This window comes from Sparus aurata, chromosome 3, assembly GCF_900880675.1.
Source record: "Sparus aurata chromosome 3, fSpaAur1.1, whole genome shotgun sequence".
Classification (NCBI taxonomy): Eukaryota; Metazoa; Chordata; class Actinopteri; order Spariformes; family Sparidae; genus Sparus; species Sparus aurata.
This window is the reverse complement of record NC_044189.1, coordinates 24,063,550-24,189,318: the sequence shown is the minus strand read 5'-3', so window position 1 is coordinate 24,189,318 and position 125,769 is coordinate 24,063,550. Positions and strand designations below refer to the sequence as shown.

Below are 125,769 nucleotides of genomic sequence, written 5' to 3'. Positions count from 1 at the left end.
AGGAAACAATTGTAAATAGTACAACTAATGGTGGCTGAACTCTGTGATGTGGAGAGAGGGACATAGTGGTGCTTAAAAGACAGATTTCACATGAAGACACACAAAGATGTGAGGTGGAGCTGCAGTCGATCGTGGCTCGCTGTCTGTGTCGGAAGAATGTTGTTTGTCAGTTTCAGAGCGACATGTTTAAAAGACAAGGCCTTCTCTGTGTGACGGACTGTCTGTCGTAGCTGCCGGAAATACCTCAGTCACACTGCTGCTCACTTTGTCTGTTACTGGGCAGTGATTCATGTAAAGGCCAGAACCAGCATATAAATCAATGATTTGTTAACTCAACAACTCATCTTTTCATTCTAGAAATGGTAACGGCAACAAAGACATGCTCGTACATTCCAAACATTGTGCGATTATGATCATTACATTAATAACTCTTCAAATGGAACTAAAAAGTTTGTAGGAATAACCGTCACTGTAACTTCACCACCCTGGTTAAAAAAAGACCAAAAAAGATTCTACTTCCTACAAAAAGTAAAGAGCAGGATTCTGGTTAGACATCACCCACCCAGCCACAATATGCTCACCCGCTACTGTACGACAAATTATACAGAGAGAAGCTTCATTTCCCAGACTGTAAGATTCATCATCAATGCTAATGTTATTTTCAAAAATTATTTTATGAAATACTGTATTTCTTTGTTTTTCTCTGTGATTTTTTTTTTTTTTTTACCAGTTGTTTTGGAAAAAATGATAAAACATTTACCATCATCTTGTTAAAGCAAAGGTAACAAGGTGCTTTGACAGAAGAGAGGGCAATACAAAAAACGCCAATATTAACAAATAGAAATAAATGGGATAAAAGCAATGAAAGGGCAAAATCACATCACAGCATTCAAATATAATTGTACTCATCAAAAGTGTGCAGGTGAAAATACCAGTGCCTTTAATGAGCAGCTCAGTGACTCGGATTATATTCAACATTTAACTGAGACAGCCAAAATATAGACTAAACCTGAGTCGACTCAGGCATGCTCGCAGGTTTGATCTTTATGTCAGCATGTACATATTAGTTATTCACAATATTTACTATGAAAACCTGGAACGCCTGAGACAGTTTGGAGACATGACACACTGAGGATAAATCTGTTAACATGAAGATCTTCTGGATGATGTTGTTCTAACGGTTTTGTGAGGTCAAAAACACACAGTAATAGTCCAAAAAACAGTAATACACGATTGAGTCTGCTCTTATCGCTCATGACTGTGTGACATTAATGATCAAATATTGGCAGGTATTTTAACAAGAAGAGCACAAGAACAACAAATAACCTGACAGACGGGCCTGTTCCAATACAACGTGCCAGTCAGCCAGTCCAATGTTACTTTTCTAGCTTAATGTAATGCAGCCAGGATTGTGTTTTGCCGGCTGTGACATATGAAAGTGCTAAATGTGTGCCAGTGAAAAGAGCCAAGTTTAGAACAATTCCCTGACTTTGCTGAGCAGCTCGGTGAGTTGTATTAATATTGGCAGGCTCCTCCACACAGGGACAGTCAGTTGTACCCGGCTGTAGTTCCCTGCCTCCACAACTTGATGTCAGCAGCGCTGCGTTTCCGACCCACCCTGAGAGCGACACTGTGGGCTAATTATGTTACAGTAGATTTGTTGCGCACTACACTCATGAGTGATATTAATCAGATCAAAAGAGGACTGCACACCAACGTTAGCTTTATAAAATGTACAGTTGTGATTGAGATGTCTTGCTTGAAGTGTGTTCTCCGGCACCCCAGGCCGACTGACTTAGCAGTGAGGGGGCTGGAAGCGGTGAGAGCAGGGGGCGGTTTGGACAGAGATGAGTCGTGAACCGCAGGTTTGCAAAATTACAATGACAAGACACGACACGGCGTGGCTGATCAAACACAACAGCAGGCTGGTGGGACCTCGAGCGTCTCCAGAGCGGTGAGCTGGGACAGCCGGAGCAGAGGAGCACCTGTGTGTGTGAGCCCCCAACAGATGGCAGGGAGGTCCTCTGCCGGTGTGTGTTCGCATGGATGTCAGCTACTCTATGTATGTGAGTGGCTGTACCTGGCTCTCAGAGGGGCCAATTAGCTGTAGCAGGCTGAGGAAGGTGCCACAGAACACGGAGATCCAGATTGTTTCGCTTTGGTGGTGTCACAGACTCGTCTTCTCAGCCAGAATCAGCCAGAAGAGAGCATCAGTCAGCTGTAGTCAGCGCAGAGTCGGACTACATGTTCATGATTTTACTCCGTTTAGCTGTTTCACTGGGCTTTGAGAGGAGGTTCGTATTTAAAGACTCGGAAGCTACCAGAAGGGGACTCGGTAGCGTGCATGCCTCCACCAAAGCACCACCTAAATTTAATCAAGCCTAAACCAACAACACACGGAAGACATTTTAATCTGCTGGATCCAGATTTTTTTTTATCTGGGCCTGCATCAAGTTATACTCCATCATGGATACTGCCTATACACACCAGGTTTTTTAAAAATCACGATCCATTTATTATTCCCCAATAAATTAATATCCTTAGTCAAGTTAAAAAAGCAAGAAAAACTTCATGGATTGTCCCTTTATCTAGATCCTCACCAAAAAAAACCCCCCAAAAAATCATTGAAACTGTTCTGGCCTGAGAGCCATCCTCCATCCAAGTTTCATGGGAATCTGTTCAGTCTTTTTTGTGTAAACCTGCTAATTAACCAACAAACAAACACACATGGGTGAGAATATAACCCTCTGTGCGGATGTAATTATAACCACTTAAGTAAATCTTAAAATACTTCTAAGCCATTAGTGAACCAATTAAATCATTATTATGAACATCAAATGACAATCATTTCACCATTCGTATTTTCCTGATGGAGCTAAACTTTAATTATTTTCCCTCTCTTTTCATTTCCTAACAGCATGTTCTTCAATTACAATATAATAGTTTAAAAAAGGTAACTTCTTGTATAAATGTCACGTTCGTTGACCTTCCAACCGCGGGGATGTCAACATCTTTAGATTAAAAAACCTGCCATGATGACCCCAAATTAGCTAGCTGCCGCTGCTAATCAAACAAGTGCCACGCTCAACTTGAATCTCCATGACTGTTATCAGTGCCGACCCACATATCACAGAATAACAAATGCAGTCATCAGTTCTCACAAATATATATACTCTTCAATAAGGCACCGCAGCAGAAGAAAACAGACGCCTTCCTTCTTCCTAGATGCTGCTGCTGCCATGAACAACAAAACTAGCTTGTTAGCAAAGTAGGAAGATAGCATGCTGTGTTGCTGCCAAATGTAAGGCCAAAATTCACTCTCTTTTATCTCAGTTTTGGGGCTCCGCCAACTTCTGAAGGAAATATCTGGCTCTGTAGCAAATGCTCCGCTATGTTTACTAGATCTTTTCTAACTTTGTCTGTCTGCTGTTTGGTGTGGAGCAAGTGGTGTTGTTTTTCTTTAGAGCTTTTTATGCTGCAAACAGCTGCCAGCTGGATCCAAAAACAGCTCTATAAATACGGTAAAAGTGAACCAAAACAGGGAAGTCGCAGGCCGGGCAGCTTAACAATGACTTGAAACTCCCTCCCCCGAGAGAGTGACTCCTTTCATATTGTCACATTTTTTTCACATTGTCATTTCATATATTGTAATGACAATAACATTATCATTATAGCCTCTAAATTAAAAGGTTCATTGCTATGTCTTTGTTTATTTACAGCAGCAGCGGCTGATTAATTAATTACTGTGGCACCACACTTGCTCCAGCCAACAGGAGAAAACTGGCTCGCACAGATTTCATTTCAATTTCATCTTATTTTTGTTATTATATATTTACTGTTAATAATTTATACCTAATGTTAAATATCAGATCTGATTTTTAACATTATATCAGCGTGGCCATGGCCCCCTTGCTGCCCCCTTTGGGGCACCACTGCTGGCACGGACTATGGGATTTGACAAAATGATGATAAAAAAGAAAAAAAATAATTATATTAATTAATTATATAGTTGAATAAATATGAACTCAGATAAATAATAGTAACAATAGTCTTTCTAATGGTTTGTTCCTGTTTTTCAAAATGTATTCATGTAATTGTTCCCAATTTACTCAAAACCTCTTCAACTTTTCAAAAATAAAAAAGTGGTTTTGAGTCATCAGCCCATCATCCATTTTGATGCATTGTTTGTTTCTTGACCCAGAGACAAGTAGGGTAATTGCGTCTGTAACGTTTGAGCTTCAGAGCAGGTCAGAACATGTGACACCGGAAGTTGAGGGTTGTCTTTATGTTAACTGAGGCACCGAGGCGTGGGCGATCCGGTCGACCCCTCCCAGACAGAGCAGAGCGAGCAGCTGACGTAGTCTTGACGTTGAGGTGATGCGGGGCGTGACGTAGCCGAGACTCCAGAAGCGCTTGAGCCCCTGACGTGCCTTCAGATCCAATTCCTGAGGAGAGTCAGTCCTCTGAGTTGAGGAGGTGTCGGGGGGGGGAGGAGAAGAGGAGGGGGCAGATGTGTGGCAGCAGCGGCAGATGGAGTGAAACAGAAAGAGAGATGGAGATTGATTTTGTCTTGATTTTGTCATAAACTTTTTGTTAATGAATGTTGTGGATTTGGGAAAAAAACATTAAATGCGTTGGGATTTCACACGACATGATCCTCTCTTCTTACGTCAGGTGGAGCTCAGTCTGTGTCAGATTGTCCTCTGATTCCCCTCCATGTCTTAGTGTGTGTACTGTCATGTAATGTGTTTAGTGTGAGCGTCTCTCTTGCCTCTTTCATGCCTGTTGTCGCACTGCAGACAGATCCGTAGAAAGTCAAGTGCAGCCAGATTCAGCTCTGCTCAACGGTGTTAAAATCATCCTCATGTCGTGCAGCGACTGGTGTTTATGCCCTGCTGCTGCTGCTGTGTGTTTATCATCCTTTACACTATTTTTTTCAAATGTATTGTGGTGCCTATCTTTTATTTGCGATACTCTTATCAATGTAGAAACGCCTCAGAAACACAACGAACTACATGGAACCTGTGTATCACAGGTAGGAAAGAGTACCCGCTTCCACACAGACGTTCCCTCATGGACCCCTTCAACAAAGATCCAGAGTGCACGCACACACCTCTCTACAACGCCGACAAAGATACCCAGCGAAGGCGATGGACTCAACCCAACAGACGATGCCCACTTTCTTTTGCAGAGGCAGATCGAGGTGACACGCTGAGTCATAGTCTGCTTCATTTTCTTCCAAGAGACAGGAAGTCTGCACGAGCGTTGGTTTGGTGAGTCCCTCTAAAGGAGACGGGACGGACGAGTTATTTGTATGACACCGCGTTGACGTAGAACCATTGCATTACCTGGTGTCCTCTGATTAATTTCTTCCTCAGACGAATTGGATTGTGACATCTTCATCCACCCCCCACCCTCCAACGCCCCACCCGTGAGTCATGGCAGCGTCGTCAGGCAGAATGTGATTGAATGTGAATAAACCATTAGGATTATAGACTGAATGCGGCCTCGTGACCTCAAGTTTTGTCTGGGCCGACCACTACTCTTTCTAGTCAACATGCATCAGGGAAGCTTATTAGACACACACACACACACCTGACCAATCCATTACAGCAACCAGTGGACTGATAACCATACAAAGCGACAGATGCAAGATGGAGCCACAGAGGAGCTCATTGACCTCTGCTCTGTTCTGGGCGCTGTGCTCGCTGTGGCACAAATTACCCGTCCATCCGTCCCATGCATCCTGCCAGCAAAATGAAAGCGACTGCGGATCGCCGCGTCTCCTGCACAGATATAGCTCCAGCTCCTGTCCAGAAATTTCAGGCCTCTCAAGCGTGCGTACGCATGACAAGGAGAGAAGTAACCACAGAGGAAGTGAGGAACAGCGACTTCTAATAAAAGACAGTGAAGTGATGACATGCTTCCGTGGGGTTTTCTGCCCCGATGTCTCCTCGAGGAACATTCATCTTAAAGGGATATTCCGGTGTAAGTTTAATCCATGGTCTAAATCACCGTGAAACTGTGTTAGACTCCCTCTTGAGAGATCAAGTTAGCAGACCGCTAATTTACGGAGTTTTATCAACCTCAGAAACGACTGCACGACAACAGTACACTGCAGTAAACTGGGTCCAAATATAAGCCGCCACCAAAAAGCCACAAATAATGCTCAGAACAGGACCAAACTTCAGCAACAGTACAAATAGGGTCTCAGCACATAGTCCGGGGCATCTAACCTCCGCTAGCTTAGCTGGATTTCTACTGAAAAGCTGACTAAATTTACCACTCTTCTGCAGCAGCTTCCTGTTGACGGGAAGTCCCGACGAGTCGATTACCGAGTGCAGTAGAGTTTCGCGGCTCATGGATGAAAATGTATGATTATCACTCCAGGGAAAAGCAATCAAAGTTCATATGTGTCATACCTGCCAGTTTATAACAGTTATTATCGAGAGCGGACAGGGAAAAGAACGGAATTGAACATTTCTAACCGCACTCGGTAATCGTCGCGTTGGGACTTCCCCGACCTGGAAGCTGATGGAGGAGAGTTGAAATCTGTTTTTAGCTTCACAATAGAAATCCAGCTAAGCTAGCGGAGGTTAGATGCCCCGGACTATGTGCTGAGACCATATTTGTACTGTTGCTGCAGTTTTGTGCTGTTCTGAGCATTATTTGTGGGCTTTTTGGTGGCAGTTTATATTTGGATCCATTTACTGCAGTGTATTGTTGTCGTGCGGTCGTTTCTGAGGTTGATGAAACTCCGTAAATTAGCGGTCTGCTAACTTGATCTCTCGAGAGGAAGTCTAACACAGTTTCACGGTGTGTTAACACCATGGATTAAACTTACACCGGAATATCCCTTTAACTTGAATAAAAATTTGAAATGGATCGTGAAAAAGCGCGCCTTTTCTTTACTGAGGACTACAAAGGTGTTCACTTTAGACTTCATTTGTAGATGTTTGATTTACTGCCTCTTCTCTCTTAATGCCAAACTAACAAGAAACTTCCAATTAGCATTAGCAAGCTAACTTTACTAGTGTTAGCTTGCCTGCTTAAAGGCATGCGCTAATGTAACGAGTTGACACAGTGATGCTTACTGGATTTGTGTGCCCCATGAATTTTATTTTAAAGCAGGATAGAAAAATATATGGATTAATTTTTTTTTGTGTTGCCCTGTTTCATTATTCCTGCTGCTCGTTCCCGAAATCTTCCTTTTATTTCTAGTATAAATATTTACCCGCTGAATGTTTTTAGCATTTGTTTTGCTTGAATAAAAGTGCTCGGTCTCTCCGGGGAGCAGTATAATTTGACCATGTTCCTGCCAATTTGTCCTCCCCTAACTCCTCTTGTTTGTTACATCAGCCTCCTACAAGTCAGTCATGCATAAATAGGTGTGCGGCTGTCAATATGATAATCTCATTATTTATTCATTCAGCATCTCTGTTGGTCTTTCTTGCTCTTGTTTCCTACAAGTGTGTCACGAATGGATACAGCCGGGGGGAGATTTCCCATGTTGCCACAGTGTGAAAAGGTTAGTACATACGCCATACACATATATGCGCGCGCACACACACACACACACACACACACACACACACACAGTTCATTACATGAACAAAGATCAAACCCTTGCAATGAACTGAACATCACCCCACGGTCTTCCCTTCGATTTTTTCTGCATCTCCATCCTCTTTGGTCTGATGTTTTATCTCCCCCTCGTTCACAAAGTGTTCAGTTTGAACATCAGGATTTCGTCTCTCTGACGTCAGCAGAGCACCAAGTGGTGGGGTGCATCAAAGTTTGTTTTATGTTGCCGTGCCGATGCTGGCGCTTTATTCTGTAGCTCTGATTTGGCTTTAGAGGAACACACTGAGTACTTTTTAGTCAACGTACTGTGAACGCCGACACGAGCCGTCAGTGCGTTGATGGATTCATTCATTATAGCAAAAGCTTTGGCGTCATCGTTTTGAATGATTGCAGGCAAGTTCAATTACTATCAGGTGTTTATGAATTTGGATCTAAAAAGAAGCATGGCGCCTGGCTGTAGAGATGTTTTATTGTGACTATTTCAGATGAGCTGTCGTAAATCACAGACGTGAACCTGAGGGTGACACCAGAGGAAAAGATGGCAACCAGCAAATTCACAAGGATTCGTCTTCTTAGAACCATGAATCTGTGTGCAAAGGATTGTCCCAATTCATTTTTACAGATATTGAAACATTTCACAGAAAACACCAAAATGTCAACCTTTCAGCGTCACTAGAGGTAGAGGTTAAGCTTTCCCACACACAACTCGCTGTTGAGGTTTGGTTTCACACTGGACATGAACAGCGATCTCTAGGATGAAGGTTCTGTGCTTGTTTGACCCACCAGTCGGTCCCTGACCACCTCCCTGCTGCTCCTACACTGTTCTAGTAGTTACTAACAAGTCCAACCTGGGACACAAAACAAAAGGAAATTATAAAAGGAAAATGTAATATTTCACAACAGACAATTACTTTTTTCTTACCACTTTCTAATATGTCAGGCTTTATACATAATACATAATTTCATGGGAAATCCATTCTTTATTTATACTTTTATTTCTCAGTAATATGATGTTTTAGACGGTTGAAGTTGAATGATCTCTTTGTTCCGTGTTTATCTTCCTCCAGCTTTGTCTGATTATAAACTATTTATAAAGGGCGTCTATTTAAAATGAGAAAATGGTCTCCTTTTAGGCTGCATTCACTCTCTTCCTTCCAGAGAAAATGAAAATTGATCCGTCATGCAGTCTGAAGTGTTGGCGTGGCGCAGCAGTGTTAATGATCTGCAGGGAGCACGTGGGTAAGTTTGACGTCTCGTCCACGGCGCATTGAGCTGAATGATGTGTGTGCACAAGATTTAAAAGTCATCTGATAGCACGATAACAGGCCGGAGCGGCGTCATGGCTTCTGCTGAGATAATGAGTCAGTCAATAGCAATTGAGTACAGCAAACACAGTGCTATTGGCATAACAGATCACTGATCGATTAAGTGGCACATCACCAGTTACTAATAAAAACCAGACTGGTATTAGAGGCTGTATATCGATTTATAGATGCATGTATTTGATTTTGTTAATTGGATGGAGCTTCTAATAGAGCTGGCTTAAATATGTGTACAATATTTAATATTAACAATGCATCAAATGCTTTGTGTCATTTCAAAGAGGTTGTTCATATTGTTAAAACAGAGTGATTTATGACCCGACTCTGCAGTTCCTCTCAGCTCTTACGAGGCTTTTACACTTTCTTTGATTTTACAGCCAGCAACTTTAATCGTTCTCGGATGCAGCTGTTTGAAGGGAAAAAATTAGGCATTCGACCTGATAACATTTGGAAAGTCTAGAAGAGCAGCGCGATAGCTCGGTGCTAAAGCGGTAGTTAGCTGGCTTGGTTGGCGATCCTGGTATTTGCATAGCTTCCAGCTATCAAGCTTTTTTGGCTTTCAAAAAAAACAAACACTGAGCAGCTTTCATAGGAATGAACGGTCTAGAACAGAAAGTTCCTAATAAACCGTATTCCAAATTCCTTCCTTATTTAAGCGCCACCACTGGATGATAATAACGCGTCATCACTTTGTGCAGCAGAATTTAGCGTGTTCACCTGGGTCCTACGTTTAGATCCAAGCAGAGCCCAGGTGATAAAAACCTGTTTCAACTGCAGAGTCAACTTGCCCGGTTGTACATGTAGAGTGTACAAATTCCCATTTCACAGAAAAGTCAGATCCTAGTGGGTTTAAGTGGGATTTTTGACCGGTGGAAAAGGAGTATCAATCTTACATTACTTGTGCAACAGTCTTGTGTTTCATGCAGCTTCATGTCCCACTTGGAGCATTTAGGAAATTGAGATTCATGCCTGCCTGATATAATGTTTGTGTTTCCACTGTGGCTGAGGAGGTTAGATACTTAAGGGATATTTCGGTGTAAGACTGCACGATAACAATACACTGTAGTATTGATGAAATCCAAGATGAAACCTCCGCTAGCTTAGTCTGATTTCTATTGTAAAGAGAACACAACTCACCACTCTCCTGCAACAGCTTCTTGTTGCGGGGAAGTCCCTGCGAGCCGATTACCGAGTGTGGTTAGAAATGCTCAATTCCGTTCTTTTCCCTGTCCGCTATCGATAATAACTGTTATAACTGTAGTAACTTCAGGCAAGACACATATGAACTTTGATTGCATTACCATGGAGTAATAATCATACATTTTTATCCATGAGCTGCGGAACTCTATTGCACTCAGTAATCGACTCGTCAGGGCTTCCCCACAGCAGGAAGCTGCTGGAGGAGTGTGGTGAGTTGTGTTCACTTTATAATAGAAATCCGGCTAAGCTAGCTGCTGTTTGATGCCTCAAACTATGTGCTGGGACCCTATTTGTACTGTTGCTGAAGTTTGGTGCTGTTCTGAGCATGTTTTGTGGCTTTTTGATGGCATCTTGGAGGCATAGAATGCAGTGTATTGTTATCGTGCGGTCTTTTCTGAGGTTGCTAAAACAACGTAAGCTAGCGGTCTGCAAACTTGATCTCTGGAGGAGGGGTCTTACTCGGTGTCACGGTGTGTTAGACCATGGATTAAACTTACATCGGAATATCCCTTTAAATCGTTTCATTATATGTCTTTTTTTGGTGTCATCCTTTTTTAAAATTGACCACTATCACCTCCACCTCCCAATATGACAGTCAGGTCATAGACATGAAATGTGAATGTGACATCACATATTTGCAATATGTAGACGTTAAACTGCCAACATTGTTTTCTGTTGACTGGGCTATGAAAAAAAAACCATTTGTGCTACTTGTGCCTGCTCAACACAGCATTGAGCCACTAAAGAAAGAGACAGATGTAACAGAGCTTAAAGGAGAATCAATATTAAACTGACATTTGTCCAAAACACCTGAGTGCATTGTTGCTAAATTGTTTTTTATGTCTGCTCATTACTTATTATAAATAAGCCATTGTTTGCCAACACATTTGGCGTTTTAACTTTATTCAGTGAAATCATGCCATTTACAGCTGGATACATTTTTCAAAGGTAGCAACAAAAAAAAAGAAAAAGAATCCAGGTTAAAACAAAAACCGCAGCCCTCACCTGGTTAGAAAATCAGGACGGCATGAAAAGCATGAAAAAAAATTGACATTATCATAAAAAGAAAGAAACATGCTGTTCTAGCACACCTTTTTTGAACATTCTGTCACCTTTGCAAGGAAGAAACAGGCAGAGCACACTAAATACACAGACACTTTGAGACATAAACGCTTAAGCTGTGAGATTTCCCCCAGTCCTCTGACGCCACAATATCAATGTGAAGATTCTTGGCCCATTAAATATTGAAGCAATGTGCATTAAAAATGCACGAGGTTAACAAAACTGCGTTGTTTATCTGATCCTCCTCCTCCTGATCATCTTTAAAGGACAAGCGGGCCGTCACAGAACGGGTTGTCTGACAGACAGACATCCAAACAGTTTCCAGTACAGTTTCACGCCTTCTTTGCATCGAATGTCTCCTGGAAAACTCTGATGCCGAAAAACAAAAGGGTGTATAGCTTGTAAATTGTTTTTCTTTACATGAAAAGAATCTCGAGGTACAGTTCTAACCTCCCCTATTTTTCTGAAACGTCCTCATTTCCCCCTTACATCTTTTAAAACAGATGACACTCCAGCCAACACCCGGTGATTATCAGCTCAAGCTGCAGCTATAATTACACACCGCTGGGTTTCTGCATATTAAGACATTACACCTCATTACATGCATTCATAGCAGCTCCAGTTTTTCTGTGTTCAATGTGCCCACAGTTTGATACAGTTAAACACTATCATCTCTGTTGACTTTGATGCTGCACGGAGTTGTTGATGGGAATGTGCATTTGAAGTGCAAATCTCCTCTCATTCCTCTGATCTCAGCCGTCTTCCCGTGTCCCCACCTCTGTCTCTCTCTCTCCCGAGTCTTCCTCCTTTATTTCTCTTTCTCTCTCCCTCTCAGACAAAAGCCCTGAATGAAATCTCTAATGAAGACCAGGGAGACTTCCCAATCGCACGCCGCCATAAAGGTCCGCAGGCGTACATAAATAATGACAGGAGCGACAGAGAAAACTTTCAGCTAAGGGTAAACTTCATCATCATGATGATTCTTCCACTTGAGAAGCCCTTTTTCAGAGACGCTTTTGATGTTTGAAAAGTACTGGGGAAAGGACCCACATTGAAACTGCAGTATCCCAGGAGCAACTGCAGCAAAGGGATCACCTTTCAAGGCACTGTGCGTGGACCGCTCTATCATAGCGATTCAGCAGCAGCAGCAGCAGCAGGAACATGAACATTGCCACATTCTGCTGTGATTTGTCTCAAGGCTTCTGTATTGTGACGTGTGGTGCATCCATCAAGCTGAACAGGACAGGTATTGAGAGATAAGGCGCTTTACCGCTGCCCTCGCTGTCAGCAATAAGGACAAGCGACGTGATGCTATCAGGGGGACTGCAGTACATTTGAATAACCTGTTACGGAGGGCGTGATAAATCTTTCCGTAGCCCTCTCTCTAAAGGGGCTCGCTTCAGCAGGAAACACTAATGATCAGTGGCACGACGATGGCATCACCATCAGGGAAATGCTCCTGGGGAAGAGTTTCAAACTTAGAATGTCAACACCGAAGTAATTCTGAATGGAAAGCGAAGACTGGGCTTGTGTTCACTCACGGCTAAAAGTCAAAGCGTTTGTTTATGACCTTAGCGGAGTACTCCTGACTCATGTTGGATTTTTAAAGGACTACGCCAGCTGGTTGGAGGTTTGACTAACTAGAGTTAGTCACTGTAAACATTCAGCCCTCGCATATGGTTACAAATCAAAATTGGATCTGAATTTTATGCTAAGTCAAAACCATCATGAGCTACTTTTCCCTTCAGCCAATATAGCTATACACATTGGGACGCACTACCCACTTCTTGAATGAAAAACACAAAGGCTCATGACTGAAAATGCTGTATTATTTTTTCAAGCAAACACTGCTGGAAGGCTTCTTGCATACATCTTTTCCCCCAACACTGCCCACAATGTGCATTTTGTAAAAGGCTAATTGGAGTAAATGTTGTGCTCTGTCTCCACTGACTCCCTAAGAATAATATTGGACTCTTTAGCTGCAAAATTTTTAGCTATGTTCATGTTTTAGTCCTTAACTTTGGCTCACTGAGTTTGCAGCTGTGGGTGTATCAGGGTGTGAAATAAAACCTTCTTAAGGTTCCATTTAGTAGAAAGTGAGATTTCCATCTTTTTTTAAATTACAAAGCAGGTGTATGTGCTATATAAATACTGTGAAAGTGTCAAAACGCTCCTTCCACTGGGAAATGCACACAGCCTTTATACAGAAACTTTTAAATGAGCAGTCAGGGCTTCTGTGAGGTTGTGATGTCACAACTAAACACCCAAGCCCTAAGCCGCGCCCCCGGGTCGGCTGTGCTCAGGCGTGCGGAAACTGACCAATCGGAGGAAACTGATGAGCAGTTTATTGAGCAGATTTGTCCCAAAATAAGAAAAAAAAATGTATATCTACCTAAATATGAGCATACTATGGGACCTTTAAAGTAGGGCTGGGCGATAAAACAACCTCGATCATTTTCACGGTAAGATGTTCCACGATAACGATCAAACATTTATGATATTTATTTTCGATAAAGTTTTTTTTTTGGTCCGTTTTCCTCTCCCTAGAAAACACTACACCAACAGCCAATCACACAACAGAGAAACAAACGCACATGTGGTTGATGCATGTTTCTGGCCCCTCCCCCTCACAACATCTCATGGTGAACACCTGTGTGTCGAGCCGTCATCTCAACAGGTACCGACCCAAACAGAACTCAGAAAGCACTATCGCTATCATGCTATCATGCTATCATGCTAGCGTCAGCCTAACCGAAAGTAGCCAACAGACCAGCCCCACTGCTTCTATTAGACAATTCAACAACCAACAATTGCTGCTGCATTTTCAGCCATTGCCAAAAAAAGAAACCAAAGTGATACAACACAAGCAGCGAAATTACGGAGTGTACAGCTAAAGATATGAAGCCTATAAGCACAGCTTAAAAACAGGGCTTCAAGAAGCTAATGACTGTCATGGATGCTAAGTAGGCCTACACTCTGCCAAAGATCAGTCCCTTAGCTGTACCCAGTGTGGAGCAGCAGCTCAGAGATGATTTGTGGTCTGGTCACATGTCCGAACCACATCAGGTCTTACAGAACAGGATGCTGATGAACCTGAACTGAACAACTACCTGCAAGCTCAATAATGTGCAATATTCACAGGATACAGTGGCATAATCATCCTCAACATTTAACTTTTTATTCTATTTTCATGAATCAATGTTCAGTTTACTACTTCTAAAATGTTTGAGACATGTTTGAAACAAAACATCTGTTGTACATATTTATAATTTCATATATTCAATGTTTACATAAAGTCATTTAGTTGGGTGGTTCTGTTGATATATATTAGTCATCTCTTCATTCTGACAGTTAATAACTGTATTTTACAAACCATAATTAACCTTCTGGTTTGTTTTGGGTTCTGTCCTAAGGAGACTACTCTTAAAACTGTAAATTCAACATTGTTATTATTGTTAGATATATATCGTGATAATTATCGACATCATTCAATATAAAAAAAACATATCGTGATAACACTTTTGGCCATATCGCCCAGCTCTAAAGTTTAAAGTTGTTTTTTAATCCTCTTAAAGCGAAACTCTCGCCAAAAAGCAACCGAGGCTTTATTTGGGATTGAATATGAGTCAAACCTTCGTGTAAAAGCATAATTGCGACGAAAGAGGCACTTTTAAGATTTACCGTAGTTTCGGTTTTGGGCACGTTAATTTTGAACGGGAGTGCATGGGGCAGGACATGCTAGCATCAAGCTATTTTTAGAACACTAAGAAGGCTCGACACAACATGAAACTTTGCTCGTAGCATCACTAGGGTCTCTGCACCTCCTGTGCGTTGCCGTCATGGCAGGCAAAAAGTGTCGATCCCCGAGTGCGACCTGACAGGCACGCTTGAGGAGCGGTTCACCATTACCAGGGATCGATACTTTTTGTCTGGCATGACGGCGACGCGCAGGAGCGCAGCAGCTAACGTGAGTAGTTCAAAAACCTTATTTTTCATAAACTCTGTGTACACAAACAATGTTCTCAGTGCTCTTGTTCATGAGTAGAGACCCTGGTGATACTATGAGCAAAGTTTCATCTTGTGTCGAGCCTTCTTAGTGTTCTAAAAATAGCGATGTTGATGCTAGCATGTCATGCCCCATGCACTCCCGTTCAAAATTAACGTGCCGAAAAACCGAAACTACGGTAAATCTTAAAAGTGCCTCTTTCTTCGTAATTATGCTTTCACACGAAGGTTTGACTCATATTCAATCCCAAATAAAGCCTCGGTTGCTTTTTGGCGAGAGTTTCGCTTTAAGGTCCATTATGTTAGATAGTCGATTGTTCAGTTTTATTCCCAACTAGTAAAATACTGATGCTTTGGGTCGGCAGCAGTGGGGCTGAGGACTGTGTTGCACTGTTGCCTCACAGCAAGAAGATCCTCTGTATGAGTCCTGCTGGGGAGTCTGTATGTTCTGCCCGTGCTTGCGTGAGGTGGTACTCCAGTTTCCCCCACTGAGGCGCTGGCTCAGATCAGGAGTTGACCCGTGTGTGCCGCCCACTTCTACTTTGGATGTGTTAAATGCACATTGTATGATTTGGGATACAAAAAAAGATTCTTCTTCTTTCTCTTGAGGGTCGGCCAGACCTACAATCCCAAAGTGTCTGTATTTGAGGAGTTGGGAGTGAAACCTATCAATGAACGATCTTACAAAGTGGACTTTTAATGATTCTCTTGGAGTTTGTTACGAGCCCACCACATTAGTAAATAGTAATTTGATCAATTGTTAATATAAGGCTTTCATTCTTTACACAATACAATAAATCCAATTCTAACTTACTTAAAGAAAAAACAAAATACAATTCTAAAAGATTGCTCTTCAACAGCTCCACCTGTGCTCAGCAGCCCTACGGGGCACCTTTTTTGTTTCCTCAGTTTTAAGATAACAGAAGTCATTTTAATGAACTTCTTGTCAAAGCAGAGAATATTTTATACCAGACACAAATATGAGGGACTGTGTTGTTGATCCTCTTGTCATATTGTAGGTAAACTCACCAGTGGGGTAAACATACCAAAAGTCACAGCAGTTCTTTGGTCATTATAGTGTGAAGTGGCAGTTGTCTCTGACAAACAGCAAAGGAACAAAACAACCGGGAATGATGGAGGTGCGGACACTGTGCCAGACAGAGAGATGTTATCATCCTCTCTTTCTAATTAACGGCCCCTTCGACAGACATCATTGCAGATTGAGTTTGGTCTTAAGTGCTCAATTTCATCCACCTTGTCCTACATGGGCTGATAATCAGGACTGGTGCACATGGCAGCGCGAGGCTTCCTCTCAAGTGACAAGTTATCTTTGTGAAGTGGCGTTTTTCCCAGAATAACACAACAAAAACCATGTGAGACGCATTTGAGACACTTTCTCATTATTAAAGGTATTGAGAGGAGAGGCTCCATGGACTAACTGAGTTTATTACAGTTTTTGGATTTTTACTGACAACGTCTCACTATGTTAAATAAGTGGCGAGTATTCAAACAAGCAATTTATTCCAGGTTTCATGAAGGAGGACTCGATTATGAATTTAAGGCATTCATTGGACGGCCTTTAAATTAATTCAGCAACCTGTGTTATCATAAACTGGGGGGTTAGGGCCAACGCTGATAATTAGGACAGGTTACATCAATAAGTTCAAACTACAACAGGACATCTGAAGACAACTGAAAGGTTGTTAATTTCTCCAGTTTACACTGACATAACAGAACTTACAATCACCATTATCAATTCCACTTTAGTGGGAATAACAGTCTGGTTGGTCCACGATCATGGTCAAGACTGAATTATCTGAACAACTATTGAATGGGTTGCTTGGAATTCTGTGCAGATACTCAGGGCCCACAGTAGGATCGCACGATATGGTAATACAATAATTGTGTGATTATATTGTGATTGGGATATAATTCATGATTAGTGGGAATGATTATTTAAAGATGTATAGGCCAGAGCATCTCTGCAACACTACAGTACTTATAATGCAGTTTTGTCACACATTTGACCTTTATCAAAATATTGTGCCTTCTTGCAATTTGGATTTCGGTCCAATAATATGGTTACAGAACATAGAAATGGCATCCTCATCAGCCTCAGTTATACTTTGTTTTAAGTAATAATTATCTTGTGATGCTAGTAGGCTAAACTAAGAGGGTACACATTTATACATTTGTACACCATTATACATCATGTTAGATCAGAAAATACTAGTTCTGTCAAACCAACAATTGCATTCAAGTGACATAGAAAACAAGAAAAAGCAGCAAGTCCTTGTGTTTGAGGAGCTGGAACCAGAGAAGGAGCCTTTCTTCTTGATGAATGACTTTGGTGATTGATCCATTATCCAACACTGTTGGGGGTAAGCCTTCCGTCGATCAACTTATCGATGAGTGGACTAATCATTTAAGCTGTGCGCTTCAAAAGAAGAAAAAATCAGCAGCATGCGCAAGAAAAGAAAGTGTGGTCACGCAATATTACATCAAATCAAATCATGATGAAAAAGGGAGGCAGGGGGACAGCATTTTAATTTTGAATTTACCAGCATTTAACCAAATTTCGGTCTTCAATAATCTCTTTTAAAGAGGTTTTCTCACAGCGACAGAAGCTTCATTAGTTCTTCAAGGGATTTTTCAGCGCACACCCCCCTAACTGTTGTAGATAGAGCCATCTGGGAGATGGGCGGCTTGGCTCCGCTGAGATCGTCTGTCAAGCTTTAGCAAAGAATCTTGCATTTGGCTGCATCTCTGTGGGATTCTCTGTAGATTCAGGTTGTTTTTTCTTCTCTTTTCTTATTTTGGCATCCTGTGGACTACATGGCTGACTAATGGGATGCCCGCAGAATAGATAATAGTGACTCTGCACAAGAATATATCTCCATTAAGAGCCACCCTGACTCTGCTGTACATGGAAACACAAATGGAGGCTTAACAGTCTCTCACTATGGACCTTTGGGTTAAGGTTAAGAGATTCCTCTTAATCTTAACCCAGATCCAAAGGTCCAAAATATTTCATTAGCTTGGAATGAAGACTTCTTTCAGTTCTGTCACACGTTGGCTCAGCTGCAGTTTAAGATAAGATAAGATTAAAGAGGCGCTGTCAGTTTTACTTTATATCCATAATAACACAATTTATCCTCATTTAAATAACAGCCCTGTCCACTCAGCTTATTGAGCCCATTTTTGTTACCACTTTTGGTCACTTTTTGTCCACAAATGGTCCAACAAACACAAACAAGGCTGTTGTTCCAAAAAGCAAAAATCCAAGTTTACTTGTATACTCATCTGTTGCTTGATGGGTATGATAATGGTTTTAACTGGTATTTACAAAGAGACGCATAGAGTTCAGATATTATTACAGAGCTCATTCGGTATTGACAATCACCAAAATTTGGTGGAATTCGATAAATGATTGAGCAGCTGAACTCATATCGTCAAACTGAATTAATCAGATGTTTCCTGAGAAGTGGGCACATACCAGGGTTTAGACTGAGAGAGGGAGGGAGAGAGACATCATGACAGGGTTGAGTGAGAGAGGGACCAGACATTGTTAAATGTTAATATGTGAGCGAGGTCCAGCTGCACTAGAGTCAGCCAGAAGAGGCACCATCTGCTTATCCAGACAAGGCATGCCAAATATAAAATATTCATTATGATTCATAGAAGCATACCATGCATACTGTATTTCAGTAGGGGGCCTGCGGCTGGTTACATCCATATGCAGTAACCTGGGAGATGGATGTACCTGGCAGCGTGTGTGTGTGTGTGTGTGAAAGCAGGAAGAAAGCATGCTATTGTAGCATGTGTGCCCCCATAAATTACTATCTGAATTTCGGTGTGGATGTTGTCGTGGCCATGTGACTAATCCCTTAGTTGGCCCAACCCCCACTCCAACATAAAGCCACACATTTGACTAAAACTTGATATATGTGGAGGGTAAAGTTTTGGTGGCAGCAACCTTGATGATTGTGCAGTCAAAGTCTGCTGAAAGCGCAGCATTTTCCATATACGGGCCAAGCGGGGTAATTGGGACTGGGCAGTGTTTTTCTCTCAATTTCACTTTTCCAAGAAACTTCCTACCAAATTTTTGGGATATTATTCAAGTGGTTCAACGTACGAAGCTCATGTTACGACATGTAACTTGGTAAAAAACATGAAAGAATGTTACTTTTTAAAAAAAAAAAAAAAAAGAAATGTTCCCCTCTGATGGATATGAGCACTGGAAAGAGCAGCAGAGGGTGGAAGGAGAAACACAGTAGAGGTCCACATCTGGTCTGTGAAATGAGGGGCCACGTTTCCATCTGCTGAGATCTCTGAGTGGATCATCACTGAACATTAAGTACAAGGTAGTTAATCTAAAAAAAAAAAAAACATGCCGCTGCGCTCAGTTGGTCCTTCCAGTCTTAATCACTATCACTTTTTGTTTCCGTCTTTTGTACTAATTGCAACATTATGACATCCCTATTTTTTAATTTCATGGTAATGCTCTTTGTGTAGGCGGTATTCAGTTCAGCCGAGATGGACATAATCACCCAGACTTACTACCCACTTCTTCTATTTATTCCCTCTAAAGCAGAAATAATAGTTGATATTACTTAGGAAAGCTTGTTAAATTAAATTCAGTTTGCAGTTGTTCTACGCAGTCTGTGAAAATAGTTGTATAATTACCAGCCGCAACAGTTTCGGCTGTTCGTGTCTTCAGGTTGTCCGTCTGTGAGTGTGAGTCATTGTGGCAAAATATGTGTGTAGTACTTATATTTGCAAGTGTGTAAATGAGATCAAATGAAGGCGGATTTCAGAGATGGGTGTGGTCCTGCCCGTGAGTGCTAAGTACTCATGTAATAATGGAGTTTTCGCAGCTGAGTGCTCATGGGTCACAACGTCAACATGTTGATAAGTGTTGTGGCTGCTGTGAATCACGGGGCAAGATGGTGTGTAGTTTGAGACTGGAGAGAGCATTTCACAACACACAATCAGCTCAAGGTCCATTCAGTAGCTGTTCATGAACTCTCAGTGATAGCACCTGAACTTCATCAGAACATGGAGTTTCCCCAGTTGTCAGGTAATGGTGTTTCCATTTTTTGGGGATCACCGTGGTGAGATTTTTTTTGTCCACCACTCTTTCCAAGATCAAGAATAAATCTGCAATCTCACCTTTCAAGCCAAACTGGATGAGAAGCAACATGTCTTCATACCTACATGACCGATTTGGTATGACCCATGACACGAAAGCTATGACATATGACTGTTGAAGGCGTGTTTACATGTAGAAGTACTTTTCGTAATTTAAAATAATTCATAGAAGGTTTATGGTTGTGTTCAGGACACATCAGTGGTCTCTTGAGTAAAAAGGCCTGTGTTTGTACCACCACCATCCTCCTCCTCCTTGTATGGACTTGACACTCTTACATTACTTCAACTAATTTCCTCCTTTGCTCCTGTCATAATTACTCTGGCCAGTAGAGGTCCCCCCCTCACAATAAATATAAGTACTACATACGAAGCTGCATGGACTGAGGACCTATACAGCAGTTTGTCTGGTGAGGGCGGGCTGTGGAAGACCTTAAACTGCTTGATGATACAAAAAGATTTAAACCAGCAGAACAGCTTCTCTGATTATATCACTAGTGCCGTTTTTCCAACAGCACTTTTGGCCACGCTGAGTCAAAACACGCCGCTTCGATTTGCTTTTCCATCATCGAGTTGAGCCGGGCTGCGTGTGCAATCGACCCGCCCTGGAGTAGGGCCGAGCTGAGCCGGAAAACCTGATAGAAAGACATTTTTCAGTGTGTACAGCTCTTAGTACTTCTGTAGCTTCTCACTGAATCTCTTACATTCCTCTCATCCCGTTTGTACTTTCATACATCTGCTATGCTTTACTGTTATTGCCATCGGTTTAAGACACACCTTCAAGCAGGTAGCCCCGGTGTGGAGGCAATGCAAGTCCCGGTCGCGCTGGGTTGCCACACCAAGTCAAACTGTGTAGAGCCGAGCTGGCAGATGTGATGGGGAGAAAAAACGTCACAGGGTTGTCTTTGTTGAGACTTAAAGACGGTCTGCCTTATAAACTGGGGCAGAGTTTCAAAGACCGTGTATCCTTTTTTCCCTGCCTAATTGCTGTACATCACACATTTCTGCTTCTTTGTGCAAGAGTAGCAGGGTGTCTGAGTCATCACAAAAAAAACAGACCAGTGTCTCGGAGCACAGAGCTGAATAATCCACCAGTGTCAGGTGTCATGCTGTGAAACCGGCCCAAAGACAAAGAGAGACTTTCCCCAGAGGGAGTCACAAAGTGTCACATTATCAGAAGTAAACAGTCTTTGTTTCCAACCTCAAACAGAGCCAGGGTGACATACAATTATACACGAGCCTTGGTGCTCTTAAGACACGCTTGTGGATGATTTCCAATCAATCGGAGGTCCTCAGCAGAAGTCAGGGCCGTCGCTGACACCTGTGATCTACCTCGTGACCACAGAGCTATCTCTGTCTCACGCCCTCTCTCTCGCTGGACCGTGCATGTCATCCCGAGGAGTCTGCTTGGACGTGATTTATCTGGTAATTGCCAAATTCGTGTCACTTTACAGCTCTGAACTCTCACAGAGCCAATGGCTGCCATACCACACTAACACCTAATGAATTATACATCCTGTGGGAGGCAGAGACAGGAGAGGAGTGTGTGTGTGCGTGCGTGTGTGTGTGTGCGCGTGTGTGCGTGCTTGCATGCGTTAGAAAATCATTAAATCCCCTGCAGTCTTCAGCATTCAACAAGTGTTTAAAAATAGATGATAAACCAAGAGAGGAGAGAGAAAAGTAATGCTGCATGAGGAGTTTAGGCGACTGGCACTCATTTCTTTGCTAACATGGGTGACAGACATGAATAAAAACGTCAGGAACCTTCACTCATTGACTGTCTGTCCCTCATTCAAATTCAGCAAAGCTGGCAGGGAAAAAATGTGATGCAGAGCAAAAGTGACATAACGGAGAAGTCGCAGACAGCGCTTGGCTGTTTCCTCTCGTTAAAAACCGTTTTGCGTTCATACTGGTCAGTTACACAAAAGCATAGTTTCATGACAACAGTGACAGAAAGCTCGTTGATTTGCCAGAACGTTGACCGTGGATCTCGGCGCTGAGTGGCAGAGGCTGATGTGTGGATTATAGACAGACGTTTGACTGAATTTACTCTCTTGGTTTACACATGTATACCTCCACCATATACTGGACTGTGAAGAAGATGATTGTGAACCAGCCCCAAGGACCAGGACCAGAACGTATCAAGACCGAGTCAAGGCAAATACCAGTGTGAGCCCCACACTGCATGACACGCTGTAAGTGAATGTGAGACATGTGAACCACAGGCACTTCTACAACTGATCGGAAAGATCCGCATTCATAATAAAACACTCACTGAAGACAAATACAAATGATTCTTAGTTCCCCTCTTTTATCGCCATGTGTATGTATAAGTGTATCCGAAAGGATTGCATTTTATGTGTACCAAACAATTCACTGACATCCCTGCAGTCGTGGCCTTGACTGGTCTTGAAATAAATTCCAGTCCTTTTTGCCCGAGACAAAAAATCAATTCTGAAACAAGACCTACAACCTGAAGACTACAACAATAGAAACAATAACAAAATCAAAACTGTAAGCTGTAAACACCCTCCACATTTTCAGGCTCTCCTAATAAAGTCTTTATTAGTCAACATGCACGTTCTGGCTAAACGGCTGCCTTGTTTACGTTCTGATTATCTAATTACTCATTTCAGCTGTGTTACTGTTTGCCCAGATCATCATTTCAATCATAACCAGACTAAAAACTATGAAAACTATAATGGCTCTCAATAGAACGCGCAGCTCTGCCGAGGCCCAACTGTCCCCTTTAATGAAGTCAAGCCTAATCCAATATCAAACTGAATAGCCGTGCATCACTCAACATTTTATTTATGTATTTGTTAGTTTATTTAAAAGGGACAGTGCACATCAATTGACATTTTTAGTTTACACTCAAAATGTAAATATTCCAGAGTTAGCAAAAAAGCAAATTTTCGCCTAATTTTGAACCACCTAAAACTGCTTAACCATAAATTAAGCTTGCAAAATAACTCAAATTGTATTCACTCATAGATTCCAGCCACCTAAACACACCTTCCGTCAAGATCCGTGCATGTGTTCCTGAGAAATGAATGAAAATGTTGGAGAATCAAAGAAAGAATTCCTGAATCCGTCTCTTTATCCAGATCTGTGCCAAAAGTTAATGGGGTCTATTCTGAGCTGAGACTCATCTTCCATTCAAGTGTCACGGAAATCTGTTCTGTGATCATTTTATGTAATCCTGCTGACAAACTAACCAACCAACAAATAAACGGACGGAGGTGAAAACGTAACCTCCTCGGCGAAGGTTAGCAAAACCCAAAAACACGATTGCAGAAATCCTTAAGATTGGTGTATCTGTAACTGTTTTTTTTTAATGTAACAGAATATGATCATATGAGGATCATACTGTTTATTTTTGTTGTGTAAAGCTTTCCAAGCGGAGCTCTACCAGATGTCAATATTGTCTTGCAATCGGGGTTGTTTGCTGTTGAGGGTTCAGATTTCATTTTCACCCGTAACCAAATGCACTGCAGTTCTGTCGAAAAAGATAAAATCCCTGGCGCTCATTTTGAGCATTCTGGATGATGCTGTTATTGGCTACCGCCTGAATATAGATAATGTTGTTTTCACATGGACAAACAAACCAGAGCAAACACTCTAAACTAAATGAATCCAAACATGTAGGTTACGAACACGCTGTGCTCGTCCCCTCCACAGATGAACACTCGTGCAGTTGTGCAGTACCGTGCGTCTCCTTCAGTAAATGAATAGACCATGTTCCATGCAATAAATTGAATGATCATTTCTGGTGATCAATATTTGGTTATTTTGTTATGGTTGTGTTTGATATTTACAACTGGAGAGATCAATAAGGATTCGGTGAGGCAGTTTTACATCTGGGTTTATGGTTTCCCTCAATGAGAGATAATGGTTGTTGTTTATCTCCTTTTATTGTCCGATTTCCTTCTTGGACCACAGATACTCTCATGAACGTCTTATGTGCACGAGGGTCCACTTCCTATATGCAAATACACAGCATGTCCTCATTGATCAGAATGACGATTATGGCTTGCATTTAATATTTAATGATTTGTTTCATCTAATGGATTTGTATTTCCATGACGTGAATTATTGAGCTGAGTTAATGTATGAATATCTTCTCTGAGGGACAACATGAGGCGGACACACGGGAGAAAAACTCGTTGCATGTAGCTACATTTGCTACATTTATATCTGTTTGATTTTTGAGAGTGTTGCTGGTGATTGTAAATATAGATGAGCTTTATGGCAGAAGAAAAAAAAAGAAAACATTTATTTGCGTTTTAGAGGATCCTGTCATTTCCTCTGGTGTTTAAAAATCAAATAATGCGGAAGTGGATCAAACAGCATGTTTACCCGCTCTAACATATGTTGCAATTATTAGCATTTTGGCTAACCAACTTGCTAGCTACAGTCGCAACGTGTCTTCCAAAGCCGAGGAACACATAAAAAAGCTATGTGGGTGGGTCACATTTAAAAAAGCCCGGTTCACAACTGGCACATCAATCGTGTTGCATCAATGAGTCCTAAAACACAGAAATATCTTAGTCAATGGGTTAAAAGATTTCCATGTTTTGTTTTACAACATTTGAACTGTATTGATGGGCAGTTGCTAACAAGAGGCTAAATGCTTATTACAGACCACAGAAGTTATAATGGACATTAAATAACATAATAAAACATGAAGACTCATCTACTCTGTGTCTATATTAGTGCAAATTATTCTACGAGTATGGGGAGTATTTGGCAATTGTAAAGACATTTGCTAATTTGGAAGATGTCGGCAACTTCTTCCAAATTAGCAAACGGTTCTGCGAGTCACATGTGCTATCTGGGATAAGAAAATGTTTTGCCCTCAGCGCTTTATTTGCCGCTGATGGAAGCCGGTCTTGGGTGCTGTCCGAGTGTCAGTTAACGCAAATTCCGTGGAAGTTTACACTTTAGAAACAAAAACTAGTAATCCAAGATGGTGTTACATTCGCCTTTTGCTTTGTGATGTCAAAGAGACACGGCTTAAAAAGATATTTTTTTTTGTAAAAAGCTCACTCAGTATTATCAGGGCTGCTTTTTTATATCTTTGTTTTATCTCTTTAACCATGTTTCATCCAGTTACGGGTGTGTGACTGCAGCCACAGTGAGTCAGACTCGTGGCATTTGATGAAAATGAAAGATTGTTTTCACTCTTTCATGAATAAAAAGAAAACAGTGTTTCACAGCTATTGCGGTGGGATTGGTTTCTAAGTAAAAGCGAGGCAATAAAGATGTCACGGATATCTTTTCCCCGTGTGATGCCTGTGTTTGCCCAGTGGGAGTAACCTATATCCACTCTCATCTGTCAGCAGTGACACTTCACGAGATCATTTATAATTCAGCACGGAGACCAAGTAGGCACACGGATGGCTTTCCTACATACAACGCCGGAGTGGAGCGACAATTACCAGCCTCTAATGCCTGTCTCCATCCGTGTATGCCTGTACATGGACATGCATGCACACATACAGGTGATGACACTTGCCAGCTTCCAGACGAGCGCCCGCAGGCAGGATGGAGGGATGTTGCAGATGCTGACTTGTGCTTAACGCCCATTTTTAACGCCACATTTCCCCCCCCCCCCCACATCTGCAGGTGTTTGTCCACTGATAACAAGGTTTCAGCTTGTGTCACCATAATCACAAACAATTCTGATAATAATGACATTTCTTTTCTTCCTCTTCTGCGAGCCTTTCACTTCTTTAGGTGTCACGCCGCCCCGTCAGCAAAAGCTTTTTAATTGCACCGAGTTTATAAATGTGCCGTGCTTTGACGAACCCTCGTCAACTTAATTGGATATAAAATACTCACACTGTTAATGTAACATGCTAACCACACACAAACACAAACACACACAAGGCCAACACATATGTACACAGTTATACTTACATGCTGACTTTGGCTTTAGCAGAGAAGCTAAGAATAAATTGTATGATGGTGACACTTTGGATGCACAGGGAATAACTTCCTGTTAGGAGCTGCTTATCTCTCCATAACTGGGACAAAGACGTGTTCGAAACAGCAGCAGCAACTTCAGCTCTTCTCTGTCGGACATCTTGTCTAACAGCCTGTCAGAGAAGTATTGATCAAGCAGTTTTCACTGAGAGCTTTTGTGGTGATGGTCAGTGGTATTAAACTGCAGAGAAGTATTGGTGAGAAAAAGGCCAACGGGTCTACAGTAGAAAGTAATTTATAAAAGCAAAGCATGGACACACACACACACACACTGTAATGCAGTCCACAGAAACAGGCGATCCTGGCTTCATCAGGGTTGTATCCCCAGATAAAAACACTTCTCTAAATAAGAAAAAAAAATCTGCTGTTACACAAGAAGTCAAGAGAGAATCTGCCGGAGATCACGCCATGCAGGAGCACTTTGCAAGAAAGTAGCCGAGGGCAAAAACCTGGCTGCTCAGCGCGAATACAAATATAAAACCTGTGTTGCTGCACATAAATTCTATCCTGAACAAATCACACAGGAAATAGATTTCACCTAGAAAAGCACTAGTTTTCATGCTGATTCCTACCCGTGTGAGCAGAGTTTTGTCGCCTGTCAGTAATAGCCGATCAGTTTCTTCAGTGTATCCCTGTTTGACATCACATCAAGTCCCGAAGAGACATTTAATAACACTTGGAAGCGAGTGAGATAAGCATGGCATGGCAATAAAGCCTGAATCAGCTTGACCTCTCTTCAGAAATGTCGCTCCCTATTAGAATGAGCTTCTAACAAGAATGACATTAAACTGATCCCCCATATTGTCGAGCACCCCACTTGAAGCATGACAAGTTCTGACCCTCATTAACAGAGCTGTTCAACCTTTAAATAATCGCTATTCTTGGCTGGTATCTATCTTTCTATTAAAGTTATATCATGCTGTATGGCTTGACTAAGATATCTACTATAACACACACTTATCTATCTATCTATCTATCTATCTATCTATCTATCTATCTATCTATCTATCTATCTATCTATCTATCTATCATTACAGGAAATGATAGGGGAGACAGGATGACAGATCTATATATTTATATGATTGATTTCAATGGATTTACATCGTCTCTCACTTCTGTTCTTCCAGTATGGAAACCTGAGCTGGAACATTAATTTGACACTCTGCTGAAGATGTGAACCAGCAGGTGTCGATCCCAGCTGACATTGGGCGAGTGGCGGGTACACACTGGACAAGTCGCCAGTTCACCACAGGGCTGACACGTAATACATATACATTTACATACATATATTGTAAAGTATAAGCGATACAGACAATAGATGAATTTATACATTTCTATGGTTATAGATCATACTGGTGTCATATTTGCACATTGTGCGCTGGGGATTTTTAAAAATGTAGATACGCATATTCTTACAGCTTTTTTTGGGAAAAGGTTTTGGTATTTTAGAGACATATTTCTAGTATTGTGTGCCGAGTACAGATGTGTATAGATGTAATCTGTTTAGTGTTTAGAGGTTGTACTTAAAGGGATATTCCGGTGTAAATTTAATCCATGGTCTAACACACCGTGAAACTGTGTTAGACTCCCTCTCGAGAGATCAAGTTAGCAGACCGCTAATTTACAGAGTTTTAATTTACGGCATCTAATTTCTATTGGGAAGCTAAAAACAGATTTCAACTCTCCTCCATCAGCTTCTTGGTCGGGGAAGTCCCGACGCGACGATTACCGAGTGCAGTAAGAAATGCTCAATTCCGTTCTTTTCCCTGTCCGCTCTCGATAATAACTGTTATAAACTGGCAGGTAAGACACATATGAACTTTGATTGCTTTTCCATGGAGTCATAATCATACATTTTCATCCATGAGCCGCGGAACTCTACTGCACTCAGTAATCGACTCGTCGGGACTTCCCGTCAACAGGAAGCTGCTGCAGAAGAGTGGTAAATTTAGTCAGCTTTTCAGTAGAAATCCAGCTAAGCTAGCGGAGGTTAGATGCCCCGGACTATGTGCTGAGACCCTATTTGTACTGTTGCTGAAGTTTGGTGCTGTTCTGAGCATTATTTGTGGCTTTTTGGTGGCGGTTTATATTTGGATCCATTTACTGCAGTGTATTGTTGTCGTGCGGTCGTTTCTGAGGTTGATAAAACTCCGTAAATTAGCGGTCTGCTAGCTTGATCTCTCGATAGGGAGTCTAACACAGTTTCAGGGTGTGTTAGACCATGGATTAAATTTACACCGGAATATCCCTTTAAGGACACAATTAATTGTGTTTCTAAGCCACCCTCCTTATTGTGTAGACATTTTGTGTTAGCTCCTTGGTTAGCACACAACATGGATGATCAAATACAGACTGCAAGGCTAGCATTAATTGATGCAGAGAATGTTTCTGGACAGCTTTGACTGTCGGGTTTTTCAGGCTCCAGAGAGAATCTAAAGCAGGTGAAACAATGTTTTCATCAACGCTAATCAATAGTATCGACCTCCCTGGGCCCATTGAGTCCAACCGAGCTGTAGCTAAAGTTTCTCAATTGTTTCTAACTACAAAGTTATTACAAGGACCAGCCACATAGAGGATCACCCTACTTTCCCCTCCTGTCAGTCTCCTCTTTTCTGTGACAATCCTTCATTCTCAACTTTTTCACTCACATCATGTCTCCTAACCTCACTCCTCAAACACCCTTAAAACCTTGTTTTTCTTCTCCCCCTTTCCGCTCTTGTGTTTCATATTCTTGCGTCCTCAGTGTCGTGTCAAAAGGTCAATTTAATTTCTTTCAGCAAGCTGACAGATGCGGGTGGAGAGAATCTAGTATGAATTAAATAGCTGGTCGTCGGCATTTCCATCGCATTCTTTGTCCATTTTTTTTATCAGTCACAAGCGATGGGAGGAGTGACACGGCGAAAACCTCGAGAACAAGAAGATCTGAGCAATTTGCACATGATAATACGTGTGACCATCTCCATCATAATGGTCCCATTGCTGCGACGGGGCGAGTTCGGTCTCATCAACCCGCGTGTCAGAGCAATTGATGGAAGCACACGGTGTAATAGGTCTTCCTGTCCTGTCCGTACTGGTGCTTGATCTCCTGGGACACTCATTCACATGACACAGGGAAGTCGCCTGAAGCCACCACTAAGAAAATGAAAAGGCGTCATGTGTGGAAATGAATCCCAAGCATCCAGCAGAGAAACCAATAAAATCTCTGTTTTACTTTCCTTTCACTTCACTCTAAGTTTTAAAGACATTATTTTTTAATCATTTGGATGTAGGTAATTGAAAAGTGAGCTTATTCGCGGGCATGGTGACTCAAAGAGGGGAGGAAAGATTAGAAGCCACTAAAAATAACTGCGTGAACATACTACGTAATCAGTTTTCCTTATTCCTAGCCATGCAGCAAGTTGGTTATGGATATCTGCTTGGAAATTTCTCGAGCCACCCTTTCTCTCAGGTATGTGTGTTTGCATGCACGAGTGTGTGTAAAGGTGTATCTGGGGCTCCATCCTCCTCTGGATGCAGCAGAGGATCCGGGCGTCTTTGTCACACCGCACTTGAAACTGAATTCATTGTAGCTCAAGTGCTGCAGGACCATCTCTGTTTTCACAGGTTACACCGGCACCATCCACATAGTGGCGTGCACGTTATTGTGTGTGTGTGTGTGTGTGTGTGTGTGTGTGTGTGTATGCTTGAATTGTACAAGAGCGAACGCACTGACACACGCATAAACAAGTGTGTGATTGTGGCTGCGATGTTGTGTTGAAGCAGCTTGCCACTGGAGTTGAGGACGCAGCTTTAAGGCTTCACATGGAGAGGGTTGCCGACAGCGGCCGGTCCTGACGGGAAGATACGTGACATTCGCACTTTGTCATTCATCGTGACTCTCTTCTGCATTTCAAGAACTCGCTTGTGCATGTACCAGTTTTGAGGGTTTTTTTTCCTCCACATTTTTCAATTTTACCGAAAAAGAGCAAGTGAGGACATTTCCCCACAATATCCAACTACTGGGTATTTTGAAATGGACCTAAAAATAGACGCTGGAAGCATACCAGCGATATTTTTATGCGCCTTTAAAGGAGAACTTCGGTCGATTTAAACATGCAGCTTCATTGCTCAAGCTACCCTTGACTTGCCAGTACCGAAGACGCGAACAAATTTGGTCCAGCCATTACAGAGCTCCGTGAACGGAGACTTAGCATTGAACGCTAACAGCATGGGGTCAGAACTTTACACTGTGTTTAAGCGTCTTAACATGCTCCACATCTCACACCAAAAGTTATGCAACATCAGCAGACACCTTAGCACACAGCACTGTAGCATGTATGACTCAAAATGAATAAAAAAGTAGTTAAAACAGTGTGTTTGTGCAAGGAGCCACACTACCTGTTTGTTGACATCCGTGTGTTCCGGTAGCTAGACCAAACTAGCATATCCATCGAGTGTGCACTTAACAGGCTTAACAGGCTATTGTAAGGCTCATGGCTCATGACAGGCTGTAACATGGACATGTACATTGTGAACAGAAACACGAAAATGCTGGAATACGTTTCCGTCTCCACCAGTGAGGGAGTAAGTGCACGCTCGACGGATTGACTAGTTTGGTCTAGCTACCGGAAGACGCCGATGTCAACAAACAGGTAAGTAGCTCCTTGCACAAACACACTATTTTAACTACTTTTTTATTAATTTTGAGTCACACACGCTACAGTGCTGTGTGCTAAGGTGTCTGCTGATGTTGCATAACTTTTGGTGTGAGATGTGGAGCATGTTAAGACGCTTAAGACACAGTGTAAAGTTCTGACCCCATGCTGTTAGCGTTCAATGCTAAGTCTCCGTTCACGGAGCTCTGTAATGGCTGGACCAAATTTGTTCGCGTCTTCGGTGCTGGCAAGTCAAGGGTAGCTTGAGCAATGAAGCTGCATGTTTAAATCGACCGAAGTTCTCCTTTAAGTTAATTAGACATTTGAAAAATGTTCATTCTCAATCTAATGTCAGGTATAAGCAACTCTCTCTGTTTTCCTTTAAAATGACAGCCATGATATGCACCAACTTTGACTGGATCATCTTTATTATCTGAGCACACGCAGACACACTGATATTCTTATAGACACTAACAGATGGGTGTACAGTATGGAATGTTCCTGATGACGAGACTCCTGCTGAGCTTGAAAGTGAGGGACGGCGACATACGGAGAACCGCGGGGAAGATGTTATCTACAGTTCAGCAGATTTATCAAAATACTAAAGCTAATGTAATATGTGAAGAGGACCCAGAATCTACCTTTTGGCCAAAGTGGTCCACTGAGACCGGCCTTATTGCATATTTGACTGTGTGAAAGTGAGTCAGTGCCGCTTAAATAGATACATTAATAGAGCTTTGCATTATTTAGCATGTTTACTGTGTACCAAAGCTGTAGCAAATGCCCTCAGCAAGGGGTCTCTTCCTGTCTCTCCTTATAATTGCAGATTTCCTTTGTTCACAGAAACCTCTTCGCTGTCACTAATTAGGCGCTGTAACAGGCATTTGCACTCCAACTATCAGTCCAGATGTGAGTTGCATGCATCCGGACGCAATCAGCTCGCGGGCTGATTTTTGCACGCCCACGTTGGGAGGTGAGGGAATAACCAAGTTCAACAGGTTGCCTTGCGGACGCACTGAGTCCACGTCTCAGATTCGAACACGCTCACATCCACACACCGAGAGGAAACGGGTAAAAGTATATAGTGGAAAACTCAAGACAAAAACTCGTAAACACACACGCATCTCACACACATGCGCGCCTCCCACACCACATGGTTAATTAATTCTAATTTGAACGGCCGTGGCCTCACCTCCTACACTCGTGCCTTCTGATGGTGCCTGGAGAAAACGCTGCAGCATCTCCAGCGAGCCAGAGAGAGAGAGAGAGAGAGCGGCAGACTGAAGCAAGACTGAATGCGAAAGTAAAAAAAAATGTCAGAGTGTGCGGACGTGATCAAGAGAGACTCATCGAGTGACAGCTGGGGCTCGTGGCCCAGAGTTTAAGTGAGAGCAGCTTGACAACCGGCAGGCAGATGTGGCTTAATTGATATATGAAGATTTTAATTGCACGGTAGTCTGTGATGTGATGTCAGCAAACGGCAAAGAAGAGGAACGCAACCTGGGAAGGTGATGATAGCTGATACCAGGGCAGCGATCCAACTGTGCCTGGACGGAGCGCCCTCTCACCGCTGTTCAGGAGAAGATTTAAGTTTGAATTTGTCATTTCCTGTCAACAGAACAGGGTTCATTCATCACATTAGAGTGGCATCTGAACAACAAGACCTCGTCATAATGAACTCAGCTGTGCTTCGTTAGTGACTTAAAGTGAATGTGAACTTTTAATGCCGGTGCAGGAAGAGAAGTGATGTTCACATTATGTGGGGAAAAATACAAATACTATGAATACATTGTCACCTTGATTCCAGTCAACAGGAAGTCCATTCATTCCTATGGGAATCTCTGTGATATCAGATGTTTCTCCCCTACATAATATTTTGGTCTGGAATTTGCCTCAAAATGATTAAACTTTTGTGGCGGATTTCGGAGAGACCATGCGACAGTGTGCCAGTTTGACAAACAGGCTGCTGACGAGCTAACACTGTTGGTTCTGTCCTTGTCCCTGTAATACTCAACCTCATGTTCCATAGGAAGCTGTGGTAAAAATACAAAAACAAACAAACAGAGGGAATTAGCCTTTCCATGGCTAAATAGGTAGTTTCTATCTATCTATAAAGAAATGCATTTTCTTGCGTTGGACACAAGGGGGGCTATTCATATACTTACAGGCACCAGTCACTTACGTATGTGGAAATGAGGTGTGAAAGATGTTGAATCTGGGCAAAACGTTTTCTTTGTCCATCGTTTAAATGATACGAAATAGCTGCATGCGAACATTATTTATGGTACATGAACATACCCAACATCGACATATTACAGTATGTGCATGAGAGCTTCTGTATTCTGATGTAGCCACTTGTTAGCAACCTTTTTTTTTTTTTTAAAACACGTAAGCATTTTATAAATCAATTTTGGGACATTTAACTATGTATTTTATGTTCATAGAACACACTGTGTAAATATCTTCAGCCTGCGGTAACCACAAACCTTATTTCAGGCATTTAACCAAAAAAACAACTTAAAAACCTGTTGACTTTTGGACGAGGGAGCCGGATGTGCAAAGATGCTCTCTGTCTCAGCCACTCTCTGCGCTAGTTACTTCTGCTGACCGACCGGAACTCAGTGTGTCACACTTTGCGGCACAGAAAGGAACCGGCCTCAGCAGCCTCTATGCACTTCACGACAAAAATGAAGAGACTGAACAGGACTTTGAAAGAGGAAAAAATATTATATATTAAACATAACATCCGACAAACTGCTACAGACGATCGGAAATTCCCTGTTGTAAACATTTTTGCATTCACGACGGTTGTGTAGCGCTCAGAAACAGTGGGGGCGTCAAATCTGACAAAGTGCGAATTTCGAATGTTGCTTTAACCGGTCGTGACTTCAAAATATGTCGGCCTGTGTTCCTGTAAAGAAATATCCGTCAGTCCCTTTGAGTAGCCTCCTTTTATTTGGACTACGGACTGCGCTTTCAAACCCGTCATTCGTCTACTCTTGGTTTCCCTGATGTTGCTTCAATTCTGTTTTATTAATTTGGCAGCAAATCAGCACTCGATCCATATTTAATTGATTGTCAGCACTGTCAGAATAAAGTTACTTTTGAGGATTGATCACAGTGTGTGTGTGTGTGTGTGTGTGTGTGTGTGTTTTCAGTAAGCCCTCCATTCCATATCTGTCACTCATTTATCTTCCTATCAGGCTACAGCATTAAAAGGATGTTCGTGTTCCCCTCTCTGAGTCCCCTGTGGATATCAACCTTAGTTAACAGCCTCACTGACGCTACATTTTCTCCTGCACATTGTCTCAGCGGGTACAAACAGCGGATATCCTAATCCTGTCGTGCATCAGCGGGGCGGTCGGCCTCATTAATAAAAACATTAACACGCAACAGCTGATCAATAGCTATTGACTCAGGCTGACGGATTTGCTACACCTGCGTGATCAATGAGCCGGGGCTAATCCTGGCTGGTTAGAGAGACGGAGAGAGAGGGGGGAGAGGCAGTCGGGGGACGGTGGAGATGTCTCAGTTCGAGCTCAGTCACCTGTTAAATGAACAAAACTGAAGACTCCTCTCTGCTTCCGCCCACTGTTTAAGTGTGAACATCCACTGACATTCAACACATGTGAGGGTGTGCAGAAACACACACACTCCCACACATGCCTGACCCACACAGCCCCCCCATCACCGACCCACACAAACACACACACGCACACACACACACACAAACACACACACACACACACAGACACACACACACACACACACACTCGTACGCTCATCTTCCTGAATAAAAACACTTATTTTTAACTTAATAAATAACGTTTCATTAATTCAAGAGTAGTTTCAGGCTCTACTTTTAATCCTGTAATGTGCACGGAAACACACTCTATTACACACACACACACACACACACACACACACACACACACACACACAAGAAAACACACACACACACACACATACACAAGCACACACGACATTTGTTAAACCACAACAACGCAGAGTCGATTTTTATGATGAGCAAACAGACAATAAAACTGAAGCACGCTGTCGAGGTTGTAGCTGATCCACTCGCATTAAGGCTCGCAAACACACCGAGGAACACACATGGATCTACACCAAGGCAACACACACACACAAACACACGCACACACGCACTCACAGGGCGCCGAGCGGGGAGTATAAAAGGGGCTTCCTTCCCACTCAGCAGAGAAGTGCTCTCCTCACTCTCACACACTCCTCTAACACGCTAAACCTCTTTTCTCAAGGTAAGGAAACCACTTTTTTCTCTTTTAACTACACGACAGATGAAAGATTGTTATCATTTTACGAGATGGTTTTTGAATTGTGACACATTTTTTTTTTCTTCTTCCAAACCAGACAGGAATTCAAACACTGAGGCACAAACAGCTGTTTAATTTAAGTTAAAGATGACACGATGTATACAGTTTGTTTCAAATGTTCCTGTATGTGGATGCATCACATTTGGTTGATATATTTTTAACCACACTAAAAAAATTACTTTCTTCCGTTTCCTTGTTATCGACAGCAGAGTGGTAATAAGACATGTCACCCGCATTAACAATCGGGTTGATCTGACCTGCTGAAATTCAGGATGTCAAGAGTCTGTGTTGCGTGCTTTGCCTCTGGATGACTGAGTGTGAATATGCTGCTCTGACTCACTCGCCTCTTCAGAGCAGTCACAGTGATCATCAGCTGTGAAAGAGGAGATGTCTGGCAGATGGTCTCAATTGTAAAATGTGGAAGCTGACCGTTGGGGAGCGCCTGCAGTAAACCCGGACTGGACCGCAGCTCAGACTCCTAATTAAACTTCCCCTCTCTCCTCTGCTGTGTTTCAGATGGCTGCAGGGCTGTGTGTGTGTGTCGTGCTGGCGGTCCTGTGTACGAGCTGTTTGGGGCTCCCCTTCTCCTCCCAGCTCCTCGACGAGGGCCAGCGCTCCGCCGCCGTTCCGTCTGAAGGTACAAGTCTGTACAACTTTCATTAATATCACAGGAGGTTTTTCATATCTGACATCTGCTGTCTTTGTTTAGCTCTCCTCGAGGCTGATACCCACTCCCTGGGAGAGCACCACCTCCAACACAGCCGCTCTGCCCCCCAGCTGAAAGCTCTCCCTCCGGCTGAGGAGGATGCAGACTCCCGAGCCAACCTCAGCGAGCTGCTGGCAAGACTCATCTCCTCCAGGAAAGGTGTGTGTGTGTATGCTTCTGTGTGTCTGTGCTGCATGTGTTTCGGTGTCGTCCCTGTTGCACCTGCAGAAGCAGGGGTGGGTGAGCGCGTGTGCGTGTGCGCACGTGGAGAAAAACATCTGGCGACAACAATATTTGCATCCCAGGTTCGTTTTCAGAGACAAGTGCTCTTCCCTGCCATTCCCCTCCCCTCGATCTTGCTAATTACTGGAATCAGTGCACAGCCTGCTTTGTAAAATGAATTAGTGGCTCTGAAAAGCTTTTGTGGTTTGAAAGAGCGAGTATTAGCGTGTGCGGACTTCCGGACCATTCTTGTCAAGCCATCTTATTTCACTTATTTCAGTCCGTCTGACTCCCAGCGGCTCCCAAGCAAACAAAACCCTCAACCCTGTCATAATTCCAGGCGCTCAGCACTCTGATCTCTCTCCCCGCGTGACAAGACAGGGAGATGTCGGGGCTCTCACAGTGCACAACACACACCAAGACACTTTTACACGCTGCCAAGACCTGAAACTTTCAGCTTGGCTTCCAGAGACTGACTTTGTGGAACCATAGCCACAGCTTGAAACCTTGACAGTCAGCAGGATGTTTTTAACCTGAGTTTTTTAAATTTTTTTATTTTAAAAAGGCACGAAATGCTCTGAAGAAAACTTTTTGGCATCGTCAGTGAGTGATTCACACATACGTTTCACTCTCAGCACACTGAAGAATCGATGGGATCAGTGAGATTGTGAGTTTTATCTCTTGTAACATCGACGATGCCTCTTTTGTTTTGTTCTGTTTGACGTGAAGCGCCATGTTTTTTTTTTTTTTTCCATCCACACACACAAACACGCATCAGATTGGCCACATTTACACATTCAAGCTGTAAAGTTTTCTATTTTGCCGTTACATAACTTTTGGCACAAAACTATGGGGAGAAGAAAAAATGCAAATCAACTAATTAGCTCTTCAATCAGACAGAGAAGTCTCTAAAAATGTCAAAGGGCACATCGAACTGAATGTTACCTAAGAGGATGTGTGCGCCTTCTACTTAATCATGCGTGTGTCTGTGTGTGTGTGTGTGTGTGGGCGTCTGTGTTCGTGCGCTCACTGTTCACTTGCATGTCTCGGTGTGGGAGGTGTCGTTGTCGAGCCTTCTGCAGCCAATCTTCTTCTCAGCACGCCAGGGAGCCGAGGCGCGCTGTGTTTTGCTTGCTTGCGTGCGCGCGTGCGTGCGTGTGCGGGCATGTTGCGTAGGTGGGTGTGGGTGGGGGTGAAAAAAAAAAAAAAAAAAAAAAAAAGCAGCATCTCCGCCGAGCGCTCAAATGATCACCAAACGGACAGCATTCCTGCTTCACTTCACTCGGAATCAAACAAACGAATAACATTTATTCAGAACGCCGAAGAAGAAATGAGGGTTCGTTTATTTCACGCACACGCGCGCACACCACACAGACACACGCACAGAGCAGAGGGTAATGATATGTTGTCACCCTAAAGTCCAGCTGCTGCTGCTGCCGGAGCGCACTCCGCGTTTCGTTGTGTGTTGCGCGTGCGAATATAACGAGAAAGAGACAATTAAAATGTCCAAAAGCAAACAGCAAAACAGCAAAAAACATACTAACACCAAATCAAAACCAAACAAGAAGATTTTAAAAAAAAAACAACAAAAAAAAAAACCCCCAAAGAGCTGCAAACATCATCAGTCGTCAAACAAGACAACTTCCCCTCAGGAAGGCATGAGAGGAACACATTTTTGAAAAGTGTAATTTGGCAATGAGCTCGGCGTCTGAGGGTGTAAAGTTCTGACCGAAAATGTAGTAAAAGTGACGACGTGTTTGATATTAAAAGCATCAGTCAATAAAAGTCCATTTCAGTGCATTACGCCTGGAACGACGGGGCTTTATGAGAGCATCTTTGTGTCTAACCTCACCCCAATACTGCCACATTTCACCATTACGTTTCCAATAGAGCCACGGTGTGCTAGTTGGTAACAAAAAAAAATGGCTTAATTATTAAAACAAATCTGATTAAAGGGCGCGTCCTCGCACAATCAGAGCTTCCCGTGGCTGAAACAAGCAGACAGCGGGACCGCAGGCCGCTGCAGTCTCCAGCCGCTCTCACGCTCTCACTGCTCGGAGTCAAACTCATTTCCCTCCCGCTCTGTTTTCCCTCCACCCACTCTCTTCCATCACCTCCACCCCCTCCGTGCCCTCCCAGGTTCTGTGCGCAGGAACTCCACGGCGAACAGCAGAGGCGGCGGACTGAGTGCCAACCACCGGATAGCAGACAGGGACTACTTGGGGTGGATGGACTTCGGCCGCCGGAGCGCAGAGGAGTACGAGTACTCTTCGTAAGAGGGAAGTCCAAGTTCATCCCCCTCCGTACGGCCACACAAGAAAAAGAAGACAAAAAAAAAAAACCAAACAAACAAAAAAAACAACCCCCCACGCAAGCTGGCTCCTCACTGTCTCACAATAAGAGTCTATTTATGATGTATTTGTTGTACATTTGTTTGTAAAACCGTAATGATGCAATATACATATATGCCAAATTTTGCAGAAAAGCTCTCACTGTCCAAAGTTCGTTTGTTTCTGGGTTTCTCTGGTTTCTTTATCGTTTTGGGTGGAGAAGATGAGGTTGGTTTCAGGGTCTGTGGAGACTTACTGGACTGAATAAAGATTGAAAATATCGCTCTCCTCATGTGAATTCTTTTAACATACAACACACGCTGCTTCAATTAAATAAGATCTTTGGATATTTATTGGGTTCATTAATGCAGCTTGTAACAAAACAGGATCATCTGCTGCACCGAGCATAACCTCGTATTTTTACGCATGTCTGCTGTACTATAGTGGTATGAACAGTTATATGTCAAGATTAAGGATGACATCGTGAGCAGGTACTTCAATTCCTAATGCAGATAAACAGACAGGCGCTCCAAAAGTCATTTTGGTGATAGTTCACGAATAAGAGGACATGAAATCGTCCTTAAACACTTTATATCACATGTTTATGATACCTGCTGAAATCAGTGTCAGCGTCATTTAAGTTCTTCCCTTCTCAGTGATTTTGACACTGACTACACACACGGTGACGGGTGAGAAATTGCAAACGGACACACACAATTCTTCACATTACAGGACTACAGTGTCGACACATTTCCCCAATGTTGAACCTACACAGCCAGTGAGAATCGTTGGTGATGTGACATTAATCTGAAACAACCGAGAATCATCTTACAGCTACCACCCAGGCCCGACAGTCTGCTTTAATTCAATCAAGCCTAATCTAATATCAAACTCCATTACAGTCCTCTAAACTTTCACTTTAAACCCACAACTGCATCATACTGTTCTGACTCATTGACACCAGCCACCTAAATATTTCTTTCTGGGAAAATAAGGAACATGTCAGAAAACGCCCCGTTCCGCAATTTTAAAGCAAGTGAGAAAAAAGAAGTACGGATCCACACTTGGACTCGTCCCTTATCCAAGTTTCTCGCATTTTTTAAAGGAGTTTTTGTGTGATTCTACTTACAAACTGACCGATCAATAAAGGGACACAGCTGAAAACAGAACCTCCTTGGCGGCGGCAATAATCCTGGGCCTCCCTCTGAAGCTTTGCCACTTCCTATGAGTAAAATTTATATTGTAATGTACATTTTTTTTAACTGAATTTTCACGTGTTTCAGCACCATATACTCAAAGAGAAGATCTGTAATTTGAAAGCCACTTCTGGACTATAGGTTTTACGTTTCTGCAAACCAAGGATGTGTTGCAACTTTCTGCCTACGTTTCTTTATGTTGCGACTTTTATGTATTTTAAGTTCAGTTTTCTGTTCTGTGTTGTGACCATGCTGTGCTTATGTTCAGGTTGGGTTTAGGCACAGCAACCACTTGCTTAGGGTCAGGAAAAGATTAGGAGAAGTATTTCTTTGCTTGCCACAAACATGGCTGCAGAATCCCGACTTCTTCTCAAAAACACAAGAGGTTCAAGGACATTTATTAGTCATTATACGGCATTCTTTACATTTGCATCTGGGTGAATATAAGCAGCAGCAGTCTGGTTCTATCTGGTTTTGTCCCGGGGTCTCCTTAAAAATATCAAGTGGTACCACGCTTACAAATGTTGAAATGCAGTCGGTGTGTTTGTGCTTTTTTTCCTTTTTGTTTTGGGATAAACATTTTTCCCGTTAATATTCAAACTAATGTTTGATGTCCTTTTATATAACTCAATGTCAAATCTTTGCTCAAGCTTTGTACAGATCACCATGAAAGATAAGACCTCAGTCTGCCTGCAGGTCCATGAATAATAAAGAGTCTCCCGTGGGAGCTGTCATCCACGTCTCCTCTGTCAAGTTGATTTTCTTTCATATAAAATGTTACACGCAATAAATTAAATGTACCAAAATGAAAAAAAACACCGTCATCTCACTCCTTCTCGCATGGAAATGAATAGAGGTGTGTGTTCATACATTACATAATCCAGGCTTCATCGCATTTGTGCTTACATTACAAGCACACAAACTAACAACACGACTTCAGTCCGCTCCTCCGGTGTCAGAGGTCGGCTTCTTTGCTTGATGCAGAAGAATGAAGCCGAGAAAAGCAAACATCCTGCCTATCAGGAAAGAAAACGCTGCACCACGGTGAATCATGGCCGCGGTGGTTTCAGGGACTGATGAATGTGAGTGGAGATTATCTGATGCTGAGAAAAAGTGTCAGCGTGCAGCCGCACGAAGCAGATGAAAGTCAGTGAATGCATCATTCAGGAAGCGGGCGGGGAAATGTTGAGGAAGATCTTCAAAAGAACAGCGCGATCATTATGAGCGTTAACGTCTGTGCTAAATATTGAAACAGTTTGGAGAAACTGATATCGACTGAATTATTAAAGCTGGCTCGGAATAAAGCATCATCATCCTCAAGGGAGCCCGGGATGTTTTGGTGTTACGAAGAAATGTATGAGAAAACCTGTGGTGAAACTTCAGGGAAGAGATTTGATGACGGGGTGCTGACACTTGTTAGAGCTCACCTGACACTTCATTTGTTTTTGTTACAATTATAATGTAAAAAATTATAATGACAACAACAGCAGTTACAGAAGCCAGCAGACAGGCTGCTGAATCCAACCTGTAGGAGGTATTAGTAAAGACAGAGGAGGAATTCACGGTGGTGGTGAATTGTGATGAAGCAGCCTATTATGCTGCTCCTGGCCTCGCGTGTTAAGTGAAAGATGTGTCTGTGTGAGCGAGAGCTGGAGAGAGGGATCGATGAACAAAGCAGACTCGGTGAATTATTCAGAGAAGTGCTTTTGGATGCCTTGGGGGAAAAAGAGGGCTGGCGGTGAGTTTATATATGTGTGTGTGTATGTGTGACGGGCATTGAAGCCACTGGCTTGGACTGAGGTCGCACTTGAATCAGAAATTTACAGACGCGATTTTGAGAGGGCCGAGGGAATTGACTCAAACTTGCTGTTCAAAGAGCTGAGGCTGAAAACTTCAGAGTTAAAGGCTCCGGGAAAGGTTTAGAGGCTGAAGTGGGACTGCTGGTAAACGTCTGTGCGTGTTTGTGTGGATGTGGATAGCTGCATGGAGTGCCAATGATGCAAAAAAGGTCAAAAGGCGAAGGCATGTGCCTACACCATCTTACGCAGACGGAATCAGGCACTCATACATGCATAAGTGCTCTGGTTTTGAGTGCTAATGTGCAAAGCCACACACTCATGAAAAGAACATGAGCTCCAAGAACGTGGCTGTAATGAGGATCCAGCAACGGTGACGAGCAGATGGTCAGAGCTCTTCCTGGACCATCTATGAAGCTGGCCCGAAGTTCTGCCTTTCATTCTCTGTGCTGTCTGCCTCCAAAATATCCATTCTTTAACTTCAGAGCAGCTTCAGTCAGTTAAAAGGCATTTCACTGGCATCTCAAACAAAAGAGATAAAAAGCAGAGATGGAGATTTCCTATTTGACCCCCTGGACCGTTTTTTAAAAGCCCGTAAAGCCGAGCTTACATAGTATAGATTCATTAGGCAACATCTCCACAAGGCCCAGCAGCAAATAACACGACACATACAAATAACTTGAAGATATACACGTATTTGCTTTCTTAGCAAGAGTTAGATGAGTAGATAAACTGTACATGAAGCTGCCACCAATGCTGAGCACAGCTTGGTACAAGGACTGTAAACACCTGGGAACCTCGCGATGACGATAAGAAGATGCAAGAAATACTGGCACAGGAGGAAAATAAACATGGAAAGAAGAATAAGAGATTGGTGTGAAGCTGATCTTCAATCTATTTTTTGCAAAAAATATTTTAAAAAATAAACTTCCAAGCATGATAGGTAGACTGCCCAGGATCCGCCCCTGAACAGCTGAAGGCTAAAATGCTGAAAATCCTAAAAAAAAAAAATATGTGAAATATCCTCACATCTTTACTTACAGATGCTCTGTCAAGGACAAGCGGAAGGGTTTCGGAAAAGACATAGTATGAGATTCATTTGACTGTTCAACTGCAGCCAATGTTTACCTTGTTCACCACCTTGTTTAGCATATTAGCATGCTGAAATGTGCTATTAAATGGTAACCTCCAATTTTGTGTGTCTACAGGTCTTGGGGAGAACTACTGCTATATGTGGAAAAAGTATTCTATAATCTTTTATAGCTTCATAAGACGCTGCGTGTAATCTGTTTAATTGCTTCTGGTGATGTCAGTCAGTGGCATTGTGGGTAATGTAGGAGAGGCAGGAAGAATGGTGGAACAGAACAGAATAGAATTGATATCTGACTCTGCTGTATCGATTTTGATGTAAAAAAAAAAAAAAAAAAAATGTATACTGTCTGTATGCCTTCATTACCCACAATGCAACTTGTTCACTGAGTGACATCACTGGAGGCATTTTTTTCAGATTACAACCCGTCCTCTGGAGCCACAAAAGGTTTTATCATTCTTTTTTCACATCAAATGATGCAATACTCAACCAAACTTTATGGTAATCTGTTAAATCGTTGTCAAGACATTTAAAACCACAAATATCAACCTCATGGTAGCATTCCAAGAAAAATTAGGCAATCAGTGGAATTCATTTATTTGTGAACCATCTATACAGAATCTGTCCATCAAAGGGTTATCGAGATATTTCAGTCTGGACTAAAGTGGCGGACCAACATCACCAAACCTGTAACTGCTAATTTGGCAGTTATTGACAGTGATATGTTAACTTACCTCCAGTTGGTTTTTTACAAAAAACAATGGGGTTATTTGGTGTTGGGTCAGGTGAGAAAGAATGGGAGCCGCTGCCGTACGTCACGTCTGAGCTCAGAAGAGGTGATTTGCACTTGACGATGGATTTCCTCTGTCACCTCAGGGGGCAGCCGATTTGTTGTTTTTAATGAATTAAATGAACAAAATGTTACTCAAAGAGGACAAGCATCCACAGTGAGAGATGTCAGTGACATTTGAAACATGAGTCACATTTCATTTCCTCCACTTAGCCTCCTCAGTGGCATTTTTCAGTGATTGCTCTCCCCCCGCTCACCCTGTGGCTAATAGGGGTTTAATGAGCAGCCCTCATCATATCCCTCACAGCACAAGAGATACGGATAGGGAATGGGTAATGGATTATGACTGGACCAGTGTGGACGGACAGATAACTGCAACATACTTCACAAACTGAAATATTTTCTGAGTTATTCGTGAGCTCCATCTGCTGGAGGAGGGTGAATACTGACTTCCCGTCTGGGAAAAGAGGAAACCACAAGATGACGTTCTTGTTTGATTACTGAATTTTTATTTTGAAAAAGAAAATGCCTCATTACATGCTCACCCAGTGCTTACGGGGATGTGTGGTTCCGGGTTACGCACTACACATAACGATTCCTTTATTAGCGTGTCATTACTCACGACTCCAGTGACGATGAATGGACAGTATGTACAGTCAGTGAGCGCATGTGAGACGGCATTTCATGGGTTTATATTCATGGGATGTTATAAATAAATAAACACAAGTGCAACAATGGCAACTTTTTCACACCCTTGAATCCAACACACGAAGAACATAAATCATAAAAGTCAGACGGTCGAGGCACTGTATTGCTTCATTTCTCCGAAAGCTTCCGAGCACAATGACTGATTAGCCGCGATCACTCCCCTCACCCCTCCCTCCCTCCCTCCCTCCTCTTTGCTAGCTGTGGCTTCAGCGTATTGATCGCCCAGTTCATTGGAAGCACCATCAGCTTCCCAGTCTAATGGCCAATTAGGAATCCAAACCAAAGAATCTCTAACACTGACATAAGATCTATTCAATGATTGGTTGAAAGTGACTTGTCGGACTCACAAACGATCACTTCGGGGGGGGGTCGAAGGGGGAGGAGGGAGTGAGGGTGAGGATGACATGCGTTCATGTGTTTGGTGTAAAGTATTTTCATTTAATCATTTATAAAAGGCGGATCTTAATCCAACAATGGAGATGGTTCAGTGCTACAGCGACTACAAGTAACCAACCAGTGCAATGGCAGATGTAACAGAGTGCACCTGTTTGTGTCTGGATGCGCGTGGGCTCTCAGAAAAGGCAAGAGTGGGAGGACTATATCTAGCCAGCAGAGTCAGTCTCCAAAGCAGGCATGTGAGCGGACAGCAGAGGGAGATTGGATTCTTAACCAGACAGATATCTTAAAAGCTTTCCTTTAAGGTACTCTGCTTTTAATGGGCCGGTCAGCCGAATTGCATAAAATTAAATGACATAATATTGGTTTTATGTGCCCAGAGTTATAGATATCTGTGTCAACACACGCAAAATCAAAGTCTACAGAGGCTCTGTGAGTGGTGCTCTGAGCTACCTGCTAACAGTGTGCTAACAGTGTGCTAACAGGCGCACAATGACAACAAACATGACGATTGTTGAGCTGGTACGCGGGTTTATCATGGTCACCGTCTCAGTTTTTAGCATGTTAGCATGCTGCGATTGGCGGATAAGCACTAAAAACCAAAGCAGAGCTGAGGCTGATGAGGATGTTCAGAGGAAAGCAGTGTCCGTCAAATTTAAATTCTGACCTGGTGACACTATAATAATTATATTTTAATTATATTATGATTCATCTTAAGAGGAGGCATTGATGTCTGTACTAGATTACATAGTAAGAATGTTAAATTCTTGTTTGGATATTTGGTCAGGGCAAAAAATGTGGCTTGGATTTAAAAGCAATGATAATTTTCTGAACCATTAACGTCACCATTACTCTGCAAAGTCCACAGAACACACTGTGAAGCTTTCATTATGACGATTTAAATGACTAGTTTGCTAATCCAGAGTAACAGCGAGGACAAATTGAGGATTTTGAATGTAACTGAAACAGAATTGTTTTTCCTTTTGCCTTCATTGTGTTGAGGACTGTCTGGGACAGTTCAGAGATACAGTGTCTCATACGGTGGGCACATAAAACCACAATTATTTTGGTTGACTACATACTCAAAGAGGTTGATGCATTTTCTATGAACCTACTTTTTTTGCTTTAAATGCATCCTTTACTCACCATCTAAAAGCACTAAAGAGTGGATAGTGTCCGTGTTGAACCACAGTAGTGATTAGAAACTGGTCAGCAGTGCCATGTCGGACAGAATGAACAGTGTTTGGGCTCTGGGTGACTGCTCAACAGTCAGCAACGGGCCCTGCCTGACTCCTTCTTGGCTTCAGTAATGGCCAGCAGCGGCACAGACTACTCCTGGGGCCCCGGGGCTTTCATGGCCATGCTAGCACCAACCATAGCTGGATAACTCCGGTTCCTCCTCATTCCATCAGGCCCAAAAGGGGAGCCGGATCTGCGCAGCCCGCCCAGAGGCCCCAGGATGGGGCTGGGACTCACTGCTCTGCCCCCTGAAGCTCCAGCCACACCCAGCCGCTTCACCTTGTCCAGCAGGTTGAGGTTGTGGACTGTCACGCTAACGTCCGTCTGACTTTCGCAATCCCTCCCTCTCTGCCTGCCCCTCATCCTCCCCGTCACCTCCTTCAGAATGGAGCGGGCCGGTTTGGAGGCCAGGAAGTTGTCGTAGGACGGGCTCTTGAAGTCGAAGCCCACTGGGGTTGGCACGGCTGAAGCGCCCGGTCCTGTGGGCGAGTTGGGAGGGGTGGAGGGGCGCAAAGTGTCGGGGTTGGGCGCTCGGTTGGGAGCGATGGAGGTGCTGAATAAGACTCCTCCCTGACCGTACTCCTGGCCCTGGCTCTGGTGATACATTGCTGCTGAGATCCCTCTCTCCTGGAGAAGGCGCACTAACCCGAGGGAGGTGCTGGTGGTGCGTGTCGCATCTCTGCACAAACATGGGCGAGAAATGAGAGTCAACATCATGCTGACTGGTGACTGCATAAATTATATTTGTTTTTAAAAAATGTCCGTTAGTCAAAAATGTTGCTGCTTTCTTTTAGTGCTTTATGGTTCTTGAAACTATGGAGGACTGAAACTGCCAAATGGAAAGTAAATAGAGAAATGTATAAACAGTTCAATAAAGTAGTCCTGTATTTATTAACCTTTGTATTGATCTTGCTTTCTATGTCACTTGTTTTACCATTTTGTTTTTACTCTCCCATACATTTTCCAATTTTATTACAGAAGATATGCATTTTATGTTTGATTTATTTGCATGTTTATTTCTGTATTTATTTCTGCATTCTTCTCCATTTGCCTTTTGCAAAACACGATATAAATACATAAATGAATATGTTTAAAAATGAGTGAATTAATCAAAAGATAATTATATTTCAAAATAAAACGGTTAGAGAAAAGCAAATGAGTAAGTGAATTAATCCAAAGGCAAATAAATACAGAAATATCATTTTATCTCACATCCTTTACAATTAATTAATGCCATACTTATTTTGTATCATTTGTGATGCATTCAGTGGCATATTATCCTTATAAATTGAACCTTTTGTTTATCTATTTTTGGATTTTGGCAGTTCAGTCCCCCACATAAAACGAGTTAAACTATAACGAACTCAGTGTGACAGATGCTGGATGACTTCAGAAAAGTAACAACATATTAACTTATTAACAAAGAACCAAAGTTTTGTCATCTGCATTGGGAAAAGGAAGACACATTTTAAGAGATCAGCTGAACGTAAAGTGATGTTCTGGTGTATGTGGAGCCGTGCCTGAGGTTAGTTGAGGATTCGGACGGCCTGAGACTGAGCCTGCGGGGGGTGCAGGGTGTAACGGCGGGAGTACCCAACAGAGTGCTGGTCATCACACAGGAGGACGACGCTGGGACTGGGTTTAGGCTGGAGGGAAAGCAAACAAGGCGAATAAACCAAGGGAATTAGAGACACGGAAAACATCAACACATCATGCTTATTTCAGCAACTTAAATTGCACTTTGACTTTTTCATCAGTGCAACAATGCTGAGCACCACAGGGGGAAGTTTGTTTCTTCAACCATAAGCACCGACATGTTTTATTCAGCAGCTCACGACTGTCTACTGACTGACTTTGCTGCTTGGACACGATCCCACCTTAACGACCGCTGTCTGGATCTGATCTGTCCCGTGGGACGTTGTCAAACTTAGACTGAGTGCACTTATAACATCCTGCAGGATTCTCAAAGCACCACCTATCTGCACAGCATCACCTTAAGCTGCATCAAATGTTTACACTGCAGTTATGTTTATATAGGAAATTATTTCTGTTATGTTATCGGAAATTCCTACGACAAAAACACATCATTTCATTTGGACTTTTTTACTGAGGCATTATGTCTGAATGTCGCTCCTTTGAGGAGAAAAGCCGAACTTTGCAGCAGTTGATTATGAACAAACTCTGGCAGGTTTAAGAGAAACTTTAAAGGGGAAAAAAAGTTGACTACGATCATGAATTATTCATGCAGCACTGGACGTCTCCGTGTTGCCTACCTCGGCGTGACCCGCGTCAGCTCGTCAGTCGGGTGGAGGATTCGACAGGTTGTGAAGGTGTAGGTAGAGCTGGTGTGGGCCATGCATTTACCGGGGTAGTACGCAGCTGCAAGTCACACAAACACAATCATTAAAGAGACGAATTAAGATACCACGCAGGGGCTCCCTAACAGTTTCAACGATGTGAAAATTATACAGAGTAAATGTCCTCACCCAGGACGTCAGTGTTGCTGAGATGTGGCGACGGCGATGGCGAGGGGGGAGACGGTGGAGCGAGGGTGGGTGGAGCCTGCCCGAGGTTGGTGTTGGCGGTGCTGGAGGTGGAGGGCACGGCTGGTGAGGCGGAGGCCGAGGAGGTGGGCAGATTCTGGAAGTACTGCTCCCCTGGTTCTTCCTCCTCAAAGCTACCCCATGGATACACCTGCAGACAAGAAGAAACACACATGTGTTATGGGAGTTTATACTATTACTTGTAGTAATATTAATGGTAAGAAGCTGCGGGATAAGGATCCTTCACAAGTCACAAGTCAAAGATGGATGATTTAATACTCCACAGCTTCCGACATTGTTCAGACACTGGTTTCATGAGTCCTGCACGAACAGTAAGTGGTATGAATCCAAATGTCATTTGTGCAATGATTAAGTCATACAAGTTTCTACTGTAAATAATTACAAGCGTTGTAAAAAGTACCCAAAAGTCACACTTGGGCAAAGTCATGATATCATGTTGATATTTTCTTTGGTAAAAGGCAATTAATGTAAGAAAGTATCAAAAATGCGAGTAAAGGTTTTCAAGCATATAATTAAATGTATGCTTATACTGTAAACACTGATTATCAGAGTGATTTTTCTAATCTTATTGCTAATAAAATAAGGTAATTTTAAATGAGCTACTTTGGCTCTGATACAGCGTTTAATCTGCAAAGTAACTAGTTATTAAAGTTATTAGATATATGTACAAAATGAACAATAACTGGCTCCACAGCATGGAAATGGAACTACTCAAAATTGTACAGTAGTTGAGTTACGTTTCATTACGGTTAATTACATTCTGTCGCAGCGAAGTGAATATACTGAAACAAACACAGTTGTCCATATGGGAAAAATACAGAGATGCATTTGCATGGCTATAGTGTTATACAGACTTTCAACTAATGTGGCACACACGCCCCCCACAGACCTGCTCCAGCTCCAGTTCGAGGGGTCTGTAGCCCTTTGGCACGACTCCTGGCCTGGCGTCCAGAATCACCCCGAGGTGAGGCTGCGCTAACTGCTGCCAGTGATGCAGGGTGGCAGAGCCTGGTGGAGAGAAATGAATACTGCTGCAGTGTACGCAAACACACACCAAAAACACACTTGAGGGATTTTAAAGCACCAATACCTAAAATGGAACTGGTTATTATATCATCGCAGGACATTTAGTGCTTCTGACATTGTGACAAGACTTGTAGCACTGTTTGAGTTAAAACTTAATAAGCTCTCCGACATGATAGGTGAAGAAATATGTCTGATATGTATGGGAATGGACTGATAGAAAACTCCAGATTACTTGACAAAAGCATGACAAGTGACCAATAAACATCTTCATTTAAAGGTGCAATACGTATACGAATACGAATTACCCACAGATCAAATTCATACTCAAAACAAACAGAGGGCAGCATACCGGAAGGGTAATTAAGATAAGTTAAATTAAATTAAGCCAAGTGTAGCTGCGAGTAGCTTTGTAGCTCAGTTAGCCGTGCAGCTAGCAGTTCCGACTGTTCCGACCGACACTAGGGGAATCTTAGTTTTCACACCGCTAACACAGGAGCTTTGGACCAGAGCAGGCCGGGGCTAACTGGTTAGCATGCTAACTTCGGCAGATATCTCTACAAAAAAAAAAAAACACACAAATATGTCACAACTGTTATTTAATCACATTCTGTTGACAGTTTGTGAACAATTTTAAGCGAAAAAGGACGACAAACTAAAAATCCAGAAGACAGAGATTCTAAAAAGAAATGAAGAGCAGAAGAATGAGATGAAAATGAAATGGAGGAGCAGTGAGAGTGAGAAAAAAGGTTTTTAATAGTCAGCTACATGAATTTGAAACAGAGAAGGCAAGCAGTTATAGACTGAAGAAAGAACAAAAAAACAAACAAACAGAGAAAGTCTTAAATGAATAATAAATAGCAAAGAAACACATAAAAACAAAAAAATGTTTAAGCAAGAAAGAAGAAAGTGTGAATACAAATAGGCAAACGAAGAAGAAATGGCTGGGTCTCTAGGTTAACTAGCTTTTCTAGAAGTATGAATTATCACCAGCAGAGGGCAGCACAGGCCGACAGCAGCCACCTTCTATCAACACTGAATCACATGAGGAACAATAAAACTCTGCTGTGACTCTCCCGAAGTTCAAACACGCTCTGACCACCGCCCAATCAGTGATGTCACATCAGCTGTCAAAGTACAAACACCTGCTGTGACATCATTAAATCACTGGTGGAAGAGGTGACGTGTGTACTAACACATCTGGACAGGTGTCATCTGTACGTTATGATTTACACCTCTCTGTCTACAACCATCCTCTGGGCTGTGTGTCTTTGTAATAGCTGTGCGGAGACGCAAAGCTGCCCGACTTGTGATGGTGCATCAGAGACCAGAAAGAGTTGAAGAGCATCAGAGACGGAGGCCTGTCCGTCCTCTCCCGCGCTCCCTTTATCTTCCTGCTCCCGGCTCGGTCTCTGGCCCACCTCCTCCCTCTCTCCCGCTCTATCCCGGCTACAGTCTTCCTCGCCCATCCCCAAACCTTCTCCTTTTCCCCCTCCAGCGTCCGCCCATGCAGGCTCTCCAACCTCCTCTCCCCCTCTGTCCCCCAGCCCCGCTTGCTCCCTTTCTTTGTCCCGACCCCTCTGTGTCGGTCTCCTTCCCACCTCCTCCCCGCCTTGCAGGTCTTCCCTGCGAGGCGCTCCCTCTCTCCCTCACCTTCAAGCGGTTTGACGATCTGGAGTTTGTCAGGGAGGTAGGGCCCTCGTGAGGCCCAAATGTGGAGGTTCCCGAGGGACATGATGCTTTCTGAGGGAGTCATCACACTCTCCGTATCGTGTAGGCCTCCGTGTCCTCCCCGTCTGCGGTCCCTCTCCTCTTCAAAGAAGCGCCTCTCGCTCAGGTTGTTTTGTCTTCGCAGAGACAGGCGGCGCAGGGCGAGCCGCAGGTCCTCGGCCCCGCTGGCCTTCTTCTCTCGGCCCTCTGTGCTGCTGCTAAAACAGAGATGAGACCAAAGACAAGAGATGAATCCTGAGAACCATGTCAGTTTGTTAAAGTAGCCAACATTTGACTACTCCTCAAAGCTGAACACAAGAAACAGTTTATTTCAAAGGCACTTCCTCACTCTAGGATTCATGCAGAAGTCTAAAAAAGTATTTCTTCACAGCACATGCCCGCTTCACCTCACCTGTCCTGATTGGATGCTGTCTCCATCAGGATACTCTGCGTGCGGTTGTCTAGGGCGATGCCAATGCCGTCTCCGCCGTTGTCACCTCCATACATGCTAGAGTGAGGCGTGGAGAGGCCGCTGGACTGTGGCGAAGTGCGAGCCGACAGAGACTGGTTGGAGCCCGGGATGTTGGAGTTGGTCGGAGTCAGAGAACGCTGACGGACTGTCTGGTTGACGTTCTTAACCGTCTCAAACACACGCTTCCGATGGCTCCTGCACAAAAAGTAAAATAAAACAAGTGTTTTAGCCCGTGCTGTAGGCAGTTAGTGTTTTATTGTTTTATTTGGGGCTTTGCTGCTTATATTGGTGAGTTAAATCTCACTTGACTCTCTGGGTTAGCTAGCTAGCCTTGCTGACTTCCGAACTGTCCACCCTCTCCTGTAGTTCTTTGTTTGTACTTTAGCCACCCTGAATGCTTGTTTTCAATTACACATGGCATGACCACATGTCGATAAAGAAAAAAAAAAAAATCAATTCTTTTTTCCCTGCCGCTGACGTTAGCGCACCAGGCTAACCCTTCTCGTGTCAGCTCCTGACACGGTTTTTCTATTCAGAGCATCGGCACTGTGGTTCAGGTATTGTGAGTGAAACCAGCTCGTTTTTTTCTCTTCTGTTTGCTTTGTCACATAGAACGAGCAGTGTGTTACATGTTAACATGTTAACAAGACAGGCTCCACCATGCTATCAGCTCTGTTGTCTGAAATGAGTCACAGTGGTGCTTTGAGCTAAAAGCTAACATGCTTGCGATGTTAACCTGCTGATGTTCAGCTAATCCACCTATCGTGTTGTATTGTTAAGACGCAAAAATGCTGCTGTACAGAAGCCCTGAGAGGCAGGTGAGGATAAAATATTCTGCTGATTAATTTTCCAAGTCTGATCTAAAGTGTTTCTCTCGTGTATTTATGACTTAAGAACAGGTGTATCAGGATGGATTACTGTGTAATTGGAAGAGATCAGTTTAGGATATACATCTTAGTGTTCAGTGTTGATCAGAGCTGTGATTAGAACGTCGCGCCCCAGAAGATTTTCAAATTACACACTGGGCTGCGTCATTCTTAAAATCAGGAGCGGCTGACCAAAGTTATCATATTAGATTATTTTATACATAATTAATCTGAACATTACCTTGAACACAAAATCACAAAATCACATAGCAATCCATCCAATAGTTCTCCTGACATCTCACAAAAACAAAGGTGGCACTAGAAGTAAAGTCAGAGGATCACCACAGTCAGTAGGATTCATCCTCTGGGGACCATGAATGCCCCAATAAAAATAGTTCAGTCATCAAAATGGATGTGGATCGACATGCCTTGAGCTATGTGAAACCCTCATAGGAATCAGTATCAAATCAATTTGGTATTTTCCGGTCGCAGTTTCAAATGTCTGTTCCTGTGCAACACACGGCTCGTAAAATAAATCACATACAATCGTTGACTGATAGTCGTCCATACATACTTCTGCTCCTCACACTCGGGATCATCCAGACTCAGCTCCTTCCTCATTGTTCCCTCGATCTCAGCTGCCAGAGAATCCTGCAACACAAAAACTTGTGAACGACTGAAGGATGATTTCATGTATACACACACGCACGCACACACAGATGGACACACAGGGTCCCTCACCATGGGGTACAGGCCGAGGGGATGGAAGCGTCGGGGCGTTCCAGCAGGGTAGTTCCTGTTCCTCAGGTTCTTCAGCTCCTCCTGGGCTTCATGCAGCATCTCGATACACTCTGAATATTTCTCCTCCAGCTCCTGGAGCTGTGCATTGAAGACAATAAAATGTTCTTTTGGAATTCAAGTCAAACAGTCTGGTATCAACTTGACAGGAAAGAAAAATGTGGTCAGAACAGCGCAGTGATGTGGAAGTTACCTCCACTGTAAGCTGCTTTTGGGCGTCTTTAGCTGCCACCAGGTGTTGAGAGAGCTCCTCGTTCTCCACCGCGAACTGCAAACAAACACACAAGTGTAAACCAGCAGAACACGCAGAGCGTAACTATAGTCACCGTTGAGTTAAAGTGGGTTCATGTGTCCGTCCGCGGGCACACACCGATTTGGCTTTCTTTTGCAGATCTACTATCTGAGAGAGGAGGTGTGTGATCTCCTCCTGCTGGCGGGCAGCGTCCTCCGTCTTACGAGCCAGTTCCTCCGCTATGGCAGAGATCTGGAGGCTGGACAACCCTGATGGGACAGGAAGATTAGTTCAGACTGAGGGGGGGAGAGACGTGTGTCCAAAGCATCGAGGACACCATGGAAAAAAAGGACATGGGAAAAAGAAAAATAACAATATATATATGTATAGTCACAGGAAAACAGAATGACAGGCCGAGATAGAAATGGAGAGACTTACTGAGTTCATTGACACAGTCGTTGACCAGCTGCTGCTCCTTTTCCTCGTACGTTTCCGTCTCCGACTTCAGATGGTTAGCCTGCATGCACACATCCACCATTAAACAATATATTACAATATCAGTTTCTTCATCCAGTATTCAAGTACTTTTCTAATTATTGGAGTCAGTGTTTTCTTAAATCTGATGGTGGATTCATGTGTCTCTGATGCAGCCTGTAATCTGAAGAGTGACTAGTAACTAAAGATATCAAAGAAGTGAGTAAGTGGTACCGGAAAATGAAATACTCAAGTAAAGTACAAGTAGCTCAAAATTGTTCTTAAGTACAGCACTCAAGTAGTTTTACTTATATTCCATCACTACTTTTGAGACACTGCTGACTCCATTACGCTTTGGAGACAAATACAGTACACTTATTAGATTACTTTATTCATTAGTTACTTTGCAGTTTACATGCTGCATCGTGGTCAAATCAGTGCTTTTTCAAAATACAATTATTCTCTTAATTGGCAAAAAAAAAAACCCCGGCTCCAATAATCAGAAAAATGCGGAGGGAAGCAGTGAACAGTGTACACACATACAGTATGTACGTGTAAATATCTGTGTAGTTTGCTTTTTATTTGTACTTTTGAGGGTTGATGTTATTGCAAAAAAAAAAAATGAATTCACATCTAATACTGTAGGATTTTTACTGCAGTATTATTTTTTATGGTTGATTTTTATTTTCACCGTGGTAATATTTCAATTATAATATCTTTTGGTTACTTTTTACAACATTGGTGGAGATACCTCCGAGCGGAGCGACAGGTTCTCCTCTTCCAGATCTTTGAGTTTCCTCTGGAGTGTGTCGCCCCCGAAGCCTCCTGCTGTTTCCACTTTGCATTTCTTGCCCCTTTGAACGGACAGAAAGAGAGAGCCTGAAACTCACAGCAACACAACCGGTGGACGTGTTCATAGGAATGAATGGCACCCTGATATGTTACAGTATGTTTCTGCTTTTGCGATGCCAAACTTAAAAAATCCCCCAAAAATGAAACGATTCTAAATAACAAAATCGACTTTGTATAGACATAGGAAGAGAAAACGATGCTTACGTCGGGGAGCTGCTGGACTCATCTTCGCTCTCGTCGGCTGCATTGGTGTAAAACTGCAGCAGCTCATCCTTCAGGTTCAGCTCATGGTGCAGCTGGGCCACCTGGAACAGGACAGGTAACGTTAGCGGCATGATGATGGAGGTAAAACTGCTGGCATTATGGGTGTCGAGCAAACTCCATCACCTGAAGAAGAGATAGATATGAAAGCTACAAAAAAAGCTGGAAAGTTTTGTCAAATTGTAAAAATAACTCTCCTAAATGGTCAGAATGAATCATTTTCATCAGTCAGCGTCTGAATAATCTGAGTGTGTGTGTGTGTGTGTGTGTGTGTGTGTGTGTGAGCAGACCTCCTCTGTGATTTGCGCGACTCGTTCCTCCAGATAGTCATTCTGCTCCGTCAGAGTTCTGTTCTTCTTGAGGAGCGACTGGCCGATTCTTGCAGCCAGCTCCAAATCTCTCTCTTTCTATTGGTTGGAAAGCAGGAAGAGAGAAGAGATGATTAGTAAAGCATCATTACGCCACAACACAACACAACACAACACGACACAACACGACACATACATAACATATTAGTCAAGTAATGATACATATTCAGAAATGTATATTTTTTTCACAACTGAATAGACAAGCTGTTTCTCTTTTTGAGGCCAGAAAGATGGCAGGGTCCGCCAAATGTAAACAAAGTAAAACAGTATGAAATTGTGCTGTCCTTTGAGCTCAGTTTGTTTATTAAGTCATCTCACGTCAATGTGAGTTGGTTTGTTAAATTTTTTTTCTCCAAAAAACTTCAAAGTCCACCTTTAAAGGAATCTTCCCACAACCATTCACACCAACAGACATGTTTTTTTGCGGGAAAATAGGGCAAATCTCCGGCGCTGCATCCTCTCTGCTGCATCCTCTCTGCTGCAGCCTCACTCGCTGCTTTCGTCTAATTGAAAAATCCTTCCTGGTGCAGATTTGAATTCACACTGATAGAGCGGACAAAAATAGAGCATCTCACCTCCTCCAACAGACGTGTGACAGCATCGATGTCATTGTAGGTCTTCGTCATCTGGCCCACTCTGTCTGCACATAGCACTGTGGAGGGAGAAGACGCACAGGCGGAGTGAGGAGGAGAGGGGAGCGGAGCCTCGTCACTGGAGGGAGGCAGTGGGACCTTTCTGCATGAACATGTACGATGGCACATAGCCACGTTACGTAAGAGCGAAGGCTTGAAAAAGTCACGCTCTCAGAGGTGGCGCATGGGTCATGTTTAACACGTTATTGATATGATGTTAGTGTTTGAGCGAGCGGGGCAGAGGAGTTGTTTCGGAGCGCACGTTGGTTCTGCTGCCCTGAGGTGAAGCTCTCATTGACTTCAGAGCTCTGGTCAATAACACGCTGTACAGAGTTATTGAACACCTTATGTTAAACCGCTGTAATCCTGTTAGGGCTGCAACAAGCACGCAATAATTCAGTTGCTGTTTCATTAAAGGACCTAAAAATCAAGATGGATAGTGTTCAGACTCCGGCTCACACAGGCACATGGGTGGACTGTGGGGATTTGTGCGTGCATGCATGTGTGTGTGTGTGTGTGTGTGTGTGCTCAGAGGCTGATGTGTCAAAACAGAGCAAAGTCAAAGTGGGCGAGCTTCAGGAAATTCCTCTTAATGAGAAGAACAAAGCCAGAGATGAGCTCCAGTGGACAACTGCTGACCACGAATCACATCAAACTGTTCCAAAAGATTGACAAAAATACGACTTCGTAATCTGTTAGAGCCATTAAACAATTTGTAAACTATCAAAAAAAAAAGGAAAATCACAGAAAGATAAAAAGAATGATCAAAGTCTGATCAAATCACATGAAACGTGTCTTCCTTTTACTCTACCTCTCTTGTCGTCCTCACAGTACCAGCTATCATCCAGCTCACATTCACTCCCCGCTAATCTCTCCATCCCGCTCTTCCCGTCCATCTCCTCCCTGAGCTCCACAATGAGCGACAAAACAGAAAACGCCGACGGGTTCAAACACTGATCCATTCACTGCCTCCCTCTCTGCCTCTCTGTCTCTCTCTCTCCTGCTGCTCAGCGACTGTTCAACAGGCCCAGAGACTGAATTACCCTCCTCCCACATGGACTAATGCAAGAGAGAGGCAGAGAGAGATGACAGAAAGAGAGAGAGAGTGTTTCGGAAAAGGCTCTACAGCTGCTGAGTTGGAGCTGAAGTGGAAGTTGTATCAGGAGTTGGAGGATGCAGGGGAGGAGTGCAGTGTGGACTGAACTCCAACACCTCTCTCCTTTCCACCTTTCTTTCGCGCCCTCACTTCCTCTCTGTCTTCCGCTACATGCACGGCTGCTCAACGTCGATTCCGACTCCAGCAACTGTTACCACGGCGACCCTCATCCACAATCAAAACGGTCGTCACAAGCAGAGACACACACACACACACACACACACACTAACTCTTATCCACTGATCATACAAAGGCCCGTCCCCATCCAGCGCCTGATCTTTGGGACGCGTTCTGAAGCTGTTCTGAAAGGGAGAGACTGAAACACCCAGCAGACAAACAAAGCTTGATTTAAAAATCAAGTGGCACATGATAACATACAAACCAGCTAATCACAAGTTATAGACAAAATAAGCTCATCGATATGTAGATTAAAACCACACAACAGTTTGAGCATACGGAGCGTTACGTCTGAAGGATTACACATGTTCACAGAACACAAACGGAAAGCAGAGAGGAAATGTTGCACCACCTTGTGGAGGAAGGCTACAGTGTCAGCTGTGGGAAAACAGGACACAGTTGACCACAGACCAGACGTTTTCAACCGGAACGTGATTGTGAACTAGAGGTGGATTTCATCATTCGTTGTCGAGATTCAGTTCCCGTCGGTCAGTTCGGAGGGATGACTCGTTCATGTAGTTCGTTCGTTCGTTCGTTCAGTCGCACTTCCGGGTACAATGTCGTTCAGCGGTGATTCACGTAACAAACAGTTCTCAGCTCCTCGTTCTCAAACGATCGCGCTATGGGTCAACATAACATTGTAGTTCATGACCAATACATAGCTGCAACTTCATGATTATGCGTACTTTTAGACAACATGACAGTTAGCAGCTAACAGCTAAAGCTGGCTAGCCAAGAACGAGTGACTGACTGAACGAGAACGATAGGAGAGAAATTAGTGAACGGAAGGGAACAAGAGCTCCTCGTTCTCAAACGATCATGCTAATGGTCAACATAACACCCGGTTCATGGCAAATACATAGCTGCAACTTCATGATTATGTGTATTTTTAGACAACACGACAGTTAGCAGGTAACAGCTAAAGCCGGCTAGCCAAGAATGAGTGACTGAGTGAGAGTTACAGGAGAGAAATCAGTAACCGAACGAGAACGAGAGCTGCGAACGAAATTAAATGTTTTTTTTTTTCATGGAAACAGTTGCTATGCATTCCTGTTTCTCATTGGCTAAAATTCGACGACAGTGTCCTAGACCCAGCATACGATTGGCTGGCTATCAGTCCTCCTCACCACTCTGATAACTAAACAGTGAACAACGCAGCGACTGCTCTGTGAGAACAGCGAACGAACGAGAGAGAAGTGAAACGGGGAATGAGGTCAGTTTGTTCGCGTTAAAGAGTCGTTTGTTCGAACTGATTCGTTCGCGAACGAGCCATCACTATTGTGAACAGAACGCGGCCCTAAAACAACTTCATTCTGACCCCTTTTATCATTTGGTTAGTCGGCTCATTAGCCCATTCACTGTTGCTAAGCACAGAAAAACTCACATTTCATTAAATAGTTATAACATAGGAACTTATGAGAATCAAACTGATAACCTATTTCTGAGATTAAAAGGGTGCATTTTTCCTGTACTATAAATAATGTTTTTCTTTTTCAATCATGAAAACTAACACATTGGAGCTTAATATATCAAGTGCATCGTTTTAACACAGTTGAATTGTGCATTTTAAAGGTCAGACATAGCACTTTTGCACTTCTAAAAGAAGTAGTTGAAGACAGTGTTGAGGAAAAGTGAAATACATGTAATCAAACTAGTGGTTAGACCACATTTTGCAGCAGCTTGCCGTTAGCTCAACTAGATTTATTTACACACATGATTCGAGGAGTTGAGTTATGTTTTTAAGAATAATCCCTCACCACTCACCATGTATCTAACTCGTGAAGCTACAAAACTGTTCGGGCCATATAAGGAAAAAACACTAAAATATATTAGGTGTCGATTAGTCATAATCATTAAATAATAAGTGTAACTGCTATTTATTAACAAACACTCCGAGAAGTTCTTGCATGATATGTTAGAAGTTACCTCGCTGGTGAAAGCCCCCACCAGGAGTCACTGTCCTGGTGGGGGGAGATGTCTGACTGATGGACATCAAAAGTTGACATCATTTGCACTCTGTCATTTTGCTTGCATGTGAATTTCACGTCACAGCTAAATTGTAAATGAGCAGTTGGAACTACTTTTTCTAAGTAGCTTCAGGTAAACCACACAGGACTTCTCCACAGGGCAGCTTTGTCAGAGTTCGACTTCTTCCACTGTGAAGCCAGTGGCAGCCTGACAATCTGCGATTTCAAGGTAGATTCATCCACACTGACCGTAGATGAGTAATCATGCTAGATTACAAAATAGACACACTGGAGAAAATCTTACTGAGTCTTAATCGTGTGCTTTAATCTAGACGGGATTTGTCTGTCACAAACAGGTCAAATGCTGTATTAGACCTGCACCACATGTCCTGCTGCAACACTGAACAGAACGAAACAGCAACACAAACGACCTCTCGTATGAAGAAGGTTTTAACCTCAGTTTGATGGACCTTTTCATCATAACGTCAAATACAAATATCGTTTCCTGTTTGTGTACGAGGAAGCCTCTGCAGACAGCGCTGTCCTCCCTCCACAAGCCTCTTCCCTCTAACCATAGAGCCTCTGAGTGTATTAGTCAGGGACGGAGAGCAAAAACGACCTTGTTACCAGAAGACGGATCGATCTTCCCGGACCAACTAGTGGAATCATTATCTGTTTTTATGATGACGGTGGTGAAAAAACTGCTCGTTCTCTGGCTACAAAGCAATCCCTCCACACGGTTCTAGGTTTTGATGTTGAGCTGTCAGTTGAATTGTAATTGTTGAATACCATAAAATGTTTTCCATAATGACATGAATAGAGAATATACTCTTATTTTCATTACGTGAATTTGTAAAAAGGGAATTCAAGGCTTTTTAGATGTCTTATTTACTTGGTATAAGTTTATAAGAGGTGCTTGGTTTGATGTCTTCCCCAACCAAAATTAAATAAGATGCCAGCCGGCACTAATAAAGTCAGATGTGTTTCAACCTGTCGAGAGATTCACAAATATATTCACACTGACTGTAGCAGATTATCTTTCTGAGAACCATCCGAAGGATTAAATGTACCCCCGTAGATAAATCCTTCACTTTTAAAGCCATGTATTCCCACACCAGTCCCAGATATAAAATCCCACCAGTTTAATATCCAGTGTCCCTTCTTATCTGTCTCTCCACTTCACTTCCGCTGTCTGCATTCGAAATTAGAGAACTAAAAAAAGGTTCCTGCACGTGTCACCTAGAGCAGCTCTCAGACTAAGTCAGTGCTGTGGACTGAGCTGTAAGCAGGACTTACAGAAGTATTTGAGAGTCTCTTCGATCTGCTCGGTGGTCAGGTCGAACCTGGTGTCCGGTGCGACGAGGGGAGTGTGCAGCCAGTCATCTTGGTCGTAGCCGTAGACGGTGTCGGCCCGCAACCGGTACACCGGCAGCTGCTCCTCTAGAAGACTGATGATCTCGAACTCGGGCAGGTCAGTGCTGTTGCACACATCTGGACATTACAGAGAGGACAGGGGAGGGAGGACAGTGAATGTACGGCAGCCTGCTGTCGGACTGCAGGCCTTGATAATGTCAGTGTGTTGGGCTCAGTTTGATCTCAGCTTATTCAGCATCAGTTTAAAGGGGCAATATGTATGAAATGGTTATGTTAAATCATCATCAGAATGTGAATAAAGTCAGTTTTGACGTTCTGATATCTGTGCATTGAGTTGCAGAGATATCTACTGAAGTTAGCATGCTAGCCAACTAGCTACAGTTAGTTAGCAATTACTCTGGTCATATGCTGCGCCCTGTGTGTGCGGAGTATGAATTATGACATGTGGTCAATTCTTACATATTGCACCTCTAAAGATCTTAGAACAGTGTTATCAACTAACATTCTATATTCATACTGTACATGTGACAGATAGACGCAGTTGTTAATGTTACTGAGTACAATTACTGAGTGCTGTACTTAAGTACAGTTTTGAGGTACTTGGATGTTGTTGTTTTTTAAATTGTATGTTACTTTGTACTTCAACCACACTACATTCAGAAAATGCCGTTCTATTTACATCACTTCATGTATCTGATATGGCAGATTATGATTGTACTGTACATGCAATAGCCATGACCACTTTATAATTTAAATATCCAACAGTGATATAAAGTAGTTGACATTAAAATGTTAGTTAAATATGAACAATTTGGGATAAAAAATCAAACAATAATGAATAATATGGACCTACATGGAGCAAAGCTTTTCATGTCTACATAGACGTTGTTGTTTATTCAAAACCGATTTTTGCTCATTTTTAAACAATTAATGATTATTTGGGACATTTTTACTTCTACTTGCCACTTTTTTTTTTTTTTTTACTTGGCCTTAAGTTAATTTTATTGTGGCAAGTGTATATACTGTGACAAATTGTCAAATTATCACCACATCAAAAGTGTAACCCACATCCCAGTTGATACTCCAAACCACACACCAAACTCAATGCTTATTTCCTTATTAAGACCCCAAGTTGTACACACACACACGTACCTGTGATGGTCTCGGCGTCCCTGCAGTCGGGCGGCGCCAGGCATGTGTCAAGCTGGGTGGACTCGCCCTCGCTCACATACTGCTCCTCGTTGGTGTGCCGCCGGTCGGGCTCAGGGTCTGGATCCGGGTCCAGGTCTGGCGCCGGGGCCAGGGAAGGGGCCGGGGAGGCCAGCTTGGCTCACCTCTCACTGGTGGAGAGAAAAAGGGGCCATGGGCTTCTGGAGCTGGAGCTCCACTGGGTGATCAGGTCCAGCTGACAGACAGGAGACAGCAGGTACAGCAGCCTGGAGAGGAGGACAGAAAGATGGAGACAATCAGATACCGTTACAGAGCCATACATATCTATCAGACCCATCAATGCGCCTTCCTCCATCCCTACAGAGTCTTTAACTTCAAGTGCTGCTGCTGAGTCTGCACTGTGCTGCGGCTGCCTGCCAGCAAGCTGAATAAATCTCAGCGTCTCCGCTGCAGACAGCACTTTTCATCTGTTGGGAAATAAACAAAAAGGCAGATGGAGGGTTGAGGGCGACTCCTGATAAAAGCATGATATAGCAAGTATGTAAATGCTCCAAGTACAGGAAGTTCTGTTTTTGTTGTTCTTTCCTCATAGAAGCTCAGACAGCAGGTGGAACAACTGTCTGCGAGGGCTCCAGTGTTTCGGGGGCCACCTCAGCAGCGACCTCCCAGTCACCCATCTTCGGCCTTCCTCACAGCACAGATTACTGAACTGACCTGGAGCTGAATCCTGAGCCCTCAATCTGAAGTTAATACAGCAGCGCTCATGCACAGTGACCTTGCAGCCTTCATTCTGCAGGGCTCTGCAGGTGTGCACCAGGCTACTGTCTTTAAACACAAAGCAGAGCTGGATCGTGCAAATCACTCGTGTGTCAGACCGAAATCAAGCGGCAAGCGATGCTGCTAGTCGAGCAGAATATAAATAGAAACAGAGAGGATGTGTGTGTGTGTGTGTGTGCGTGTCCTCTGAAGCCAGTTTCATGAATAGGAGATCTCTCTGCTCTTGCATAAGATTTCAATCACCTGGTGATGGATGAGTGCACCTGACATAAAAAGGTGCCGAGGGGCACACACATGACCACACCAGCAGATAAAGGTGGACAGATGCTCCGACACATCTGTTCTCCGTGCAGCACCACAACCTTGGGACGTCTTTCTCATTGCGACGGTGTGAACACTGTATTCACTCGGACGTTTGCCGGGCCTGTAAAACTGCCTTCGCGTGGCAGTTCCAGATTTACATAACCTGTGGAGGAGAGGTGATTTCAGGCTCAAACGGCCGACATGCACATGCAGATCTGGGGATAAAAAGTCATGCATCCTAACGTTCCCAACACACCGGGCCTAACTTGTAAAACTCCTCCTCATCAGGACCTTTAAAAAAAGCACCAAAAAGATGAGCTCTGGGCTTGTAAGAGCCGGTTACTCAAGGAATGTTTCTATTTTTACTATTTCCATAGAGACATGGATTGGACCACACCCTAGGGATCTCCAGTAAGTCAAAACATCTGATGATATTAGAGGATTGAAGAAAGAATTGTTGGGTTAGAAGTGAATGTAACACTGAGGAGAGAGAAACCTTTAAAAAAAGATGGCTGTTCTTTTATTTAATCATCTAAAAGAAAAGACAGTGACATGTCAAACAGCTCACTGGATGTCCTGCAGTCAAAAACATTACTGCTGTTACTATAAGCATCTGTTGTTGTTGCTGATGGGGGCGGCGGTGGTGATATCCTCAGTAAATAGGCCAGGGTTCATTCATGCATGTGGCATACACAGTGTTATTTGAATGCTGTCTGAGGGTGGGGCTTCGTCTACATCAGCTGCTCGCGTCACGGATGCGGATCCTGGGTTTACATATGTGCCCTTACAGTAGCACAATAAGTGTCTGAGCGTGATCAGCTGACCTTATGATGCCTGGCATCGCCATTAAATCCATTTATTTGTGAGAGCAGTGAAAGCAGCAGAGCCCTACTCACTGAGCCGAGGCTGATCCGGGCTGGTTCCCTCTGTCCAAAATCCAAAAAGAGACCCCCGGTGCCGTTAAATAATCCCACAGGGAGGAAACAGGCAGATATCGATGAATGTCCCTCGGATGAGCAGGTAGAAGCGGTGTCTCCCTGACAGACAGTCAGTGAGAGCAGGCCGGGCGGGTCTGTGATGCTCCTCCGCTCTGGATCCTCTCCAGCGCGCTGACAGCTGATGATCAAGGTCACCTCGGTTCGGTTCCCAAAGTCGCTCTTGACCCGGTCCAGTCCTGCTTCCCTGCAGCCATCTCCCTCTGTCCGTCTTCTCTGCCTCTCACTCTCTCCGGCGCCTCTCTCACCACCGTGAAGCCGGACAGGAGGAGAACAGTAGGACGTCCGGCCGACGCCTTCAAAATAAAGGCACTATTATTGAACACATTTTAACCCAGAAACTAAGAGAATGGACATTTTTACATTTTAAATGAATATGTCCTCTTTCAGCATATACTCATTGTCACAAAGCCCTGAATTCCCGATTTGATAATAGTATTATGGAGGAATGTCAGAATGTCATATTAGAAGCTATGAAAAATTAGCTTCAGTGTCTATTTGGACAAAATGATAACATGATTTACATTGATCTGATTTAATAACAATGATTAATGAGCTATGTGTACTCATCTGGTTACTTGTTGTGGTTTAATTGATCAATTTAGTTTCTAGCTTTACATTTTTAATTTTAAAGGCACTTAGATGTATGTTATGAAGTGTAGTTGTTGTGTTGTGTCTTTTAGAACAGCTGCATATTTGCTCTCGTGTGTAACTCTCATGTAATTACTTTTAATTATGTACTGTCGTTGTAAAAACAATTGATTTTGGCAAAGTAAGACTGGAATGGTTGTGCTTTTAATTTGTAAGCACCGCTTTGCCTCTAACCACATCCTGGAGGACCCAGTCTGACTTGCCGGTCCTACTCCCTGCTGTAATGCATCCATGATCCAGACACCCAATCCAGGAACCAAGCCGCTCTGGACCGAGCACCAGTGACGTCACGAGCACCCATAACAGAAGGGGGACAGGCTGCCATTTATGAAACACATACACAAGGAAGGAAGCCTTCCTCTGAGTCATTCACAGTTTTTGCTCATTTAATTTAATTCAGTTACATTTTTATTCACTATCTCAAAAAAACAGACATTATACCCCAGCTCATTGTCATGCATCAAAACATCCAACCACCTGCATACTATACTGTAAGTAAACAGGTATTTTCTTTATTGATCGTGGAGTAAACACAAATGAGACTAATTCCCAGGAATCCGCAGTGATTGCCTCCCACTTTAGCTGGACTGGACAAAGAGGAGCCATTGTTCTCTGGAGACAAAACACAGCTGAGTCAGCATTCCTCACCCTCACCACTCTGGACCCGAGCACGCTGTAACTGGCTACATCAGTTTAACAAGGTCCAATGCAACATACCAGTCCAAAGAAACAGAGGCCCAGCTTTAACATGAAATACGATACTTGTTGAATAATCTAAATCTATCACTGTGGTGAGTTTAAAGCTATTTTGGGGGAAAGTTTTGGAAGTATTGATTGTATACTTATTGATAAATCTACGCTGAATGCTTTTTGTGATGGATTTTTAAAAAACGAAATAACTCTGTGCTCCATTGCAACATTGGGACAACACAACAGACCTTCGGTAACAGCTTTGCATTCATGTACTTATACATTTTAATGTTACACATCAGTGGTGTACAGTATGCACTCAGCCACCATCTGTTTAGTAGAGGAGTAACAGAACTGGTTAAAAGAGCGCTATGTAGATTTGGAAACGAAATTCAAACTCATCGACCTGTGTGAACTCAAAACACTTGCACCTTTGCTACTCTAATTAAACAAACTCAGGCATATCTATTTTAAGTATCTTTATTAATGAATGAACAAGTCTCCGTCAGAGAGGAATAAAGTCTCCAGAACTCAGTGAATTGTCCTATATAATGGATGACAGAAGACCCTCGAGTGAAGTTCCCTAACAGACCGCTACTGTAAATTGAGATCTAATGTATGAACATTCTTCTGTATGGTCAGGTCAAGTCGATTTTTATCTGCAGTAAATTCCCAGTTTAAAATAGAAGTACATGTATCTAAATCTACTCCGCTTGATTGACAGCTAATCTGCCCCGCCCCCCACCTGGAGCCTTCTTCTTCTTCTTCTCCACCTACTCCTGCAGCACACTGCACTGTGTCTCTCACCAGCTCCCCCTGGGAGCCAACCCAAGTTCTGACACTCTCCGTGGCTCAGCGCCCCCACCATGGCCCACCGTCTCCTACTGGCTGTCATAAAGCTACTTCCACTGCTGTGATTAACTCGATTCCAATTCCCATTGTTATTTCACATCGCAAATCAATACACCTGCACAGGTGTAGTCGAACTATTGATCACAGTGTGCTTGCTGTTCCAGCTAGATCAGCTAACACCAAACCTCACACCAGCAATCTAATCTTTGGGTTATTTAACATCTGCTCACTGACCAAGAGGGGACCTCTGCTCTTTGATCGACTGAATGATCGTAAGTTTTTCTTCTGCCTGACTGAGACAAGGCAGCAGCCTAATGATTTTTCACACCTTAATCAAACAGTTCCTCCTAGATTTGTCTACTCATCACAACCCCGTACCTCTGGCAGAGGGGGTGGCCTAGAGACACTATACAATCAAATATGGAAAGTGTCCTCCATCACAGTGCCTGTACATCCCTCATTTGAGTCCTCAACAAATCAAGGGCCTAACTCCTACTATTCTGGCCACTATCTATCGACCACCCAAGCCGAATCTGCCTTCCTACAGGAATTCTCAGCCTTCCTAACAACCCTATGCTCTGTGTCCCCTAACTTAATATTGCTAGGTGATTTCAATATCCACTGGGATAGCATCAACAATGTTATTACAAAGGACTTTACCTCATGCCTTGACAGCTTTGGACTACAGCAACATATTGACTTTCCAACACTCTCCAAAGGACACATTCTTGACCTAATCTGCTGCTCTGTTGTAACCCCTCTTAACTGTTGTGCCTCAGATTTGACCATCTCAGACCACAAGCTAATATCCTTTGATGTCATGCTAAGATTATCCAGGACTAGCATGCCTCACTCTATCTCCTTTGGAAACATCAAAGATATTGACTTGTCGGCCCTCTCTAATGGATTGATGATTTTCCAAGCAGAGACAATTTATCTACCACAGATGAATTGGTATCCAACTACAATCTCAGACTTCAGCGACTGCTAAATACTCTTGCACCTCTGAAACAAGGTCTGTTTCCTTTGCCCACTCTCCTCATTGGTTTACACCAACCCTACGCCAGCTCAAAACCAAAGGCAGTTAGACCCCCTGCCCACCTACCTGGTAAAAAGCTGCATGCCTGCCTTGTCCTCTCTCATAACTGATATCATTCATTCCTCACTGACTTCTGGTGTTGTTCCATCATCACTAAAGACTGCTGCAATTACTCCAACTATCAAGAAACCTGTTGAGGACCCGAATGATTTGAACAACTTTTGTCCCATCTCAAACTTGCCATTTATCTCCAAAATACTTGAAAGAACTGTTGCAGCTCAACTAATAACCCATCCGTCTCACTACAACCTTTTTGAACAATTTCAGTCTGACTTTCGTGCCCATCATAGCACTGAGACAGCCCTCGTGAAAATCACAAATGACCTTTTGATGGCATCTGACTCTGGCTTACTCTCCATCCTGGTTCTCAGTGACCTTAGCGCAGCCTTCAACACTGTCTCTTATGACATTCTCCTGGACAGGTTGGCCTCTGTTGGGATCATTGACATCCCTCTGGCTTGGCTGAAATCCTATCTCACTGGTCGCACACAATTTGTCCAACTCAAGACCCTAAGATCTGGCTCCACTCCATTTTCCAGTGGTGTTCCCCAGGGCTATGTCCTTGGCCCCCTTACTGTTCACTATTTACCTTATGCCCCTTGGACACAGTTTCATTTCATATTAAATTCCACTGCTATGCTGACGATACACAGATATCTCCACCAAGCCTACTTCCACTCTACCTCCTCGTTGGCACCAGATCCACCCTGGCAAAGCACCACCCTTCTCCATGTCCATCGAAATTCCACTGTCCTACGATCCCCCCAGGATAAGGATCCTGGGTATCACTCCGCACCTGTACCTTCAAAGCCCACATCAACAATGTTACCCGGTCTGCATACTTCCATCTACGCAACATCAACCGCCTCCGTCCCTCACTCACACCAGCCTGCACTGCTATTCTCGTTACCACCCTGGTTACATCTCGTCTGGACTACTGTAATTCTCTCCTCCATGGTCTTCCTCGGAAATCACTCCATAAACTCCAACTGGTCCAGAACGCAGCCGCTCGTGTCATCACCAGAACTCCCTATGCTGAACACATCACTCCGGCCCCGCAGCAACTCCATTGGCTCCCTATCAAATCCCGCATTGATTTCAAGATTCTACTCCTCGCTTTCAAGATCCTTCATAACCTGGCACCATCGTATCTCGCTGAACTGATCCATATCCACACACCCTCCCGCACTCTCCGATCCTCTTCTACCATCCAGCTCTTTACCCCATCTACCAACCTAACCACCACGGGGTCAAGAGCTTTCAGCCCATCTGCCCCCAGCCTCTGGAACTCTCTCCCACCAGACATTCGCACTTCTGACACTGTCTCCACTTTCAAACCTCGCCTGAAAACACACTTATTCCGCGTGGCTTACTCTGTATCAGCCTAATCATATAATCATACTCCTGCCTATTCTTTATTCCACTCTATTTCACTAGTCTCACCCCGGAAGCTCAACCCCTCCTAACCCGCCCGGTTGACTTCCTGTATGATGAGGACTGAGGAGTCTGAATCCTGCAAACATTCTTGCCCATTCTCTATTCCACTCTATTGCACTATTCTTACCTCGGAAGCTCAACTGTGCCTAACCCGGCCCGGTTGACTTCCTGTATGGTGAGAACTGCAGAGTCTGAATTCTGTGCGGAGCCGGCACCATGTAAATGCATCCTCTTACTTATCTTTTTTAATTTTTGCACTAAATTGTCCCGTTTTTTGTCGTACTGCTGTTGTTATAATCCCAGTATGAAACTGTGTTGTGCGGTGTCCTTGAGTGCTTTGAAAGGCACCTTCAAATAAAATGCATTATTATTATTATTATTGTTATTATTATTGTTATTACAGTCTGTACAACACAGGCTACTTCATACCAAACGTGCACCTTATGCACCTTCATACCAAAACTCCCCTTTGACTATTTTAGTTCCATCATCACCAGCTGCAACATTTAATGATGCTTAAACATGACTTCATAATAAATTACAATTCTGTAAATATGCTAAGCCCATATTATGCTTATGCTGAAATTAGCTGTGTTAATAGGCAAAACAAATCCAAGTCACTCTTCTGGCAACAAGGTTAAAAGTGTTTTATTTAGACGTCTGCTTCATGTTGAAATCTTAGAAATGTTGACAATGCAGGTTCAAAATGAGCCGGGCAGCAAGCCATGGGCACAGAAGTCCCTCAGCACACAGCTGTCCCTTCTGTTAGATGGAAGATGATCGCACACACCTGAGGAGAGAGCAGGTGAACTCAGACGACCGATATAAAGTCTGGTCGCTCATTGTCTGTTCAACAAAAACAAAAAGAAGAAAGATAGAAGAGAAATGGATGTGTTATAACAGAACACAAAACAACATGTAGTCATTTATGACACAACAGGCACCAGACCCATATATCAGAGCTAATACAAAACATCTGGCCCTAACAGACTGTGGGCTGCACTTTGTATAATATAAAAAACATTTATTATCTAATTTAATAAATTACCTAATGGTTACTTTCAGTAGGCTATATTAAGGCGACTAAGGCCATGTCCTCACTACACCGGGTCAGGTTCAATTCCAGCTCGGGCTCCTTGCTGCATAACATCCGCTGTCTCCCCTTTCCTTTCTGCCTCCAGCTGTCACCAAGGGTGTCAGTTTGTGTTGAAAGGAGGAGGGAAACTCAGCGGAAACAACATGTTTTTAACGGTCTTAACCAGTAGGCGATTTGAGGGGGGATGAGGGGGGAAACGTTTTCGTAACGCATCTTGTTCTCTGTACACAGGGGCAGAATAAAACCTGTAGCAGACGCACATGTTTATGTTGTAATCTTCGTAAAGTTTTTTCTGACAGTTTAATATAAATAGTAAGTTTGCTATTTATGTTCTAAAACTAAATCTTACTTTTTGTGAGTGTTTTTAGTGTGTCTGTTCAGAGCATGGTGGCTTATGTTGGTAATTGTCTTTTTTTTGTGCTGGTTTATAGTTTAACCACTGCTGAGTAAGCTGTTACATTTCCTGACACCAGATGTTTTATGCCCCGTTGAAACGCACCCTGCAGGAGTGACGTTTGGCATTCTGTTTTAGTTTTTAAATATAAGTTCCTTATATCGGACAATATATACGCTGATACTGATATATCTGTGATAGGCTAATATTGGCCGATAAAATTGCCCAACAAATAAGTCAGTCGGGCTCTACTATTTAGCACAATGTTCATTGTTTGTCCTTCAAGGAATTAAGATGGTAAAAAATTCCAAGGGGCCATGTAACTTAAAAGAACCCTGCTTGAAGTGTATTGTGAGAAGCATGAGAAAACCTGCCTGAATAAACTTGTGCATACAATTTAAAGGTGTATTTACTCAATACTTTAATTCAGTTATAAAAAGACAATTGTGGTAGGTAGAGAAGGAAGATAACTGGATAAAATGGAATTGTAGAATCAGAAATGTCCCAGCTATGGTTAAGATGTTCTTCAACAATGTCCTTTGGGAGATGTACATAAGTATGTCCATTGGAACATCCGCTCTGTTAAAAATAACCAAACCACCTCTTGGTCTTAACTTATGCCATTTCAGGCCTTATGTAAAGGGGGCGGTCAATGAGGTCACAGTGGATATTTAGGACAGGAAAAGGAACTGCATAACGGCTCATTAGTCAACATTTCTCCATGACAGAAATGTTTCGCACATTTTAAAGATCATTATGCCTTTTAACAGCGATGGGGCCTAAATCAGCCATTTTAAATGGTGGTGGTGACTTTTCCCCATGTGACCCGAAAGCAGAGGACACCTGTGGCCGTCACAAACAAATTAATGCAGAAACGCAATAAAACTACTACTACCATTTCATAATAATTATTAAAAAATGTCAGATTGATAATCAGACTAGTTCATAGTTGTTTCACTCTTAACAAACAATGAAATGCTCAATAAACTATTTATTGAAACACTTACAAACAACTTAATAGTGGCACTATGAATAATGTTAATAGATGGGACAACATAATGTTCATTAAAAATGTACAAACATTATCATAAACATTTCAAAAACCTGAAAAAACTGTCATGGTTGATTGTGATTTCTCCCCCAAAACTACATAGTGCACCTTTAATAAATGGCTTTAAAAAAAACAGTGAAATAACTATAGAATGGATTTAAAGTCACTACAAGTTTGCCAACCTGAGGTTTTAAACGCAGCATGTCGCAACTTTTTCCCGAGTCAAACTTCTTTACCTGTACTCGTCACCAGACAGTCCGAGTCAGGAGGAGTGATTCAATCTCCCAGCAGCAGAGGGCAGCATCGGGCCTCTGAAGGCAATATGCGCGGTGCATTTTGTTTATGTTGAGCAGAGATTGTGTAATGTACACACCACAACAATGGGCTGTTGTTGTTCAACATGATGAATGGCTTCACGTGTCACCGATGCGCGCATGATTTCCCGAAAGAAAAAGACGCGCCGCCGTACCTCCACCCTCCTCCTGTGGGAATGTGTCGTAACACTGGAGCGTATTTTATGGGATTTTGTAACGAGGCTGTGGCCCTGCCCTGTAAGTGATACACACCTCACACCAGCTCGCTCCCACCTGCTGTTACTGCATGTGGGCTTCTCCACGGAGAGGGCAGCGTCTCAGCGAAGGATGCGTGGCTTCATAACCCTCTGACCACTGCAGGGAGACCAGGACAGTTGTGCATTTAATTGTTGGCGCGTCGAGCAGATGCAGGCTCCTGTGTGCCGTCCAGTTGTCCATTTGGATCTTCGGGAGTGTGGAGCCTTTCATTGACCTGTGTGAACCTTCACCTGCGGGGGGGGCGATGCCTGTGCAGCAGGTTACAACAGCCCATGCATTCCTCGTGTTATTTCAGCAGTGCTAAACTTAGGAGAGGACTTGCAGACTGCAGCTGGACGCGGACTGTGTCGCCTTTTTGATTTACTTCACCTCCTGAACAGCACAGCTCATCACCGCCTGTTTTTTTTGTTTTTTTTTTACTGTCCGCTCGCTGCACGTTCACTACTCAGCCTCCCGCCTCCATCTCCCGGCCGATCACCTGGAGGAGAGAAAAAAAAAAACACATCCCAATCTCCACATTGACCTTAATTTCCCGAAATGAATTTCGACCAGGTCCTATCTGCCATCGGGGGCTTCGGCAGATACCAGAAGATTTTGTACATATGGATTTGTTTACCAAACGTCCTCCTCGCCTTCCACATGATGGTGAGTATCTTCACCGGAGCCACGCCGCCCTTCTACTGCCGGGACAGCTCGAGCCCAGGACCCGGGAATCAGTCCTCCTTCCCCGGGACGCTCAGCCAGAACTGGAGCGCGTCCTCGGATTCCTCCTGCTTCTCCTCTGGCGTCCTGCTGCAGGACAACCGGACCGAGCGCGTCCCGTGTGGCCAGGGATGGGTGTACAGCACGGAGACCTTCCAGAGTACAGTAGTCACAGAGGTACAGTGTGATGCTGCACGTTAAATGCGATCTGCGTGACCTGAAAGGGAAAAGTGTGTCATTCACAAGCCGACGATCCTGCACGGAAACAGCTGAATCCAGTTGTTCGATGGCGGCAGGAGTTCAAAATGAAAATTCTTTAAAAAAGACAAACAATATTGGAATGATAAGTTAAGGATCATAACAGCAACAAAATATCATGTATTGCAATGGCTGTCATAATCTTTACTGCTACACTCTGTGCATAACAGCCTTTTAGTGAGTATAGAAATTGCAGATAAACCGAGTACCATACTGACAAACCTGGTGTGAAGCCATGTGACAGAAAAAAAAAAATGGCTGTTTGGTTCATTTACACCGATTAAGGAGAGAAAATCGAAACTCAGGTAATATTACGGACTCAGAAATATGTATTTTGAGCTGTTATTAGAGTAAATTAAGGTCCCCAGAACACTGTTAGAAGCTGGAAAGTTGTTTAGTTTGTGTAGGCATATTTATTATTATTATATATATTTTTTTCTAAGTCAAAGAAGATATTTCTCTTCGGATAAAAATGTATTCCCCAAAATGACATAGTGCGCCTTTAAAAATGTGCTTACAAAAACTGGCACCAAGGAACGTTAGAAGAGCAGATGAGGTGAATATCAGTGCAACAATATGAACATTTCTCCAGCTTTAATGATCTTCTCTCACCTGACTGGACCCCCTCATTACATTTAAATCACTAATAACCATGTCAAAATCTGTACAGTAGGTTTCCCCCACCACTTGTTGGTGTGCCACATGTGAACATCTATAAGAATCATCAAATCAATCAAAATGCTTGAAAAACCCCTGAAATGTATCTTTTCAAGAGTACCGACCCTTCTTATGCTAAAACACAAGTTGTTGCTTGTTTCCTATACTATAGTTTGTCCGTTAGATTATCTGAGCCCTTATGTCCCAACCACTTTTCAAGGATGACGCCCCTACTAGCCCCTCAACATATGGCTTAACACGAGGCAGCAGCCAGTTAGCTTATCTACTGGAAACCAGCTAGTCTGGCTCTGTTCAAATCTCACAAAAGGTGCATATCAGCACGACGTCTGGCTGATAGGATCGGATCATTGGCTTGTGTTGGATAACCACACTTGGGGGGATCATTGCTAAAAATAGATATTCATGTATGTGTTCTGTGTTTATAAGAAATGTGGGCTATATATGTTGATATCGGAATTGATTTATTTATCCTTCATTTTTGACATGTAGGCATTGTTACATCTGATTACAAAGCAACCGATGCAATGTGTACAGGACCTCTAGTCATTGCTCATTTGCAGTCCTTGTCCCTGTTTGGGCTTTTAGGGAATAAAACACACAATACAACAATCAAAAACAGATGTTAAAACTGACGATGAAACAGACATGGACAAGCAGCCGCTACTCTAACATCGGAATTTGCATTGGCCCCCAGAATCCAGTGTCAGTGGGGCTCTGCTATAAATTTACCAGACAGATATGGGAGTTTGATTGATTTTTTCATAACTTTTGCCGTGAAAACAAATGAGGGTATTCCTCACAACAGGGTCCAGCGTGTAGGATCTAGTGGCATTTCGCAGTGCGGCCGCAAATTGTATCCAGCTGAACAGCCGCCATCTCATTCTTCCCTGTTGTGGTCGCTAAAATGTGAAAAATGTGAAAAGCCCTCTCTGGAGCCAGCGGGTGGTTTGTCCTTTCTGGGATACTTGAAACATCACGTTGCCAAAATGGCGGAATATATGTTAAAGGGCCCGCTCCCTCTGCAGATTTGAGAGGCTCATCATGAGAAAGCACAATGACTTTACGTTTCATGTGATTACACACCAATGAAAGTATAATTATTCACATTTTGTTCTTTTTCTGCTCCCAAATACTTCACACTGGACCTTTAAATGTACCCTTATTAAGCCCTGTAGGGAAATTTGTTCCCTCCACACAGTCACTGTGCAGCGCTCAGGAACCGACTGCAGTTTTAAGCCAAAGCCCTGGGTAAGAGCGCTGACAGGAGAATTAACCAAACACACACGGTGAGGGAAACTCTAACAGATACCGGGCAAGTATGCAAACTCCAAACAAAAAAGGCTCTATCTCTTTTTTGGTGTGTGAAGCGACAGTGCTAATCATTGATCCATTATAGGTCTCACCATCACACGGGAGCTGTCAATTAACACAGTGAAGCATCTCAAGGACTTTTTTTAAAGTAAACTGCCACACATTGATTCCCGCTCGAAGTCCTGCAAAGGCCAAAAGTTTTTATTTCTTGTGTGTGCTCCACTATCCAGCCTCCTTTTGTTTGCTTTCTTTCCCTCAACAGTGGGACCTGGTGTGCGACAAAGCCGGACTGAACAGTCTCAGTTCGTCTATCTACATGTTCGGCCTGTTGGTGGGATCTGTGGTGTTCGGAGCCATGGCCGATAGGTAGGCTTTATTGACCTCTTCTGTCCCGGAGTTCCTAATCTCTGACTGTGTGGAAAGATACCACACACCAGCAGATCCTCAGCATCAAAGCGTTTCTGCAGGGGCCAGCACCGTTGGGATCTTTAGCATATGGTTGCCATGTGTAGTAAATAGAGCAATTGACACATTCTGCTGGCTGAGTTGAAGGGCGACACAGTCTAGGATTGGCTGACACTGTTTCTTTCTAGTTGGATTGTATTTATAGACGATGCTCGTGGCTTGAACATGGTACAATATTTATATTCTGTCCATTGATTTTTTTCTCATTGAGGTGGATATTAAACCTCTCCAATACTTCTCAAATTCCTGAAGTGGTGTGACACTATGTGTGGCAGTTTTCACACACTAACTCTACATAGTGCCTGTATGGCCTGCTCTCACCCCGCCACAGTCGCAGCGGTTTAGTTATCCACTCATTTATGCATGTGCTGGGAGAGTAAACTCACGTCCACGGCTTATCTCTCCGTGCTAGGTACGGCCGGCGCTTCATCCTGCTGCTGTCCATCGCTCTTCAGACTGTGTTTGGAGTCGCTGTGGCCTTTGCACCCAACTTCCCCGTCTATGTGATCCTTCGCTTTTTAGTGGGCACCACGATATCCGGAGTCATCATCAATGCCTTTGTACTCGGTACTAACAGAACACAGATACACACTGAAAAACAAGCATGACGATGATGGGAGAGCATAACTGTAGCAACACTGGTAGTGGTGCATGGATTATTCAGAAATTAAGAAAAAGCACAAATTGCATTTACCGATATGTTGTGTTGGGGAATCAATGGCAGTAGGTGATTCTTTAAAATGATTACTTAATGAAAAAAGGCAGCAGATTTGTCCCTTTACTTCTTGAGAAGAGGTTGGATAAGATTTCAAGAGAACAATTCCCTTGTCTTTAACAAAACGAAGATGTAGTCCTTATCTCATCCTCCCCATACCAGTGGAAAAGTCAAGAGAAGTTTTGTAGTCCACAAAACATTTTTGGAGCTTCACAGCAGAACAGTGTTGCGGCATTCTCACCAAACAACTAAAGTAGATGGGGACATTTTTTAATAATGTAATCCAAGTCTTCTGAAGCCCCTAGATCCCAAATTAATCTGACATAATTTACACCCTTACCCCTCGTCACAACAACACTATCCAATGGCCGTGGCCTCCCAGCAGGACAGTGTGCCCTGACACACCCGAACACTGCTCAGAAACTGCTCGAGGACCACAATAAAGGGCCCAAGGAGTTGACCAGTCCACCAAATTCCCCAGATTGCAATCTGGAAAAGCATCTGTAAAATGTGCTGGAGCATGTCTGATCCATGGAGGCCCCAACCCCCAACATACAGGACCCAGAGGATCCATTAGAAAATGCCGCGGTGCCAGACACCACAGGCAGCCTCAGAGGTCCTAAATCAGAGCTGTTTTTTCCTGCACATCGGGAACCTTCACAATATCAAGCAGGTGGTCATAATGTTATGCCTGCTTAGTGTATACTAAATCACTGAAATGATTCTGAAATATTAGATGATCTTCTTTTACATTCTCCTATCTCATAGGCTCACAAAACCCTGTAAAACCCGTTACAGTATATTTTTTAATGAGCAGTAAATGAGCAGTTTTTTCACACTACCTAAAACACTGATATGTTAACATGCTAGTGCTATCAGAAGGACTGGCAAGACATTTTGTACAGACATTCATGATCCCCACAGGGTCCATTGTAACATTTTGTTGTGATACAGTAAAGGTGCAAAATATAAGATTTATGTTTTAAACAATCCAGAGTTAACTAAAAAGATTAACACAATGTCAAAAGATAACAGTTTTGACATTTTGCTGCTAAGCCCTTGCCTCTTTGTAGGGTGGTAGTACGATAGAAAACAACACCAACACTGCCCCTGTGCTGAGAGATCCTAGTCCGGACAGAGTCAGCTAATGTAACTGCTAGCTGCACTGTTAACATTGTGTACTCAGCAACAGTAGTTAGCAGCAGTTAGCTGCCACTCTGGGGATATGCTGCCCTCTATTTGTTTGGAGTGTGATTTCAACAGGTGGCCATTTCTTTAAATGTTCATTTATCGTCATCATTCAGCCAACACTTGTGTTTGTCCAACAGTTTGGTTATTTGAATACCTGCAAAACATTACTGTTAGCCAGAGTTTTACTTTGTGTGTAGCACTTTATTTTAGCATGCTGTAATGGAGTTATTGTACTTTAAATGTCTCATGCTTTTTTGTGCTATTTTTGCTCAATCCCAACACAAACCCTTGCCACTTACACCTTAAAGCTCCAAACCACCTTAGTTTTACCCTCTCCCCATGATCTCCTCACCTCTCCTCACCTCTCCTCACCTCTCCTCACCCCTCTTCTCCTCTCCCTCCAAAACCTGCACTGTTTTTTTCCGAAGGCACTGAGTGGACGTGCACCAAGAGGCGCATGCTAGCCGGTATCACCACTGACTACGCATTCGGTCTGGGCTACATGCTGCTAGCCGGCATAGCATACTTGATACGAGACTGGAGAAAGCTGCAGCTCGCTATATCAGCCCCGGGCTTCCTGCTCATCTTCTATATATGGTGGGAAATTTAAATGCCGCCTGGACATTAGATCCACTGTGTACTCATAAATTTCTATGACAAGAGGACATGAATGCCCTCTTTGTGACGCTCCTTTACTCTCTTTCCTCATTTCTGGCACTTTCTTTTGCCCATGTCCACCCTCTCTGCTCTCCCCTCGCTCCCTGTTTGCTCTCTCTATCTCCTGTCAGGGTGCTTCCTCAGTCTGCCAGATGGTTGTTGGCCAACAACAGAAGTGAGGAAGCCATCGCACTCCTCCGCAAGGCAGCGCTTGTCAACGGCCGGGTCTTACCTCCTGCTGTACAAGTGTGTCATTCTACTCCCTACAGACAGTGTGAACTGTTGGGGTCTAATACTTAGAGTATAAGGATGGTTTACTCTATATTGTTATCATTGTCAAAAACACATGAAAAGACCAAAACAACAATGTGTTAGTCTTCTCAATACTTACCAGATTACCGACTTTGGCAGACTACATCAATTATTTCATACAGTCGGTTTAAATCTTGCAGAAAGTTAAAGATCAATACCACTCTGTATGGTAAACAGGCTACAGCCAGCAGCCAGTTAGCATAGCTTAGCAGGAAGATGGGAAACAGCTAGCTTAGCTCTGTCCAAAGGAGATGAAATCAGTTCCTCTAAAACACATTAGAGTGGCTCTATGAACAAATTTGTAGCAATTTACAAGTGTTAGTCTCTTTTATGTCTGCCATATTTGAGCAGTTTGTAAGATGTAAAATTAGACCTTCCTCGTATCTCTCTCTTCCCTTTACAACCCCTGTGGAGTGCTTGTATCAGTTAACGCTGCTGGACTGTGCATTTCTTTGTAAAGGACCCTGGTCGGATGTTCCACAACAGTCCAAAGGATGTAACCTTATGCACTTTGTTGAGTGCTTAATCTCGGTTCCTCTCTCTGCTCAGCAAACAGAGAGCAACAGTAGCTAACTTTAGTTTGTAAATGGAGTCCGCTAACATAAACGAGGCTAACGCCCGGCTTCCGCACAACAACAAAGTTTCACAGTGCCCCTTTAGTTAAAAAGTTATATCTCATCTGTTTAATGTGTATGAAAACCTAATGTTTATAACAACAAGTTGCCTTTAAAGGTGCACCAAGTAGTTTGGGGGAAGAAATTAACAAATAAACAAATGAAATTATTCATGACTGAATAAACAAACTGACCTCAAAGGACAACAAAGCTGCATACTTGTTTATATTTGGTGGACCCTGCCACCTTTCTAGCTTCAAACAGTTTCCTGGGAACATTATAACTCTGACAACAGCTTGTTTATTCAGTTATAGAAAAAATAAATATTTCTGAGTTACCTCATTAATATTGCATTTTGAATTTCTTCTCCAAAACTAAACAGTGCCCCTTTAACTTCTTAAGGGCCAGGCTCGCTGATTCTTCCCATTTTGCTGGTATTATGCTAAGCTACGTTAGCTTAATTACTGTAGCTGTTAGCTGTAGCTTTATATTTAGGGTACAGAAATGATCCTGTTACAGAACTCTCACCAAGAAAGCAAACTTTATTAAGTTATTTTTATTCCTTACTATTCCTGTCACTACTGCCCTAAAACCAGTGGGTTCTGTTGATAAAAAGCTATATCAGGCTGTGACTCCACTGTTAGTGGAATTCATTTTAGTTTTTTCGTTGGACTTATTAAGAATCATGCAGAATATCACCAGCCTTATCTTTTAAGATGTTTGGTTTACTTGTGTCCAGATGGAGAAGATTTTAGGTGGAGGGAAGCAGAGTCATTCAGCGGTGGATCTCGTTCGAACTCCTCAGATGAGGAAGCGGGCTCTCATCTTGTTCTACATCTGGTACATTGCATTGAAATGTGCTTTTTAGGGTGTTTTCAAAACCATAACAAATCAATTTCTTTGTTCCATTTACCATTTCTTTCCTCTCTCTTTTCTCCTCTGTCTGCATCTCCAGGTTTGTGAATGTGCTGGTGTATTACGGCCTCTCATTGGGTGTATCCAGATTGGGGACAAACCTCTACTTGACTCAGTTTGTGTTTGGGTTGATCGAGGTCCCGGCTCGATCTCTCGTCCTGTTCGTTCTACCCTTTAGTCGCAGATTCTCCCAAAGTGGATTTCTTGCTGTTGGAGGGCTCGCCTGTCTGCTCATGCTCGCTGTCCCTGAAGGTACGATGGACTCTGTGTATTTATTCTTACAGGAAGATCAACTTTGTACAAATATTCTTTTTCCCATTGTATTTTGAGGGCTTTAATAATTTCCATCCCTCTGTCTGTAGATCATTCCAATGTCCTGGCTGTTCTTGCCATGGCAGGGAAGTTCGGTATAACAGCTTCCTTTGCTGTAATCTATGTGTACACTGCGGAGATATTCCCCACTGTGCTTCGGTAAGAATGGTCTTTTAGTTTTAAAGGAGACATAATATGCTCATTTTCAAGTTCACCATTTTGTTTTGGGTTACTACTAGGATATGTTTACATGCTTTAATGCTCAAAAAACTCATCAGTTTTCTCATACTGTACAGTGCTGCAGCACTGTTTTCACCCTCTGTCTCAAACGCTCTCTTTCAGCTACTGTCCCTTTAAGACCTCCCTTCCGAATACCCAGTCTCCTCTGATTGGTCAGCCGGCACAATTCACAGCCAGCACCGCTGAAAAAGCGAGAACAATTGTGCTACATTAATTTGTATCTACAGAGCTAGCTGCTAGGCATACATCGTACAAATCTGTGACTCTGTGACAGTGTGATGTCACAAAGTCTCAAAATTAAAGATGGGACTACTGATGCGACGTTTCGGGAGCAGTGTTTTCTGTCTTCTCTCTTGAGCTTCTGTTGTTGCACACTTTGATTTTTTTTTTTTTTTACTTTTAAGACCCTCAACAAGTACAAGAATCAAATCAAGCTGAAGGAAAGGAAACACAAAGACAACATGAAATTGAAGCATAATGACTCTCCTTTAATTACTTTTTAAATACAGTTTTAAAATATTTAACTTTGTCCCTTGTGTACCTACAGGCAAACAGGAATAGGTGCATCCTGCATGTTTGCAAGGATGGGCGGGGTGTTGGCACCCTTAATAAACATGCTTCACAACCACAGCCCTGCTGTGCCCCTGCTCATCTTCGGTGCCTCCCCGCTGCTGGGTGCTGTCCTCACCCTGGCACTGCCTGAAACTGCTGACAGACCTCTTCCTGACACAGTGGAGGATGCAGAGAACTGGGACATGAGGTACAACAATTTCACCTCTGCTTTCACATGGTGGGACCTTGTGGGTTATTGCTTTATTTAGGTTAAAGGTTAGAGTACACAGTTTCTTTATGCGTCCTTGCTGCTCAGCCTCAGTGACCCTAATAAAACCTCAGTGCTCCGTATGTTTCCCATGCCCAACCTCTGCAAACAGCTTATTGTGTACTTTTTTATTTTGACTCCTGCAGCCCGACTCCCAGCCCTGAGAAGAAGAACCCTGAGATGTCTGAGGGTTTCAGCCAATCAGCCAGCAGCACAGAGGAGCAGGAGCTACAGCATCTAGCAAGCAAGGCTTAAGTGTGTATAAAATGATACACACATTCCATGACTACATATTATAAAGTCTCAACTTTGTTACCAGATATAGTACTTAACATAACATCCTCTATGCAATTACATGTCAGGATTTGATTGAGAGCTCTATGCAAGAAAGCTAAACATATTTTACCACCAAACCAGCATGCGGGTGTGCACGCACACGCACACAAAGCAGCCATTCATATATGCTGCCAGGTCAACTCAACAGCCTACTGTTTCACCAGCTGCAGGTAAACACCCGTAGGAGGAGTAAAGGAATAAATAGTCGCCTTTTGCAATCTTGTACATTTCTCCAATGTTTACACATTTCTCACAGTTTTGAGAAGTGGTTTGATATATATATATATATCTTACACACAGATTGCAAAATGCATTTGTATATATTTATAAATCTACAGGCATCATTTCAGATCTGTGTTGATTTGACAGGAAGTCTTAAACAGGCTGCCATTTCCTCTCTGATGCATTACACATACTTCCCACTGTGCTACTATTGTTAGCACATCATGTTTTTAAGGACTGGATTTATTAAATTTTTTGCATTTAGTAAAAGCACAATATTTTTTTTTATAAAAGTGAATCATGTATGTGGACTGTTTGTTAAGTATATCTTTGTTGTGACTCTGCCACTTTTACACATCTAAGTGTGTTTACAGGTTTTGGGGTATACTACTGCATATGTGGAAAAAAAGTAGTATTAAGCCTTTTGTGGCTCCAGAAGAAGCTGCAAAAAGGAGAATGTGTGGAATAAAAAAGGCATTTTCTCTGTGTTGATTTCAGAAATTAGTTTTTTACCAGTCCAGAATGACTCGCACTGAAAATCGCAGTTTCAAGACTTGACGCCTACATTACCCACAATGCACCTAAGCCGCTAATACTTAAATCGTAATCCCCACATACCTGTAAACATGATTTGATGTGTAAAATTGGTGAAGTTACCCTTTAATGCTGTATTGAACAACCAACTGACGCGTTTTCTATGTTCTCGTACTCAAGACAAGAGAAATAAAAAACTAGTCGAGTGAAACTGCATGCACTAGTTATTTTAATTATGCCCAATGTAGCCTTTTATTATTGTAGTTCTTTTGTAGTTTTGTATGTGCCTGTGATCAGCATGTCAAGAAAACATTTGATTTCAGTATTCTTTGCTGAGGTTTGTTCCCTTTTTGGCACCTTGAATCACACTCTGATGTAAAATGACTTGCTATGATGACTTGGATCTGTGAAATATTTACTACATTTGACATTTTTATAAGCGTTTAAGGGCTGTTACTGTTATATGACTTTGTGCTACATAAGTTTGGCATGGATAAGAAGCACCAGTCATGTTATATGCTATGTTACTCAGGCAAACAAAATTTGATTATTCAAAATCTATTATTCCTGTAGCAAAAAAAATGTGAGGTCAGTTTGCTCTGAATGTGTAAAATGTACATGTAGCGGGGATAACCTGTAATCCCACTGCTTGGGTTTTGAAAGCATGCCTTCCTGCTGCCCAGCATGTGAGTTTGTTAGGTCAACGAAGAATGTCACAGAAGCCAAATAATGGGTTCCTTTCTGATTTTCTTTATTGTTTTTGATTCCAACTCAGTGCATTTTAATGCGACAAATCACAGCGTAAAAGAACAAGTGAAAATGTGTCACAAAAATAACTTTGTAAAAACTGAAATGAAGGCACTGTAGCTGTGAGCCACCAGCAATAAACCTGTTCAAACCACGTCTGAAAACAAACTTCTTCTGTGCGGCAACTCAATTCATTATGTTAAGTCAACTGGAACATATATAACACATTATTATCAGCAAGCAGCTCAGTTTGATGCGATAACCACACCTCAACACATCCAGCATCAGACATCATTCATCCTCAGACACTCACATAGTGGCATTAACACATAGATTCATATAAAGCGGAAATGGGCTAAACTAGGCCAGTGTCACATATGTAGCATCAGTGGCGACGCCACAGTTGTTATCCTTCATAGACATGAGGATGTAGCCGTCGTTGCCCCAGTAGGTGGACCATGAGTTCTTTACCAACCAGTACGGCTCCCCGTTCAGGGTGCCGTATCCCACTGCAAGCACAGCGTGGTCCAAATCATCAGTGGTGTTGCCTAGAAAACACAAGAAGATGATTATAGACACAAGAAGACTTCTGTTGATGTAAAGTGTATGAATGTATGCAACTTACCACAAGCGGGTTCATAGTAGACGCCGTGGCTGTAGAAAACAAATGACCGATGTGAAGCATCGATACTGACAGCTGTCGGGCCGTTTTTGTAGAGCGCCAGTTTCAGGGCTTCTGCATCTCCTGATGTGACGTTGGTGTAGCTCTGGATCTTTGCAGTCAGCTCAGATGAGTTCAAATGGCAAAATCCATTCTGTTCAGATGGAAAGGGAACATGTAACACTATCAGTTTATCCCCCACGCCAATCCCCAACTATGGGACGTTATTTCAGCTGGTCAGAACTTGATGATCTACCCAGTCATCAGTCATTTCAGAGGCATTTATGTCTGTACATTAGCTGAGCAGTGAACCTGTAGGTAAAGATGTAAGTTATATTGCAATGGGACATTCACAGAGTCACACTGCTCTAAGAAAACTCCTTAAGATGCCTCAATATATACTATTTCTTGGAGATTATTTGATGCAGACAGAATCGTGTTTGATATCCAACTTATATGTTATCTGACTCAATGTTGCTGTCTCGGTTCAGATGTCAGATGAGCTCTTTCAGGATTCATTTTGGCAATTATCCCCGAGTTAATCTTGCAGAAAGTCTTCAAAAATTCTAACTGAGTAATACACCATCTCTAAATTATTGTCAACAGCATGTGTGAGGGTGTTTCATCATCAGCCCAAACAAAAACAGCCTCACAGCTACCTGCCATTCTTAAACCCCCCCCCCCACTATAAAAGGTTCCCATGCAGTGCTGCTCAGTGCGGTCACTACACGTCATTTTGCTCACCATTCCCATGTAGGCTCCGTAAGTCTCCGTTGTGGCGATGCCTCCGTGTTTCATGATCCACTCATACGCTCTCCACTCCTCCCCTCCATCACAGCCGTTATTGCCGAAACCCCAGGAACAGTCCACCAGCATCTGTTGAGACAGAACCTGCAGGGAGCCCGTCTGAAATGCAAGAGCGAAACATGATCAGACGCCACACAACGATCAGCCACATATCCAGTTCTGCACCAATCACATTCTGAAATACAACACAGGTTTCACCAGCTGTGGTATCTTATGGCAAATAGCTTTATAAAACACCTAATGGGTGGGGTAAAATGAGACAGAAGGTCATGTAGAAAATGACATGAATACAGTAGATAATTTGAGATTAAACGGTAAGTTTGATTTTTACACCAGCTGTTACTCGCAGGTTGCTAGGCAGACACTGTGAGATCTTGAAGAAGTATATGTGAGATCGACCCCCGGGGAGCGGCTCTGTTTGTATAGCTGCCTTGGGGAATGGAGGGGGGAACTGCGGCATCACGCAGGTCACTTCCTGTTGCTGCGCTGCGTGCTGGAAAAAGCCCAAAGACGAACTGCTGGGACTTCACAACAGTTCTTTCTCCTGGAAGAACTCAAGTGAACTCGCAAACACTGCACCAATTAGTGGAGTAATCTCTGTGGGCTGATTATTTTTGATGACTGACAAATCCCATTAGTAACTTTAATGAAAGACATCAAGGTTCAACATTGAACGGTACGATGTGCTTGCTTCTCTCCATTTCCTATTATTGACAAGAAAAAAAAGAAGATTGCTTACAGAGATTTAACTATTTTTTTAAGCAAGTTGTGGTAGGATATTGTCAACATTTTTGGCCTTTTAAACGTTATAAGATTAGTTACAAGATTAAGTTTACAATGGACAAGGGGGTCATGTAGGTACCTAATGAGCATGCTTCATCAGCGCACAGTGCCCCTCTTTTTCTCCAATCAGATAGCACTCCACTAGCACAATACCCTCTGCCCAGAGGAACCCTTCTAAAGGACTCTTACGGCCTTATTCAAATAAATAAGATCAAATTAATGTTATATTTCAATAATAACCACCCACCTCCCAAATGTTTTTTTTTCATTTTTTACAGCAGTCTGTCACCTGCCTCCTTATCAGCCTATGAATAGGCCGCTACTGGCTAGCCGCAAGACACAAAATCAAGGGTGTGTGAGAGAATTTGGTCACTTCAATGGGGTGCCATCAATTCCCATAATAACCATCCAACATTTGGAACGAGTTGCTTGGCAACATGGTAAAAGGAATGCCTTTGAGCTTTGCCTTGCTTGGGGATGGAGGCGGGCCTAAGCTGACAGTCACTGAGTTTTATTCCTTCACACACACTGTCAAGTCTGTCTGACCTGAGTGAATGCGACACAATGAACCCTATTGTGGAACCGCCCCTCTCTAAGGAAGAGGACTTCCTTTCACTCACAGGGATGCTTTTCTCAAGTTCAATGCAAAGAAAATGAACTCTACCTCAAATAAAGAGCATCAGACGCAGATCTGCGCAGGAATTATTCATAATCATTCCTTTAGATTTCCCCCCCCCCCAAAACATCCTCAGTCAGCCCTTACACAAGGCTGTAATAATTATACTTAATTTTGAACATTTTATGGGGATATTTGCATATTTGTTTCCCTTTTTGTGTTGTTCTATTTATGCATCTTTTATTTTTATTTTTCATTCATAGATATGCATGTTATTTTTCTTTCTCTACCTCACCTGCAGATAAAAAAAAAAAAACTGAAAACAAAAACTAAAATAACATTTTGAAACTTGTTGATGGAATGTACGACACTTCACCTTAAACCTGCCCTTTTACCTTTAATTTACAATATTTTCTTTGCTTTCGGTTTGATGTGCTGTATTTTTCTGCCGGAATAACCCATTCCTTTAGAGCTAGAGGGATTATTAAGATTACACCCGGTCAGTCTTGAATACTTAAAAAGATGCCCGTGGCAGATAACATGCAAATCAACCCAAACATGAGCCGCCATGTCCATACTGAACATCTGCAGCTTCAAAGAGCATAAGAAAGCAGCATGGTCTGCTGAAAACACTGGAACGTGGCCAGTAACCATGATGCCAGCTGCCTTTTATCCAGTCACCTTTAGGAAAAGAGCGCCCTCTACTGATCCAGTGGTGGCGAAGCTCCAGCAGGAGCCGCAGATGGCCTGGTCCTTCACTGGTGTCACAGCGCCTGTAGGAGAAAAACTGAAAACTAGGATGTCCTGCCAGGCGAACGCATCTTTGGAAAAACATTTAAAAATTGTATATACGCACCGTAAAGCCTCCAGTCGAGTGACTCAGGTACTTGCACCCCTTCGAACATCTGTGAGGGGAAGGGGAGGCCTCTGTTTGGCGTCTTCCCTCGTTTCCTACCCCTCATGGTGGCCAGCTCGGACATGGTGCGATCCGACAGAGAGTTCAGAGCCAGAGTGAAGGACAGTCCTGCTCTGTTCTTGGAGTGGACAAACCTACAGAAACAAACAGTCACCAGAAACGCTTCAGTTAAAACTTCACCTATATCCGTGATAAACTGCACATGAGAATGAATCATTTATCGTGCTGCATTGACGCAACCCATCAGTATAAAATGTTCGTCTCACCGGAGATTATGAATAAAAGCGTGCTCCCTTTTCTGATGTTCTCTTTCATCGCTGTATTGACGCTGGAACTTGTCCTTGAAATGGTCAAACATGCGCTGCGAGTGGCCCGACGCCGAGGTGTGGATGAGATCTTTCATGGGATTGACCAACATGTGGTGCTCCACTCCTGGACCGGGAAATCCCCCACAGCCCATGCCTGCAATGGAGAAATAGACAAAACACAAAAGTGTTTTTTTTTTTTTTTCCTAGGCTTTAAATGTTTCTAAAGCGTCTTGACGTGTGTACCAACAGCAGAGCACAAACCTTCAGGCAGCAAGAAGACTTTTGGGTCCACATGAGGGCTAAACTCTTTGTAGTCCACCAAGTATTTATCATAATGTGACCCGAGCAGTGTGTTGTATCCCATCATCTCATAATGGAGGGGTACGGCGGGATCTTCTTTACCAGCCGCGCTTCCCTCAGAATGCGTCACCCACAGTGTGTATGTGTTCTTCTTGTTACCCACAGTGGTCACGTTCTGCCAGACTTCACACAGGGAACCTCCATAGTACTCCATCCTCAGGAACTATGAGAGGATTAACATTGTGAGTGTTTGGAAAACAGAAATGAATCACACTCAGTAAGACTGTAGCGTAACAGACTCTCCGCAAGATGACAGGGAGTGTTCCACTAGTTTCTGTGACAGTTGAAATGCAAACCACATATGCAAAAGGTGCAGCAGATACTTGCGCTTCTTATCTGTCTACTCAGGTTCAGTCTGCTTTTACATTTTAATGGGTCACAGAATATGTTGCAACATGAGAAGTAAGTTGTTTTTTCGCTTCTGTAATTCCTTTCCTGGACTGTAGAATAGTGTCCTGATGCCATGTAAACTGCTAAAGGTCAGCACGTTTGTTTATGGCGAGCAGACTAATGTCACGTGCTGCACAGAGCTCGTTGTTCACACAGACAGACCTGGAAGCCCTGCACATCGGGCAGCGACGTCTGCGGCGTGACCGCCTCATCCTTTGTTCCGTTCATCTGGAAACACTTCATCACATTCTGCTCCACCTCTGTGGTCTCAGGGGTGATTTTATAGGACACGCCCCACTGCTGCTCCGCCGCCAACTGATATGTCGACACTTGGCCTGTTGATGATCAATGCAATGGATGTTAAAGTAAGACATCATTGGCTTGTCTAATCTTATTCTGCAATCACATACACATTCATTAAAAGCTTTAGTTATTGCATTGGTTCATTTAATAATTTATCCTGAACCAGGAAATGTGTGTGTTAATTTAATTTAAACCAGGTGTTACATTTTGGAAGCGAAGGACACCTCAGCTGTTAGAGAGACTGAGCAGGGCCCTCCGCAATACATAAATTGTAAAAAATTCTATTGCATATTTAATGGTGCCTGCAATAATGTGTAGAGTGATATGTATAAACAAGTCGGCAGCAGTTGTAGCATGGCTGATGTTAGTCTCTCCACCGGTGTCTAAGGTAGAGGGTGTCACTCTATCTGGAAAGTCTTTTTCTCTGTTAACTAAAAAAAAAAAAATATTCAATCGCACCTCATAAAAATGTTCCCAGGCTTGGTAATAATGCAACTAACTGGCCAGTGGGTTTCAATAATATGTAATCAGGGACCACACGGCGATTTAGCGACAGGTAAGGCCAGCTTGCACACGAGGTTGTGCGAGGAATCATGGGTAGAATATCTTTATGTTGTGAAAATTAAAGGATTATTTTTGTTCTGAATTTATCTTTGCATTAGCCTTTGGTGGATTCAAGTTGATGTGCATTTTCAGACAGAATTTAAATGCAGTTTGAGCACTGATAATGTTCCACTGCCAACATTTTTGCACAAAACTATATTATAATTTAATGCGTGTTTAGTCAATTTCTCTGTCAAACACAAGTCTGCTAATCATGGATTTGGCTTTCTGTTTGTTTTAACTACACCAACTTATGACTCCCCCCGCTGCAGAAAAAAAGTGACTGAGAGAGAGTCACTGGGGGGAGAGATTTATTTTGTGCAAGGATCATTTCTAAACATATCTAGCAATTAATTCTTCAGACTGGTTGTGAGTGCTGGTCTGAGCACCACAGTGACACTCAGAGAAGAGGAAAGTACGTTTACATGTGGTATGCAAGTTTAAGGCCATATATAATACATCAAATGACAAATGTTCAGCTTCTCCATTGTAATATTGCTGTAACTCTCATAGTGATGCCGCTTCAGTGTGCCATGTGCTTGTTTGAGCTTCGGCTGCCAGATATAGGCTGTAAAAAAAAGGAACTCACGACTTCACGACTCTGACTTCAGTTAATGTGGCTACTTCTTATTACTTGCTCATAAAGTAACAATCGGCCTAATGTGTAATGTTTCGGCTGCTTCATCCACCCCTGGTAAAGATTTTACTGTTTTGCTAAAGCATGTATTTGCTTTGTGTGGGTTATGATAAAGTTACATACATGATGATATCAACACATTATAAAAAAAACACACCACTGGGTACATGTAGGTACATTGAAAGCCAAAGAAAACGAAGTTGTCCACAAAATAAGACGCTGAAATAAGACACTCAACATGATCAGGGCGGTGAGGAAACAAATGAGACAACAACACAGCACATAAGTGGTCACGTGAGTGTGTAACCTGAGCCAACAGTTACGTGCTTACTCATTCTTTTCCACTTCTTCGAGTGCTTATGTTCTGCTCTCCTCATTTTGGTCTGACACATCAGGCTCTCAGTTTCACATCACTGATCCAGCCAAGGAGGAAAATAACTAAGGAGTCATGTTTGAGAGAAACAGTCACAGGTCAGGTGTTTTTCTCACCATGGTAGTAGTCTATTCGGCTGGACTTTGCCGCAAGGTCTAGCCAGCCCTCGAATGGCTCCTTGATTTCAGCATAGGGCAGAGAGATCACTCCTGCAACGAAATGTGAAACACTTCAGCAACAAGGCTACATTTTAAAGAAAGCAGGTGAGTAGCGTGTGATCTGGTGTTGCTCTTACCTTTGACATGATAACTGTTCCCAAAATTTGGAAGAGAAGGGACCGCTTTACCCTCTGCAGCTGAAAACAAACAGAAGAGATGTTGCTGTACTAAAATAGCAGTGTTCCTGGCCAGTGTTCCTTACAAAAAGTCAAACATCTACTAGAAAAAGGTCGCATGTTAAAAAAGGGTCCAATGTTGTATTCTTTCATCTAATATGCACCGACGTACTGACACCTTCGATGAGCTAATTAATGGAAAAATGTAAGCTTTCACACATACACTGTCCCCAGGCTCAGCAATGGAACAACTGGGGGGATAACTCTATAACAGAGGGGCTTATGGAAAAAAGACATTACAGTGTCGCAAGGATTACTGTAAATATACCGAATTAGAGAGTATATTCAACACTTTCGCTCGGGATCATAAGCCTTATTTTAGGATGTATGCCGCTTCCCTGATGAGCAAGCCAACTCTTAATGGACAGTTTTTTGACTGAAGTTTGGTGTGACCTTCTCTGCATGGGACAGCACGTATCAGAAACAGAAGCAGACACACTTTCCTTAATATCAGAAGGCTGTGTATTGTGTATTCACAGCTAAACTTGAACTTAATTACTTGTACGCATTTCGTCATTAACCTAAACAACAACAGTCAAGAAACGACCACGAAATAACGCCGCTAGCTTCCGTCATAGCATGTTACCAGCTAACAGGACACACTAAATGGCGATTTTAAAGCATTTCCTTACCTGTAACAGCGCACAGAAGAACAGCAGCGATGTACACACGCATTGTCTCAACCGTGAGATCAGGAAAAAAAAACAGGAAATTAAGCGGGTCAGACAAAACTCACACAAAAACACATGACTCCGCAATCTACGGCTCTCCAAAACAGTAATTAAATAACTTGCTGCAAGCACGTCCACCTTTAACCAATCACACTGTGGCGCGGAAGAGTTTCCTCCAATCAGATGCGAGAGGAGGGGCTTCCCTGCGCGACTATCATGTGATCTGTGTCATATGACCAACTAAAGCGATGGGTACAGATTTTAAGGAAAGGGTGAAACAGAACAGTGCCTCACCATAGCAAAGGTTTTTGTGGCCTGTAGGACTTTGAGACAATCATGATGCCTTCATTGTGTTTGTGATACTTTAGACACATGCAGGACTTTGCCAACAGTAAAAGTATTGTGACTATTCAGCAGAAGTTGGAGCTATACACATTTAGAGCTCCTGCAAGATTCTTCCCCCATATTTTCTTTGCTGCAGGCTGGTAACAGGTGGAAAAACTAACAGTATTTGTCCACTATAATGTACTACTGATTGGGAGTGTATGTTCCCAGGGTACTTTGTTCCCCAGTTCAATGTCCTCCGTTAAAGGGTAGGTTCACCCAAAAACAAACAAAAAATGAAGTCACTAACTTCTAGCCCTCATGTCGATTTAAAGTCCAGTCAAGTCTCGTACTTAACAAAGAATTTCCAGAGCTTCACAGCAAATTTAACGTTGCAGCATTCTCCCAAATAGCTTGTTTTAAAAGTGATATATGAAAGTATAAAAAGTTCCATGCGGCTCATCGGGTGCAATCATAGTCAGCACGTTTGTAACACACCATTTGTGAACTAGTGGTCTATTTTTCTCGTCGTGAACTCATCATGCCAAATTTTAATCAAGCTGGATGGATTAAGAACTGAGAGAAAGTCTTATGACTCTCAGAGGCTGGAAGAGAAGTTCACTAGTTCAACTTTAAAATGGAGGAAGGCTGGTCATCCTCCAGCAGATAATTGTTACAGCCATCCACCAGATGCTTTCAAACTTCTCCTAATTTCCCCATCATCTGACTGCCCGACCCATCGTGACATTTGTTCCCACTTCCCTCATCTGCTCTGCAGGGCCTTTCCTGTGTGCCTTTTCCTAATCAGCCTCGACTTCCTCGTTTCTCTGTCTGTTTATCAAAGCGGCTGTGTTGTTTCATGCTGTACATTCAAACCTGTTACTTGTTTCTTATGACAATGTCAGCTGTCCCTGCCTGGCCCTGTAAACTTGAGTTGTTTGTTTTTTTATATTAAATTCATCATTAATCTGCATCAGCTCTGACTCCATTGTCTGCAATTGTGTCCTATAACTGTCATTGTCCTGTGGCAGATACTCTGACACACATTTTTGATTTTGTGACTTGACATGGTAAATTGATAGTTTTGCCTACAGGACAGTATCATGGCAGTATTAGTCACAGAAGTCTGGAACTCCTGTTAAAAGCCACTGAGTGCATACAGAACCCAAGCTTGGCACTAGGTGTCAGTATCTGTCAGAACATGCTCACACTGTCATTACAGATCTGCTCTGTAAGACTTGTGTCCACAGCTATCTGGCTCAGATATGGAAATCCCAGGATGTAGCATAATTGATGGATGGCATTCTCTCAGGAGCATGTGCAGACAGGCAGCAGAGACAAAGGACATAAGTCATGAGATAACAATGCAACACCTCAACAGCAAGCAGCTCAGCAAAACTGTCAGTGTGTGCGTTCAGTGCCAGGTGAAAGGTGGAGGACGAGAAAGGAATGATTTTGTCTTCGGTTTAAATTCATATCATGTTTTTGGAGGAACTGTGACCAGGTTAAGAGTTAAAACAGAAACAAAGGAACAACTAAAGTAAATTTGAAGTGAGGCTATACTGACAAATTGTTTCCACACACCCATACACACCGCATCCCTCATATCTTTACCTTATATTTTGCGTACATCGTGCAGATAAATTATATCAGCTGACTTTACTGAGTGATAAGTTTCAGTGTGTGAACATACCTGGTGGAGGGGATGGTGGTGGAGTAACAGGCGAGAAGTCTGCCAAGTGACCACAGTTCAGAAATGTGTTTTAACATTAGTAACCGGTGACACCACTGAACATTTTTCAGGAACCTTCAGGAAGATCTCCAGCCGAAACAAAAGAAACCAAAAGAAACTTAAGTCGCAACTATATCTGTGGTTTGCAGAAATGTATATAGCTAAAATTAATTCTGGTGATTGTACAAAGGTCATGTTCTTAAGTTGATAAATGCTTGCTTTTTTGATACCGTGTTATTGAAAAGAAGGCCTGTGACACCTCCAGGTGAACTGATGGGGGCACTCAGCTGCTTTTATTGAGCTGATGTACCATGACAGCTCTACTTCCTCCTGATGGTTTGTTTCGAACAACATAAATGCCTCTGCCATCACTGACTGTTGTCTCAACTCAAGAGTATTTAAAATCGACTGTATGCAAAAACTTTCTCGGTGTGGGTGAAGACATCACAGTCGGACGAGGAGAGGTGGACCGACATCGATGCTCGGTGCTCACACACAGTCACAGTTGACGGACAGTGTTTCCAGATGTTGAACTTTTGTTATGAAGATGCTGACCATATGACCATCACCATCGTGCTGCTGCTTTTTACATTCACCCTGGTGCAGATTCAAAAGATGCGCCATGTTTTTATGTATATTTCTATATGAAAAACTGTATATTTGCACTATAATTTGTGTCGATTATTGGCATTGGCCTGTTTGTAATTGATGAACTCTGAAATGTGCATCATAATTTGTGCTGCAACTAACAATTACGTTATTTTGTCCGTTAAACTGCAGATTAATTTCTCTCATTGTTTGCTCTGTAAATTTTCAGAAAATGTGGGTTGATGGACTTTGGCTGCCTCAGGCCTGGTTAGGATTTACAAATTGTAATTATGACCCACCAAAATATCGTCTGTCCTCTTGACCAATTACTATATGCATCTATGACCCCCTGTCTACTAAATAGTGCGCATTTATCTATACCAGACATCCATATGTCAGATTTACGATATGTTTTTCAGTCTGTGCCTAACACTCCCGTGCACCACCAGGCCTCCACGCTGCCCATGAACCTGCACACTGCTCATTAAAATGTGAAGTCTGCCACACTGTGACTCAAATGCAATGATACAATAAATTGAACTACTGATTGTCTTTTCCCATTATCCCACATTATTAAAACAGTTGTACAAATCCTGTTGCCAATAAGATAGGTCAGAAGTGTTGGTCCTTTTTATGAGGGGCTAATCCATATGAGAGCAATGCCAGGATATGAGAGAGGACACATTCACAATTCACACATCCACAGCAGAGGCCTCAAGGTCAGGGATAACACCTGCTTTTCCCCAAACCATTGAAGTGTGTGCGTCAGGGAGTCAGCCACTCAAACTTAATCAAAGAGCAGATGTGCAGAAGGACAGGACAGGGACGTTGTCTCCAGGGGATCAGGTTTCATGTGCCAAAGAACTGGGACCAGTTTGTGCACAAACGATGGGAGGGCTAAGTCTAAACCACAGCTCCTCCCCACCTTTTTTACCTACTTGACTAATAAAAGCTATTCATCTTATCTATTTGCTTGACCAATGACAATTCACACATTTGTTGTAACTGAAAGCGTATAATACATTGTACACTGAAATTGTGCATCTTTTCCTGGGCGATTGGTTGCAGTTAACAGCTCTGCTGCCTGCGATTTTTCAAGCAGAGAAAGTCCTCGATCGAGCTTTTGCTTGATTGTTAACAGTAAGTCGTAGTCTGTCTTCTCTTATGAGCTGAGGCTGAGCATGCCTGCGGTGTGGCACATAATGGTGAACGGATGCTCCATCACCTGACGGATTGTAAACCGCTTGGTGGCATCAAGCTGAAGCATCCCACTTCACCATCTCCACAAACATCTGCAGGTCAGTCATCTCTGCAATTTTATCTGCACAGTTCTCAGGGTCGATGTACTGTTCCTGGAACATTAATAAACGACAGCAAAGGTCAGGAGAGAATAAAAACCCTCCTGGAGAGTTTTGACTGTATTCTACTGTTGGTGTACTTCAGATATCAGTCGATGCTTTCCGTTTCTTACTGTAAAAATGTTCATTACCTTGAGTTTCCAGAGACGGTCGGTGACTCTCTGAAAAAACATGGGAGTCTTGGACCCAGAGGTGAGCAGGTGGTCCGGAGGCTGACCCTGAGTCTCTCTGATGCACCCCATCTGAAAACAAACACAACACCAAGTCACACTAGTCGAGGACTTTCACTGAGTCTTAACTGATTCATTTTGATATGAAATTCCCATAAAAGACCAAAACAAAGAGTTTACCTGAAGACAATATTTCTCATCTTAACTTTTAGAAACAAGAACAAGAGGCAAATGAAGAGCTGCACAACAGAAAATATGCAAAAATGTTCAGAGGTTGAAGAGTGAAGATGCTGGTTGATTCAATAAAACATGACGACAAATTCTTGGAAATGTAGAGTAAACTTCAAGCAGCACTCAACATGTCAGAATCAGACCGGCAGCCAGGAAGCCCAGAGACCACATGTCTATGGCCTCGGTGAAGGGACGGACCAGGAGAATCTCTGGAGACCTGAAAGAGGACAAACCAATGACAAACATTAATATTTTTACTGCAGTCAAACCTCCAGCAGAGGGTGTGAGTCTTTATGTTTTCTTAGCATAAGCACTTTTTCACATTACACATGTTTCCAGTGACTTACCTGTATGGGCAGGTCTTGATGAGTGAGCCGACCCTGGCAGCTGACACATCATGCGTCAGGCCGAAGTCAATCACCCTGACTCTGTCGGGCTCCTGTGCATGATTCACCAACATCACATTCTCCAACTTCAGGTCCGTGTGGATGATCCTAGCAGCCTTTAAGGGGTCCAGTGCACTGGCGACCTGAAAAGGTTATAAAAGTCATTTGTTTAGTGATAAAATCAACGACATATAATGATTTTAAAACTGTTTCTTAATGGAGAAAGACATGAAGCAGTACATTCCTGCTGAACAACTGGTCTGACCTCCTTGAGAGGGAGAGGGTGGAAATGTGAGTCCCACATGAAGTCAGAAAGACTTTCATCCAGCTGCTCGAACTCCTGATAATTATGTCCTCTGTCTGTGAAAAACTGGTACCAGCGAATGATGTTGTTCGGGTTCAGATATTTTGCTTTCAACAGGGAATTTATCTGGGGAAACCTCACTACCAAGACATCATCCAACTGCAGTTGTTTCTTTTTTTAAAAACATTTCACGTCAAAACTTTCATTTCTTACCTCTGCTCATGCCTGCAAGACCAGGGAGACCTTATTCTTTATCATTGTGATGGCCACCGTCTTCATGTCTTCCACCCTCCTGCGTTCGGCTACCCTGCCACTGCTGCTGTGTCCCAGGAAAGACTGGATCAGGTAGCTGGAGGATCCAGAAGATAGCCACCCTCCTCTGACCATGTGGTCCACCTGGGCCGGGGCAGTGGGCAACATGTCTGACGCCATCACAGGGTGTGACACACACCTGCTGAGAGGTGGACACAAGAGTTAGTCACAATAAAACACTGTCACAGTTGTATTTCAATCACAGGATCAGTGGCTTCAAAATTCACCCATACTGTTTATGAGATTACAGTCAGAAAAGTTCAAATGCGGCGTGGTTGTAACACAACTTTAGATCTATCAGCAAACTGAGGGTACTTGCCAACTATGTCAGCTGATGTCGCTGGGACTTCTTCTCGAGATACAACAAATGTAGACACTGTACTGATAACAGGTACAAATACAACTTCTACTGACGGATAACAAAGGCAGGAGAGGGTTCACAAAACTCTGGTTGCGTTTGAATCAACATTTCGAATGAACCATAGTGGCTGAATTAACTTGTTTTGATATGAATTTGATTTTCAGTGGAGGTGGTTGGTGGATGCAACTTCCTACAGAACAGAAAGACTTGATGAGCAATAACACTTCACTTATACTAAAAAACTGCTCTCTTACAGGACATCTGCACTGAGTTCTGACTGTCCTTTCTAACCACTCATTCAGATAAACGGGTACAGTGAATATCTGTATTGTGTTAAAGACCTCCAGTTTATCACAGTGATCAATTTAAAAGTCTCCAGTTTAACACGACTACAGCTCATTAACCTGAGATTTACCTGACAAACCCGAGAAATACCTGCTGAAGTAAATCAGGTTGGAGGGAACATTGTGACGTGCATCCCTTCATACTGACGTGAACTAGCAGTGAGGCTGTGAGTTCAGGTTTAGGTCTTGTAGTGCAGATTTGAAGTTCAGCACCAAGGTGACCTCCGGCTGCTCTTGTTCAGTGTACCGTTTCACACAAACATGTGCCGTCATTACTTGAAAGTACACCAAACCCAGATTCACCCACTTGACTTATAAATTATTTTGGAAACAGCTTGCACTCAAAACCTTTAGGTTACAGTCAGAGGACAGTTTTGAGAGACCAGACACAAAACAAATATGTCGCATGACATTTATCTGTATGTTTATTGGCCTTAAACTAATAAGACTCTGTTTGTTTTTTAAAGTCTTTGTCTAATAAACTTAAGAATCAAAACTTGTTGACTTGAATAATCTAAAGCCTACAAAAAAGTCTGTCTTTGTCAGGTGAACATAAAGTTTCAATGTCATTTGGCAGTCTGAACATTTGTGCATGAATGGAGTACAGTGTGCTTAAAGGCCTCCAATTTAACCTGATTATCAATTTAAAGACCTTCAATTTAAAACAATTGTGGCTAATCAACTCGAGATTCTCAGCTGCACCGACAAGTTTAAAACGAACACAGTTTAACTGTGGATGAAATGCATTGAAACAATTGGACTGAAAAAAAAGTGTTTTAATGAGTTTCCCATAAATTTCCGCACCACATTTTTCATGTTTTGCAGTGTGCAGTTGTGATATATTATAGTGGAGAAACATCCAAAGGCCTTGGACATCAAGATTAACGTGTACACGTATGAAACAAAATCGTAATCTCGATCAGTCTTCAGGATAAAACGTTGGCACTTAACTTGTAAACCACAGATATGCTCACATTTGTACGAGTCACAGGCAACGTACCATATTTACATTTCTGCTGAACATTTCACATCACCTTCAGTGACTCTGCAAGAAAACAAATAAGTACATTTCCCAAAATGTTGAACTATTCCTTTAAGCGAGTGATTGACAGGGCACAAATCAGGCAATCCAATAAAGTGTGGCAGTTCAGCAATTTCTGACGATTTCAGAAGAGGCTTTGATGACCATAAGTCACATGTGTGTGTAACCTTTATGCAACATCATGTGACTATGTAACAAAAACACCTCCAACATCATTTTAATGTCACACTGACTGATAATATGGTGAATGGCGTCTCTGTCTCAACCCTTGTTTCTGTGCATCACGGTGTGTGACGCAGCTCATCAAACACACAGCAGCAGCTATCACTGATTAAAGTGAAACACAATCACACTTTTTAGCAAAAATGTTTCTCTGGTTTTCTCTCTGATGTCCTCCGACTGCTCTGCCTCAGCTCCTTGCAAGTTAGAGACTCCTGACAGCAGCCTGTTGCTGACGGTTCACTCTGCCAGCCTCGCCGACTCTGCCGCCACCAGGGAGCGCCGGTGCTCACACTGCCATGACGGGAGCTTTGGAGGTTTACAGCTCTGGGGCCAGCATGGGCTCCAGAAGCTTAGCGTGCTTAGATTGTGTTTTCTTCAATCCAATCACAACTGTCACACGCAGCATCAACTGTGTCCTTGCACATTAGTGTTGTGGGAGACTTTGTTTTTCACCGAGGGAGCTGTGGCGTTAAAGTGTCTAAAAAAGAAAAGGTAACAGATTCAGAGCATTAGGACCAGGTTAGGCTTGTCATTTTCAGCTTGTAGGTTGCCAGCTCGGAGGTGGTTGTAGTTTCCCATAGCAACAGGGATATTGGAAGCGGTAACACAACGATATCAGAAGGGAGAAGAGCGCTGACTGAAATAGTGGGCCAGCTCTCAGTTTTATACCAACAGTCACAGACCGGCTTGTGTTTTTGTGGTTGGCGAGAGCTAAATAAAAGATTGTTGCTGTCGAGTTATATGTGTTGTGTTGCACTCTGAAACAGCGGAGGGCACCAAATACAAACGGCGACATAATGTTGCTTCAAGTGCCTTCAGACATTCTCAAAGACTGACATAAAAATAACAATCAGTTAAGTGTAGCATGTGTTTATTGCTCATTTCGTGTTAAACAATAACAACAGTCACCACAAAACATCGTTCATTTACAAGAATACAGTCGTATAAATATAGAATATATGAACTACAGGCTAGTATTTGAGCATTTCTCTAAAACAGACACGCTCAAAAAAAAAAACATTCACTCAATCCTCCACCACAGATGATGGGGCCGTGCTGAGGATCACTCACTCGCTGACAAATCCAAATGGAGGATTTGTGTCTCAGTCCTGTCCTGAGGACAGTCTCCTCTTTAGTTTAGTGCTCAGGGTACTGCTTGCACCCCACCTCCCTCCTTGACAGCTGTTCTTCCAAAACAGTCACCACATGGTACATTTAAAAACAGGCTTTCAGGAGTTACAGGAAGAGCTCAGTGATCAAGGCAGAACAAGACGGATTCGAACAGCCCAAAGCTGGTTTAGTCCTTTTTTTTTTTTTCATCCTGGTGGAGACCCAGACCCAAAGAAGGCTCTCACTGTTCACATTAATGCAAAACGTCTCTTTGCTGTTCCGACTGTAGCATATCAACACAGATAAATGTTCAACTTTGACGCTGATCACTGTTAAAAAAAAAAGTGGCAACACCGTTGGAGGACTGACAGCCTCTACAATGAGCCAGAACTGTACAACATAAGTGTCTTTATGGCACAAAGTATTCTTCTTTTAGCAGAAACAGAGTTAATGAAATGGGTTCCATGGCTACAAGCAACATCTTCTTTGCCTCAGGAAGCAGGGAGAACTTATGGGAAATGTAGTCTGTTGAATAACGCTAGCGCTAATAAATCCTCTTGTATCCGCCACATGGGTTCACAATATATTTGACAAAGATGTACTGATGCTCAAACACAATACATATAGCACCATTAATATGACACCATCTGATGATGAGACAATATGGAGACGTAACATCAGGTTGGCTGGAGCTGGGAGTGTGCACTTCAACCAGCCACCTCCTCGGCCACACAGTCCAGTTTGAGGCTCGACGACGGCCACAGTTAGTGTTTTAGAGTCAGAGCGGCGTTCATTAGGCACTGTTGAGCAACAGAATGGTGGCGGCCGAGCTGGGAGAGGAAACGTCAGGGTTGATGTATTGGGGGTCTTGCTCGTCCCCTGAGTCCCCTTCTTCCTTTTGTGCTACTGTCAAGGTCAGCTTGTTCAAACCGGCCTCGAGCATCGCCTCCGCTCCCTCCGCTCTGTCACCTACCACACACACACACACAGACACAGGGCGGGCAGAGGTGAGTACGCCTGCATGTTAATGCAAACTAGGGATATTCAAGTTTATCTTTACTGCGTGAGCAGAATGTGAGTGAAAACCAAACAAATTCGGAAGGATATTAAGCTGTCTTCTTCAAATTGTTAAACAATAGAACACACACTGTTTATCAAAATTGCTCTGGTGGACAACGAGAAGCCCTTCAGCTAAAGTTCATCTGAGTAGGGGAGTTGAGGTTCCACAGCACAGACAACAACAATGACTCTAAATCATTTAGTTGAATGCAGCTTTAATGCCACTTTCAGGGAGTTTGCCATATTCCCAGTACTTTTTTGGAAATGTTAGAATGATTTTTGCCTGAAAATGGTGTAGGTTAAAGGTATACAACACTGATTTTAGAACACCAGATAAACTCTGTCTTAGAATCACAGAGTAACTAATAAGTAACAATAATGATAATATGATTATATCCCAATAAAGCGATTCTGTTTGATAAATTGAATTGATACACTGCAAGACAACCACCAAACAATATCTTTATAACTGCAGAATACAAAATACCCCCAAAAGGCATAGTGCAGGAATTATGTGGTTATTACTGCACTTTGGTGTCAATTTCATAAATTTGATTTGACATTAATTCAGACGAAACAATGTGTAGAAAGCAAGCAAATGTTTAAATGTTTCTGCCTCAATAAGTTATTTTCATTTGTGTAAATTAAGTTCACACCACAAGGAAGTCATGAAATACTGACTCCGTTGAGTCAGATTGTCAGGGGGGATCTGTTCAGAGCGCCTACACATCGGCATTTGGCACCATACGATATATTCCTGTCACTTGGTTTTGTCCCGCTCCTACTGTGTACAGTGTTCAGTGTCACTTTTTAGGAATGTCATTGATTTTGTGGCTGAGATTCTAAGATTGTATTAGATGAGGAAAGAAACACATTCAATAAATCCTCATATAAGGATACCCACGATGCACTTTGTTGAGAAACATTACAAGGTGAACAACACTTTTGTTTGTTTGCAAGAAAATCAACCAAGCACCTCTAAAAACTCTAATGACAGCTTCTTCTCCTGCTGGCTCTGTCACCCTGTCAAACACTTCTAAACCATGCAAGTTAATAATTTGAGTTTTCAGTATAAATTTCATACATCAACTATTTCTTGGCAAACAACAGCTTGTCACTTCCTGGGGACTTGTTTTCACAGTGAGGTTGCCAGGTTTGATGAAACTGTCTATCTATGGAGACAAAACATGTGGATGGAACAGCTAATTGTATAAACATACCTTGCTAACTAGCTTGTTAAATAGAGAGCTTTAGAGGTGCTGGTACCTATATTTATGAACTCTTGACAGAACCAAGCTAGCTGTTTCGACCTTGTGTCAGTCGTCATGCTAAGCTAGGCTAACCACTACCCGACTCCAGCTCTGTTGGAAAAAGTACGAGCGTATTTCCAAAAACGTTGAACTGCTCCTTAAGTGTTACATTACATAAAATACAAAAACGGAAGATGAAGAATCAAATCACAAGTCGACACACATGTACACACACTGATGTGATGAACACACACCTCTCTCCTGGTCGCAGTCTGGAGAGGAAGCTCCACTGCACTGGCTGCGGGGGCCCAGGAGAGGTGAGGCATGCCCAGAACCGCACGCTGAGTCTGGGTCATGAGAGCTACATGGACTCACTAACTCCAGGCTGCCGGGACAGGGGGAGGAGAGGACGGAGGAAGTGGGAGAGGAGGAGAGGTGGGAGCAGGGGCTGTAGAGCGAGGAGGAGGGGTAGGGACAGGGCATGTCAGGGGGGGTGGAGGCAGAGGTGGAAGGATGGGAGGAGGATGAGGAAGGTGAGGAGGGCATGGCTCGGGGTGAGGAGGGGGAGTGAGTGTCGGCCTCCTCCTCCGAGCTGCTACTGTGACTGCCCTCTTCGTCAATTGACACGGACATCACTGAAACACACACGCACACACACAGATATGCACATTAAACATGCAGATGCGCCAACAGAACATGTGGATGGATGACGTGGGACGACGCACGAGTCATTTCCACGCTCCAGTTCTACTCACTTGACAGACCGTCCGACTCCATCTTGAAGTTGGCGATGTCGTCGTTGCCCCCGTCTCCCTCCGCGCCGACACCCTGCTCCCTGGTTCCCATGGCGAGGGAACGTCGCTGGGCGTGGATCTCCTCGGAGATGCTCTCGAGGTTGCGCAGCGCTGCGCGGTACTCAGCCTTGGCCACCACAAGTTTGGCTTGACGCTCATCCACGAGACGCTTCAGTTGCTACGAGAAATCAAACCCGGTTTCTTAGTAAATGCACCTTCTTCGTTAAAGGAGCAGTGTGTAAGAACAGGACATCTGTCAAACTCCAAACAGCTCCAAACATTGCTGCTAACTGTAGCTACCATTAGCGTGTTAGCTCAGTTAACCGTGCAGCTAGTAGTCATGTTAACTGACTACACCTGGACTTTGGGAGAGTGCTGGTGGTCTACTCTATGGGACTACTGCTGCTTGTCTCTGAATGCAACACAACTGTTCCCCGGTCTGTAACAGTTTGTCAGATGTAATGTGGGTGCTAACTACAAACACAACTCATTACATCATGACAATGTTATATGCAGAAAACTTGTATCTTAAATTAAACATGTATGTAACGCTGTGAACAAGTGATTGGAGGGTGGAGCGGCTGAGACAGAGACACTATTCACCCTATTACAAGACACTGTACCGTCAAAATGACTCTAGAGCTGTTATTTTAAAAGTTACACAATGTTGCCCTAACCTAATCGATTTAAAAGCCTGCTAGCATACATACCTCAAGCTGTAGATAATACTTGGCTTTCATTTCGAAATACGGCCTACAGGGGGAGAAAAAGAAGAAAAGCTGAGAGAGAGGGAGGAGGAGCTTTGCCAGCTGTCGCTGGAGAAAACCGCTGGAAGAATAACTCTCCTCTGTGAGCGCTCACATTCCTTGGCTCTTACGAAGGGAGTACACCCCAACACTGCACAGCCAGCGCAAGAAACATCTGGACCGCATCAGATGACATAAGCGGAGCCCCTCTTTCTCACACACAGACACACTCACATATAGCGCAGCGAGGCCCGTGACGGGGGGAAAGGAAGGGAAACAAAGGCACAGACCTGGATTTGTTGATCGAACGCTTGAGTTTCTTCTCCAGCTGCCTCATGTGGCCGATGCAGGAATTGTAATTGGCTGCTGTCTTTTTGTGTTCGGCTTCGCTGCGCGTTCTCGCCTGCTCGGCCTCCATCACCTGAAGTAATCGAGGAAGGTTTACGTTTACTGCAGAGATCGTCAATTCCTGTTTCATCACAACAGCCACTTCCCCTCCGCCCTTACGCACAAATGACTTGTTAGGATTGGTATATATTTCAGCTGTCTTGCATCACGTTCGTACCCTCTGTGTGGCATGGTTGAGCATTTCCTGCCAGGCGGAATCAAACTGGCGGCTGTCCTCCTCCAGCAGCCTCTCCTCCGCCAGGGCGATGGTCTCCTTGGCGGCCCGCAGGATCTCCACCGCCCGCTGGAACTCCTGAGTTGCCTTTTGGGCTTCAACCTGCGCCTACAGTTCAAAGAGTGGGGTAGACATGATATTATGAAATGTGGCAGCATGTCGGCTTGAAATTCTGATATAGAATATATGTAAATATTACGGCAGTGAAGGTCAGGGTTTCATGTTCCACTGAGATTTCACTGAGAGCGTCCTGACAGCTTCAAACCAACTTAACATTCTCTTTCTTCATTACAACCACCAGCCCAGCATTTGCTGTCCCACGAGTTCAGCAGTAGTCCTTTCAGTGTGTGTCTGACTGTGTGTGTTTTATGACCTAAATTTCCTCTGAAGGAACCACAGTTGATTCCTCATGACAGCCACAGAGGGACAAAGAGATTTTGCACTGCACACACCCACACACACACACACACACACAAACATAGACAGACAAACAGACAACTGTGCCTTCATCTGATGGACAAACAGAAGCTTTGTCACTAAGAAAAATCTGACACGTTGTCAGTGGGCTCTTGCTGCCCACAGTCACAGTCAATAGGAGGATTATTCCCACCATGCTGGACATATTTGGACCCACTCTCTCCTCTGGCTGGCTGGAAACCAAGATTAAGCAGTTGCAGCTGTAACTGCAATCAGATTTCTTTGAATAAGATGAAAATAATGAGAGTTTGAGTTTGGTCAGATGAGGAATTTGCAAATCTAATTGTGCCCTTTTTCTTGAGAAGACTTACAACTGAGCTGATGACATCACCAGGATTTAACATCAGTGTTGGGGACATCCAGATGAAAATCTGCTACTTCATTTACTCCCATTCCACTACATTTTTGCAGAAAATATTGTACTTTCACTGTATTTTTTTGAGAATTTTAGTTACAATGGACCCAATCAAAGTTAAACTAGCAGTCTGTTTTTGTTTTAAACCTTTGTATTTATATATAATATATATTTTCCTACTTTTTCCAATTCATTTAATATCAGAAATGTAAAGACTTTTAATCAAGTCCAATATTTGGTAACAAAGGTCCAGAGATTTCATGGTAAGAAGTGTAGGGTGGTGATTACACGCAACATATTTGAAATTTACCAACAATTACCTAAAAATATTGAAACCAGCTACGTAATTCTTGATTGTTAGTTTGTATTTGTCAATACTTATCAATTTATAGTGGCTAACATAAAAAAAAAGACATTTAGGAAAATAAATCTGCTGGAAATAGAAATGAAAATGTAAATGGTTACAAATGCACTTTAGTTAACTGACCTGCAGAAGTTGGACAGAAACTAGCAGGAAATTGAAATTAGGGGTCGATATGTTTTTTTTGGGCTATCATCTGTAAGCAAGTTGCCCGAGACTGATATTTGGAACAGATATACATTTGCAGTAAAAAATAAAAAGCTATGTGTCAAAGTCGACATTAGATAATATTATGTTATTATAATACTGACAATATTGGGGTAATTTTCAAGACATTTTGAGTTAATAATTGTGGTAATAATTGGGGCAATCAAATCAAAGAACGTTCTAATATGTAACACGGTTATTACCAACCACTTACTATGAAATCTGCAGACCTGTAAAATTAAGTTTTACTAAATATTTCAACATGATATCAATACTTTTACTACTCTGGTATTAAAGGCATGAAATAAACCAAAAAAACTGGAAGGCTTCTGAAGGAACTTGTGGCAAAAGCAGCAGTGAAAGATGCTGTTGCTGTGATTTATACATATATACATACACCGAACAGAACGAACAAGAAACGCCCTTGTGCTCCCATCGATCTCGCAGGTTTTCATTTTAATAAACTCAGCGGTTTACAGGAGGCAAAGGGTTCGCAGCCAACACATCTGTGAACAATGCTGCTGCGAGTTATCTGGCAAATAACTTCACTTGTGTCAGGGACAGCCAAAGTTACGCAACAACTGGCCGTGCCGCTGATACATATCCTCTGGTCCTTTAAATGCAGTGTTGGGTTACAGTACATTTTGTTCAGTCCAAGATTTTAATGGGACAACTTTCCTCAAACTGAAGGTCAAACGCTTGTTGTAAGCGGTGTACGGCCCTTTCGACATTTTAAATCATGCCCTTTAAATCTGTCATTCTGCCCCTTGGTCCTGTTTCAACTGTATTGTCTGTTTGCACTGACTGCATAGCACAATGAGAACAAACTCGGTGGTCTACTTTGTGTTTCCATCGTGGCGTGTCTTGAATGGATTATTGTATGTCATTGTTGCAGCAAAACGGCCACTTATACTACGAAATAAAGCCATCCATTCACGTTCGAACTATAGACCGTAGCGCAACATGAATTGGTTTTGAATCCAAGTGTATTTCTGTTGGAGCGTTTCCAACATCAATATATGACAGGAAAGAAAAGTTGACCCGAGCTGAAATAAAATGGTGCTTTTCACTTCCTCACTTCCTACTGCGCTTAGATTTGCCATGTTTAATAAGTGTTTGAAATGTAACGTCCTTTGGGTGATACCCTACAGTGTAAAGATAGTGAAATATAATTTGGTTTTATGTAAAACTGCTCAGTCAATTACTTCGCCAAAAAAAGTCGAGCCATGATGACAGCTGCGGTGACGCTAACGGACAAGGTTTCAATTAGCACGTTAAAGAAAATGTCAAATGTTTCGTGGCAGTGGCTACCGACCGTGTCTTAGCATTAGCTCAAACTAGCTAAAACGTTCCCAGGGGTTGAGGCAAACTCCACACTTGGATGCTGAAGGCTTTTAGCAAACACGTTTTTTGTTGTTGTTTTTTTTACCGCCATCGTATAAAATTCCATTATGCACACCGAGTCCGATGCGTTTATCATTCCATTTGTCGCGAAAACTGGCATTACGAGACAAAATGGACAACAACCAGGACATCTCACATCAGAAAGCCTTATGTCACATATGAGGCTCCACAAACATCAGCGCAGTTCTCTTGGCTGTCGCACACTTTTTTCTCACGGCCTTCCCTCGCTTCCCGCTGCATTAACCTCTGTAACTTGAACCCCTGCCACTGTCTTGCCTTGTTTATGATAAACGCTCAAACAGTGACGCGAGCGAGCACAGGTCTGCATCGTCTCACACAAGTTGAAGGAAATCCAAAGCCGGCGTCCTCCGCGTCGCTATTGTTGTCGTATTTGAGTGTTGCACTGCTTAGATAAGCTATCCGCGGCTGTCAAGACCCCTCGGAGAAGGCGAAGAGATAGCGGAAGGGAGTGGAAGATAACATTTTGCTCTTTGTGTGTGGCTCAATCTGTTAGGTTGACTGGCAAGATGCACCCCTCCTCTTTGTCCCCCATGATGACCCATTTCCCAAGCTCTGCGGAGAGAGGGGGCGCAGGGAAAAACAGAAGGAGGATGATGGATATTTGATGAAGAGAAACAAAGAAGGAACTGAGACGTTAGCAGTATCAACAGGGTTTGAGCTACGGTGCCGATTGTTGGGGTTTGACCCCCCTAATTAAGACTTGGACACTCCAAAAAGAGGTCAAAACAACAGGTCAGGAAGGTCCAAACATTTATATACCCTTCTTACCCGTTATCTTAAATATTATTATCTATATTTCTTATATGCATGCCTGGAATAAACTTCTAATACAATTTCAGACACCCCTAAACTGGACCATACCATTTTTAACTTATGTCAGTTAAATATTTCATCTGCCTGCATCACATCACTCGCAAGTCTACGCTTGCATTTTGGCAGCAACGCTAATTATGATATAATATAGCGTCTGGCTAACTTGAATGGGAACAAAACGATGAATTGTGCAGCTTTTCTAGACTTTCCAAATGTAATGAGAACAAACAGCTCGACTTCTGAAACTAGAATTAGATGTTTTGTGGGGGCTGTACTCACCATTTTATAGCCACTTCTTTCACAATGTAAGCGTCTTGGCCCTTCTGGCAACAGATGGCATTAAAATTACACAGTTTGGCCAGTATGATAGTTAGTTTCAAAGCCTGGAGCTCTTCCTGGTGGGCTTATATGTTAGCATTTCATTAGAAATATAAAGGCTCTGACATTCCGGCAGTTTTTTCTCGAAAATACTTTGTCGGTGACCCCTGACAAAAAAAGTTGTTGTGTGTTGGCTACATGCCATGTAAGCTGGTGTAATGGATTTGATTTACCATCATCTTCACAACAAGCAAGACACTGTAAGGACTGCAGGACTTCCATTTACTAAAACACACGCCCTGCCTGCAGTGCACTGCCCGTCCCTTACACAGGACTTCCTGGGCAGAGCAGCAGCGCACTTCCTTTCTCATGCGCGGCTTGTTTGTGTTTAGTCATTGTGTTGTCACTTAAGCTCAGCAAACATGGTGACTATGTGACGCTTTGTCTCTCTATAGTTGGCAAAGAAAGAACTGAAGACGAATCTCCAGCACCCTGGTGAGTCACAGGCATCAAAAGCCGAGGGCGCAATTTGCGGGTTATCTTAAAGGTACAAAAGCCTGCCGAGTGAGACACAGCATGCAAATGACTGAGCGCTGTTATCAGTTAATTAACTTGATGTCATGAGGCCCACAATATCTGACTCTCCCAGGCGAACAACACATCGGCTCGGGTCTGAAATCATGACACACTGTCACCTCGTGTTTGCATGACTCCTGTTCATACCATCCCACTGAAGGGTGTTTCTGTGTGTGTGTGTGTGTGTGTGTGTGTGTGTAACCAAGGACGTGACTCATTTATAATTAACATGTGAGACGCTGTGACACAGTCTGACACCTTTGTCTCCCAAACGTTACAGTTTTCGGGAGGTGAGAAAGAAGGAGGGGGGGTGCAGGAGACAGACAGACAGACAGACAGACAGTGGTGCAGAAGAGAATTCTGGGTAAAAAGGACAAAAGATAGGACAGTCGAGGCAAATTCCTATATACCGACCCCCTCTGTCTGTTGGAATGTTGGGGAGTAAACATGGGGGGTTGGGGGCTGAGATGGGCTTATGGGTGGGGGTGGGTGCAATACTGTGTGTGTGTGTGTGTGTGTGTGTGTCTGTGCGTGTGTGTGTGTTTGTGGTGGGGTCAGTGAGGGTAAGAATTTGAATCCCTCCAAAGTAGGTCGTGTATTAAATATTAAATATTCATCCATAAATCATTTACCGTACAACACACCAGTTTAACCCGAGGCGAGGCCTTCATCGGCTTTTCTCTATTGAATCCCCCTGATCAAACACACGCACACACGCACACACACACTCCCACGCACAAACACACAAACTTAGGGAGCGCTTCTGATCCTTTCACGTGAACCCTGGTTCCATCAAAATTCAAAACCTCCCTGTAATCCCGGCCGCTCACGTGTTCCTGTCAGGAGCAGAAGCCACAGGCAGGTAGTTTGTCACACTGCGACAGAGATAAGCAAGGACGCGCGCAAAGACACACACACACACACATGCACGCAATCTATTTCAGTTTGACAGCTCAGCTCTGACACACAAATGTCAGCCTTCTGATGGATGACTCAAAAGCTTCTCCCTTACTGGCTGAAAGGAGGGGGGACGCTGGACTCTAAATTTCTGCCGGCAGCCAATCAGATCAAGGCCCGAACGTGCTGGGGCAATCAGACAGTTAAGGACACGGCCCCGCTGGAGAGAGAGCCGCACCGCTAGTCAGTCGACCTACTTTGCATGTACCTGTAACAGTGCAGCAAGCATGAAAACAGAGACTTCTAAGATACAGCGAAGAAAGGGAGTCGGATTATGAAAAGCGCGTCAGGTGTAGCAGCTTCAGTCAGACAATTCCTCTTCTCCACGGTGAGTCGATGTGATTGACACTATCTCACACAGAGGTAAGGCCGAGGATAAAAATAGGCCTCATGTGACCGCGCTCCCTTTAAGTAGATATAAGCTGAGCTCTTTAAACTTCTCATTGCTAATCCTCAGTAAGCCTGCCCTCACACTCTCTGTCTGCCGACCCGGGAGTCACTCCAGCTCACCCCTGTGATCGTGTGTGTGTGTGTGTGCACGCGTACCTGTCTCGCCACTTTGCGGGCTTCCCAGTACGGTTTGGAGTCGTCCACAGCTCGCCCGATCCTCTTCACCTGCTCGTCCAGCTTCACCGTCGCCTCCACCAGCACCGCACGGAACCGCTGACGGCAGTCCTGCACGCACACGAGCAAAGGTGTTGGCTTTGAAACGCGGCAATCTAAAGTCATGATGCTGCGTTTAAAGGTGACGCGGAGGTGGGAACTGGAAAAAATATCTGTGAGATCTGTGAGGTGGTGTGGCTTTGTAGCGCCGCTGTCAGTCTGGGTCCTTGCTTCTATTTTTAGAAATGTAATTTGTTTGAAAATACACTTTCACATGATAAAGCTAACACACTTAACTGCTGCCCTCTTGTTTATACACAGCACAACACTTTAGGTCCCTCTACACATGGACGTGCACTTCTGTAGCACTTCTCCAGTTCACTGGACAACACTGATGGTAGAGGCTCCCATGCCAAATGCTCATCAGGAGCAGTTTGGGTACTTCAACATGCAGCTGAGGGAGCCGGGAAATCAAACCAGCGACTCTGGTTTCTAGACGGCAGTGGCGTGCACAGACTTTTTGAAGGGCAGGGGCGAAAAGAAGGGCACTTTAGCGCGCGTTTTGGTTCCCAAGAGGGCACTTTTGCGTGCGTTTTTGCGACCCAAGCGGGCACTTTAGCGTACATTTTGGCTCTCAGGAGGGCACTTTAGCACGCGTTTTGGCTCCCAAGAGGGCACTTTAGCATGAGCTTTGGCTCCCAAGAGCATTTTAGCGCACGTTTTGGCTCTCAGGAGGGCACTTTAGCATGAGCTTTGGCTCCCAAGAGGGCACTTTAGCACACGTTTTGGCTCTCAGGAGGGCACTTTAGCGCACGTTTTTCAACAATTGGGCCACGGTCGCCCCCCTCCCCTTGTGCACACCACTGCTAGACGACCAGCTCTACCTCCTACAGCCACAACATCATGTAGAAATTGGGATTTTGTGCGATTTGGCGTCCCCAGAGACACCACTCACTCTGTTACAAGACACTGTACCATGAGAGTGATCAAAAGTTACAGTACATGTGTAGTAGTGGGGCCCTGCTCCGTCAGTCTATCAGCTGATGGTCCTTGGTCTGAAAAATGTTATCGTCTAGTTCCATCATCTGATCCAAGTTTGAATGTTTCCAGTACAGAACGAATGACATTCCCATCAGCTTTGCCTTGTGTTGAGGGTCTAATTTGCAATATGCTCACAAACCAAACTAAGATCGTGATCATGGCAAACAGACCTGCCAAACATCTACGTGTGTGAGCATGTTGGCATGTTGATGATCAACTCAAAGCACCACTGGGCTCAGCACAGCCTCACAGAACAAACGGCACGGCTGTCCACTCACGTTGTTCGTTTATACTGTAGCTTAGGAAAGGCACTTCAGCACCGCCTTACTCAAAACACATCGATAAAAAGGACAGTCAGTTTTGGTAGTTAACTCTCCTCGACTGTGCTGTTACCCTTGTTTTGAATGTCTTAAGCATTAACCCCACGCTGGCTTGCCTCGTGGCTTGTAGCTTGTGCTGTCCTGCTGGCCCATTTGGTCAAGTCATCAAACATAAACACAAGCACAGTCACTGATTTACACAGCAGCTGTGTCTCTGTGTTGTTTTTTCTTTTTCTGTCCCAACGGTTGTTGGTTGAGCAAACCTTATCCTATATACATTCCTTCATAGTGACTTATAGCATGAGCGTGTGTGTGCATGTGTGTGAATGTATGTGTGTGTGTGTGCATTTTTTGGCATTATTCCCAATGAGACAGCAGACCTGTTATTCTTATATATGAGGGCTATCATCACCTTGTCTATACGGCAGGGTTACTGGGGCAGGACACCTGTTTGTGTGTGTGTGTGTTCGTGTGCACAGTTGTGCTTCTCCTTTACAAAAAAAGGAGAGTTTGAAAGGCAGCAGCACCTGCATCCTGTGCAAAAGCCTCATGGAGGGATACAAGAGGGGGTAAAAGAGGGAATTGGGAGGGAGGGCGCTACAGGAAGCACAATTCCTGTGACACCCTGACTTCCTGTTCCTGCTCCGAGATAGTGACACGGCATGCAGTCCGTGCCGCTGTTGGTCATGTAAACACCTCTTCGTTGACTCTCTTTGTTTTCATGTCTGAATAAAGAAACTTTAAAGGATTACACTTTTTCATACTATTTCAACTTCATATTTGGCGGACCCCGCCACCTTTCCAGCATCAAATAATACAAACAAAAACTATTTCTGAGTTTGTATTACTACCTCTTTAGTATTGTAAATATCCAAAATGTGGGTTTGGATTTTTTTTTATTCATCATTAAAACCTTTAATGATGGCACATGTTCACTGTCTCATCTTCTACAGTATCTCTGCCAGGGCGCAGGAGAGGTTTACCTCCCTGCTGGCAGAGCGGAGAGCCTCATATGCGAGCGGGGATTTAACCTCATTGGCTCAGCTTTCTCCGAATCCTCTGAATCCACCGCACATCGTCCTTAATCAACTCCAGACTCTGTAAGGAAAATAACCGGCGGCCTGCTTGCGGCACTTTTTTCGCATTCTTCAGCTCCTGACTTTCATTCTGCGTCGCGATGAATGGCCTTCTTTCTCTCTCTCTGTTTGCCCATGTCTGTGGATGTATTTACATCAGTGACTCTGCTGACACAACTGTTGCTTGAAGATTTTGCCAAAAAGAGTGGAAGAAATTCTCCACACCAGATGGATACACAAAATAACCAGGATCTCTAATAATTATCCCGCATTTCCCTTAAAAACACGACTTAAGGCATCTCCTCTGTGTCAGTTGTTAAAATGATTCCAGCACCGGTTGGTTTGTGGCGTTTGGAACGTGAGTGAAAGTCTAATGAGAAACAGAAGAGGCCTACTTTGAGGAGAAGAAAAACCCTGGCCTGCCTCTGGAATGTTTTAACTTTTGCTGAGCAGTAACCCTCCTGGCGCACATTTAAATCCAAGTGGGCGCTGTGAAAAAACAACAACAAAAAACAAACCCCACCACCTATTGCTCCTCTCTGCCTCCAACAGCCGCCCTCCTCTTTACAAGGGCATGTTTTTAAAGGCTGAGGGAATTGCGAGGAGGGCGCTCGGGATTTAGGCTGCACCAAATGTGCCATTCCCAAATTATATTTAACATTCAGATCATAGTCTGCCTCTTGCAGCTCCGAGAGTTCATACAGTGCAGTGTAATTATGGAGGAGTGACGCTCGCTGCTTCAGTTTTTCCACATTTTCCCTCGGAAGCAGCTCCCGCACTGAGAACATTTCCATCTTCCCAAGTCATCTCAGGCAAAGCTGCCGCGGCCTCGCTGTCGGGCAGGGACTCGTTTGTACCAACGCATCAGATCTGAAGTCTGAAAGTGAGACTTAATGGCACGTTAAGAGATGAGTGCTTTCGCAGCAGCAGCTCAGCCGTGGCTGGAAGTGTTTACCCAGCAGGGAGAGGCACTAATGACGACGACAGCGCCGCCAGTTTGGTTGGTGTTTTGTCTTACCTCCAGCTCGCTCTCCCAGCGGTTGATGTCGTCTGTGGACTGGTTCAACTTCTCCAGCTCGCCCTGTTTACAGGAAACATGGCATGCATGGGGCAGCACAGGGAGGGAGGGAGGGAGGGAGGGAGAGGTGTATGGTTAACTCAGACTTCATGCAGCTCTCAGTGTGTGAGTGTGTGTGTGTGTGTGTGTGAGTGTGTGTGTGTGTGTTGATAAGGCATTAAAGGGACAGAAACTCTCCAAAAATCTATTTAAAGACACTTTGGAACATTGTATATGATGACTAAAAGCCACCCTCAGTTAAACATGTATTATTTTAAGTGCACTGTTATTATTGTAATATAGCACAAATGTAATAAAGTTGTCATATTTCACCTCTAAATGGCTTTTATTCTCTATAAATGTTCTTTCTGAGTTCAACTTTTGCATTTTTTACTCCACACAGCCTGAGACTTTTTGTCATTGGGCTCCACATGTTCGCCTCAATGTCACTTTCACTGGTGGCAACATCTGGATCTGTTAGGAGAAGAGAAACACAACCTCACCTGGATTCTTGGATCCACTTCTTCTTCCTCCTCCTCGGCACACTGCGAGTCCTCCTCCCCGTTATTCTGTAAAGGGTCCATTTTTAAGGTTTCTGGAGGTTTTTAGGGACAGAGACAGGGGGTCCTCACTGAGAACAAAGCGCGACCCCGCGGGGTGCCGGACAGCGGGGGGTGTCCAGCGGTGATCCGCCCTCACCGACCTCTACACCGGGCACATCTCAGGCTCCGGCCGGCTGAAGGTTTGAGTCTGGAGGCGCCGCGGAGAGCAGAGGAGCGCGTCTGGCCGCAGGAGGAGCTCACAGTGTGGAGGACCTCCACCTCAGGGAGCGACAGCAGACCAACTGTGGACAAGAAAGCATGAAACTTACTGTAACGATCCATAGACCTACTTCTGGTGTGGACTTTCAAAATAAAAGCACGTGTAGTGTAGCTATGTTCTGATGTCAAAATGTGGGCAGGGGATGACGTTATAACAAAATAAAAGGTTATACTGTGCAGATTATTTTTAATGGTTGGTCAATGAATGGTTTAGTGTATGGTGTAAAAAAAAAATATGCAGACAAATGATTATCACAATTTCCCAGAGCCCATGGTGACGTCTTCAGATGGCTTTTTCAGTCCAATCACAGTCCCAAACTCAAAGACTCTTCATTTACTATCCTGAATGACGAAGAGAAGCAGCAAATCCTCACATTGCAGAAGTTGGAACGAGCAAATGTTTGAAATTTTTTGCTTGAAAAATGACTGAAATGATAATAAATTATAAAAACTAATAGGCTTTTGATTTCCTTTTGATCGACCAATTGATTAATTGTCTAATCGTCGCAGTTGTACAAAGAGCCAGGCTCTCTTGTTGCAGGACTGTCCTGATCACACTCACAGTTACCTACATTCACACCTGAAAGCCCTCAGCAACATGGTGTTGGCTTGGATGTAATGATTTATCCTCAAACACCTACACAGCCGACATAAAGTATATTTCCATATATTATTCAGAACAGTTCAGGGCCCGACCACTCGTTTATTAGACTATTGCATAATGAAATATGGTCATATACTGTCATTTTGATTTAAAGATTCAAGAAAAGAAGCCGACAACTGTTAAGAAGTTGTGATTTGTCGATGTCGGCTGGTAATAAATAAATGTCATAAAGACAAATCGTTTTTTGTGGGACATGGGTAACTTTGTTTAGCCTGCAATTAAACAATGCTCTGTTACTTTATTGAACTTAACTTAGCTCATATGACATTCGTCCAGACAAACCAGCTTTCCCCCAAAACCCGCTTTTATTTTGACAGGACATACTCTGTGCTGTTCCGGTCTTGTTGACGCTTTCAGTCGGGAGCTTGACGCAGCTCCAGCCTAAGTTGTGGGCTGGGTTGAGTCGCCCTCTGGTGGTGAGCACCCGGAGGAGCAGGGAGGATCAGAGCGGAGGCATGACGACGGCAGCAGGCTGGATTCCTGTAAACACTGCAGGAGTGTTATAGAGAGCTGATGATCCAGCAACTTTCTTCTTCTTCTTCTTCTTCTTCTTCTTCTTCTTCTTCTTCTCATTATTATTATTATTATTATTATTATTATTATTATCATCATCATTATTATTATCATTATTCTCATCATCATTATTATTATTATTATTATTATTATCATCATTATATTTCACTTTCTGAGCTTGAGCATGGAGTCTGCTCATTTCTTTCCAGTGATCATGAACAATATATATTGTTTTATGTTTATTCTTAATAAAAATGCATTACAAAAAGCCTTCAATTGACTGGATTTTTAAAGGTGCAATATGTAAGAATTAACCTCCTTTTGAATTCATATTCCGAATAAATAGAGGCAGCAGTTAGCAAGTGTCTTCTTGCTAACTGTAATTGGTGCAGTGTATCATTCATTCATGAAGATCTAGGTGAGCAACTTTATCTAGTGAAAACTGCAATGTAAATTTTGACAGTTGACTTTACTTTAAAAAAAAAAAGAAAAAAAAAAAGAGGAAAAGGATTACCTCAGAATCACCAAGTAAAGTACATTATTAAATTTAAGATGTATGGGCTAAAAACATTTTTGCAACATTAAATGTTTAATCTACTTTACGTGCGTGAAAAATATTTGATATGTTCCAATATTTAGAGCGTGAAATGCAGTATACCAAAAATACTTCTGACTACATCAGGTCACATTTTGCAGAATGAGAGCCAGCATGATAATCTGGCTATTCCTTTTTTTTCTGACGACTTCTTCCATCTTCAATCGAGTCTCTAACCACAGAGCACATCGTCCACTGTACAGACTGTTAAAGCCCACTGAGGCGTTGTGATTGTGATTTGGGGCTATATAGGTACATCGACCTGATTACTCTCACCCACAGTCCTTTCTGTGCAAACACAAACATTTGACAGAATGACAGACGTTGAAATGACAGATGACGGTGCATTTAAATGAAGTACTCCACAATTACACACTGAATTAGGCGCTGCAGTAAAGAGTCCTTAAACCTGGAAATCAGTTGCCATTCCTGAACTTCCGGTTCCATCATCCCAGAGTAAATTATAGTGTTTTTAGAAAGGGGGTTCAGCTACATGCCTAAAATAAAGTCTGTGGTCACCACAGGCAAAAATACACTGTTATGTTTATGATAAAGATTCAAACTCTGTCTGTTTAACATTAGCTTCTTATTCTAGTGATTTAATATACACTTCACACAAGTGGTGTTGATCTGTGAAGATGATCTGAACGAAACGTGTGAGTATCATAATCTTGTGTTTGCTACAAAGATTTCTTTTTTTTAAAATCCAAAATCAAGTTGAAAAATCCCGTAGGCTTCTAGTGGAGGGAACCAGGGTGACGCTAACTTTTGGGTTAGCCTCGAGAAATATGACATCCCCACAACACAACCCACGTTTTGAAATGTTTTAAACTAAAATTCTTACGTATTGAGCCTTTAATTTGAGGCTTACTCATCCTTAGGAAGTAAAACACCACTGTCATTCATCTAATTATGTAGGCTACACTGTGAAATCTTTATATTCTAGTGCCTGAGGTGAACTGATCCTTCAATAATTCAGTCTATATGAAAGTATTCCACTGCAGTATCCGTCCTCACATCAATCTTTAATGCTCCTGACGCTACAGCAGCTTCTACAGTATCCCGCATCATGTTAAATCTCCAAAAGGCTTCGGTTCGTGATGTCAGCAGGTTCACACTCTGCCTCGGCAGCGGGCCTATACAGCGCCTCAGATATGGACGGCTGCCCGGCTCCACTGTTCGTCATCGCGTTCTTCCCGGCGTCCTCCTGCGTATGCATGTATGCGACCGACGGGCTGATTTCATAACGTGGGGAGGAAGAGAGGAATGGGGCTTTGAGAACGGATGAGCACCAGACCCGGCAGGCTCTATGCACCAACTGTGTTATCTGTGTTCCCGGGCCATGCAGACGGTGCGCTAGAGGAGATGCGGTAGTGGAGGCTGCTGATGCTGCTGTCCGATCAGCTGTTTTTTGTGTCTTGAGCATCATCGCCGTGACGGCCAGAGAGATCGACATCAAGCTCCGGAGCCAGGGACACCGCAGAGCGGACAACAGAGGATGGAGTTCAAGCATCTGGTGGAGGCGGCGGAGAAGTGGTGCTCCGGTAACCCGTTCGACCTCATCTTCGCCGAAGAGGACGACGAGAGGCGGCTGGACTTTTACGCAGAGCCCGGCGTCTCCTTCTACGTGCTGTGTCCCGGCGGCAACGATAATTTCGTAAGTGAGCCGCGGCAGGGCCTCAGGCTGCGTGCGTGTGTGTGTGTGTGTGTGTGTTCTTGTAGGTGTGTCGAGGGTGGGCTGGAGGTGGGGTTGTCCCAGTCGGTCCCGGTTTTTTCAGCTGATGGACATAGGGGGCGAGGGGGGTCCGAGGGTGCTGGGTGAAGATTTGAGGGGGATGATGTCATTTCAGTTTTTGGGTGCACACCCCGCGCCCCTCCACCCCTCCACCCCCGCGCTGTCGATGGTGTTTCTCCTCCATCATTATCGACTGCGATAACCCTCCGAACCACAACAGCACCGAGCGAGCCAGGTTTAGAGACAAACACGAGGCCTGCTCCTTTCAAAATAAAAGACCCGTGGACCATTTTGCAGTCGCCACATAAGGTTACAACAGTTACACAACACAGCATCTACATCGGTGCATGTAACCAACACAAAGGCTGCTTTTCTTCTGAAGTGTCCTTTTCGTCACAGTACTGGTTTTTGTATGAAGGCCGATGTTAGCTGCCTTTCCTCAGGTGTGACAGCAGCCTGGCTGTGCAGACAGGCCCACATCTCTCCAGAGTTCATCAAACACGTTTATTTTCTGCAGACGTTCAATGAATAATTAACCAGGGGCGCATTTTCATATCTTTACACTGAATGAATTATTGCCAGTTTTCCCGGTGTTGAGTCCAGATTACCTCTCACTCTCTGAGGAAATGTTCGCCTGGACACGAATAAAGTCTGTAAATGTATATATTTGATTCTTTATTTGACAGTTTGAATAGTTTAATGTTACAGATGTGAGGCAGGGGTGCCCAAACTTTTCCTCACGGGGGGCCCACACTGAGGCTTAATGGTGCACCACAGACAGAATGGAAGCAGCTTTTGTATTGTAGAAATGCAAAATAGCCCAAGAAGACCTCAGCTTTCCTTAACTGACTGACTTCTTGTGCAAAGAGTTATTCTGCACACTGAGCTACAATTAGGAGAGATACTAATTACGTAGGGATACTAGATATTTAAAGAGCTTTCTTGGCTTACAAAAAAAAACAAAAAAAAAACAGAATAAACAATTTCATAATTGATAAAATAAATCAAATCTGAGCATGGCACTACCCAAAAATGAAAAGTTCCGTCATTATCTATACCCCCCCCCATGCTGATGGGTATTATTGGAGTCCACAAAAAAGCAGAAAACGGAGTCGCAGCGTTCTCCTATACACTGGAAGCAGATGGGGACTTGTTTTAAAACGTAAAAAAAACAAAAACAACTGAAGATAATAACCTAATGACCTCCAGTCAAACCCAAGGCCCTGGAAGCCCCAGATTCTCACATTGATTTGAGAAGACGTTATTTAAGCCCTTTACAAAGCCTAAATCTGCACAGTAGCTGCTCAGCTAATAGCATTAGCACACACCCCATCTGAAGCGGGTCGGACGTGTGTCGAGGGTGTGAATGATGTCCTTTTTCAAATCAGTGTGGCATCTTTTGGGAGTTTATGTTTTTTAATTCGTAAAGCACCTCCCTGTCTACTTCAGATAGCTACTTCAGCACTTCCTGTTTATCTGGAAAGCTCCAAAAACATTTTGTGGACCTGACTTTCCACTGGCATGGGACTGAGTAGATATACATTTTAATTTTTGGGATTTTATTTCCATTTTGTATCATAACGATACAATAAAGTACTGGCACATCAGTCCCCTGCTTGTGGCCTGTCACCCAGTTTTGGAAGAATTCTTCACATTTGATATAATGTTTTGTTTTGTCGATCAAAAAAATCTCGTATCCTTTGTAATTTGTCTGTAATTGTGGAACATAAACTCCTTCAGTTTGAAAAAACAAATCTCCCAAACTGGAGGAGAAGCACTAAAGAAGATATGAGCGCAGTATCTTTAACAGGCGCGCCACTCTGATGACCTACAGGCTGTCTGGATACCGCTCACTATGCATCCTATGGCAGTGTGCTGCAGTGGTGGTGCTGCGAGTCCTACAGCTCCTCCCGCTCTGTGACAAGGGCTAACAGGGCGGGGAGCAGATGGAGATGACCCAGGAGCCAGGGCGTCTGTTCACTCAATAACACATTATGTCACACGGAGCGTGCCTTGTGTTATGTGTCTGCAGGCCTCGCCCCTTCTGTCCTGCAGACAGCAGCGCATGCATGGCTGCTTAGGCTGGGGCTTTCCTTTCATTACAGCCAGGACACATAGCTGAGCGTTACACACATGCAGGACTCATGTACATAAATGCACGGGGAGGTTAGTGAACTCCTTCCTTTCCTTTGCAACCATCAGCTATTCTCCTGCTCTTGAATCTGCTGCAGGACACACACGCAGGAACACACACACAGTTCTCCGCTCTGCGCTCTCAAAGCAGCTAGAATAACTCTCCATCTCTCTGCAGGACTCTTAGATCTAGTTACTCTTGCTCGATCAATACATCTGTCGGCGGGGCGTCTCACATGCTCTTTCTCTCGCTCTGTGCGTCTCTCTCTCTCACCAGCATTCAGTCCTTTTCTCAGTTTTTCTACTCAAATCTGTGTATCGTTGCCCTGCCCTTTCACCAGAGGGCGCTGTCCGATCGGTTACACCACACTGACAGTGCTGCAGCACGTCACTGTCAGTGCTCTGTTATTTCCCTCAGGGTGCATTCTCTCAGTTTTCAGTCAGGCAGGTCATGTGACACAGCGTTTAGCGGCTGATAAACAAGGGCGATTGGATTAGTTCTGTGAGATCAGCTGAAAGATGAGGTTTTGCTAGTGCAGCAGAGGCACACCCGCCCATGTGAGAGCCCATCCATCAGTGTCAAGCTGGAACAACCATCCCTAAGCAGCTGGAGCAGGACTCTGTCCACAGCGCTGTGGAAGCGTTTCCCCTCGGGCTGATTCACATAACTCTCACATGACCCGTGAAACTCTTACAGCAAGGTGTGCCCCCGCTACACCCTGTGACTTCAAATCCCTGATGTTTTTACCGTAAAGCTCCATCAGTACACACAGTGATGATGGTGAAATTAAGGTGGAGCTTTGGAACGTGCCGGGGCTATCTGGTTAGCATGCTCACTCTGAAACACAATTCATAGAAATGTCAAAAATGTTGTTCATTCACATTCTTTTGATGTTTTTGTTTATGGTGATGCAGCGCAATACATACGCATGTCATTTGAGTTCAAAACATTCAAACATTTACTGAACAGAAGCAACAGTTTTGACGTTTAGTGTCCGTTTATTTATTGTGCTGCAGAGATTGCAAGCAACTGTGCTAGTGCTCCGAGCTCCCAGTCTGGACCGCTCGCTGCTAACCGAGCTAACTGTGCTAACTAGCCAATAGCGGCTTCAGTTATGAGCACTAAGCGGTTGCTTTGGCGGCATGCTGCCCCCTTTTTGTTTGGAGTCTAATCTCAACATGTCGCTAATTTTTACATACTGCACCTTTAAGGAATTTTTTTTTTATGACTTCACTCTAAGGAGTTTTCCACCCAATACAAACCCTTAAACATGGCACATTAAATTACCATAGTATTAATTTACTCCTCCTCATGTTTGGCATGAACCCAAACTTATCCCAATCCCCAAATTATGTTCTAAGATAATAATAGTAATAATATTAATGGTGAAAATAAAATAAAATATCAATGCATGTATCCCAAACTTTTACTCTAAGTGGCAAAGCCTACACATCAGTTGTGTTTTTGTTTGTTTTACACCTGCTGCATGTTTCCTCCAGGTCATTTTGCACACTTGGCCAGGCGCCTGTAACGGTATCACCTAATACATAACCTAACAGTACGGCCTTTCGACTCAAATTAAACAACACTAACAGCGGGTGAAGCAGATTTGCACCAATAATCTACCCCAAGCATTGGTGTTTGTCTTACAATTAAGTGCCTTGAGGGAGCAAACAATGATCATAATCTGGTTGGAACTCTTTGGCTAGAAGATTTAGCCAATTAGCCTAAATTAATACGGTTTTATTGGCCATTAGCACGCTAAACTTTCTGATATCTGACCCTCTGAACTCAGCAGACCAGCAGGTCGTACACTTATCACAACCCGCAGACTAGACTGGCCCTGTGATTTGAGAGTTATGTCAGATAGAAGACAAAGTCCTGAACAAAGAGGTCCAGAATAACATTGTAAAACAAAAACTCAAGGTGTCATCCCATTTAAAATTCAGTGGCTTCAGAGCTGCGCTGGTGGAATTTCTATTCTCAAGAGGAGCCAAACATTTTAAACAACGCTAAAAAGACAAAACGAGGAAGCACCTCAGCACGATGCACCACTTTGTCTTGAGGCTAAAGACAAAAAGGAAGTAATGAGAGAGAATTTATCATCATCTACTATAAAGTCCTCGATTCAGATATATTCAGGAACTATTTGTCCTGCGTTTCAGTATTGGATATCTTACTGTTATAGATTTTTTTCCATGGTGAACATCTTATTGTGTTATCTTCACTCCTTCGTCTGCTGCGAGTCCTTGATGAAACGTCTCTTTATCTGGTTTAATTGCTTTGCTCTACTTTTTCTGCGGCCCTGACCCGCTTTACTTGTTTACTTGTTAATTCCTGCAAAGTGTACGTCACTATACAGCCCACACGAGGCTCCTCTGGTGGAGGAAGTGTTACACTATCACCTGGTGCACAGCTCTAAACCCACTTCCCCTACTTTGCATGAATATTGGCTAATCTGTGTTTATCTGCGTCTGCAGCATGTGTGGAGCGAGAGTGAGGACTGCCTTCCCTTCCTCCAGCTGGCCCAGGACTACATCTCCTCCTGCGGGAAGAAGACTCTGCTGGAGGTCCTGGAGAAGGTCTTCACGTCCTTCAGGCCTGTAAGGAAAAAACAAATGAGCGTGTCACAGATTTCTTTCGAACGTGCTTCGTCAACCACAGCGCTGTGACCTCTGCTTGCTGTGTCTGTTACAAACCCGATACATTCTGTTCCCTCTGGCGCGGACAAAACATGCTGAACTCCACCCCAGAACCCAGATATTCTTAGACTACTCTTGTCTATTTGACGTGATTTTGAAGTGCTGATTAGCAGCGCTTGGTTCTCTCTGCCTCAAGCCCTTTTTGGTAAATAGAGAACAGGGTAGAATGGAAACAAGAAACAACTAGGACTTAAAAAAACAGTCAGTTGAATAAGCCAACGAGAGTATCAGCAAGAAGAATGGCTTTTTCTTTACAGTTGTTATATTTGCTCTTAATGCCTGTCACTGGGTGGGATTCTGACTTCTCAGGGTTGAATGAGTCATACAAATAAAACTATTACCGGCAGTGTGCTGAGGATGAATTGAGGATTCTCACAGCCCGAGGAAAGAAGCGGAGCTGCAGTCTGTTGGTTCAGTATTGCACTAAAACATAATTTACAAAGGCGACCATTTCTCCCTTGCCCTGATATGACCTCAATGGCTCAAACGCGAAGCCTTAATTCTACAGTTGTTCTGATTCAACAGCCACAAGATATTAAAGGCTTTTGAAACCATGACCCTCCTGACAATTTGGGACAATGTTAATTTATCTCACAATCATCCAAAAATGAGCGCGCTAGACAGAGCGAGACAGGAGGTGGTGGTGCGGATACAGCTTTTGTCCACAGGGGGCGCCAGATCAACAGAAAATGAAGGTTCGTTGTCGCTGCTTTAAAAATGTACTCATCAAAAATATGATAATAATCATCACAATGAAACTATTTTACTTGACTGTTTTACCTATTTAATAACCTATCAGTGATGGTGTAATTGAGAATTGCTTATGGCATTTTAAGGGAACAGTTGAGGTGGAAACAACAACTTTTCCCATTTTTATCAGTTATATGATTTTAGTAGGCAGGTTTTGAAACTTACTGTGTGTTCCTGTTTTTTTCGTTGTGCAATGGCAAACACGCTTCCTTTGTGGAATAATTTGACCTTCTAAGTATAGCACAGTTAAGCGAGGTTTAAAGGGCACCAATCCATACACGGATGGTGTCATTTTTCTACAGCCACTGGACTGTGCAATCCATATTTACTTCATAATGATAAGTTGAAGCAAAAACTGTGTCTTTTGCCAGTTAAGTTAAGCAGTTAATGGATAACTATCATAAGTGTTGTGTGTTTTTAATTAAAAATGGTTTAAGAGCTTTATAGGGGGCAAAACCCTTTAATAATTGACAAAATAATCCTTTTATTTTTTTTATCAACTTGAAAAGTCAGGCTTACTCTACATACTATATGATAAGAAGGTCCACTTCAAATCAGGCTGTAATCCATTCAAATCCCTAAATGTATAATGATCTATTAATTTGTGTATTAATTAACCAACAATTGGTCAAACTCTCAAGTTTGCACCTTGAATAAAGCCTAATGAAGGTCCTGATTAGGACTAAATAAGGTTTTGTCAAGGTACATGATGAAGTACAAAAGTGATTTATTCCAAATCAACTAACCTGCATAACTGAAAAAAGAGGGAACAGCACACGGTACAAGATCTGCCTACCTGAAGCTCACTAACTGAAGTGTTGTGCCACAGGGCCAGTAACTTCCTGGCGTCTGAGATAGCTGTGTCAGTCTCACAGTGATGATGAGGAAGTTACTTAATCTGGCATAGAAATAATATGGCACATCCCCCCCGCGAGACCACGTGTCGCTGATTCACCACAAAGTGTCACTTTAAAAGATGAGATGAACTGTTTTGATTAGTGAGCTTCAGCCGTGCAGGTGGTAGGTGTTTGTTAACCTTGGTCAGAGCGGCTGCCACCTGTTTCCAGTCTGTAAGCTAACAGCATTCTAAATGGAGCTTCATGTCTACTGCACAGATATAAGAGTGGTGTGGATCGTCTCATCCAACGAAACAAGAGAGCGGATAAGCATATCTTTTAAGGTCTTTCTTGGCAGGTGGCAGTGGAAGTACTAAGTACAAGTATCAGCATCCTATCATAGGGATGCTGCTGGGTATCTTTATATTAATGTGCAATACAGAAGAATGTTAGTTGAATTATAAAAGACAAAATTATCAACAGAATGTGGAGAGACGTTATAGGTTATGACATTATGCCGTCTTTGCATTGTGTTGCAGAAGTTAGCATGCTAAGCAGCTAGCTCCTGCCGGTCCCAAGATAGCAGTCCCCTGCTTTTTTAGAAAACGTCAAACTCCTGAAGTTAGCAGTTGATCTGGTGATGTGCTGCCCCCTATTTGTTTTGAGTATGAATTCAACAGGTGGCCAGGTCTTACATACTGCACCTTTAATCTACAATAGAACATCATAACTGATCACTTGATTAGACTTTGCATGAATAATTAGAAGATGCAAAGAAAATAGTAGGCTAACTAAAGCTGTCAGCCGACACACACGTCTTCGTGCAACAATCTCTAACGCAACCTTCTCCTTCTTCCCGCGGCAGCTGCTGGGTCTTCCAGACTTAGAAGACGACAGTTTCGAGCATTACCACGCTGACATGGAGGGGGAACCAGGGCCCGACCACCAGCAGATGGGGGTCAGCCAGCAGTGATAAGCCCCAAGACGAGGTCTGCAGCTGGGGCAGAGCTGCCCTGAAGCTCTGGGCCTCAACTTGTCTGCCCAAACACTTAACAACACACTCTTATCCAAACACACTCACACACACGCACACACACACACACATACACACACACATACTTACAGTCAACTCGCTAAAAATGCACCACCATGTTCTTGAATGTCTCAGTGGCTTTGCTTCCCAAAGAGTGCACTCTGTTGCACTGTGTTCCCCCCCCCCCCAACCAAACACACACACACACACACACACACACATTGGGGCTACGTGAGCAGTGGCCATGTACAGTGCAAGTATCTTAATCATTCACCATCTGGTTAGTTAAAGTTCCACAGCACAGCAATATTACATAAGCCTCAGCTGGCTTTGTCAAGCAGAAATACAGACGTTACCACAATACACACATCCCCCCCCCCGTTGGTTCGGAGATGAATGTGACAGATAACCCACTCTCTCTGCCTGTGTGTTGACACGGAGGATACACAAGAGCGTGATGAAAGATAAACGGGTGAAAACTGACGGTTTGTGGTTAGGCAACTGGAGGGAGAGAAGCAGTGAGAATGTATAGTTGTGACGTAGATTCAGGTGGGGCAGCTCTCAACTCTATCCTGTTTTAAAAACACACACACACACACACACACACACACACACACACGTAATATAGTTGCATAGGGTTTCAGTAAAAAAGCATTTTACACGTCGGCTCCTCATGTGGAAATCAAAGTGTGCAGCTTCACAGTAGCATGGATCATTTTCTTGAGGTGTGTCTCTTAGTGTTTCCAAGGCCGTGCACCTCAGAGAGTTTAAAGTCACTTTATGAGGATGTTTTTAATCAGTGTTACTATCATATGA

At 43.2% G+C, this 125,769-nt stretch overlaps 6 protein-coding genes and 1 long non-coding RNA gene across 10 annotated transcripts in view; 3 read left to right on the top strand and 4 right to left on the bottom strand.

The window, feature by feature from the left end:
• The first annotated feature begins 35,059 nt into the window (after positions 1-35,059).
• cckb (cholecystokinin b) lies at positions 35,060-38,838 on the top strand. The gene is made up of 4 exons (XM_030412395.1): positions 35,060-35,217; positions 35,809-35,929; positions 36,002-36,157; positions 38,360-38,838. The coding sequence occupies exons 2-4, from the start codon at positions 35,809-35,811 to the stop codon at positions 38,494-38,496; spliced, it is 414 nt and encodes a 137-aa protein (XP_030268255.1). The 5' UTR covers positions 35,060-35,217; the 3' UTR covers positions 38,497-38,838.
• A 5,070-nt stretch (positions 38,839-43,908) lies between these two features.
• Positions 43,909-61,966, bottom strand: trak1b (trafficking protein, kinesin binding 1b). Of its 3 annotated transcripts, XM_030412394.1 has the most exons (18): positions 61,844-61,966; positions 60,614-60,808; positions 55,961-56,037; positions 55,308-55,424; positions 54,961-55,061; positions 54,656-54,758; positions 53,869-53,947; positions 53,569-53,699; positions 53,392-53,466; positions 53,142-53,279; positions 52,975-53,051; positions 51,475-51,729; positions 51,006-51,280; positions 49,219-49,337; positions 48,252-48,459; positions 48,039-48,144; positions 47,286-47,411; positions 43,909-46,444 (listed from the first exon to the last, which is right to left on the bottom strand). In XM_030412394.1, the coding sequence occupies exons 3-18, from the start codon at positions 56,009-56,011 to the stop codon at positions 45,856-45,858; spliced, it is 2,550 nt and encodes an 849-aa protein (XP_030268254.1). In that variant the 5' UTR covers positions 56,012-56,037; positions 60,614-60,808; positions 61,844-61,966; the 3' UTR covers positions 43,909-45,855. The 3 variants fall into 3 exon arrangements, with proteins under 3 accessions (XP_030268254.1, XP_030268252.1, XP_030268253.1); XM_030412392.1 differs by lacking the exons at positions 60,614-60,808; positions 61,844-61,966 and adding an exon at positions 56,829-57,215; XM_030412393.1 differs by lacking the exons at positions 55,961-56,037; positions 60,614-60,808; positions 61,844-61,966 and having other exon boundaries at positions 54,961-55,143; positions 55,308-55,419.
• A 7,325-nt stretch (positions 61,967-69,291) lies between these two features.
• LOC115578720 (uncharacterized) lies at positions 69,292-72,537 on the bottom strand. 2 transcript variants are annotated; one of them, XR_003983520.1, is made up of 3 exons: positions 72,395-72,537; positions 71,443-72,256; positions 69,292-69,511 (listed from the first exon to the last, which is right to left on the bottom strand). It is a non-coding gene; the product is annotated as an uncharacterized LOC115578720 (long non-coding RNA). The 2 variants fall into 2 exon arrangements; XR_003983519.1 differs by having other exon boundaries at positions 71,773-72,256.
• Positions 72,251-82,961, top strand: LOC115578719 (solute carrier family 22 member 13). Its single transcript, XM_030411822.1, has 10 exons — positions 72,251-72,657; positions 74,990-75,093; positions 75,605-75,759; positions 77,527-77,695; positions 77,887-78,001; positions 79,421-79,521; positions 79,637-79,848; positions 79,959-80,067; positions 80,696-80,908; positions 81,115-82,961. Exons 1-10 carry the CDS (start codon positions 72,316-72,318, stop codon positions 81,221-81,223), a joined length of 1,629 nt encoding a protein of 542 aa, XP_030267682.1. The 5' UTR covers positions 72,251-72,315; the 3' UTR covers positions 81,224-82,961.
• LOC115578718 (digestive cysteine proteinase 1) lies at positions 82,795-90,770 on the bottom strand. The gene is made up of 11 exons (XM_030411821.1): positions 90,591-90,770; positions 89,860-89,919; positions 89,681-89,773; positions 87,811-87,983; positions 87,160-87,421; positions 86,857-87,052; positions 86,531-86,724; positions 86,356-86,447; positions 84,213-84,374; positions 83,433-83,622; positions 82,795-83,355 (listed from the first exon to the last, which is right to left on the bottom strand). Exons 1-11 carry the CDS (start codon positions 90,631-90,633, stop codon positions 83,168-83,170), a joined length of 1,653 nt encoding a protein of 550 aa, XP_030267681.1. The 5' UTR covers positions 90,634-90,770; the 3' UTR covers positions 82,795-83,167.
• Positions 90,771-98,857: 8,087 nt separating this feature from the next.
• LOC115577793 (SH3 domain-binding protein 5-like) lies at positions 98,858-114,014 on the bottom strand. Its single transcript, XM_030410675.1, has 9 exons — positions 113,674-114,014; positions 113,132-113,194; positions 109,620-109,748; positions 103,528-103,692; positions 103,253-103,383; positions 102,927-102,969; positions 102,178-102,394; positions 101,677-102,057; positions 98,858-100,082 (listed from the first exon to the last, which is right to left on the bottom strand). Exons 1-9 carry the CDS (start codon positions 113,752-113,754, stop codon positions 99,907-99,909), a joined length of 1,386 nt encoding a protein of 461 aa, XP_030266535.1. The 5' UTR covers positions 113,755-114,014; the 3' UTR covers positions 98,858-99,906.
• Positions 114,015-116,861: 2,847 nt separating this feature from the next.
• mturn (maturin, neural progenitor differentiation regulator homolog (Xenopus)) overlaps positions 116,862-125,769 on the top strand; it is a 9,467-nt gene continuing 559 nt past the window's right edge. Inside the window, exons 1-3 of the mRNA XM_030410702.1 lie at positions 116,862-117,420; positions 122,113-122,235; positions 124,786-125,769. The exon at positions 124,786-125,769 is cut by the window's right edge and continues 559 nt beyond it. Coding sequence (XP_030266562.1) covers positions 117,262-117,420; positions 122,113-122,235; positions 124,786-124,893 — 390 coding nt within the window. The 5' untranslated portion in view covers positions 116,862-117,261 and the 3' untranslated portion in view covers positions 124,894-125,769. The remainder of the gene's footprint in view (positions 117,421-122,112; positions 122,236-124,785) is intronic.

Coding starts and splice junctions, on each gene's coding strand:
- cckb (XM_030412395.1), top strand. CDS start 35,809: ATGGCTGCAGGGCTGTGTGTGTGTGTCGTGCTGGCGGTCCTGTGTACG. Junction 35,930..36,001: donor CGCCGCCGTTCCGTCTGAAG/GTACAAGTCTGT, acceptor GTCTTTGTTTAG/CTCTCCTCGAGGCTGATACC. Junction 36,158..38,359: donor ACTCATCTCCTCCAGGAAAG/GTGTGTGTGTGT, acceptor GTGCCCTCCCAG/GTTCTGTGCGCAGGAACTCC.
- trak1b (XM_030412392.1), bottom strand. CDS start 56,979: ATGGATCAGTGTTTGAACCCGTCGGCGTTTTCTGTTTTGTCGCTCATT. Junction 51,730..52,974: donor CCCGAGTGTGAGGAGCAGAA/GTATGTATGGAC, acceptor CTTTTTGTGCAG/GAGCCATCGGAAGCGTGTGT. Junction 48,460..49,218: donor TCGAACTGGAGCTGGAGCAG/GTCTGTGGGGGG, acceptor TCTTGTCTGCAG/GTGTATCCATGGGGTAGCTT.
- LOC115578719 (XM_030411822.1), top strand. CDS start 72,316: ATGAATTTCGACCAGGTCCTATCTGCCATCGGGGGCTTCGGCAGATAC. Junction 72,658..74,989: donor AGAGTACAGTAGTCACAGAG/GTACAGTGTGAT, acceptor TTCCCTCAACAG/TGGGACCTGGTGTGCGACAA. Junction 77,696..77,886: donor CTGCTCATCTTCTATATATG/GTGGGAAATTTA, acceptor ATCTCCTGTCAG/GGTGCTTCCTCAGTCTGCCA.
- LOC115578718 (XM_030411821.1), bottom strand. CDS start 90,633: ATGCGTGTGTACATCGCTGCTGTTCTTCTGTGCGCTGTTACAG. Junction 84,375..86,355: donor AGGGCGCTCTTTTCCTAAAG/GTGACTGGATAA, acceptor CTTGCATTTCAG/ACGGGCTCCCTGCAGGTTCT. Junction 83,623..84,212: donor ACGGAGCCTACATGGGAATG/GTGAGCAAAATG, acceptor CCATCTGAACAG/AATGGATTTTGCCATTTGAA.
- LOC115577793 (XM_030410675.1), bottom strand. CDS start 113,754: ATGGACCCTTTACAGAATAACGGGGAGGAGGACTCGCAGTGTGCCGAG. Junction 103,384..103,527: donor TCAACCATGCCACACAGAGG/GTACGAACGTGA, acceptor CGATTACTTCAG/GTGATGGAGGCCGAGCAGGC. Junction 102,058..102,177: donor GGAGTCGGACGGTCTGTCAA/GTGAGTAGAACT, acceptor TGTGTGTTTCAG/TGATGTCCGTGTCAATTGAC.